This window comes from Nicotiana tomentosiformis, chromosome 8 (genome assembly GCF_000390325.3).
Source record: "Nicotiana tomentosiformis chromosome 8, ASM39032v3, whole genome shotgun sequence".
In the NCBI taxonomy this organism is placed as follows: domain Eukaryota; kingdom Viridiplantae; phylum Streptophyta; class Magnoliopsida; order Solanales; family Solanaceae; genus Nicotiana; species Nicotiana tomentosiformis.
The window spans coordinates 83,597,187-83,741,365 of record NC_090819.1 but is presented as its reverse complement, the minus strand read 5'-3'; the positions used below and the strand labels follow the sequence as shown (position 1 = coordinate 83,741,365).

The 144,179-nt window shown below is 37.7% G+C and overlaps 3 protein-coding genes and 1 long non-coding RNA gene across 7 annotated transcripts in view; 2 read left to right on the top strand and 2 right to left on the bottom strand.

Moving 5' to 3' along the window:
- LOC104108786 (protein ALTERED PHOSPHATE STARVATION RESPONSE 1) overlaps positions 1 to 5,445 on the bottom strand; it is a 6,607-nt gene extending 1,162 nt beyond the window's left edge. Inside the window, exons 1-3 of the mRNA XM_009617911.4 lie at positions 4,301 to 5,445; positions 3,625 to 3,800; positions 2,672 to 2,895 (exon numbers count right to left, since the gene is read on the bottom strand). Of these exons, the coding sequence (XP_009616206.1) occupies positions 2,672 to 2,895; positions 3,625 to 3,800; positions 4,301 to 5,285 (1,385 nt within the window). The 5' untranslated portion in view covers positions 5,286 to 5,445. The remainder of the gene's footprint in view (positions 1 to 2,671; positions 2,896 to 3,624; positions 3,801 to 4,300) is intronic.
- Positions 5,446 to 56,306: 50,861 nt separating this feature from the next.
- On the bottom strand, positions 56,307 to 57,201 carry LOC138896677 (uncharacterized). Its single transcript, XR_011410068.1, has 2 exons — positions 57,092 to 57,201; positions 56,307 to 56,842 (listed from the first exon to the last, which is right to left on the bottom strand). It is a non-coding gene; the product is annotated as an uncharacterized lncRNA (long non-coding RNA).
- A 15,829-nt stretch (positions 57,202 to 73,030) lies between these two features.
- On the top strand, positions 73,031 to 103,229 carry LOC104108784 (helicase and polymerase-containing protein TEBICHI). 3 transcript variants are annotated; one of them, XM_009617908.4, is made up of 28 exons: positions 73,033 to 73,253; positions 74,538 to 74,965; positions 75,083 to 75,269; positions 75,345 to 76,223; positions 79,800 to 79,864; positions 83,170 to 83,275; positions 83,373 to 83,573; positions 83,766 to 83,966; positions 89,618 to 89,779; positions 89,871 to 90,110; positions 90,289 to 90,501; positions 90,800 to 91,150; positions 91,312 to 91,464; positions 92,499 to 92,714; positions 93,414 to 93,632; positions 93,709 to 93,826; positions 94,391 to 95,529; positions 95,745 to 95,942; positions 97,019 to 97,278; positions 97,624 to 97,813; positions 97,912 to 98,022; positions 98,102 to 98,454; positions 100,157 to 100,265; positions 100,382 to 100,519; positions 101,245 to 101,341; positions 101,594 to 101,756; positions 101,855 to 101,963; positions 102,053 to 103,229. In XM_009617908.4, the coding sequence occupies exons 1-26, from the start codon at positions 73,218 to 73,220 to the stop codon at positions 101,662 to 101,664; spliced, it is 6,441 nt and encodes a 2,146-aa protein (XP_009616203.1). In that variant the 5' UTR covers positions 73,033 to 73,217; the 3' UTR covers positions 101,665 to 101,756; positions 101,855 to 101,963; positions 102,053 to 103,229. The 3 variants fall into 3 exon arrangements, with proteins under 3 accessions (XP_018630611.1, XP_009616203.1, XP_018630609.1); XM_018775093.3 differs by having other exon boundaries at positions 101,855 to 103,229; XM_018775095.3 differs by lacking the exons at positions 100,157 to 100,265; positions 100,382 to 100,519; positions 101,245 to 101,341; ... (1 more) ...; positions 101,855 to 101,963; positions 102,053 to 103,229 and adding an exon at positions 99,463 to 99,626 and having other exon boundaries at positions 73,031 to 73,253.
- Positions 103,230 to 117,626: 14,397 nt separating this feature from the next.
- Positions 117,627 to 124,904, top strand: LOC117272942 (DNA-directed RNA polymerases II and V subunit 8A-like). 2 transcript variants are annotated; one of them, XM_009617906.4, is made up of 5 exons: positions 117,627 to 117,740; positions 118,080 to 118,162; positions 119,283 to 119,440; positions 123,862 to 123,956; positions 124,461 to 124,904. In XM_009617906.4, the coding sequence occupies exons 2-5, from the start codon at positions 118,090 to 118,092 to the stop codon at positions 124,570 to 124,572; spliced, it is 438 nt and encodes a 145-aa protein (XP_009616201.1). In that variant the 5' UTR covers positions 117,627 to 117,740; positions 118,080 to 118,089; the 3' UTR covers positions 124,573 to 124,904. The 2 variants fall into 2 exon arrangements, with proteins under 2 accessions (XP_009616201.1, XP_009616200.1); XM_009617905.4 differs by lacking the exon at positions 117,627 to 117,740 and adding an exon at positions 117,744 to 117,923.
- Positions 124,905 to 144,179: the final 19,275 nt, after the last annotated feature.

The following is a 144,179-nucleotide window of genomic DNA, read 5'->3' as shown; positions in this document are numbered from 1 at the left end:
AATACTAGAAATGCTTGCAGGCACAGATCCAAGCCAAATTTTGGATTAAAAATCTTGAAACATACAGATGATAGGAAATCCATTTGTTTCTTAAAATCAGTAAACAGCATCAGGAATGTCCCAGAAAGGATATGTATGCTAATGGAGATTACTCATCTCTGAGGACAAAAGGGAGAAGACCTCTTGCTAAAATATCATAAAGTAATATACATAAGAATGCATTTAACAAAGAATTAAGCCAAAAAAGGAAGAATCAAAACTTCTAAAAAACAATCTTATTTACTAGGCTGAATGCTAAGGAAAAGTGTGCACAAAGCGAAACCATATGAATTGATATTACTAACATGAAGCAGGTCAAGGACTCACGTATACTAATATTGGTTCTACAGTAATCCACAAATTGAACAATTGTTCCACAAACAGAAACTTTCTGAGATTCATAAGTGAATTGGTGGACCAAATAGAACAGAGAAAAGAAGAGGTTTCAAAATGGTTGGGGGTCTAAAACAGGTCCGGGGTAGATATTAGACAAACATCTTACATGTGATGGGAAACTTCAAGATTTACTTACAATTTTGTTTCTACTCAATTAGCAAAATTACCTATCATTTGGGTTTATATCTTACAGTGCATATATAAAATCATGCTCCTTCAGTTCAAAAATCAATTACACGTCCACCTGCAGCCCACCCGGGAAAAGACCTTGCTCCCTGCCTGAGGCCTAAGATGAATGTCCACACATTCTATTTTGGATTACCACAAAATAATCCCCATGTTTTTTCACCATTGCAATTAATTCCCGCTTCACTCTGAAAAGGCAAATTTTCCTCTTTCTTCTTCTTTGAAAAAACGAATGGTCACTGGTTACCTACAGACACCCCACTACCGCCCTTCTTGAGTTGATATAAAAATGTGCACATTTTAACTCTCATTTTAATGCTACTATCAGGCCAAACAAGCTGGAGGAGAGAAGCAACAAAGTTGGAGACCCTTGGTGTGGACTGGAGTAAATAAGGATGGGAAGAGATGTTGACTCCACAGTTCAATGACTCGCCATCTTTTTTCGGTGAAGAAGGGTGTACTTTGGGACAAGATTGGGTTGCTCTAGTGGTGAGCACCCTCCACTTCCAACCAAGAGGTTGTGAGTTCGAGTCACCCCAAGAGCAAGGTGGGGAGTTCTTGGAGGGAGGGAGCCGAGGGTCTATCGAAAACAGCCTCTCTACCCCAGGGTAGGGGTAAGGTCTGCCTACACACTACCCTCCCCAGACCCCACTAGTGGGATTATACTGGGTTGTTGTTGTTGCTGCTGTAAGGGTCCCCAGTGATTAACTAGATCTGATTTAAGGGCAAAAATATAACTAGCTTATTCCCACTAAGTCATTTAGTTTGCCGAATCACCTTAAGCACTATAATATTTTATAAGTACTCTTATTTTAGAAACTGAAAGAAGAAAAGTTACTGTTAAGTTAAGCCAATTGTCATTTCAGAAAAGGATGGGTCAAATCTCAAGAGCACGCCCTATTAGAACCAAGCAAATGCTACGCCCAATGAGCGACCAAATAGGAAATCAATCTGCCTGTGTTGCTTCTATTATATTTGTCACTATTGAAAATCGTCTACTCTGGGAAAGGAATCAACGAGCTTAAAATCGAATCACAACCATTATTATATCGCAAAGGCTTGTCTACCTTTTTTCCTTTCTTATATGAAATCCAAGCTTCCTCATTACAATTTCATTAAACTGCATCCTTACCTCTGATTCTTTTAGGATCAGAACCAGGGAGAAACTAGTAAGTGGTGTTTTGGCAATACAAATGCCATTTTAGAGCTTTCTGACAAATGCTTACTCAAATTTTGATTGTCGACTTGTAATATACAATTCATTAATTCTAAAACCACTTGCATACTATCTAGTCAAAACCAGATGGAGAAATTGAACAGTGAGGATTCATATAGCCGGCTAATTTTCCTTGGTCTTCAAAAAAGATTATTTTGTAAGTTTCACTTTTGAGTGCCCAACTAGCTTGTGATTGTGGCATAGTAGTAGCAATTGTCGCCCACCATCTAGTAGTAAGAATTTTTTCTTAGGAGTTTAGTTTGTAAGACAATTGTTCCTCTGATGAAGACTTCTAGAGCAAATTTTGTGATAAAATTAGGAAGAAGAGCATCTTAATTTAGCAAAAACTAAGACTTGTATACCATCACTCGAGTCTATGGTTTCACTTAAAAAATCTTTCAAATGGTTGGTGAGTTCCATGATTTTCACTTAAAAGACAATTCTAAATTAGATATTTTACACCTCTATGCAGCTCCACAAAAGAAGACGAGAAAGCACATAGGACATAATTAAATCCCCACCTCCGTATAGTTTTTCCTATCATAAGAAGGAAAAATAATTGCATGTTGGAATAGATCAACCCAAACATATCACAACTTTTGTTAAAAGATCACAGTTCCCAAGGACTTACAACTCAGAACACTAACGTCTAAATTGTGTGTAATAGCGACAGCTTCTAACTATAATAATCCGTGTAAAAGAAAATCTAGGTCCAATAGCAGTTACAGATAACAAATAACAATGTCAATAGACGAACAGAAAGAACGGCCACCAGAGACACATGTATTAATAAATATAGTTTTCATCATGGAGGTTAGCCACACAAGCACTTACCCTTGAACAAGAGCAGCCAGCTTGGGATACAACTGCTTGTCACGGATGTCATTTACTTCAGAAACTGTGGAATCCAAGGACTGCATGTCAACTATATATCGTGTATGCAAATGGCTAACAGCAGCCTTTGTCTTCTCCAGTGATTCCAAGCTAGCATTTCGTTTCTTCAGCTTGTTTAGCAAGGCAACTTTCCTCTGATATTCATGTTTTATAAGCTCACCAGCCTATTGAAATCAAACAAAATAACATTTTCGTAAACCATCAGCCTATTGGATAACAAGAAAAGTACGGCCAATTAATAAAGGTCAATACAAGGCACAGAGCCATCACAGAAGGCCATATAGAAACTTCAATACATAAGGAAAGGATCAGCTACACAGAGAAACAGAATGGGAGTTGTGATGCACGATATGAAAGGTCATGAGCAGCTTGGACAATGACACAAGTATAATGGTGTTTGACAAAGACACTGACACAAACTAAGATTTGGAAAATTAGGGGGCAGAGGACATATTAAGAAGGTATAAATTGCATGGAAATCAAGCTCTCTGCTCTTCATGCAAGTGAAAGAGCCCGGATGGACTTAACCCTTTAAGTGACAAGGGGGTGAGCCGCTCCAAGCGGAAAGCAATAGTAAATCCTCAAACTGCACCAGCCACCTCCTCTTTCAGCATTTCTAAACCAGATGGAGATAGCAGGGTTTGAGTTTTCTACCAGATATACTCTGAACGTGATCTTAGTCGCACGTTTCATTTGATACACAGACTCCGTATTAATTCTCATTTGAATTTCTATTCTGATATCCCCTTAATGGAAATGCATGTAGAGATAGGACCTGATACACAATAGAAGATTTGGTGTCCATACTTCCTGGCCCTTATCTCATAAATCAAACATAAAATCCAAGATTTTAACCAAGAGAAAGCAAAGGAACAAGAAGAAGCACTAAACACCTTCATTTCATCATAAAGTTTTTTCTCCCATGCCAGCAATTTGTCCAAAACAGTGGCATGTGTCTCATATTCATCGATGTCATACTCATCCTTAGTAGCATCACCGTTAGGTATTCCCTTAAATGATTTGTTCCACGTAATAACACGCATCACCCTAGCTGCATGGTCAATATGTCCTGCAAAAAAGGGACATTTATTTTTAACATCCAAGAAGATCTACAACCTTGTTGCTTCAGTTTTTTGCTGTTAAAGTACTGGGATCATATAATTTAACTGTATGAAAACGGTCTCCTTGTTGTTTCCCATAAGACAAAGTAGAGCAATTATGAAAAACAAGCTAGTCAAACAAAGGAACAGAATGCCTAATTCGGCCCAGCATCATAGGTATTAATGTGACTCAGGGTAACAACATGTGATAAAACCAATTTCAAGTCTCCAGCAAGCTAAATACATGGCAAAGCAGTAACCACAGAGGCAAAGGTGTAAAACTATCATTCATATATGAATGAATTTACCTTATTCCCCATTTCCTCATTGAATAGCAATAAACATAACTTTGCAAGAATTTATGTAAAGGAAACCTCTGCAGTGCTAAAACGGTTTGAGCTTTAGCAGTCAAAATCTAAAAGACATGAAGAATAAGAGAATTTTATCCATTCTAAACATCAAAAGTTACCTCGATTATCAGCAAAGTTAGAGTGGTAATGCAATCGAGTAGCCTCAAGCATCTTAGAAACCTCTTGTGCATTCTCAGAAGCTTTAAGGAAATGATCATCAATTTCACCTAAAACTTTAAAGAAATCAGCATTATTGTTATTGTTACCATATCCAACAACATTTCCACCAACTCCCACTACTCCACCTCTTATCTCAGGTGGGGCAGTGTTTGAATGGTTAAACACTCTCTCTGTACTATCCTCCGCCCTCACCGGTGTCTCCTCTTCAACCTCACTCAGAATCTCTACTTTCCCCTTCTTCTCTGGCGTCTTAAACTGATCATCGTTGTACTGATTTATACCCACATTATCAAATCTTTTGTCTTGAATTTCGTTATTGTGTTCGTTAAAAGCTTCCTCCTCCTCTTCTTCTTCTTCTTCCTCGACTTCCTCTAAATGTCCATGAATGTCATCTACATTAAAGAAATAATCCCACGCCTCCCCTGGTGGGGCCGGGGGAGGCGGGGGTGGGGTTGGCTCTTCCTTCATTATTGGTGTCTCACGCGCTGCCACACTTCGCTTTACTCTTAATTTCAAATCAACTTCCTCTTCCTCTTCTTCCTCTTCCTCTTCCTCTTCCTCATCAATAGCAATGCCTTTCATTTTTCCACCTCTAGGTTTCGAAAGCTCGGGCATAGTCATGGCGCGTTGAAGCGGTGAGAAAGCTGGTGGAGGAGGAGGGGGTGGTAGGAGAGGGCTGGCTTCCATAGTCGGCGGTGGAGGCGGAGGCGGCGGCTCGTTAACGACCGGCGGCGGCGCAGGTGGGGTTTCGCCTTGAGCGTAGTCACTTAGAGCAGCACCGGTGTTTTTTAAAGCCATGGAATAAGCTGAATGTGCAGCTGCAAAGAAATTGCGGTAGTTTACAGCTTCTTTCATGAGGTTTCTTCGTTCTTTGCATCTCGATACTGACTCTTCGTTATCTAATCTTGATTGAGCACACCCCATTTTTCCACTGTTTTAGCTCTTCTAGTGGTGGATTTGAGGAAATGGGGTTGAGATTTAGAAAGAGATGGAGAGGAAAAGAGAGAAAAAAAGTGAAAAGGACAAAAATGTGAGCAGAGGAGAGAAGAGGTGGGGAAACACTGAGAAGAGTGTGTACTGTAAATGGTACAGGGAAGAGAGAGAGATGGAAGGAGGTGATATGTACGCGCCGCTGGATGGGGGAATTTCTAATTTTGAAAAATACACCTGGGACTAACGGTCACATTTCTCGAGGTTCTTAACGGCGTCGTTATAAGCTACTTAGAAAATTAAGCTACTAACCCAGTAAGCTAATCTCCTTTCTATTCTTTCATTACTGTAAATCGTGATATATCTTTTTTGAATGAACATATTATATTATATTGCTTGAATTAAATTTAAATTTTTTTTTTTTATCCAGTAAAATATGTCAAATAAGAAAATCGCATGAAATTAAAAAAAGACTTACATGGTCATGGAATAACTTTTCAGTTCCTCACTTTTCTATATTACATAATCTACTATATTTAGTATTATTTTATTTACTATTATGACATTTTATTAGCTTGTTACTTGACTTAATATTTTTATTAATTCTTTTTTTTAATATAATATAAATATAGATATATATTTTTCTTACTCCTAAAACTTTTTCTTGAAACTTTTTTTTCATTGTACATCTTCATTTGAATTTGTCCAAAATATATTAATTTTAGCTTTCAAAATATCAAAATGATATAATCTAATAAAAATATTAAAGATTGTGTATTTAAGCTTTCAATTCCAAATGCACTCCATTACAATTGTCTATACAAATCTATAATATAGATATAGATTAGATTTTGTACCAATTTAAAATAGAGTAGGTTTCAAAATAAATAACAACAAACAATAACAACTCAGTATAATCTCACTAGTGGGGTCTGGGGAGGGTAGAGAGGTTGTTTCCGATAGAGCCTTGGCTCCCTCCCTCCAAAAATTCTCCACCTTGCTCTTGGGTGACTCGAACTCACAACCTCTTGGTTGGAAGTGGAGGGTGCTCACCACTAGAACAACTCACTCTTGTCCAAGTTTCAGAATAAATAATTTTCAATATATAAAAATTATTGTTTCCATAAAAATAAAGTTAAGTATGTTTAAATTCGAATTCAAAAATAGTAATAAATTATTAACAATACATAATGCATAATTTAATTTTTAAAAAATTTAACTTAAAAAAGAAACTATTATTTACCTAACCTAACTAAATTTATCCTAATTTGTCAAGTGGTTGTTGTGAGGCCGCTACTTAGCTTAGTGTGGTGGTTTTACCTCTCTTTTTACTATATATATATATATAGATAGAAGATAGATTATTATACTTGTATCGAGGATAGAAATTCATGCATCAAATTTATTCCTAAAATCGAATATTCGGCATAAAGTTATTTATTATAATATGAGCTATTTTAACTAATTATAGTTTAGCATTAATTATATTCTTGTCTAATTCTATTGTGAATTTTAAAGTGCATTATTCTATTTGAAGTTTTGTTAATTCTCATATAACATTATGCACAACATATGTAGAAAGACAACATATGTGTTATTTAACGATTATGGATAAATAATAATGTAGAATAATAATAAAAGTTTCTTGTGTATACTTGTACTCCATAATTAGCAATATCGTCTTCAAATAAGATTGTCCTTTAAAGTTGGGGAAAGTTAGCTTTTTGAAAATTTTACTTTTTGTTTTTTACTTGAAAATTTTACTTTACATAATCCAAAAAAGAGGTATAATAACGCCGTGCCATAAAGTTTTTCTAACGTGAAGTCCAACGGTAGCTATAATTTACCTTTTGGTTGAATATTCTATTGATTAAAAATACATCTTATGATGGGAAATTAAAAAGGTTTTAACTTATGAAACAAAACAGTTTGTTGTATTAGAAAGGTGAAAATTACAATTTTAGAGTAACGTAATAAAGATATGATAATTACTTCAACAAAGAATGAGTATTTTATTTCTCAATATGAAATAAAATGAAAGAATCTTATTTCACATTTTTACATATTTTATAAAGAGATTTTTACTTTGTAGATAAAAATTGAATGTATTTTCTAATATTTCTTTCGCGATAGACATGTTTGTTTAACCCAAAAATAGATTTCTCGGTCAAAGTCAATATCAAGAAGAAATCGGGTTACTAATAACCAAAATTTACTTCAGTTTCTCAATAATTTAAAGAATAAGACAAATAATGAAAATAGTTGACAATGAAAGAAAATTCAAAGCAGGTTGATAATCTCTTCCCAGAATTGCGGTTAGAACCTTACGAATAAAGTAAAGAGTAATTGTATATATTCAATAAAAATCAGATACCATTACAAATGGGGACTAGCTCTTTATATAGGAATACATAATTATAACGGTTTTCTACTTAATTCGGGCTTGCTAATGGCATTAATTGTCTTGATTACCCGTTACCATATATAATTATAACGAAAGCATTTATGACTGAAGATTTTTCGTAACCACGACTAAGGTCGATTTCCCTTCCTTGTTTATGACAGATTCGTGCATCTTCCCTCTTTAATGGTCTTTATCCATTCCGCTCCTATTTCTTCTTTTCCAGTTGTCAGAGCCGGTTCCTTTCCCAGAGAAATCCCGAGGGTGTTTCTCCCGTGCCTTCTTGAATTCTTTAATTCGTCTAATTGGAAATACCACGTATTACCGTATTGATAGTCCACGTGTCATGCCATGTCGTCTTGATGGTAGTCCACGTGTCATGTTTTTTTCCTACCAATACAGATAGTCCACCCACTTTCTGAATATTCGGGAAGTGATAAATATTTATGGCGGGAATTTCTTGTCGCCGTTTCTCGAATATCATAATGTCTTTTGCAGAACCGATGTGATATATGCCATGTCCATTTAATGCTCAAGACACGTGTCTCGCAATGATTGGTTCTCAGTCATCATCTAAAAGATTATCTCCGAGTCCGGAATGTATTTTCCTTTTCAGGCAAAGAACCAAAAGTAAGGAGTTGATCCAGTGTTCGAGATCTCATGCTTCAATGATCTAACATATGGGTGGGGGGGGGGACTATGCATATAAAAGGATACACAAGGAAAGAAGATGTATACCAAGAGCATGGTTCAGTCAGAATCAAAACCTTGAATAAACAAATTTCAAAGGCGTTCAAACTCGCAAAAAGGATGCAAAATATTTCCACGAGCTTCTAGGTTAAGGCCATAAATTTAGTCACGGGAAGATATACCCGAATTTGTAAACTTGCTACAAAGAAAGCAGTTATGAAAATATTGTACAAACTTACTTATTTGAATGTTTAAAAAATAAAACTTCCTCAAATTACTTCATGTTTCGTATCTACTTCATGTTTCATATCTACTTCATGCTTCATATTTTTGCACCAATATGAAGATGAGATGTCATCTTCATTAGCGTTGTTAATATAAAAGGGCCCTCTTTTATAAAAACCCATGTATATTGAAGTCACGGTCCACTAAAGCATTTTAAATATAAGTATAAGCATAAAAAATCAAAGAGCAGAAAGCATAATATGCAGAAAAAAGATATTTATATCATCACCCCAAAAGTAGGGGCGGAAAATCTTCCAAAAATTATCTAAAACATAAGAGAATTCCAAAAAAACCAAAAACAAACAATTTCAACAAAAGTCAAGAGGGGAAGATCATCCACGGGAGAAGAAAGATTAACTTGAAAAGATGAGGGTTGAACATCGGTTTCACCAGGAGTAAGTCCATAATCATCACCCTTGGAACTTTCATCCTCGGGTGTAGAGAAGCTTTGACGCTGTTGAGTCTGCTCAATCGTCTCTTTGGCCTTTGCAATTTCAGCATTAAGGTCAAAACCCTCATGGCTAGTTTCAGTTAGAGTCTCGAAGCGAGTGTTCAAGAAATCCCAACTAACATCAAGTGTTAACTTATCTTCAAGGGCTTCGTAATCGTTCTCCCACTGCTCGATCTCAGTTTTTAACTCTTCTTTTTCTGCTTCTGAGACTTCATAAGCTGCCTTCAAAGAAGTAAGAGAAATCTCAAGGAACTGAACCTTCTCTGTAGAGGCACAGAGGTCTTCTTGAGCCTAGGTAAGCATTTGTACCAGATCACCCGCGTACACCTCTTTTTGATTAAGGAGATCTTTCAAACTCCTTATCTCTTCAGTTGCCTTGGAATGTTGTTCAACGAAGGAGGATTCCAATCTGTCCTTGTCTTTCTCAACTTAATTGGAAGAAGCTTTTAAAAATGCTAGTTCAGCGGAGATCATTCTCAGTTTTTGTTCTAAAGCTCCTTTCTCCTCAGCAAGAACGTCTTTCTCCAGTTGAAGGCCTTCAAATTATTCTTTCTAATTATCAGCCTCGGTGCGCAACTCAACCACCTACTGATTTATCCAAGAAATCCTTTTCATAAGCTTCGTACCTGTCAAATTGATCTACAAAAAGACAAAAGAAGGGGAGTTATGAACGAGAAAAGAAGGAAAGGAAAATAACTAAGTAACAATATACCTTAAGGAAAGAGTAGATGATGTCATTCATCAAGGTTAAAGAACTGTGACCCTCGAGCTTCTTTCTTTCCATAGGTCCCAGTAATGGTTTTAGCCACATAGCAGCTTGACCAAATTTTTTCAACAGATTCCTACCATCGGGAATTTCAATCAAAGCTTCTTTCATACCTCGTCTGCCGCTAGAAGGATCAGCTTCTTTACGAGGAGAAGTAACGGGGCAACCACAGGGGTAACTGTAGGTAAAGAAACATGGGGATTAACAGTTGGTGTAACTGACGAAAGTCAAACTTGGTCAACTCTTTCAACTTAAAGCTCCCTAGTTGAGAATCATTCTTCTAAATAAATTCCGAATAACCCGAAAACTGACAATTGACACAAGTCATAATACATCATATGAAGCTACTCAAGGTTTCAAATAGCTGAACAGAATATAAATGCTCAAAATGACTGATCGGATCGTTACAATAAGTGTGATTTGGAAGAAAAAAAAGTGAATAGATCCTTTTCTTGTTTTTCCTAAAACATCAACCATTTAAACACAAATTCAATTTGCCAAAACGACTAATACTTTGAAGAGAACGTAATATTTTTTTATGATTTGTTTAAAGTGGGGAATATTTCAAAAACTAATACTCCCTCCATTTTAATTTAGATGGGATCGTTTGACTCGGCACGAAGTTTAAGAAATAAAAAGAAGACTTTTGAAACTTGTGGTATTAAAAGCTTAAGAGGTAAAAACTTTGTAGGGTCATGACTTTTGTGTGGTTATAAAAGCTTCTCATTAAGGGTAAAATAGGTAAAATAACGAGTTTAAAGTTGAATTATTTTCAAATTTAGAAATGTGTCATTTATTTTGGAATAGACTAAAAAGAAAAGTACCTCATCTAATTTGAAACGGAGGGAGTATATGCTACGTGTTGTATAGAATTTGCATTTATACTGCCTTTGTGGCGAATGATTACTCGACAATGAATGATGGATAATCATACAAAAAAATTATTTCTATTTTAAACTAAAAATCCATAGTACTGATCACTAAACTACAAAAAATAAATTAAAATCACAATCCTACAGCTTTTTGCAACAAAATTCTCAAAATTTTACAGTCAATGAAATGAACAACAACACAGAGCTAGAAGTGATATGACATGCAAAATTTCTACAGATTAACGTATGTCTTTCACCTTCAACAATATTGATGCCGCATTGCCTTCCTCTTCATTTATTCTTCTCTAACTTTTAATGGGTCAATGGGAGGTATAAACCCTAAAGTGAAAGGATATGTATAAACAAAAGAAAAATCAGCATGGTAAGAAGTGATTCTTTGATTGGCACCAGGAATCTAAACTGAAAAATTCGATTTCCAATGGCATTCACGTCGAACTAAAGAAAGAAGTCCTGGAGTAATCAAACTTGGGTAATGTTCAGCAGGGTTAAGAGATGCTATAGAAGAAACCTGTTTTTTCATAGCTTCGCGGTCTAATACAAAAGAAAACTCTTGAGGGACAATCTCAGAAACTGCAGGCTCACGCATGGGTTCGTTCTGATCCCTCCCCTTAGAAGAAGATCTAGGGGTTAAGGGAGCTTTACAGTACTACTTTGGGTAGTAGAACTACGAGTAGATAATGAACCTAGACTATGGAGTCTGCCACCTCTCCTACTCCTAGTAGGGCAGTAGAAGGAGCAAGTTCATCAACAATCACCACTTTACGAGGGTCTGGTGTTGAAGAAGACATTTTTAACAAAGGAAATACAGAAAAAAGATGAAGAAATACGAGAAAAGTTAGGGAGATGAATGCAAAGAGGAAGGAAGAGATTTTCAAAAATCAAGCACGACGAAGTATTTATAAGGAAAAACAATCGTCATCAAGGTTGATCATTATGAAATGTCATCATGGAACTATCACTTCATGACTGATGCAGCCGCATAAAAACCCTAAAAACGCTGAACCCTTTTGCCATCAGAAATATTGTAACCTAGACTGGAAATAATTTAGTATTCCGTGTATCTTTCGGGTCTAATATCATCATTTGGTACATGCCAGTTTTTTGTCTATCATCTAAAATGGTTAGTAAAATTCAAATGAACAAAATAAAATCGAACATGTATGATACCTAACAATGGGTATTAACCTTTTTAAAAAGTAATAGTTCTTCAAATGGACTACATTCCAATGTGATGGTAATACCTTGCCATCTATGGTTTCTAATTCGTATGCTCATTTTCCAGCAATGCCTCTAACCCTATACGGGCCTTCCCAATTTGGACTCAATATTCTTGCTTTTGCCGCTTTTGTTGACCGAAACACCTTTTTGAGGATAAAGTCCCCAATTTTGAAGTACCTCAAGTTGGCCTTTCTGTTATAGTATCGTTCAATCATATGCTTTTGAGCAGTCATCCGAATTAATGTTGCTTCCCTCATTTCTTCTGTCAAATCCAAATTTACTCGTAACTCTTCCTTATTTATTGCTTCAGTAGTATGTGTGTACCTCGTGCTTGGTTCAACTATCTCCACCATAATTAAAGTTTCTGCTCCGTTCATACCCCGACCTCTGGGAGAGCGACCGGCGCTCAACCGAGATATCCCAGTCAAGCAAGCCTACTTGATACCTTCTACACAATCTTACCCATGAACAATATAAGTATGAGTAACAAGAGATAGACATGAGAAGAGTAAAGTATTCCACATTCTTTTTTCATTAGTCAAAGGAGCTTCATTTACAATTTCAAAACAAATATTACAAGTTCATAATTACGAGGGAAAACATGTTTTCCAAATATCAAAACTTCTAGTTCATTACCCAACATTGAACACCACCCACAATATGTCTAGGAAGCCTCTAAATACAATAGAAGAGTAGTGTGGAAGTGCTGGCGACAAGGCCCCGGCTATACCTCAAAACACAATACACTAGCAACAAAAGATAAACGATCCCAAAATGAGGTGGGGCTCACCAAGTCAGTTGGGAAGAGGGTGTATCGCTATCACTGATCAATGTCGCCTGATGTGGAATCACCTACATCCATTAAAGATGCAGCACCCCCGGCAAAAGGGACGTTAGTACATATGAAATAGTACTAGTATGTATGACTAAACATCCTCTCAATAGAACAAGTAACAATACAAGAAAGAACAATCATAGAATCAATGGAAGCCTCAAACAATACCAAAATATCAAGTTAGGAGCAAGATAAGTTTTCAAGTAAATTTCCATATTTTAGGTTAGGAGATCTTTAGTACCGATATACCATCGTGTTTTTAGCACGGAGTTCGATCACGGCCCGACCGGCTAGGACGTCTCACCCAACGACATCCAATCACAATCACAATAACAATCACTATCACTATCTCAATCACAATCTCAATTACAATCACCATCATGTGTGCAATATGGCATCCGATCTCGACCTGATCGGCTAGGCCGTCTCACCACAATGTCATGTGGATCGACATCACCCTTCGCTAGCAATCATCTCATCCCAAATAAGGGGAGTAATCTCATCACATCAATCTCATCCCAAATAAGGGGAATAATTGATCTCGTTCAATTTCACACCGCAATTCAAGGTTATGAAACAGTCGATTGCAATAGTAGTACCCAACAAGAGTCGGGGTCGATTTTCACAGGGAGTTATGAATAGGAGTTAGGCGTATATATTGTAGTACGTGAGTTTGAACTACCTCAATTTACACTTCCACAAATTGGGGTTGATTCTATGTCTAATTTAAACGAAGATTGCAAAATTAAGAAGTAAAACTAAGAAATTATTTTTGTTGTTTTTCAAGTTTTGTAAAAATCCTAAGGCTATGACCATCACCTAAGTGTTTGTCTAATGGGATATAAATATTAATGCTTGTTTTATTGATCGGGGTATATTATAGTTATCTACTCTCAATTACCCACTCAATACCTTTCAGTCAGAGAGTGATTTTATACAATTTGGCTTTCTCAAGTCCAAATGGGTATTGCACAAAACGGTTGATAAAAGCTCAAGTCGAGTTATTACTATCTCTAGGTTAAACCCCTTAATTGGGATTATCAATCTCTCGATTGACCTAATTTCTTGTTAGCCGAGTTGTCCTAGACTAAATCTCTCTTTCTCAAGTAGAGACTAAGTCAAATAGGTATGAAGTAATATTTGTAATCATTAATTCCACAAATTAAAGCATAACAAGGCTAAATAATAAATACCCAACCATAAACAAGCATTAAGTTAAACACTTATAAGGTTTATACACTAGGATTGGGTCACAACCCTAGTAAAAATCTAGCTACTCATGTTTGAAATTAAAGAAATAGAAGAAAAAATGCTATTTAAACACATATTGTAAAATTAAAATAATAAAAGCTATGTTAAAATATCCCAAAGTATTAAAAACAACTAAAATAAGCAAAAAAAAATGGCTACTATAACTGCTAATGTCAAAAGTTGACCTAATTTCGTGAAACTCTTCTATTTATATGAAGCTCACAATTTAAGACAAAAATTCCCCTCGGGAGGTTCGGCGGCCACACAATTTCATGTGCGGTCCACGGATTTCTTCAACTTGTCAGGACCTGGAGGTCTGCGGCCACATAATTTTGATTTGCGGCCGCGAGGCATTCTTTCTGTGGTCCGCAGATTTGTATTTATGGTCGCAACTTGGTTCTGCGGTCCACACTTTTACTTTTGTGGTCGCAAGGCACTTCTTCTGCAGCCGCACAATTCTTGTGTGGTCCGCACTTCTGAGGGACTTGGGAATTTGCACATTCTCTGAACTTTGTTCCTAGCCCATCTTTTGTGGCCGCACGATTCATGTGCGGTCTGCAATTTGCAACAAAATTTGATGGGGTTTCCTTCATCATCTGCGGCCGCAGATGAAATTCTGCGGTCCATACTTTGTAAGCTTTTGTGCCTTTTATTGCCTTGAGTTTAGATTAGTCTTTTTTGAGTCGGATTTCATTTCGGGAGTCCAACTTCCAACATTCCTCCAATTTTGCACATTTTATCAGTTTCGGGAACACAATTAAATACTTTTAGACTAAAACAAATGCTAAAAGGCGCTAATAAGTAGTCAAAATCCCCACTTATCAACTCCCCCAAACTTAAGTTTTTGCTTGTCCTCAAGCAAATAAATTAGTTCTCACCTCCACAAGTTAAGAGCCATTCCAGCTAATCAAAGGTAAGTCATTCACATGTCAATTGGGACCAACAATTACCCACACCACTTATGAATTATCAATAAGGCAAAAAGTTAAACTTTTATGCACATATAGTTCTAATGTGACACTTGATCATCAAGAGTTGACTTTATTCATCAAGGAAGCTCGCTCTTTCATGTAGGTCAATGTGGATCCCAAATTCCTCCTCCTCTACTCTCCATTTGCCTATCTTGCTTAAAAACTTTAGCACTCTATCCCAAAATTTGCGAAAGGTTCACTCATCCCTCTCAAGAGAATGCCGCAAGTACAACTTTAAGTACCATAGGCTTGCCCTTCATGTAGATCGCCACTAATGTAAGCTCACTCGGCTTGATATCACTTAGGGCATTTTCAGAATGCAATGAAGGCTTTTGGACTAAGGTTGGATATGCTATGATAGAGCGAGTTCAACTTTCCTTAAGCACTCCATTTTTTTGTTCTCGGCTCATGCTTTGCCAATTCTTTGAGGCATTTTCTTTTTCTTGGGAGAACTAGAGCGACTTAGCATCATTCTTTCTTGATTATGACATTCATTTTCTCCCTCTTTGATTTCTCCATGCTTTGTACCATTACTTTTTTTTGAATCCCTTCAACTCCTTCACGTATTCACTTTCTTTTGCATTTTTCTTTTTTTTTTTCTCATCATTTCTTTTCTCTTTTTGTGCCTTGATACCTCTTTCAAGCTCCTTGTCTCTCCCTCAAACTTACTTTTTTAGCCAATTATTTCACAAGAGTGTTAAGGAAAGCTCGGGTGCCAAGAGAGGGTAACGACAAAACGGGTCCATGCTTGTAGCATGGTTATCAAATGAGAAAGGCTTAAGGCTCAAATAGTTTGACTATGGATAACAACATTGGTAGGTAATGGAGAATTCAAGCAGGTCAAGGAAAGCCTACAATCATTTCTCAAGCCAAGCAAAACTTACAATTTCGCCTTGAAACACATTCGGGGCAAGTTCTATACCATTCGCACGAGTACTTGGACTTGCAACAAAAACATCCCACCTCTCACGCAATTGGATTGTTAAAGAGGATAGAGTCGAGGGTCCATAACGACCATATTCAAGATTGAAAATCACTACGGTTCGATTAAACTACTCGATGATTGCCTAAGTCAACACCAGAGTCACAAAGTCACTAACTAGAGCTATTTCTTTCCAAAAACCTTATTTTTAACCATAAGCATGTAGTTACGTGTGTTGGTACCAAGTGAAGCATGCTTGACTCTTTGAGCATGACTTAATTAGGTCTTTTATTCATTACTACTACTATTATTACCTAAATACCAAAAACAGACTCAATCCCTTAAGAAGGTTATCATGCCATCCATCATTGGGAAGAGTCACCCGGTTCACATAAAAATTACCTTTGGAAAGAACCGTAGTATTAAGAAAACCAAAGGCTTATTATCTACTAAAACATAAAAAAACTATTAAATCAAAAAGAAGCTACTAATTCAAAAAGAAGCTACTTAGTTAAACATTAACTAATAAGAAAACAAACATAAAGAATCTACAAAGCAAAAACTATTGAAAGCGTAGCGAATATACATAATAAGAGAGTAGATATATACATAATGAGGGAGGAAAAGAGAGAATATATAGAGAATAAGGATAAAGAAGAAAATATTATCAGTTATTACAAACCAATTGTCTCATAATCATCAAAATATATCAAATAAACTCCACCCTACCCCCACCCCACCCCCCGAATAAAAATAAGAATTGTCCCTAATTCTTAACAAAATAAGAGTAAAGGAAGGGTAAGAGTGAAGAAAAACTCCCTATGGCTCCTTGGCCATCTCTATGTCCACAACAACATCACCGACCTCAGTCACATCCAACTGGATCTCATCATCATCGACTCCGGGCGTGACTGGGTTGGTGAACATCTGATATACTGCCTTGGCAGTGTTAGCAGCACGGTCTGCCTCCTCAGACTGGCCAGTTGGTGATGTCTGTGCTGTAGGATCTGGGCCTGGGTGGTGCGGGTCAATCAGCATGTCAAATAAAATGTCTTCGACTGATGCAAGCTTGGTAACATGTCTCCGGAGCTTCTCCACTAACTTCTTGGAGGCCTGGGACTTCTGCATCTTCTTCACTTCCTTGCCAACTCTTCTATCACTGACCCATACTGCACCAAAGTAACCATGATTGTGTTCTGATTCTCCAAGAGCTTCTTTAGAGTTTCTTCAACTGTGGGGGGGATCTGGGGTGCCGGAATGGAGGACTGTACTGCAACATTACTGAATATGTTAGATAGCTTTGCAGTAACTGTCTGCATCCATTTGTTGAGGCTCTCCAGTGTCTGGGAGACTCGCAGCACAGATAGTGGAGCAATGGGCATCAACGTCGACTTCAAAGCCTAGGTGGAGCCTATAATGGGGGCTGCTGGAGGCACTGAGGCTAAAGGTGGGGGCATAGCCGTTGCACTAGCTGAAGGCTCTGCTGACATAGATGGCATGTCGACTGTCTCTGCAGCTACCACCAATGGCTCATCAGACTGGCCTATGGTGGTAGTCGGCAGACCCTTTTTCTTAGGGTTGTGTGCATCCATCAACGAATACCATGAGAAAGGATTATTTACCCGCACCTTCGTATCAAAATCTCTCGACTACACCCATGCATCCATAAGATACTCAGTAATGGTGTTGGGATATGGGTAGGAGGTATCAGCTTGCCTGGAGACCACAGATATGTTGGCCGACATCACGACACCCACATTGATCGGGTACCCGGCCATAATGGAGGCGACTAGAACTGCCCGCTCGATAGGAAAATTTGTCTCATTATGACACGGGTCTAGTCGGCTATATACAAAGGTCTTCCACCCCTTCGCCTCAAAACTCAGGGTATTTATATGAATAGACACCCATGCGGTAATCCATGGTGGTCGTGGCCCAGGAGCTACCCGAATCTCAGCTAGCCATGGGCGAGCTGCATCTCTCATTGACAACTTCTCCAAATACTGTGCAGGCTCAATAGCATCAAACCCCAAGTAGGTGTTCAATGTATGCTGGTCAAAACACACCTTTAGGTTCCTCACTTTAGTTATCTTTGTCCCTTTCTTAATGCATGCCACATTGGCGTAGAACTCCCAGACAAGATATTCCTTTGCATCCACTATGCTCTGGGTGAACCACATCCACCCCTTCTGCTCTCAAAACTGCCTCAAGACTGCCGGGTTATACTTTTCTAGATCTTGTAATTGGAACTGTCTCTCAAGAGTGAACGACCTCACCGGCCACCATCCACGAAAGCAAGTAAAGTCAGCCATACTGACGAATCGATCCTCCCAGACCTTTTTCTTCTTCGACCGCTCAAGGCCGGTAATTGTAGTATCTCCCCCTTGGCCATCATCTAGGATGTCATCAACTGTAGTCACCGGTGCCACATGGACAGTTATAAAGGAGGGCTCGAAAGCCTGACTAGCACTTTTCGAACCCTCAGATGTGCTATGTGATGTGGAAGGCTCGTCTTAGAGTTGATACCTTCCTGATGTCTTTGATTAGACATCCGGAAACTCTTGAACCGAGTTGCCCTCTGATGCTTCCCAAGATCGAGCATAAGAACTGGATTCGGAGGGCTCTGCATTTCTCCCTCGGCGGGTTGTAGCCTTCTTTGAGATTATCTTTTGGATGGCAAGGGGTAAAGCACTCTTGCCTCGACCCCTGGAAGGTTTACCCCTCCCCTTTGAAATATCACCTCTGCCTCGAGATCTAATCATTTTCTGTACCAAGCAACAGCAGGTGTCAGTTGTAATTCAAGTGCAAACATACAAGAACACACCAGAGAGACAGTGAACAATACAGTGTAAAACATGCTTGCAGGATAAGGGAGTGCGGTCCACAGAATTATCATTGCAGCCACAGACTGGGCATTGCGGACCGCAAAATTTAATCTTGCGGCCGCAGAATTGGATTTGCGGTCCGCACAATTGTTAGTGCGACCACAGAATTGGATTGCGGTTTGCACAATTGTCATTGCAGTCGCAGCTCAGATACCACCAATATGCCAACTCTTTGATAACATAAAATGGGTTGTTTTACGGCTGCAATCACTTTTCTGTCCGTACATTTTCCATTGCAGCCGCACATGTGAGTCATCAAATTGACAACTCTCTAATAACAGAGAACTAGTTGTTCTGCAACCATGATAAAATTTCTATGGTCCGCACATTTTTCATTGCGGCCGCAGAATCATGCTTGACTAAAGTACCTTAATTTTAATTTTTTTGCAGACCGCATAACTTCTTGTGCGGCCACAGATTTCAACATAATTACGATCAGAGTTCTAGGGTTTGCAATTTTTGCACAAATTTCATGAAAACCTATTTACCCATTTCCCATAGAGCAAGTACTAGTTGACCCACTATAGTTTTAACCCTACATGGTTGTATAATTGAATTCTACTAACAATTGGCCTAAGACTAACTAACAAGTTGTAAATTAAACTAAAAATTGAAAAATTCTACAAGTAATTAAGACATACCAGATTTGAAGTAGTTCAAATGAGTGATCACAGATGTTGAGTGTGTGTGGCAGATCATTTATTATATGATTTTAATATTTTGGACTTGTGAATGCTCAGAGAGGGAAAAAAATAACAGTAGCCCTAGGCCTTCTATTTATACTGGACGATTGAGTGCGGCCGTAGAATTCCTGTTGCGGTCCGCACTCTATTACGTGGGGGATTAGAAGACCTCTTGTGCTGCATTTGGCCATGTCTCTGATAAACCAACTTCAGAGAGTTGTCATTTTTCCCTTTCAAAATTTACGGTCCGCAATATAATTGTGCGGCCGCAGATCACCTTTTGTTGTAACAACCAAACTTTTACGGTCCGCAATTCTTTCCACACTTAGCCAATTTTCTGGGCATAATTCTTGTAAAGTACACTCATTCCTGCAACATACTTCAAAACCAGTTGGCACCAAAATAGCACCTTAACTACAAAAGACGAAAAGAAAAGAAAATGGAATATAGGTTGCCTCCCAAAAAGCGCTTGATTTAACGTCGCGGCACGACACAGATTACCATCATTTGAAATAAATCACTGCCACCACGTGGCTATCATCAACCTTTCCTAAATAGTGCTTCATCCGGTGACCATTGACTCGAAAAACCTCATTGTTTTTGTTCGTCAAGTCCAATGCACCAAAAGGCGTTACACCCATAATTTTAAAGGTACCACTTCAATTAGATTTCAGCTTTCTAGGAAACATCTTCAACCGTAAGTTGAACAGCAAAACAAGATCGCCCATCTTGAACTCCCTGTTCCGAATGTATTTGTCATGGAGGAATTTCATCTTCTCTTTGTACAAGGACGAACTTGCATAGGCATGGTATCGGAACTCATCCAATTCATTCAAATGTGCAACCCGCAAGTTAGCAGTTACATCCCAATCAAGATTCAATTTCTATAAAGCCCACATGACTTTGTGCTCAAGTTCCACCGGAAGATGACAAGCTTTGCCAAACACTAACCGGTATGGAGACATAGCGATAGAAGTTTTGAAAGCAGTCCGATAAGCCCATAGTACATCATCAAGCTTCTATGACCAATTCGTCCGGTTAGCATTCACTGTTTTGGACAAGATACTCTATACCTCCTGGTTGGAGACTTCCACTTGACCGCTAGCTTGTGGATGATAGGGAGTCATAACTTTATGAGTGACATCATACTTGCTGAGCAAAGTGTCAAAAGCCTTGTTGCAAAAATGTAACCCCCCATCGCTTATGATAGCCCGCGAAGTACCAAATCTTATGAAAATATTCTTCTTCAAGAACGCCACCACACTTCTCGCTTTATTGTTAGGTAGAGCAATGGCCTCAACCCATTTAGACACATAATCAACCGCGACCAAGATGTAGGTGTTTCCACAAGAACTCACAAAAGGACCCATGAAGTCAATACCCCACACATTAAAGATATCAATCTCCAAAATAGTAGTGAGAGGCATTTTATTTTTTTGAGATTCCACCGGCCCATTGACATTCATCACATATTTTCACCATATCACTTGCATCTTTGTAAAGAGTGGGCCAATAGAAACCGCAACTTAGCACTTTGGCCGCCGTTCTAGCTCCGCCATGGTGACCACCATAAGGCGAAGAATGACAAGCCTCAAGAATATCACTTTGCTCTTCGTCCGGCACACATCTTCTAATTACCCCATCCGTGCGAATACGGAAAAGGTATGTCTCGTCCCAATAATAATCTTGACAATCCTGTTTGAGTTTCTTTCTTTGATTTGAAGAGAACTCATACGGGATGATTCCACACACAAGGAAGTTTGCTAGATTCGTGAACCATGGAACCTCCTTCATTGAAATAGCCAAGAGTTGCTCATCGGGGAAGGCGTCATTGATTTGAAGGCCATCATGCGGCCTCCCCTCCTCCTCCAAATAAGACAAATAGTCCGCCACTTGATTTTTACTCCCTTTTCGATCTTGGATGTCAATATCAAACTCTTGCAACAATAGCACCCATCTCATTAATTGAGCTTTGGAATCTTTCTTGCTCATAAGATAGCGAAGTGTCGGATAATCCGTATGAACAATAATCTTTGCACCCATCAAGTATGGGCGAAACTTCTCAATTGCAAATACAATGGCAAGGAGCTCTTTCTCCGTAACGGTATAGTTGACTTGGGCATCATTCATGGTCTTACTAGAATAGTAGACTGGATGAAAAATCTTATTGATGTGTTGTCCCAAAATTGCTCCAACCGCTACATCACTAGCATCGCACATGAGCTCAAAAGGGATACTCCAATTAGGAGCGATGATAATGGGAGTGGTTGTCAACTTGAACTTTAGCAATTCAAAGGCTCTTATGAAATAATCATTGAAGTGAAACTTATCATCTTTCTCTAAGAGCTTGCACAACAAGTTCACCACTTTAGAAAAATCCTTTATGAAACGCCGGTAGAACCCCGCGTGACCTAAGAAACTCCGCATGCCTTTCACTGAAGTTGGAGGTAGAAGTTTAGAAATCACCTCAACCTTTGCCTTGTCGACCTCTTTGCCATTCTTTGAAATTCTGTGGCCAAGGACAATGCCCTTCTCGGCCACTAAATGTCATTTCTCCTAATTTAGCACCAAGTTCGTTTCTTCACACCTTGCCAATACTTTATCCAAATTTTCCAAGTAATCATCAAAGGAATCCCCGACCACCGAGAAGTTATCCATGAATACTTCAAGTTAGTACTCGTCCATATCCATAAAGATTGCCATCATACACCTTTGAAAAGTCGTTGGTACATTAAGCTAAAGGGCATCCGCTTGAAAGCGAAAGTACCATAGGGACATGTGAAAGTTGTTTTCTCTTGATCTTCTGGAGAAACAAGGATTTAGTTGTAGCCCGAATATCCATCTAGAAAGCAATAGAAAGCACGGCCGGCCAACCTATCAAGCATTTAGTCAAGAAAGGGAAATGGGAAATGATAATCTTGCGATAGTCCATACACACTCTCCACCCGGTCACCGTTCTTGTGGGAATCAACTCATTCTTTTCATTGGTGACCACCGTCATGCCCCCCTTATTTGGGACACATTTTACTGGAGAAGTCCATGAACTATCGAAAATGGGGTAGACAACCCCGACATCCAGCCATTTGATAATCTCCTTTTTGACCACGTCTTGCATAGCTTCATTGAGTCTCATTTGATGTTCAATAGATGGTTTTGCATCCTCCTCCAAGTTAATCTTGTGCATGCAAAATGCGGGACGTATTCCTTAAATATCCGCCAAAGTCCACCCAATAGCCTTCTTTCTCTTGTAAAGCACCGCCAATGTAGAGTCAACCTGCACGTTAGTCAATCAAGAGAAAATAATAACTGGTAAAGTAGATCAAGGACCAAGAAATTCATACCAAAGATGTAGAGGCAATGGCTTCAACCCCAACGTAGGAGGCTCTTCAATTGAAGGCTTTGTAGGAGGAGTTTTCCTATTTTCAAGATCCAAGAAAAGTTTTCGGGGTGCATAGTTATACGACCTCATTCCTTACAAAGAATTCACACATTCCATGAAGTCATCATCAAATTTGAGCAAGACGGCCTCCAACAAATCACCCACATTAATCGTGGCACTTGTATCATCAACAATCACATCGGTCACCAAGTCTACGAAAGAACACGTTTCATTGCTATTTGGTTACCGCATAGATTTGCACACATGGAACACCACATTTTCATCACCCACCCGGAAAGTGAGTTCTCCAGCTTCCAGATCAACAAGAGCCTTCAACGGTCTCTTCATTGTACGATCGGTCATTTGTAGTCTCTTCCACAGTGTTATCAATATCAATACGCACTTCATCATTTGCTTGCACCACATTGTTCAGGATCTCTTCTTCTTCTACCACTTTTCCATCATCCACAAGTTGCCTTTGACTTGAGGTAGGTGCATTCCCACCTCTTTCACTTCTTGTAGTAACGACCATGGCATGCCTCGTATTGTTCCAACCCTTTGGGTTCACCACCGTGTCACTTGGTAGTGCCTCCTTAGGAAGAGAATTTAAAGCTTGAGAGATTTTCCCCATTTGCACTTCTAAGTTGCGGATCGATATGTTGTGTGAAGCAAGTTGGGCATCAGAATTGACATTCTTCTCCATTATTTACATGAATATGTTCTCAATACGGCCCATTTCATTGTTGAAAGAACTAGGACCATGGGAAGGATAAAGAAGTGGGTTACTCGGTTATTGATACATCGGGGGCCTTTGAAAACCCGACCCCTGATTTCCTTGATTGTTATTCTACCCGCCTTGATTGTTGCCTCCCCAATTTCCTTGGTTATTGTTGTTATGCCAATTCCCTTGATTATTTCCTTCACTCCAATTGCCTTGATTGTTGTTGCTATTCTAATTGCTTTGATTGTTTCCACCACTCCAATTACCTTAATTGTTTTTAGGTCTCCATTGTTGTTGGCTTGGGCCTTAGAAGTTGTTTCTTTGCCGTTGAAAGTTGTTCACATATTGGACCTCTTCTTCTTGGTCATTGTAGGAATCCTCTTGCTCAAACCTACTATCTTCTTGCATAAAATTTGCCACGCTTTGTTGCACTTGCGGACCCTTTGTTCTCCGTTTGTTCACCATCATGTTTACTCCCTCCATTGCATTGACTTACCTCGGGTTTTGCACTTGTTGAAGTTGAGCCTTTGCTAATTGGTTCATAGTGGTGGCCAATTCGGCTATGGCTTGCCCATGCTCATGCAATTCTTTGTAAAGGTGAATTACATTAAGATCCCCTTGTGGAACATTAACCCGGTATTGCCATGCCGATGAAGTATCCGCAATCTCATCCAAAATATCACACGCCTCCGCATAAGGCGTAGTCATAAAGTTCACACCGGTAAGTTGATTCACTACACATTGGTTGGTTGTATTTATCCCCCGATAGAAAGTTTATTGAATCACGTTCTCCATCATACCGTTGTTGGGACACTCTTTCACCATTGTTCTATATCGTTCCCATATCTCATGTAGTGGTTCATTGGGCTCTTGCTTGAATGCTAGAATTTCATCCCGAAGAATAGCCATGTGCCCGGGAGAGAAGTACTTAGAAATAAATTTCTCCGCTAATTCATCCCAAGTATGAATGGAATGATTTGGAAAACGTTCCAACCAATCTAAAGCTTTCCCCCATAGAGAGAAGGGAAAAAGCCTTAGCCTCAAGGCATCCTCAGAGACATTAGTTTGTTTACTCCCCCAACAAGTATCTATGAACCCCTTCAAGTATTTGTATGCATTTTGACCTGGTGCACCGGTGAAGAACCCTCGTTGCTCGAGCAAAGTGAGCATCACGTTGGTTATTTAAAAGTTGCCCGCCCTAATACGGGGAGGGACTATAGCACTTACATACCCTTTATTCGGCAACACCCGGTGTGGAGCCGCTCTTGGTGGAGGTGGGGGTGGAGCGGGTACATTGTCTTGAGGCGCTCGGCCTCATCTATTTGCTTGAGGTTCAACAGGGACCTCATCCATTTGATCAACCTCTACATTCACGTCCCCCAAAGCTATGTTTCCGAGATCATTGTTTGCCATGATTACACCTACAATTTCTCAATACGTTAGTAACAAGGAAGGAAAAAAAGATATTTCCAAAACACACCTAAATATATAGTTAACACCATTTTTTAACTCCCCGGCAATGACGCCAAAAATTGATCTCGTCCAATTTCACACCGCAATTCAAGGTTATGAAATGATCGATTGCAATAGTAGTACCCAACAAGAGTCGGGGTCGATTTTCACAGGGAGTTATGAAGGGGAGTTAGGCATATATATTGTAGTACGTGGGTTTGAACTACCTCAATTTACACTTCCACAAATTGGGGTTGATTCTATGTCTAATTTAAACGAAGATTGCAAAGTTAAGAAGTAAAACTAAGAAATTGTTTTTGTTGTTTTTCAAGTTTTGTAAAAATCCTAGGGCTATGACCATCACCTAAGTGTTTGTCTAATGTGATATAAATATTAATGCTTGTTTTATTGATCGGGGTGTATTATAGTTATCAACTCTAAATTACCCACTCAATACCTCTCGGTCAGAGAGTGATTTTACCCAATTTGGCTTTCTCAAGTCCAAATGGATATTGCACAAAATGGTTGATAAAAGCTCAAGTCAGGTTATTACTATCTCTAGGTTTAACCCTTTAATTAGGATTATCAATCTCTCGATTGACCCAATTTTTTGTTAGCTAAGTTGTCCTAGACTAAGTCTCTCTTTCTCAAGTAGAGACTAAGTCAAATAGGCATGAACTAATGTTTGCAACCATTAATTCTACAAATTAAAGCATGAACAAGGCTAAATAATAAACACCCAACCATAAACAAGCATTACGTTAAACATTCATAAGGTTTACACACTAGGGTTGGGTCACAACCCTAATAAAAATCTAGTTACTCATGCTTGAAATTAAAGAAATAGGAGAAGAAATGCTAATTAAACTCATATTGTAAAATTAAAATGATAAAATCTATGTTAAAATATCCCATAGTATTAAAAACTAGTAAAAGAAGCAAAGAAAACGGCTATTGTAGTTGTTGATGTCAAAAGTTGACCTAATTTCATGAAACTCTTCTATTTATACAGAACTGACAATTTCAGATAAAAATGCCCATCGGGAGGTTCGGCGGCCGCACAATTCCATATGCTGTCCGCATATTTTTTCAACTTGTAAGGAAATAAAGGTCTGCGGCCGCATAATTCTGATCTGCGGCCGCGAGGCATTCTTTCTACTATCCGCAAATTTGTAACTGCGGTCGCAACTTGGTTCTGCAGTCCGTACTTTTACTTCTGCGGCCGCATAATTCTTGTGCGGTCCGCACTTTTGAGGGACTTGAAACTTTGGAATTTGCACATTCTCTAAACTTTGTTCCTATCCCAGCTTTTGCGGCCACACAATTCATGTGCGGTCCGCAATTTGCACCAAAGTCTGCTGGGCTTTCCTTGATCATCTGCGGTCGCAGATTAAATTCTGTGGGCTGCACTTTGTAAGCGTATGTGCCTTTTATTGCCTTGAGTTTAGATTACTCCCTTTTTAGTCGGATTTTATCTCGGAATTCCAACTTCCAACATTCCTGCAATTTTGCATATTTTATTTGTTTTGGGAACATAATTAAACACTTTTAGACTAAAACAAAAGATAAAAGGCGCTAATAAGTAGTCAAAATCCCCACTTATTAATAATCACAATTCACTCCTACACCGGCACGTGTAGTTTCGGGATTAGGTTATTTTAACCTACCATTCCTCGGTGAATAACGATACTCCCAAAATATATATTATATAAAGGACTTCCAGCTCATTTCATAGTCTTTTACACTTCTTTTCATTTCATTGGCACTAGTGGTATCATTCTTGGCACGCCGGCCGTATTTCATAGTTCATGCTCACCCCTTTCACTTTTAAGCATCATCACATATTATCAACAACAAAGCATTTCTAATCAAGATTTTAAGTACACGTATGAGCAAATAAGAGTCTTAAGCACATTGGGTTTCCTTCCACAATTTGGCATGATAACTTTCATTTGGAACATGACTTAAAGTCATAGCATTTTAATACACAATCCATACTTTGAACACTTTTACAAATGATAACAGAATATGACAAGGGCATTCGGAACACATTTTGAACATACATCTTTTGACACAAAGATTATTTTAATAGTCAACTTATTAATGAATAACTCGGGACATGAGAAATAAGAAATTGGCCCATCATACTTGAGACTTACGAGAACATCGTGAGATTCAATTTTAAGAGAGAAGTTTAGCCAACATACCTTGATGGAGATCTTTAGTGATACTAAAACCTCCCACTCCTTTTACAACTTCAATGTACATCAACATAATTCAATTGGACCAATATTAGTAAAACTTTCTTGGTTTTTGATTATTTTGGCATTTTATCAAACACCTAGAGTGTATAGCATTCTACTACCTCTATTAATGGTGTTTCTTAATCCAACAATCCCTCCTTCCCGCCAACAAGATATAATAAAACATCCTTTAACTACTAACTGTCGTCTTTAGCACCATCATAATCATCAATGAACTCACATCCATCAAATTTTACTAATTAACTCATTACAAAATCTCTACAACACCCAATAATCTAGGTTAAGCACTTATGGCTTCCAATCACCATCCCATAAGTGCTAGTAATGAATCGAAGTTGAAGACGGATCAAGGTAGCTTGCCTGCCAAGCCGATAGCACTTGTTTCTTGCTCATATATTCACTAACAATCCATGCATGTAGGTTTAAGGGTGAAAGATTACCTCTTGTAGACCAAATCTTGAGAGTCAACTTTTGGGATGTTCTTGAGATTTTGAAAAAATCCTATGGAATCCAATACAAAACCTTATTATAACTAGTGATTGGGAAGTGAAATCATCATAAAAACACACTTAAAAACTCACCTTAAGTGCGTATTAGAAGCCTTGGCCAAATGGGCGATAGAGAGAAAATCCCTAGTCTTGAAACTTTTATTTTTCTGCCTCCCCGCTCATGTATTAATAGGCACATGTACAATATTATTTTCATTTGTACTATAGCTGTGCTATAAGGCTTTAGCTTACTGGTTTGCTAAAATTTTCTGCTTCAGTCCTGTGCTATAGCTACGCTATGGGGAGATAGCTCACTGTATTTTCTTTAGTTTTATTGCTTTGAAATTAGCGTCCAAGTGTTCTCCATTATTACAACACTCAAAGATTAATAAAATAATTATCCCCAAGTATCCAAATAACTTTATCCACTCCAGTCATTTCTCATTTAGTTCGGGTAAAAATTAAATTATATTCCTAAGCTCGAAATTGCTCGAATTAGCTATAGAAATTCACACGGCCTTATATATTAGCCTACCTCGGCACCATAAACCTTGAGTTCTTGGTAAAAAATTTACGGGGCCTTACATCCTCCCCCACTTAGGATCATTCGACCTTGAATGAGGAGTAGAGTTCGCCTAAGACACCCAACATAACTCATCTCTTCTTTCACACATCACAAGCCCCCAAATTTTGGTTAACCCCCAAATTTCCAGAAATTTCGACAGAGTTTCCCCTGTAATTGGGACTATCCACCTGTTAGAGAATCCCGGGAATCAATTCTAACAACACACCCATAACTCAACAAAGCATCACAATATAAAATATCACCAATCTCAACCTTACAAGCATTATATTACCAAAAGAGCATTCTAACATATACTGTTCGAGTTTAAAACATTACTCGTAGATAGTACGCCTCTAACATTCTTTTAAACACCACAATTGGGTTATAAAAAAAATGGGGACACTTTCCTTTTCTATCTTCCTCGGCTTCCCAAATGGCCTCTTCAACATTGTTGATTCTGCCATAGCACTTTGACAGAGGCAATCTCTTTATTTTCTCAACTTACGAACTTTCCTAACAAGGATGGAAATAGATACCTCTTCATGGGTCAAACCCTTTCAAATTCCAACATTCTCCATAGGGGCAATGAGTGACAAATCCCCCAATCACTTGCTTTAACTAGGACACATGAAACACGGGATGCATGGAGGACAATAGTTATGGAAATCAAGCTCATAGGCTACTAGGCCTATTTTCTTCAAGATTCTACAAGGCCCAATGTGGATTGCACTCAATTTACCTTTATAAAACAAATCACATAACCTCTTCATAGAGAAAATTCTAAAAACGCACATTCCCTTCCTCCCACTCCAAATCTCTATGACGAATATCCGAATTGGACTTTTGGCGGCCTTCAACCTCCTTCTCTTCCTTATAATACGATGTGTTTGAATGAATATGACCATAGAGTTTCCTACCCAATATGATTGATCATGGAATGATACTTCTCCTTTGACATGTTTGAGCCTACAACTCTCTATAGATCTACTATGAGTAGGAACAAAGAGGTTCGAGATTGAGCTGGAATTGTTCAAGAATGCATCAATGTGCTGAGCAGGGGCATTTCAGGAGGGTTTTTTTCTTAAGAGATATTAAGGTTACTACCAATATCGCTGACATGATTAATTATTGTGATGACATTATTTATTCGACCAACAAGACCTACAGTTAACTAGTACACATTAATAATGTAGGAACCATGTACATGATCCTGAGATGTAAAAGAAGTGGGTCATTTTAGACATGTGATATATGGGAGGCATGATCGAAAGGATAAAGACGTTAGCATCAGTTATTCTTGAAAGACGATGAGTTATGAAAGAGATAGTAGCAATTATTTTATACTATATGTGCCTTATTTGGCACTAATAAGCCTTATGGAGAAATAGCCAAGTACGTAATACCAGTTATTTCCTTGAGTGTAGGGAAAACCAGTTTAAATTGAAATGAGAAGATTCTTGCACCATGAATATGACAGAGGTTTCAAAAATACATGAATTGTGTTACAATCTTAACAGTATCTGACACAAGGAATCTTTGCTACAAACCAACGAGGTTGAAAAAGAGGTTGAGCACTTGTGAGGTAATTACTCTGGCAACTTGTCCCCGCCCGATAGTTGATCCCATATGAAAGGACTAGAGATACGATAGACTTACCCTTAAAACTAATATGTTCATGATATGTTCCAAAATCTGAAACATCCACCTGAAGTGGGGAGGGAAAGGTCGTGGTAAGGCTACTTAACTTCAACCATACACGAGTGAAACCATGTATCTAGGATGTCTTAATATTAAGGTGGAATCATGCATGTGTTGGAGAGGTTCTAATGGTTAATATGATGCTCCCAGAGAAAGGCAAATGATAAACCCCTATCCACCTAGGGAGGGAAATATTAAGGATAATAAATTCTCCGCACATGACAATGGCATAGTAAATGATTCTAGAAGTCGAGTGTTAAGATAATGGAACCTAGGGAGGCACTATAAAGTAAACATGAAAAGTTTGTGAATGTTCATAATGAGTTCACCATGGATTTTGTCACTTGAAAAGTACCCAGATGCTTATGAAGTTGGGAAAAATATAAGAATCTGACGTGATGCTATGATAACCCCAAAAGTCTCTCCAGTGCGAGTTTTCTCTGTTGTACGGTAAACCTATAGCACACCTGGTAGCACTTTTGGCCATTTGCCTTTTGATTCTTCCAATCGCTTTTTTAAGTTTTGATGATAACCTTATTCGTCGCTCAGCTTGCCCGTTAGCCACTGGGTGGTAAAGTGATGAAGTGATTCGTTTAATCTGTCATCTTTGAAAAAAATCGGTGACTTTCGCACCTATGAATTATGGGAAATTGTCACAGACAATCTCCTTTGGGACTCCAAATCGACATATAATATTTCTCCAAATGAAATTCATAACTTCCTTTTCTCGCACATGTTTAAAGGCACCTGCTTCTACCCATTTCGAAAAATAATCCGTTAGATTTAAGAAGAATCGTACCTTTCCCTTTGCTTGAGGCAAATGCCCTACGATGTCCGTCCCCCATTTCATGAAGGGACAAGGTGATATGAATGAATGCAACAGTTCCGCTGGTCGATGCATATTATTAGCATATCGTTAGCATTTATCGCACCTTGCTACGAAGTTTTCTGCTTCCTCTTCTATTTTTGGCCAATAATATCATGCCCTTATTAACGTCTTCACTGACGATCTTCCCCCGGCATGATTGCCACAATGCCTCTCGTGTACTTCTCTCATTTCATATTCCGTTTATGATGGTCCAAGGCATTGTGCTAAAGGTCCGCTAAATATTTTGCGATATAAATTTCCGCAAATTAAGCAATACTGAGCAGCTTTTAACTGTAACAATCTGAATTTCTTCATATCCTCAGGCAGAATACTATACTGCAAAAAGTTTAAAAATTCGTTTCTCTAATCCCAAGTAAAATTATTGAAATTTACCTCACTCTTGATTTGGTCAAGTGCTGAATGAAACAGATGTACCACAATAACATTTTCTACATTTGTTGCATCAGCGACAAACGCGAGATTTGCCAACGCATCTGCTTCTGCATTTTCCTCCCTAGGCATTTACACAACTTTCCATGTCTGAAATTGTCTAAGAAATTCTCGTACCTTTTCGAGGTATTGCTGCATTCATGTCTCTCTTGCCACGTAAGTCCCATGCATTTGATTGACTACTAGCTGCGAGTCACTTTTGATCACAATTTATTCAATACCAAGCTCTCGTGTGAGTTCCAAGCTTGCAATCACAGCTTCATACTCTGACTCATTGTTAGTAATTGGGTAACATTTTATTGCATGTCATATGACTTCTCCCGAGGGTGGAATTAAAACAATCCCCCAACCTGCTCCTTTAACATTTGAAGAGTAGTCAATAAATAAGGTCCAGGTCCCCGGATTTTCTCCGGTAAATATAGCTAAAATCTGCTACAAAATCTGCTAACACCTAAGATTTTATAGCGGTTCTTGTCTGATATATAATATCATATTCACTGAGTTCTATAGCCCATTTAGCCAACCTACCTAATAATTCCTGCTTATGCAATATATTCCTTAGTGGGAAAGCAGTTATAACAGAAATAGGATAACATTGAAAGTAAGATTGTAACTTTCTTGACGCTATAATTAAAGCTAAAGCAAGTTTTTCTAAGTGAGGATACCATGTCTTAGCATCTAGTTAAGACTTACAAACATAATAAATTGAATATTATTTACATTTATCTTCACATACTAATACTGCGCTTACCACTACTTCTGACACAACGAGGTGGATGAGCAACCTCTCTCCGTCTTTTGGTTTTGCTAACAAAGGTGGATTTGATAGATACACCTTTTAAGTCCTTTAGAGCTTGTTGACACTCGACAGTCCATTCAAACTGATTTGCTTTTTCAATACTAAAAAGAACTTAAAGCATTTTTATGATGACTTTGATATAATCCTTCCCAAAGCTACTACTCTACCTGTAATCTTTGCACTTCTTTCTTGCTGGTGAGTATGTCTGGTATTTCTTCAATAGCTTTGATCTGTGCGAAATTTACTTCAATAACCCCTGTTAGAAACAAGAAGACCTAAACATTTACCTGAGGCCACAGCAAAAGTGAACTTTTCTAGATTCAACTTTATGTTGTACTTGCAGAGAATTTCAAAGGTCTCAGCCAAATATTGAAAATGATCCCCTGCATATGTTGATTTGACCAACATATCGTCTATGTAGACTTATTTCCCATGTGTTCTTGAAATATTTTGGTAACCAATCTCTGGTATGTGGTTCCAACATTTTTCAAACCAAATGGCATGACTTTATAGCAATAAGTCCCCCTGTCTGTGATAAATAAGGTTTTCTCCTCATTTAAAGGGTCCATTTTTATCCGATTATAACCAGAATAAGCATCTAAAAAATTTAAAAGCTTATGACCTGCGATAGAATCAATTAATTGAACGATGTGTGGTAAAGTAAATGAATCTTTAGGACAAGCTTTATTCAAATCATTATAATCTACACAGACTAGCCATTTTTTATTCTTTTTTGGAACCACTACAGTATTAGCTAACCAGTCAGGGTACTTTACCTCTCGTATTAAATCAATTTTCAAAAGTTTTTGTACCTCATCCTGGATTATTTGATTTTTGAAGGCCCCTTGCTTCTTTTTCTTTTGCTTGACAAGTAGGTGTAATGGATCATCATTTAGCTAATGAGTCATCACCTCAGGTGGTATACCTGTCATATTGGAATGCGACCAAACAAAGCAATCTGCGTTAGCACGTAAAAATTCAATTAAATTACCTTTCATTTCTAGGCTCAAATTTGCTCCGATGTAAACTTTTCTATCTGGCCAGTGGCCAAATAATATTACAGCCTCGAGCTCTTCCGTGGTTGTTTTAATGTTCTCATTTTCCTCTTGCTCTTGAATCGCATCAGGTCTTGAATTGACATCAGTCTGCCCTTGTGTGTTTTTAGTTGAGGTATGAACAGAGGTGTCCCCAACTGAATTCTTTAATTGCTATTTCGCATCTACATCGTTGGTTGTTGTGTTTACGATCACCACCAAATTAATGCTCTATGAAGCCTGTTGATCTCCACAGATTTGTCGGATTCCCCATTGTGAAGGGAATTTGATAACTTGATGCAACATGGACGGGACAACATCCATATCATGAATCTGTGGCCTTCCTAAGATTATATTATAGGCCATATCTGCGTCTATTACCTGGAACTTTGTATCCTTGATGACTCCTTCTACAAAATATGGCCAGTACAACTTCTATTTTCGTAATAACGCTTGAATTATCAAATCCAGACAAAGATTGTGCCTTTGGTATGACCTTGTCATTAGCTTGCATTTCATTTACCACCCTCAGTAAAATGATGTTTACTGAGCTACCTAGATCAATCAAAACTCACTTTACCTTAGTATCATGTACAAGTAAAGATATTACTAGTGCATCGTTGTGTGAAATCATCAAGTCGTCCGCATCTTCATCGTCAAACGTTATATTGTCACTATCTAAGACTTAGCGAACTCGCTTTCCATGAGTGACAATGACTTTTGATGTCTTTTTCGTGACTATGTATGTTACTCCATTGACTTCATCTCCTCTGGTTATGACGTTGACTATCCTTTTGGTGATGGAGGCTTTGGGGGTTCTTGCATGTTTTTCATGTATGTATGTCTTCCTTTCTCACTGAACAGATCAGTAAGATATCCCTGCTTCAGTAAACGTTCAACCCCCTTGTAAAAGCCTGCAATTTACTGTTCTATGGCCATGGTCATTGTGAAACTCGCACCAAAAATATGGGTTCCTTTTATTTGGATCTGATCTCATCTCTTTCGGCCATCACACTTTCTCTACCATCCCTCTTAGAACATCTACCAATTCAGAGGTGCTAATTTTAAAGCTATAATCTCCTACTCTTGCTTGAGTACTAGAATCATTGCTCTGGGCATCTCGCTCCTTTTTTAACCTGGATAAAGTACTCGCCTCTTTTTGCCTTGATGTTGAATCAAATCGTGCATTCTCTTATTTAGGTTGAGAATCTCGCCTCGCGGATCCCATGTAAGGCTCGTACCTATTTTTACCAGACCTTCTCTTTGATTTTGAGCGTCTCAAACCTGGTCTTTCGTCAACCCTCAATTGTGCAACCATATCTTCTTCTTTCCGCAACTTCGTGTTGTGTTGATTGTACATATCGTTCCAAGTTGTTGTAAGAAATTCCCGCAAACTTTCTTTCAACCTCCTCGTGGCTTCTGAACTTTTTTCGTTCAAGTTACTCGCGAACGCCATAGCTGCCCAGTTACCAAGTACTCGCGGCATCATCATCCTCTCTCGTTGGAATCTATCTACGAATTTTCTAAGCAATTTTGTACTCCCTTGTTTAACTTTGAAGATATCTTCCATCCTTTTTTTAACTTTTTGATCCCCTGAATGTGCCTTTATAAATGAATCTGCAAGCTCAGCAAAAGAATCCGTGGAATTGTCAAGTAAGAGAGAGTACCATGTTAACGCCCCTTTTGTGAGAGTTTCGCGAAATGTTTTAATCAACACTGATTCAATCTCGTGCTTGGTTAAATCATTGCCTTTCATGCCGGTAGTGAACGCGGTTACGTGATCCTGTGGGTCGGATGTCCCGTCATATTTGGGAATATCAGGCATTTTAAACTTTTTGGGAATCTGCAAAGGTGTTGCACTTGGCTTCCAGGGTTGTTGTGAATACTTGTCAATCCACGCCTTTGATCACGGGAGGTACGCGAGGTATTTGCTTTATACACTCATTTTGCTCCTTCAGCTGTTTATGCAAAGTTAGCACTAAACTTTGTAAATTAGAATTATTTGGTGTAATTGACCCTCTATCGCGAGATTCATTGGGTATTTCTCCACTTCCAGAGTTATCAAGTCCCGAACGCGAATTCTCCAAAGTTATTGTATTAACTGGTAGTGGACTTTGTGATGCGTTGGGTAATCTTCTGACAAAAGCCTGCAGTGCTTCGTTCACATATTCTGCAATCAACTGCTTCAGAACATCCTGCTCAACGGTTTGGTTACCTTTATGTTGTCCATCAGTGCGCGAAGCAGACCTTTCAGGTGAACTTTCACGGGATTGTTGAGGAGTTCCCATAGGTGTGTGATGTGGTAGAGTTCCACCTTGTTGATTCAGCTGGTTGTTCTCCTTAGTAGTTGACATATTTGGTCGTTAAAAATGAAGTTTGGAAAGTGAATAGATTATCAGATTCCAGGTAACTGAACCAATTTATTTAACCCAAAATTAGATTTATCGGTCAAAGTCAACATCAAAAAGAAATCGGGTTACTGATAACCAAAATTTACTTCACTTTCTCAATAATTTGAAGAATAAGACAAATAATGAAAATAATTGAGAAGGAAAGAAAATTCAAAGCAGAATGATAATCTCTCCTAGAATTGCGGTTGGAACCTTTTGAATAAAGTAAAGAATAATTGCATATATTCAATAAAAATCAGATACCATTACAAATGAGGACTAGGCCTTTATATAGGAATACATAATTATAACTGTTTTCTTTCTTAATTCGGGCTTGTTAATGGCATTGATTGCCTTGATTACCCGTTACCATATATAATTGTAACGGAAGCACAAGAATCTTTCATAAACAAGGAAGGGAAATCGACCTTAGTCGTAGTTACGGAAGCATTTATGACTGAAGATTTTCCGTAACCACGACTAAGGTCGATTTCCCTTCCTTGTTTATGAAAGATTCTTGCATCTTCCCTTTTTAATGGTCTTTATCCATTCCGCTCCTATTTCTTCTTTTCCAACTGTCAGAGCCGACTCCTTTTCCAGAGAAACTCTGGGGTGTTTCTCCCGTACCTTCTTGAATTCTTTAATTCGTCTAATTGGAAATGCGACCTATCACCTTATTGATAGTCCATGTGTCATGCCATGTCGCCTTGATGGTAGTCCATGTGTCATGCCTTTTTCCCACCAATACAAGAATGAATGCAATTCGATTTACCTTAGTACATTAATTAAGTTAACTATTGAAAAACGGTATAAGCAGGCAAAATGAAATGGATATAGTAGATAGGATACATTGGCACATCATGTTAAATTTCAATTTTCAAGGGGTTATAAGTCCTTTTGGGATTTCTTGTATTCTTTTGTGAATCACTCACATTCTTTATTAAAGTTCATCTAAGATCTTGATATTCAATTTATTTTAAGAACGTCTTTTTAGTTTAATTCTCAACGAAATCCTAAGTCTGATGGACAATGAATATAATGACATAACATTTTTTTACAAGTATAGTAGAATTACTTCTGCCAGACAAATGTTCATTATATTACAGTAATTAAAATTATTTTTTAGCACATTAAGAACCAATATTAAACATATACTTCGCAATTTACAAAATAGTTTTGGATCTAAATTAAAACAAAATATACAATTCAAAATATATTAAAGTAGGTAAATAGGTTAAAATATATGGGTCAGCAGGTTAAATGACTTTTCACCGCGGTTCTCTATTCAGGAAACAAATATTTTGAAATAGTTGGTAGCAATTGTGAAGAAAAGATTAATGTTAACTTTGTTAGAATGCGAAAAGCTAAACATTGGCTACAAATTGACTAGCATAAGTTTTTCATTTAAATGGTGGTGTTTGGGACTTGCGGCACCAACATTTTTGTCATGTAGATGGTAACTCTACCCGCTAATACCGAGAGAGATTTAGAATTTTAATTTAATAAGTTAAGTCTCTCTATTTTTATAAGATATGGGTAAGGTCTGCGTATACATTATCCTCCTCAGACTGCATTTATGAGATTACACTGGATTTGTTGTTGTTGTTGTTGTAAGTTCAATCTTTATGGTTTGCCATTAAACTCATTGTACTTTTGAAATTATTGATTCAAAACATCAACAGTATATTTCTACAATATGGGGTCTAGTGAGGATAATGTGAACCAGTAACTTGGTAGCTACATTCGTCACTGCACAAATACTTAGCTAGCGTTTAGACATAGATTTGCTTGAAACTTAAAAAAAAAGTTTTTGAAGTTGTATTGAAAAATAATTTTTGAAAGTTGAAGTTGTGTTTGGACATGCATTTTATTTGAAGAAAAGTTGAAGTTTATGAGTGGAAAAAAATATTCGCCCAAAAACTGTCCTAAACCAGTTTTTAGGAACTTGAAAATTTTTGAAATATTTTTTTCCAAAACATGATCATATTTCATTAAAAATATTATTTTCAAAAAAAATTGAAAAAATGAAACCAAAATTTATGGCCAAATAGGAGCTTAAAAAGATGGGAAAAAAATCATTTGATAGTATTTTTTGTCTCTATTGAAATTTGAACCGTAATCTTCAAAATTTACACCCACTTATTGATCACTAATCACACCCTTGGTGGTAGGTGCAAATTGAGTAGCATAACTTAGAAAGTGCAGTTACATATGATACCTTTTTTTAGGAAGTCAAAATCGTTAACCTACTTGTAGTAGATTCTAACAAACTTTTTTGAATAATAGGTAGGTAAAAAAAATCAAATTCCAATCACTTACGTATCAATGAACATTGAGCTCAACAGTATTTTCGAGAGTCCATAACACTAAGTCACAAGATATGCGTCTCATAACTTACGGAGTAAATGAGAACACTCCCTAGTCTCTAATATGTCCGAACTAAGAAAGAAAAACCTCCAACGTTATAGTGGGGAGTGGGTGCCTAACAAATCTATCTACTTTGATTGTAGACATGACAAAATAAAGAATCTGATCAAACATCTTTAACTCTTCGTTTCATTTTCTTTCCATAGCCACTGTTTACATCAAATAATGGAAAGTTATGCTGCTGTGAGGTCGATTGAATTGAACTCTCCACCATAAAACAGGAAAAATAATTGAGAGCTTTGCACATGACAATTGGATGATCTAAGTTGGTTAAGGTAATATAAGCACTTTTAGTGTGAGAAAAGTTCATTATCTTTTCTCTTCGTTATTCATCAAGTTTCTTTGTACTCCTATTTTATATGGCGAGACACGTATTTTTACTTAGTATTTGCACAGGGTAAAATCTGATATGACACGTGGTTGACTAAAATGAGGGCATGTGGAAATCAAGATAGAATGGTTGAGTACCGAACGCAGCCACTACGCTTGTCACCGGAACGGATAACGTTCATAAAAGTGTATTAAATGCTCTGCGCCCGATAGTATTTACTAAGGAATATTCTACAGCATTAAGAGCGACAGTCCGTTACAAAGAATTTGGTATTTACGCTCAACGTTACATCTTTATCAATGATCCTCATAATTAACATTAAAGGAGAGAATGATCCTAGAACCTTTTTCCCTAGGCATAACTATAAATAGAGAGCTCAGTTACCATTGTAAAGGATGCAAAATTTCTGGCAAGAACATATACTTTATTCTATACAAAGCTTTATACAATTTCACTCTCTTACTTTTTGATCTCATCATTGCTGAGTTCGGAAGACGTGTTCACGGAATCACTATCTTTGCTATTTTATCTATATTTCAAGGCTAAGTATTGTGTATTTACTTCTATTATTATATTATTTCAGGATCAAATTAGTTCACTTGTCTAGAAACCACGCATAAATTCAACTGTACCATTTTACGGGTAAATAATTTGGCGTCCACCGAGGTCCCTAGACAGTCGTGCGATTAAATTGATCATTGTCTTTTTTACTAACGTATTTTGATTACTTTTTCCTAGCAAAAAAGCACAAAATATGATAGATAACAGTGTTAACGATACGCGCAACCCTGAAATTCAAGAAGAAGAACCCTATTTCGAGGATTCAATTAGTGACACTCGCAATTAGGGGAATGACGCCACACCGGTACATGACAGGCGGACCCTCGACAGGTTCGTGAGGCAACTCCTGATGATGTTGATGAGGAGCATGTAGCGGATGCAGTAAGGGTCCTGCAAGTGCAACATGCATTCATTCTAGGCCATCTCACTAGCAACCCTAGTGAACGCGATTACGTGATCATGTGGATCGGACGTCCCGTCATATTTGGGAATATCAGGTATTTTAAACTTTTTGGGAATCAGCAAAGGTGATGCACTTGGCTTCCAGTGTTGTTGTGAATAATTATCGATCCACACCTTTGATCACGATCACGGGAGGTACACCAGGTATTTACTCTATACTCTCATTTTGTTCCTTCAGATGTTTCTGCAAAGTTAGCACTAAACTTTATAAACTAGAATTATTTGGTGTACCTAATCCTCTATCGCGAGATTCATTGGGTATTTCTCCACTTCCAGAGTTATCAAATCCCGAACGCAGATTCTCCAAATTTGTTGTATTAACTGGTGGTGGAGTTTGTGCTGCATTGGACAATACTCTGACAAAAGCCTGCAGTGCTTCGTTCACATATTCTGCAATCAACTACTTCAGAGCATCCTGCTCAATGGTTTGGTCACCTCCATGTTGTCCATCAGTGCGCGGAGTAGACCTTTCAGGTGAACTTTCACGAGATTGCTGAGGAGTTCCCGTGGGTGTGTGATGTGGTGGATTTCCACCTTGTTGATTCAGTTGGTTGTTCTCGTTAGTAGTTGACATATTTGGTCGTTAAAACGAAGTTAGGAAAGTGAACAAATTATCAGATTTCCGGTAACGGAACCAATTTGTTCAACCCAAATATAGATTTCTCGGTCAAAGCCAATATCAAGAAGAAATGGGGTTACCGATAACCAAAATTTACTTCACTTTCTCAATAATTTGAAGAATAAGACAAATAATGGAAATAATTGACAAGGAAAAAAAATTCAAAGCAAATTGATAATCTCTCCTAGAATTGCGGTTGGAACCTTTTGAATAAAGTAAAGAATAATTGCATATATTCAATAAAAATTAGATACCATTACAAACGAGGACTAGGCCTTTATATATGAGTACATAATTATAACAGTTTTATTTCTTAATCCGGGCTTATTAATAGCATTAATTGCCTTGATTATTCGTTACCATATATAATTATAACGGAAGCATTTATGATTGAAGATTTCCCGTAACCACAACTAAGGTCGATTTTCCTTCCTAGTTTATCACAGATTCGTGCATTTTTCCTCTTTTATGATCTTTATCCATTCCGCTCCTATTTCTTCTTTTCCAACTGTCAGAGCCGGTTCCTTTCCCAGAGAAACTCTGTGGGTGTTTCTCCCATGCCTTCTTGAATTCTTTAATTCGTCTAATTGGAAATGCCATTTGTCACCTTATTGAGAGTCCGCATGTCATGGCCATGTCACCTTGATGGTAGTCCATGTGTCATGGCTTTTTCCCACCCATACAAGGATAAATACAATTCGATTTACCTTAGCGCATTAATTAAGTTAACTATTGAAAAACGGTATAAACAGGCAAAATGAAATGGATATAGTAGATAGGATACATTGGCACATCATGTTAAATTTTAATTTTCAAGGGGTTATAAGTCCTTTTGGGATTTCTTGTATTCTTTTGTGAATCACCCACATTCTTTATTAAAGTTCATCTAAGATCTTGATATTCAATTTATTTTAAGGACGTCTCTGATGGACAATGAATATAATGACATAACATTTTTTTGCAAGTATAGTAGAATTACTTCTGCCAGACAAATGTTCATTATATTACAGTAATTAAAAATATTTTTTAGCACCTTAAGAACCAATATTAAACATATACTCCGCAATTTACAAAATAGTTTTTGATCTAAATTAAAACAAAATATATAATTCAAAATATATTAAAGTAGGTAAATAGGTAAGTATGGGTCAGCAGGTTAAATGACTTTTCACCGAGGTTCTCTATTCAGTAAACAAATATTTTGAAATAGTTGGTAGCAATTGTGAAGAAAAGATTAATGTTAACTTTGTTAGAATGCGGAAAGCTAAACATTGGCTACAAATTGACTAGCATAAGTTTTTCATTTAAATGGTGGTGTTTGGGACTTGCGGCACCAACTTTTTTCGTCATGTAGATGGTAACTCTACCCGCTAATAAAGAGAGGGATTTAGAATTTTAATTTAATAAGTCTAGCCTCTCTATTTTTATAAGGTAGGAATAAGGTGTTCGTATACACTATCCTTTCCAGACCCCATTTATGGAATTATATTGGATTTGTTGTTGTTGTTGTTGTTGTTGTTGTTGTTGTAAGTTCAATCTTTATGGTTTTGCCATTAAACTCATTATACTTTTAAAATTATTGGTTCAAAACATCAAGTATATTTCTACAGTGTGAGGTCTAGGGAGGATAATGTGAACCAGTAGCTTGGTAGCTACATTCGTCACTGCACAAATACTTAGCCAGCATTTAGACATAGATTTGCTTGAAACTTGAAAAAAATAGTTTTTGAAGTTGTGTTGAAATTGTTTTTTTGAAAGTTGAAGTTGTGTTTGGACATGCATTTTATTTGAAAAAAATTTAAAGTTTATGAGTGGGAAAAAATATTCGCCCAAAAACTGTCCTAAACCAGTTTTTGGGAATTTGAAATTTTTTGAAATATTCTTTTCCAAAATATGATCATATTTCATAAAAAATATTATTTTCAAAAAAAATTGAAAAAATAAAATCAAAGTTTATGGCCAAACAGGAGCTTAAAAAGGTGGGAAAAAATCATTTGATAGTATGTTTTTGTCTCTATTGAAATTTGAATCATAATCTTCAAAATTTACACCCATTTTATTGATCACTAATCACACTCATGGTGGTAGGTGCAAATTGAGTAGCATAACTTAGAAAGTGCAGTTACATATCGTTAGTCAAAATCGTTAACCTACTTGTAGTAGATTCTAACAAACTTTTTTGAATAATAGGTAGGTAAAAAAAATCAAATTCTAATCACTTACGTACCAATGAACACTGAGCTAAACAATATTTTCGAGAGTCCATAACACTAAGTCACAAGATATGCGTCTCATAACTTACGGAGTAAATGAGAACACTCCCTAGTCTCTAATATGTCCGAACTAAGAAAGAAAAACCTCCAACGTTATAGTGGGGAGTGGGTGCCTAACAAATCTATCTACTTTGATTGTAGACATGACAAAATAAAGAGTCAGACCAAACATCAATAACTCTTCTTTTCATTTTCTTTCCATAGCCACAGTTTACATCAAATAATGGAAAGTTATGCTGTTGTGAGGTCGATTGAATTGAACTCTCTCCACCATAAAAAAAGGAAAAATAATAGAGAGCTTTGCACAGGACAATTGGATGATCTAATTAAGTTGGTTAAGGTAATATAAGCACTTTTAGTGTGAGAAAAGTTCATTATCTTTTCTCTTCGTTATTCATCAAGCTTCTTTGTACTCCTATTTTATATGGCGAGACATGCATTTTTATATCTAAAAATGATACTTAGTACTTGTATAGGGTAAAATATGATATAACATGTGGCTGACTAAAATGAGGGCACGTGGAATCCAAGATAGAATACCGAACGCAGTCACTACGCTTGTCACCGGAACGGATAACATTCATAAAAGTGTATTAAATGCTCTGCGCCCGGTAGCATTTACTAAGGAATATTCTACAGCATTAAGAGCGACGGTCTGTTACAAAGAATTTGGCATTTTCGCTCAACGTTACATCTTTATCAATGATCCTCATAATTAGCCTTAAAGGAGGGCATGATCCTAGGACCTTTTCCCCTAGGCATAACTATAAATAGAGAGCTCAGTTACCATTGTAAATGACACGAAATTTCTAGCAAGAACATATACTATATTCTATACGAAGCTTTATACAATTTTACTCTCTTACTTTTTGATCTCATCATTGCTGAGTTCGGAAGTCATGTTCACGGAATCACTATCTTTGCTATTTCATCTATATTTCAAGGCTAAGTATTATGTATTTACTTCTATTATTATATTATTTCAGGATCAAATTAGTTCACTTATCTAGAAACCACGTATAAATTCAACTGTACCATTTTACGGGTAAACAATTTAGCGTCCACCGTGGGCCCTAGACAGCCATGCGGTTAAATTGATCATTATTTTTTTACTAACGTGTTTTGATTACTTTTTCCTAGCAAAAAATCACAAAATATGATAGATATCAGTGTTAACGGCACGCGCAACCCTGAAATTTAAGAGGAACAACCTTATTTCGAGGATTTAATTAGTGACACTCGCAATGAGGGGAATGACGCCATACCGATACATGACAGGCGAACCCTCGACAGGTTCGTAAGGCAACTCCCGATGATGTTGATGAGGAGCATGTAGCACATGCAGTAAGGGTCCTGCAAGAGCAACATGCAATAATTCTAGTCCATCTAACGCGGCAGGATCAGATTATGACATAACTGAAGCAGGCGCTATCAGGTGCCTCAAATAATGCAAATAGGCGAAATCCAGTTCCTCCTGATGTTCCCGTGAACCAGACGATGCAAAGAGTTGATAATAACACTTGTAGAGGCGAAGTTGGATCCGATGGGGCTAGGGGAGTAGATCTTGCCTCAACAACGAGATAGATCCATTTAAGGATGAACTTTTGCTGTTCATGAAGGAAGTAAACGCCCGCATGGATCAAATCCTGAGCACACCACCAGTATTAAAAGGCCCAAACTCGAAGAAGTATATTCAATTACCATATAAACCGAGCGCTACCCCAGAATTAATCCCGAAACGGTTCAAAATGCTCGAAGTGCCAAAGTATGATGGAACTTCAGATCCACATGAGCACATTACCACCTACACAACAGCAGTGAAAGGAAATAATTTGGCTCTTCACGAAATTGAATCTATGTTGCTAAAGAAATTTGGTCAGACTCTTGCGAGGGGAGCTTTAACGTGGTATTCATTATTGCTCGAGCATTCCATAGATTCCTTTGAGATGCTGGTGGATTCTTTCATCGTGGCTCATGCTGGTGCCAGAAAGGTACAAGCCCGAAAGGCCAACATATTCAGGATCACGCAAGGAGAATTCAAGTTATTACGAGAGTTCGTTACCCGTTTCCATAAAGAAATGATGTTACTACTGACAGTCCCCGGTGAATGGGCAGTTAAAGCGTTCAGCAAAGGTTTAAATCTGAGAAGTTCGGAGGCTTCCCGGAAGTTGAAGGAAAGTCTGCTTGAGTTTCAAGCGACGACTTGGGCGGATGTTCACAACCGATACGAGTCGAAAATAAGGACCGAACACGATCAGGTTGGCTTTCCATCATCGACCAAAAGACGGAAGGAAGAAGAGCAGAGAAAAAATGAAAGATAAAATTTACATGGATAGACGGACTTTGAAGGGTTGGTTTTTCCTTACGAGTGGACAGAAGGTCTTGGCAGGAGCTTTCGAACAACAGACAAGTTCAACGTTGATAGAAGGATCGATCGTGGCCGGAACAACAGATCGTTGTAGGATAAAGAAATCTCAAGGTCACGAGATTATTTTTACCCAAAGTTATCAGAGTATAACTTCAACGTCAATGTAGTGGAGTTGGTGTCAGCCATGAAAAATATCAAAGAGGCACGATTCCCGAGACCAATAAGATCTGATCCCAGCCAGAGGGGTCCCAATTTATTGTGTGAATATCATAGCACTAATGGCCACCGGACTGGGGACTGCCGACACCTCATAAAAGAAGTGACAATACTATTAAATAATAGTCACCTTAGAGAATTCTTGAGTGACCGAGCTAAAAACAATTATGGCCAGAACAGGGGCGATGCGGAACCCTCGAAAGCAGGAGAAGAACCCCCACGCCAAACGTTCAACATGATCTTCGGAGGGAATAAGATTAATGGGGTCACCTTTTCAGCAGCAATGAAGACAAAAGTATCGATAACTCATAGTAAAAGACTCTGGGAAGACAATTTCACATTTACGGACGAAGATGCAGACGAATTGCTGCTACCGCACAATGACATACTCGTAATTTCTTTGAATGTGTTAGATTTTAAAATTAAATATGTTTTAGTGGATCCAGGAAGTTTAGCTAATATCATAAAATGGAGAGTATTTGAGCAAGCTAAACTCACCATAAGCATTATCCCAGCAACGAAACTCCTCGTTGGATTTAACCTCGCAAGCGTGACAACCGGGGATAAATTTTGTTGCTCAAGAACGCTGAGGGAGTAATGAAGACAACTCTCTTCGAAGTGGTAAATGGAAACATTGGATATAATATCATCTTGGGAAGACCATGGTTGCACGAGATAAAAGTTGTGCCTTCAACATATCACCAAATGTTAAAGTTCCCGACACCCAAGGGGATTAAACAGATAAGGGGTGATTAATTGGCACCAAGATAATGAATGCAATTTTAGTCTCCAGTAGCAAAGGAAAGGAACATGTGGCATAGCAATTACTGGAACCAGCACATGCTCCTGAACCAGAGGAAGTTAGCCCGGGGGCAGAAGATTCGAAACAATATCAGGTACCAAGGTATTTTCAAGTACCATAAGAAACGGACGCGACGAAGTCCACGGCATAAGAACTAGAGCAAGTTGCGTTGTTCGAAGAATTCCTAGAAAGAAAATTTCATTTGGGAACATGACTACACCCCGGAGCTCAGGTATGCTTTTATTGAATTCCTTAGAATTAATGCCAATTGTTTTACATAGTTGCACGAGGATATGACAGGAATCCCAATGGAGGTAGTCGTATATAAGTTTAGCTTAGATCCCAACATACCTCCGGTAATGCAAAAGAAGCGCCATATTGCTGAAGCAAGGAATAAATTCTTCAAAGAAGAGGTAACCCGTTTACTTAATATTGTTCCGATCTGATAGGTAAGATATCCGGACTGGTTAGCCAATGTAGTAGTAACTCCTAAGAAAAATAATAAATTTTGTATGTGCGTTAATTATAAGGATCTTAATAAGGCATGCCCGAAAGACTCATTCCCATTGCCAAATATCGATCAAATGATTAATGCCACGGCCAAGCACGAGTTAATGAGTTTCCTCGATGCTTATTCTTGGTACAATCGAATCAAGATGAACCCAAAAGACCAAGAAAAGACTTCATTTATAACGAATTTTGGTACATATTGTTACAATGTGATGCCATTCGGTTTTAAAATGTTGGAGCCACTTATCAACAGCTCGTGATTAAGATGTTCGAAAAATAAATTGGAAAGACTATAGAAGTATATATAGACGATATGCTCGTTAAGTCATTGAATACAAGTGACCACCTAAAGCATTTGCAAGAAACATTCGACATCCCCAGGGAGCAAAATATGAAGCTTAACCCCGAGAAGTGTGCTTTCGGGGTTAGTTCGGGTAAGTTCCTAGGATTGTATAGAACTCTCCACCAAAAAAGGAAAAATAATAGAGAGCTTTGCACATGACAATTGGATGATCTAAGTTGGTTAAGGTAATATAAGCACTTTTAGTGTGAGAAAAGTTCATTATCTTTTCTCTTCGTTATTCATCAAGTTTCTTTGTACTCCTATTTTATATGGCGAGACTCGCATTTTTATATCTAAAATGTTACTTAGTATTTGTATAAGGTAAAATATGATATGACACGTGCTGACTAAAAGAAGGGCACGTGGAATCCAAGATAGAATGGATGAGGAACGTATGCAACCATTACGCTTTCCACCGGAACAGATAACGTTCATAAACGTGTATTAAATTGTAACGACCTGACTTGTCATTTTAAGAATTAACGCCATGTTCAGTGGCTTAAGGTCTCGAACAGCTTCGCAATATGTATTATGACCCGTAGGTGTGGTCGAGTTTGATTTACTGAAGATTCGGAATTTAATTAAAAGAGCAATTCTTATTTAGAAGCTTCAATAGAAATAGTTGACTTGAGAGTTGACTTTTGAGCAAATAAACTGGGAATAGGATTTCGAGGATGGTAATAGCTTCGTATGATGATTTCGGACTTAGGCGTATGTTCAGATTTGGATTTGGAAGTCTGTAGGACAATTCGACACATTTTGGAAAAAGTTGAAAAATATAAGATTTAAAGTCAATTATGACTTGTGTGCAAAATTTAAAGTTATTCCGGATTGATTTACTATGTTTCGGCATCGAACCTAGGATATTTCGACGTCGCTTCTTCGAGTTTATGTGGTATCACATTAAGAAAACGAGCTCCAAATTTAGTTTTTATTGAAGGATTAGATCTGTATTGAAATTACGAAGCCATAGCAAAAAAAATCATCTAATTCGGACATCGTATGAGAGTTATGCTCATTCCCATATCAGAAAAGATTTTCTGTCGCCGCGAGCGCCCAGGGTAGCGTGGGGCGCTAGCCTTGGAGCTGGGATGTTTAAGGGTATTGGAAATAGCGCCACAGTCAGGGCCCACACTACCTGTGACGCTCGAAACAACCAGAGGGTGTATAAAATGGGGTTCTTGCCATGTTTACTCATTTTTGAGTTTATGGAGCTCGGTTTAGGCGGAGTTTGGGCGATTTTCATGGGTAAACATTAGGGTAACTGTTCCTTATCCTATATTGATTATATTTCATGATTCCATACTCATTTACATCATTAATCTGTGAATTTATGGAAGAAAAATCAGATTTTTGTAAAATCTTCCAAAAATATAAAATGAAGATTTGAAGGTCAATCCGATATCGGAATTTGATAAAATTGGTATGGGTGAACTCGTAATTGAATGGGTTGTCGAATTTTATGAGTTTTCTTGGATTCCGAGATGTGGGTCCCACGAGCTATTTTGGGTTAAATTTCGGATTTATGAAGAAAATTTGTATTTTCATATGGAATTTATTCCTACAATTTGTATTGATTGAATCGAATTAATTATGCCTAGATTCGAACCGATCAGAGTCGAAAAAATCGAGGAAAGGGCATACTACTTGACTGATTGAGCGCAGTTTGAGGTAAATGTCTTGATTAACCTCGAGTGGGGGAATTACCCCTTAGGCATTGAGTCTTATGTGAAAATTATGTGATTGAAAACCGTGTACGCGAGGTGACAAGTACGTACTCGGGCTTATATGTGAAAATATTATTGGTTTAAAATTTTAGGCATTTTTATGTATTAAATTGGATAATTGTTGGCATTAGTAAATCCTTGAATTGTCACGCCTCGTTCCTTATTTGTCAAGTTTGTATTTTATATAATAAATTTGGTGTTATTGTCACTTGGATTTTACGTGAATTCCGTGTGTTTGTTGATTTGATATTTTCTTAGAATTAAATCCATGATGGAATCCTTATCTGCAAATATTTATTAAATAAGTTTAAATTGAGGAGTTAATATAATTATCAAGAATTTGGAATTTTGAAGGTGTTTTCCTATACTGAGTATTTTTCGCCTCTGTTGATTATTTTGAGGTTTTATATACATTTTGTGGAGCCTTGGGCTATTTGTTGAAGAGTGTATTGATTCTGCTACATATTTGGAATTTGGTTTTGGTCAGTGGCAAATTGTGATATGAATTGTTGTATTGTGGTGTGGTTTAAACACTCTCCTTGATGTTATTTATGCTTCCTACCTTGCTTGTTAATGATATACATGTGCTTGGTAAGGAAGAGTGTAATGCACGAAGGGTGATGTCGTGCCATTTGAGAGTGTAAAGCACGAAGGGTAATGCTGTGCTATTTCATTTATATTATGAATTATTGTATTGTGTTGTGGTTTAAACACTCTCCTTGATGTTATTTATGCTTCATACCTTGCTTGTTAATGATATACATGTGCTTGGTAAGGAAGAGTGTAATGCACGAAGGGTGATGTCGTGCCATTTGAGAGTGTAAAGCACGAAGGGTGATGTCGTGCTATTTTATTTATATTATGAATTGTTTTATTGTGTTGTAGTTTAAACACTCTCCTTAATGTTATTTATGCTTCCTACCGTGCTTGTTAATGATATATATGTGCTTGGTAAGGAAGAGTGTAATGCACGAAGGGTGATGCCGTGCCATTTGAACTATATTATCATGCGAGGGAGAATGTAAAGCACGAAGGGTGATGTTGTGCCATTTTGAGAGTGTAAAGCACGAAGGTATTGCCGTGCCATTTGAGAGTGTAAAGCACGAAGGGTGATGTTGTGCCATTTGAGAGTATAAAGCACGAAGGGTGATGTCATGCCATTTGAGAGTGTAAAGCACGGAGGGTGATGCCGTGCCATTTGAGAGTGTAAAGCAAGAAGGGTGATGCCGTGCAATTATTTTTATATTATCATATATTCATGGCACGAGGGTGTTTCCGTGAAGGCGAGGACGAGAGACATATATTATATTGTGATATCGTTTTGTTGTGTATACATTCATGCCTTTATCTTGAGACGTTATTGTGCACCTTTGTTTTCTATGTGACTTGTAGTCATTGTTGCTTCCTGTGTGCCTCCACTTTATTTCTTTTATTGTTATTGGCAAATCTCCCACCTAGTTAGTACTGTTATATGTATGCATGGTGAGAAAGATATAAATGCACGAAGGGTGTTACCGTGTTAATTGATTTGATCTACATATATGTATTAGGTTAGAATGAGACAAGTGCATGAAGATATTGTCGTGCCATTTGATGTGATACGTTGAATATATTTCTCACGCCAGGAAAGTTAAATGAGGTGTCACAAGGTGACTTTTATTTGAAAGAATTATATTTGAAGGATATTTAATTGAAAGAATTATATTTGAAGGATATTTACTTGAAAGAATTATATTAGAAGGATATTTATTTGAAAGAATTATATTAGAAAGATAATTACTTGAAAGAAGTATATTTGAAAGATATTTACTTGAAAGAATTCTATTTGAAAGATATTTACTTGAAAGAATTATATTCGAAAGTTATTTATTTGAAAGAATTATAATAGAAGAATTATTATTTGAAGAAGTATATTCGAAATATATTTATTGAAAAGGATTATATTCTAGAGACTTTTATTGAAAAACTTATAGATAAAAGATGTATATTGAAAGGACTTGATTACTTGGTTGTACCTGTGTCTATTATTCGTTTGAGCATATTTTACGATATTCCTATTACCTTGCTCTTTAAATCACTAGTTGATTTGTGTTGCTATCACTGCTATTTGTTTTCTATTATGTTGTATATCATATTGCATAGGTTATTAGATTAGTGAGTGTCTTGACTGTACTTTGTCTCTACTCCACTGAGGTTAGTCTTGATACTTACTGGGTACCGACCATGGTGTACTCATACTACACTTATGCACATTTTTGTGCAGAGCCAGGTATTGGAGATATCGGACTCGGACAGAGTTAGAGTGGGATCGCAAGGATTCAAGGTAGAGTTGCTTGATCGTCGTAGTTCCTTAGAGTCTTTCCATTTTATTGTAATATTATTTATTATTCAAACAGTATTGAGTATTCGATACTTGTGATCATTTCATATATTCAATTAGAGTTCGTGACTCAGTACTACCAGTCTTGGGAGATTTTTAAAATTATTTTCACTTTTGGTTTCGACACGTGTATTAAATTATATCTTTAAAAAAATGGCTTGAATTATGATTATAATCAGCTTACTTAGTCTTAGAGACTAAGTGCCATCACGACGCCTGTGGTGGAATTTTTGGGTCGTGACATAAATGTTGCGCCCGGTAGCATTTACTAAGGAATATTCTATAACATTAAGAGCGGCGGTCTGTTACAAAGAATTTGGCATTTACGCTCAACGTTACATCTTCATCAATGATCCTCATAATTGGCATTAAAGGAGGGCAAGATCCTAGGACCTTTTTCCCTAGGTATAGCTATAAATAGTGAGCTCAGTTACTATTGTAAAGGACATGAAATTTCTGGCAAGAATATATAATATATTATATACAAAGCTTTATACAATTTTACTCTCTTACTTTTTGATCTCATCATTGCTGAGTTCGAAAGTCGTGTTCACGGAATCATTATCTTTGCTATTTTATCTACATTCCAAGGCTAAGTACTGTATATTTCTTCGATTATTATATTATCTCAGGATCAAATTAGTTCACTTGTCTAAAAATCATGTATAAATTCAACTGTATTGTTTTACGGGTAAACAATATTTTTTTTTCTTAGTCAATATTGCGTTCTCTTTCCGTGAAAGCCCTTCTGGGCGTACTCATTTTAAACAAATTTTCAATTCCCCTAAAGGCTGAAGAGGTACCTAAGTGAAAATTATGACATAATATTTAAAACCGTTTGAGATTCTATTTTGCTCCTGCCACAACCCCAGCTTTCCTCCGTAGGATGTCATGACGGAGCACCTAGTTTCTACGACTAGGTAAGCGTAACACTTACTAAATAAATTAGTAGAAATCTACCAAAAGAAGTATTCAGCAAAAATTGAACATTTTTAAATGAACTCAATATTTACAACATAAAATAACACCCCAAAATCGGTAGTACAAATCATAAGATCTATTGAGTTTACTAGAAGATTCCCTAAATATAATTGTTCGGAATGGAAATTAAACAGTACAAGTACAATATCAGAAGGTAACTCCAAGATCTGCGAATGCAATGACATGTTTACCTTGAGTCTCCACAGCAATGCTCGATCATCTAGCTAATAATCATCAATAACCGAGGCACATGAGATCTGCACAAAAATGTGCAGAAGTGTAGTATGAGTACACCACAACGGTACCTAGTAAGTATCAAGACTAACCTAAGTGGAGTAGTGACGAGGACAGTCAAGACACCCACTGGACTAAACAACCTGAACAAGTATAAATGTAGAGCTAGCAGGGAATAATATCAATAATAAGCTAGGCATGATGACAATAATAATACAATGTTTGTAATAGGGACTAAAACAACAGTAAGCAACGAGACACAACAGGTAATAACACTGTAGAGTAAGTTGAACACAGTTCGATCCGGTGAAACCAAATAAGGGAAGACAAGTGACAACTCAGTAGGAACGACCGCTTTCACACCAGGTTTATCCAAGAATTTTCAAGAGGTACCAAACCTCAAAATCACAATCACGGGTCACAATTCATGAACCCTAATCACTTGGCATCTTGTGCCCACATTACAATTCATAACAGCACTTCCCAAGGGTGACAATATCTAATATCCGCCCGGACCACTCATGTGCCAACAATAATAATGACTCATGATTGCACAAACAACTCACGTGCCAACATGATAACTCTCACACATAAGGCAAGTACACGGGGGTACATGTAAATGGTCAAAACATCAGGATTCATCTTCTTAGGCCGATATGGGTGATTTATCTACGTGTATGCTTGTGAAAATATTTTACCACAATTCAAGTCAACAAGTAAGAGTAGAGACAATGAATGGCACATAAGAAGCGATCACCCCAAAGTGTACAGTGTAATAAAGACAGCCATGAAATGGAAATCACGAATAGTACACAAGATTAACTACACAAAACTAAGCAAATAGTGCAACACAAAAAAAGACAATTAATAGTATCCTAAGGAAACAACAATCAAAGACAAGTACAAAAGAATGGGAAAATATCAACAAGAGCCCTACCGAGGTATCGCCTTATAGTCTCACATCATAAAATGAATCACAAATTTCCTTATATCACCGCGGGAGCCTTTACATTTAGTTTTGAAAATTATTTTTCTAGAAATAGCATCCCGCATTTTAGCCCACCTTATCACACTGCATGGCTTCTAATAGTTCCCCTACTAGCCACGCATATCAAGCCTACCTCTTCTCACAGCATGTATTTCAACACCCAGACCTTATACCACCACATGCGTATCAATAATAACAAAACCACGCCAGAAACCTCGTGCAAACAACATAACATCAGCACGACAGAAACCTCGTGCAAAAAACATAACATCAGCACGACAGAAACCTCGTGCAAATAACATAACAACAGCATGGCAGATACCTCGTGCAACCAATATAACAATTCTCTCAACAATAACACGTGTGCCAAAACATAACAATTCAACAAAATGTCTTTCACACTATGTGCCCATATGCCACAACATTTCCTCAAAACAGTTTTAAATTCACAACTACGCATAGCCCTCGACTCAACAACACTGAATACAATAGCAACAACAATAATAATACGGGAATATGACAAGTAAATCAACACAAAAACTTCAGAATACAAAGAAATGGAAGAATAAACTCACAAAGAAAGACAATACGGGGAAATAATATACTCAACAAGAATAGTTCAATAAGGGAGAGGTAATGTGTCACAATGATTGCACGAAAGTACAATTCGACAACTAGAGAGATAACATGAATCAATGACCCCAAATAAGAATACATCAACAATGAAAAGGATAACAAACTTCAATTAAGGCTAAGCAATTACGAAAGAGATAATAATAATTTTAATTAAGGTTAAGCAATTACAGAAAGGATAGCAAGATAATAAAAGAGGCAATAACTTCACTTAAGGCACATAAGTATTTAATCGGCAATAAAGATAGAACATGAAGCAATTAATTCCAATTAAGACACGTAAGGGAGAATTTAGTAAATTGGGGATTTAACATGACAAACAACTCCATATCTAATGAACATAAGAACCTAAGAGCCCTAAGCGGTCCAATTTTCCATAAATAAGCACGATTACGTACTCGCCACCTTACGTATATGACCTTCACAAGACATAATTAGCACCAAAGACTCGAATCCTAAGGGGTAGATCCCCCACACAAAATTAGGCAAGATACTTACCTCAAAGAAGCTAGACAGTTACTCTAAAATGACCTTCTCGAGTGAAACAACCTCCAGACGGTTCAATCTAGCCAAAATAACTTCAAATCATAAATAAAACTCATAGGATACATTTTCGGATAATAAAGCTTATTCTTTAACAAGAACTAAAAAGTCAACCCAAAAGTCAACCCCCGGGCCCGCACCTTGGAACCCGATAAAATTCATAAAACCTGAACACCCATTCCGATACGAGTTCAACCATAAAAATTATCAATTTCCAACATCAATTCGTCCTTCAGATCATCATTTTACATTTTGAAAGATTTTTACAAGTTTTTTCCAAATTTCCAACTTATTTCACTAATTAAATGATGAAAATAGCAATGGATTCATGCAATATAATAAGATTCGGGTAGAGAACACTTACCCCAATGAATTTCTTGAAAAATCTCCCTAACATATATGTGTTCTGCCCAGCGCTCTTAGTATTTGCGCACAAAAATGCCGCGCATGCGGCCCCTCTTTTGCGAAAAAAATACCGCACCTGCGATATTCACTTGAGATCCCAGAGTTCGCACATGCGATCCAAGAATCGCATCTGCGATTGTGTAGAAGAGTGGCAAACACCGCAGAAGCGGACGATCACCTAGAACACATATCGCGCATCTGCGATCGACCTTCCACAGATGCGAGCTAGCACCTACGCTCCCTTCTCCACATAAGCGACACAACGGGACCTGCACCAACATTGCAGAAGCGACCAAGAATTTGGCAGAAGCGGTCCACCTGTACACCAAAACGCGCAGGTGCGACGCACCAGAACCAGCATCCCAGAAATTTCCTAAGTTCAATATCCAAACCGTTAACCATCTGAAATCCACCCGAGTCCCCTGGGACCTCAACCAAATATACCAACACATCCCGTAACAATACACGGACCTACTCGAGGCCTCAAATCATAACAAATAACGTTGAAACTACAAATCGCATCTCGAATCGAACTTATAAACTTTCAAATCTTCTAACTTCCAAAACTCGTGTCGAAACATATCAAATCAACTCGGAATGACGTCAAATTTTGCATGCAAGTTTCAAATGATATAACGGAGCTAATCCAACTCTCCGCAATCTGATCCCGATATCAACAAAGTAAACTCCCATTCAAACCTCTTAACCTTCCAAAACTTCAACTTTCCAATTTTCGCCAAAATGCATCAAATTACCCTACGGACCTCCAATAAGACTCCGATCAACTCTTACTGCTTAAACTTCTAAAACAAGAATCCTTCTTCCAAATAAATCCTGAATCATCTGAAATCCGAACTCGGCCACACACGCACATCATAACACATAATACAAAGGTGCTCGAAACCTGAAGCCACCAAACATGACACTAATCCTCAAAACGATCGATCGGATCGTTACAACTGCTAACGGAACTTAATAAAGTTTTTTGTAGCGTTATCAGTGAATATCAACCTATATAGTACATTAGTTGCATTATCGTTACCATAAAAAATTATCTATAATTATTTTATATGTAATTTGATTGTCTAAATTAACGACTTACACATGAAGATGACAACCAGGTAATTAGAACACCATTCACCATTCCTTAGATTAGCTAGGGCCTATACAGAATTTGAATAACAGTATGGAAATGATCGAATGGTGACGAACACATCATTATTATGTGTAGAATTTCCAGACGGTGGCCTGCATCATCCTCATTGATTATTTGAAAAAGTAAGAAAACAGACGAGGGACATAAGTAGAAAGAAGTGGACAAGTTGTTAACTGCCTTTACAGCTTGAAACAACAGCCAAAGGCACTTGAAAAAAACTGTTTCAGTAACACATGCAAATCCAAGGTACCCAGTAACCCAAATGCTACAAATTGGTAAACTTCACTTGGTATTTACACTAAACCAAACTACTATAGTTAAAGCATATATTAGGACAAGAATGTATATTAATATTTATGATTTACGGATAAAGGTGTATATAAAAATATATGTCCTATATTTGTCAGGTTATATAAACATTGAATGCGGATAATTTTTTACCCAACAAATCAATGACATTAATACTGCCTCCACTGACAGCTGCGAAATCATTTTGTTCGTATTGCAAAGATACTTTTTTTCTTTTTCCATTTTCCGCTTTGCCACTAGCGAGTCAGAAATGTCTTCTTTATGAGATTGGCGTGAACCTGTTAACAATAAATCAGAGTGGCGCAGCGGAAGCGTGGTGGGCCCATAACCCACAGGTCCCAGGATCGAAACCTGGCTCTGATAATTGATGAGTGGCTTCCAGCGTCTATTTTTGCATCTTTTTGGCTTTTTCGCATCTGTGATCCGTCTATCATTTGCTTTAACCATACATCTCTAGTGCAAGTTTTATCAATACGAAAAGGCAAAATACATAAGTAGCCACTTGAACTATATGTCAAATCTCTGTTACACACTTTTTGAGGACCAATATTATCTTACACACACAACCTTTTAAAATTGTATCTAGTACACTTCACTTTTTTCTTGACCAATTTTTGTTTGGAGATTGCATCCACGTGCCAATCAAAATGTGACACGTGTCATAACTCATCTGTAAATAAATAGTACTCCATATATTTAAAATAAACCTTAATTGATTACATTAAAAAAAAAATATTATGTCATCTTCCCCAAGCACCCCCCTCCCTCCTCTTCCCATCAGCCTCCTCTTTGGCTATGGAGCTCAGAAGAGGAGAGCATTATCATCTACCATCTATCGTTTTCAGATCCGAGAATGAAAGAGATGAATATAGAAATTGCAACTTCTCCTTCCTCCATTTTCCTCCTCCATTTTCAGATCTTATACTACGACCAAACAAAGCAAATCAAAGTTAATTTTTGGTTTTCATGAATTAAAGAACTTCATTGTGAAAAAATCTCTAATTTTCTCTTATAATTTTATTCATTCTCATGAAATACGAAAAACTATTCCTTTTTAATTATGTAATGTTGGATGTTTTGGTGAATTTTAATTGTAGAAAAAGAAGTAAGACAAGCTTGGAAGGGCAAGAGACGACGGAGGATTTAATTTCTATTATTCTCATGAAAGAGCACCTTGTTTAAATTCTTTATCATGGGTTTTGATGGATTTTTTTAAGCTACAGGGGAAGAGATGAAACATAGGGGAATTTGGGGAAGACAAGTGAGGAAAGGGTGGGTTGGGGGTAGGGGAGGGGATAGTGGGGCTGGTAATTTTGGGAAGGCGGAAGGTACTTTCATTTGATAAAAAAGGTAAGATAAGGAAAATGTTATTACTTTGACACGTAGCACTAAATACAGATTTAGACAAAATATTTTTCAAGTTTTATGCGCTCGGTCATTTTGTTAAGCATGCGCGTCCACGTAGCAAATTTTGTATGTATTAAATACAATTTTAAAAGGTTGCGTGTGTAAGGTGATATTAGTCCTCAGAAAGTGTGTAACAGGGATCTGGTGTATAGTTCAAGTCCATACTAAAAATATAAAATATATCCAGTTATCTCTGAATTGCATTAAAGCATTTTAGTGGTATTTGTTATTGACTTATTGTAACTGTTACTATTACCTTAATCACATAAGTAGATAATTAAAGGGGAATCAGTCACACACTTCTTTGAGAGGTAAAATAATCTTAAGACGCAACTAATAATTTGGTCGAGAACTTCTTAAACATGTAAAAAGAACGTACTAATATGTTATCATATTAAAGTTAAATTCTGACACCTAGTTGAGCATTGGATCATCTAAGATCACACAACAAATGAGACAGTGATCGTGTAGCAAATTGCTTCGGAACCTACAGATTATTCACTATATACTAGAAGCATCATCGAAAACTTTATTACATCTTTTAACTGCCCTAAGCCCCTACTCTCTTTTCTTTTCTCTTAAAGTTTTAACAATGGGAAAAAGAAGGATCTCAAAAATGGACAAAATTTAACCCATGTCTTTTTTTTGAGGCTAAGTGCCTCATCAAAACTGTGATGTCAAAGATCCCAAGCTACAAGTGTGTCACGTACAACTCCAGTATGTAAATTGCCCACATAGTGGATTGAGCAACCGACTAAATCCAGAAAGTTGTTGGGGAAAAACAAGCACAAACAAGTGCACAATAAGATAGCAATGGAATAATATCCAAATCTAAATTTTCCCAATATATTTAAACTAAGAGAAGAAAATAATTGTAACCCGAATGGTATTTGGACAGCAGCTACAACACATAACAATAGATATAGGCAGGGCAAATAAACAATTACAAGAGACACTATTGTTTAACGTGAAAAACTTCTTCAATGTAAAGAGTAAAAAATTACGGGACCGAAGCTCCACTATACTAACGAGAGAGTTATAAAGTTCTTCAAAATGGCTACAATATCAATTGTCAAACACAAAGCAACAATAGCAACAAGTATACACCAAAATAAGTCAATAAAAGGGGAAAAAAATTATCAAAAATGCAACTATCCATGAAACAAAATCTGGTGCTACAAGACTCCAAATCGTGCTCCGTCAGTTTTTACTTGAAGAGTAAGATGTGAAAAATACCCAGTTCAAATTTCAACTCGATCCGACAAGAAACAAAGCGTGAATCGAAGTGTAAAGTTGGCTACTCAAGCTGATTTTTCTGCAGAAAATCTGCACACACACTCTTTTTGTGTTGAAAATAGCTGCTATCTCTCAATCTCTATCCCCCAAATCATACCTAAAAGGTTTTTTAATGTATGGGTCAAAAGTAAAAGTGGGCTTTTCCAAAGTGGGTATTTATTTATCTACATAGGAAGGAAAAAGAATAGCCTAAAACCCCAAAAAATTTCCTCTCTGACTACGTGGAGGAGATCCTCATCCCGACTACTAAGCAATATTCAACTTCCCTATTTGTAAAGATTTAGTGAATATATTGGACCATTATCATCTGTGTGAATCTTATCAAGCTAAAGAAACTTAGAATCCAACACATCTCGAATCTAATGGTATCTCATATCAATATATTTAGATCTACTATGAAATGTAAAATTCTTGCCAAGATGAATAGCACTTTGGCTGTCGCAATAAAGCACACCTCTCTCGAGTAAATCCAAGTACCCCAAAAATCTATTCATCCTGGACAACTCTTTACTAGCTTCACCGATAGCAATAAGTTTAGCTTATGTAGTAGATAGAGTAACATATTTTTGCAACCTATATTGTCAAAACACAGTTCACCTTGCAAAAGTTACCACGTAACCTGAGGTAAACTTGTGAGTATCAACATCACCTACTATATCTGAATTAGTGTAACCACAAAGAATAGGCTTCTCTGTCCAAAAACATAAACTCGGATTAGAAGTGCCACAAGATATCTTATTATCCACTTCACATCATTCCAATATTTTCTTCCTAGATTAGAAAGAAAATAGCTAACAATACCAGCATCGTGAGCAATATCTGTTCTTGTACAAATAATTGCGTATAACTACCAATAGCCGAAGAATAAGGAAATTTCTTCATATCTTCCTTCTCATCGTCACTGGAAGAATACTACTTCGTGCTCAATTTGAAGTGCATCGCTAAAGATGTACTAACAACTTTAGTTTTTACATATTAAGTACTTTCTCATTTCTTCTCTTGTGATAACTACAACATCTTAGCCTTTCTTTCACGGACTATATGCATGCCAAGAATCTTTTTTGTTGGTGAAAAGTCTTTCATAGCAAAAGACTTATTCAATTGCTTCAACTTTTGAATCATTCAAGCATTATGACCAACAACAAGCATGTCATAAATTAATAAAATAATAAAGTCATCAACAGAGAATTTTGTACAAAAAATACAATAGTCTGAAGAATAGCCTGTTTGGCTAAACTTCTAAAATCTACTTATTTTGAAAAGTATTTTTTCCAAAAGTAATTTTTTTAAAAAGTATTTTTGGTGAAAATCAGTTTGTGTTTGGCTAATCAATTTGAAAAGTACTTCTGAGCAGCAATTAGTGTTTGACCAATCTTATAAAAAGTGCTTCTAAGTGTATTTCTCGTAAAAGCGCTTTTTAAAAAAAGTGCTTCTGGAGAGAAACTACGTTTTCTGCTTCTCAAAAACTACTTCTTCTTTTACTCAAAAGTATTTTTTTTTCTTCAAAAAGTTTGGCCAAACACCTTAACTTTGAAAAAAAATATTTTTGACCAAAAAAAAAAAAAAAAACTTTTGGCTAAGAAAAAAGCTTGGCCAAACAGGCTAGAAGTCTTCTTTGAAGCCTTGTTGACTCATAAAAGAACTAAACTCCCGGTATCACTGCCTTGGAGCTTGTTTTAAACCACATAAGCTCTTTTTCAACTTGCAAACATAGCTCTCTTATTCCTTGCCTTCAAAACCTTCTTACTACTCCATATAAATTTTTTCATCTAAGTCACCATGGAGAAAGAGGTTTTAATATTCATTTACTCAATTTCTAAATCTAGACTTGCAACTAAGCCAAGAACCACGTGAATGGATGACATCTTCATAACTGGAGAGAATATCTCATAAAAGTAAACTCCCTTTTTTAATTAAAGACATTGACAACTAATCTAGCCTTCTGGCGTGGAAATGGGCTGCCATCTTTATATTTTAGCCTAAAAATCCACTTGTTTTTCAAACCATTTTTATCCCTAGGTAGCTTAACTAAATCAAAGGTATGATTATCATATATGAATTTTATCTCATCTTTCATAGCGTCAATGTTTATTTTCTTCACTATCCATGACGTCTTCAAAGTTTTAAGTTCTCACCCATTAATCAAGAATATATGCTCAGTAGGTGGATAATAAGATGAAGAATTTTCTCTCTAGTAGATCTTTTGAGAGAACTCTCTAGAGCATCAATAATAGTTGGTTGTTGGCCAACCACATCATCTTGCACTGTAGCATCAACAATATCATTCTGGTCAGTATGACCATGATCACCATCTTCATTATTAACTTGATTATTATCAGTTTGACGATTTTCTTTAGATGAAATAGTCACACGAACTGGATCAACATTAGCTAAGCTCTCGCTGCTATGTAACCTTCTCAACTTTATCAAAGTCTTCAATTGTCTGGTCTTCAAAGTACACAATATCATGGCTTCTAATAAGTTTCTTTTTAACTGGACCATAGAAATGATAGCCAAATTTGTCTTGACCATAGCCAATGAAGATACACTGCCTAGTTTTAACATTCAGATTTGACTTTTCATCCTTAGTAACATGCACAAAGGCCTTACAGTTGAAGACTCTCAAATGTTCATAAGAAACATTCTTATCAAACCAAACTCTGTTAGGGACATTACCATCCAAAATAATAGTAGGAGACAAATTGATAACATAAGCAACAATATTAAGTACTTTTACCCAAAAGGAGTCTAACAACTTAGTATTTGAAAGTCACAATCTAAACCTCTCAACTAAAGTTCTATCCATCCTCTCTTCTAAACTATTAAACTGAGGAGTCTTTGGAGTAACTTTCTGATGCTCAATACTCTGCACTCTACAATAATTATCGAAAGGACCAATATACTCACCACCATTGTTTGACAGATGCACTTTAATTCCCTCCTTGTTTGTCTCTCAACCAAGGCCTAAAAATCCTTGAACACATCAAGTACTTGATCTTTTAATTTTAAAAGAAATACACAGAGTGCGAGAATGATCACTAATAAAGGTCACAGATAAAGTGAACCACCATAAGACCTTACTTTAAAAGGACCACATAAGTCAGAATGTATCAATTCCAGCAAATTAAGCTTTCTTAAAGGCGGATGACTCTGAAAAGAAGCTCTTTTCTATTTTCTGGCTAAGCAATTGATACATCTCTACAACTTTTCTTGTTTCAGTCCAGAAAGACAATTCTTTTTAGCCAAATTATTAATCCCCCTCACTTGTATACCTCAGCATTTTATGTCATAACTCTGATGAAGTATATTCTCCACCAAATTAACTGAGTCAATAGAAGTAGAGCCTGTATTTTATACAATCTAGAAAACTTGATGCCTCGAGCCATAATTATTGAAACTTTAGTAAGCTTCCATTGGCCACCACCAAGGATGTTGTAGTAACTATCATCATCAAGTTTTGTAGAAATTAATATTCAGACGGACATCTAGAGCACGCTTAACATTGTTAATAACTAACCTAGAGTCTTTGTTAGTTTTCAAGCAAATTGTGCCAATGCCAAATACCTCAATCTCACCATCATTGCCCATTTTTAACATTCTAAAATTACCCAAAGTATAAGAAGAAAAATATTTCTTCTTTGGTGTGACATGAGAAGTGACACCTGAATCCACAAACCTGCTAATCTCATTATGAACAAGATTAATCATATCTTCTCTGTTCAAAAAAATCATTAACAACAGTAGTAGCACAATTTTTATTATCGCCATCTTCCGTTGTCGTCTCATTTCTCTCTAAAAGATTGAAATAGAACTTTTTGATATACCCCTTCTTGTTACAATGATCACATGTAACATTCTTGTACCTGAACCTTAACTTGCTTCTACTTTTACCTATGTCATTCTGGCATCTGTAGTTACTTCTCTCTTTATCTTCAATAATCAAAATACGGAGTGTGAAGATGAGGCTTGAGATCTTCTTCTCATCTGTTTATTTAAGACACCACTCTTAGTATATTCAAGAGTTACAACACCACTGGCAGCAGAATTATTCAAAGAAACCCGAAAAGTTTTCTAAGAGTTGGGCTAAGTATTCATAAGTCAAAGTCCTTGTATTCTTTCATCAAATCTTACACCTATTCTAGACAATTGGTCAAGGACATCATGAAAATCATTTATATGATCAGAAATAGGACTTGCCTTTCTTTTATCAGACATGGACTTGGGTTTACTAGAAGCAATCACATGTAAATGTGTTTTTTTGACAAATAGAAGATTTTTTATCTTGCCTATCCAAATGTGGTAATTACTGCTATTTAAATATACCATCTTACTCATATTTGCCTCTACAATCACCAATCAATACAACCACAAGTTATGATACTACTATACTGGGAAAAACAAGCACAGACAATTGTATGACAAGGTAGCAACATAATAATATCAAACTCTAAATTTTTCCAATCTATTTAAACCAAGAGAAAACAGTAATTCTAGCCCAAATGGTATCCGGGCAGCAGCTACAATGCACAACAATAGATATAGGCAAGACAAATAGACAATTGCAAGAGACACTATTGTTTAACTTTAAAAAAAAACTCTTCAATGTGAAGAGTTAAAAGCCACGGGACCAGAGCTCCACTATATCAATGAGGGAGTGTAAGATTCTCCAACATGGCTACAATATTAATATCAAACACAAAAAATAATAACAACAAGTATAATTCAAAACAAGTTAGGAAAATGAGAGAAATTACTAAAAATACAACTACTATTGACGACCCAAAATCTGAAGCTACAATACTCCAAATCGTGCTCCATCAGTTTTCACTAGAATACAAGATGCGAAGAACACTCACTTCAAATTTCAGCTCGATCCGACAAGAAACAAAGCAGGAATCGAAGTTTAACGTTGGCTGCTCAAGCTGATTTTTTCTATAGAAAAATCTACACTCTTTCTTCTTTTTGTATGTGTTGAAAATGGTTGCTATATCTCAATCTATCTAACTCCGAAAGCAGACCTAAAAGGCTATTTAATGTATCGACCAAAATAAAGTAGGTTGGTCCAAAGTGGGTATTTATTTATTCACATATGAATAGAAAAAATAGCTCAAAATCCAATAAGTATCATAGACAACTATAACAAGAGGCGCAACAAGATTTTGAAGAAAAATATAGATGCAACAATCATTTGATACAAAATCGCAAATAGTTATGTCAAAACATATTCTCGACATATGAAATGAACCTTAAGTAAAACACCTTTCAAAGTCCTTGATGGCTCAAAAGCTCCAAAATTATAAACACAAGTTATATATTTTATCCAGGAGTACTATATCAATACAACAACAAAATATAGCACACCATGAGAATATAATCAACATAGTGGACAAAAAACCTCCCCCTGCTTTGTGCAATCTCAACGTAGTATGACTCGACAATCATGTGTCAATATCATAAGTGCCCTTTCTATGAGGGGCTTTAATCCATAAACTCAAATCACTCCTGGGTTTGGTTCTGAGCCTATATCGACATGTGTAATTTTATGATAATGAACAATACCATCTAAAACTATTCTCTACTCCCAAAATATTTCATGTACCAAAGTAGACCACAAGACTCGTTTATTCATAAAATATCTACTTTGTCTATCATGGCACGCATGGCTAATCTAATGCATTTGAATATAAGCAAAAATAAATCATTTATATGGTTGAAGAATCTTGCATGTCTATTGTACATTGTGCTACTAGTCTTTTTGTGGAAACAAAGGAAGAGGCATGACTATTTCTTTTACTGCATTCCCTATAAAGTGTTTAAGTATAATTATAAAAGTGAAGGCCATGTGAAATCTTCTTGTTATAAAAAGAAAGTTGTAAAATTGCATATAATAATTCATGTAGATTTGAGGTTTGATATTAATTTAAGTGGTAAATACATAATTACTGTTACGCGGCGACTTCCTGAGATTCCTTGGAAGGGCGACGTAAGGCTAAGCAATTGATGTCTCTGTAGTTACTATCCGCCAACTGAGAAATCCTCCGTACGCTAGTTGAGATTATCAGTACCGTACGGGAAAACCAATGTCAAGAGCAATTGAGAGAACATAAAAGAGAATTGAGAATGAAAGAAAACTTGATTGCATTAATGGAAGTTATTACAGAAAAGCAACACAATGTCGAGGGGGAGAGACACCAGTACAGAAAATTGTTTGTTTGCTAGAAAGTTTGATTGCTTGATCCCCCCTAATAGTGCTTAAAAAAAATAAATCAAAGTTACATGACTTGACCTAACTAAGCCAGAGAGAAAAAAATGAAAATACATGAAATAAAACTACTTTATATTTTCTAATGAAAAGGACTTAGATTCCTACAAAGTAGAAGTCGGTCCGTTGGCAGCCACCTTGTCTTCAGCATCAGAGTCTGCGCGCATGGTACTGTCTGCGCGCACGATGCTGTTGGCATCTACCTGCGGCTGGACGCTGGCGAAGGCTATCGGTAGGGCGACATAGGCACATGCACGCTTGTCACTTGGCGCGGCCAAGACTACGGGGCCGACCATGGCGCTAGACGTTGGGAGGCTTGCCAGGACGCCATGGGGCGCGTTCAAGGGGTCATGGGGTATGGCTGGAAAGCCGCCCATGATATTCTCCCCCACCTGATTTGGCGACGTCCTCGGCGTCTTACTTGAAAAATAATCATCGATCAGGTTTTTGTAGGCTTTGAGGTTTGTTCCACTCTCCCAAGTATTCCCATCTGTATCACAACCATGCCATTTCACTAAGAACTCTTGGTGATCTTTCCTTGAAGCATGAATCACTCAATCATTAAGAATAACTTCTACCTGCCTTTTTCCGGTTGAATTGGGGCCTCGAATACTGGGTATTGTGAGTTGGTTGCATGAAGAATCTTCCATGTCTTCCCGAAAAGGTTTCAAAAGACTGACATGGAAGACTGGATGAATCTTCCACCAGGCTGGGGTATCCACCTGGTATGCAACTTTCCCAATGCGCTTCTCAATGGACAAAGGTCCAATGTATTTTTGCAATAGATGAGAGTCATGGACCCCTGCAAACAAGTATCGCTTTGGAATTTTCACCATCACTTTGTCTCATACTTGATATTCAACAAAACGATTTTGATCAGCATGCTTCATCATCCGCTTTTGGGCTTTGACCAGATAGCTCCGCACTATCTCCAAATTTTGCTTACATTCCTTCGAGAAGCTAGCAGCTTGAGGAGATTTTGACATGTTTGGGGCATTCACAGTATGTGGGAGTAGCGGTTGTTGTCCGATAATAATTTTAAAAGCGTTTTTGTTTGTACTAGAGCTCTTTTGTGAATTGAAACACAGTTGAGCAGCATCCAGAAGCTTCACCTAATTCTTCTGCGATCCGGTAACAAAATGGCGAAGACATTCCTCCAACATGCCATTGAACCACTCTGTCTGGCCATCCGATTGCAGATGAAAACTTGAACTATGGCTCAATTTGGACCCGAGGAACTTAAAGAGCTGAGTCCAAAAGTTGCTAGTGAAGCGAGAGTCGCGATCACTAACGATGTCTTTAGGCAGACCCCAATATTTGACAACATGAGAGAAGAAGAGTTGAGTTGTATCTTCTGCTGATATGTATTGTGGAGCAGCTATAAATGTAGCATACTTGGAAAATCGATCTACTACAACTAAGATAGTTATGAGATCTCCGACCTTGGGCAGCCCGGTGATGAAATCCAGTGAAATGCTTTCCTAATCTATCTTTTCAACAGAAAATGACTCCAAAGGCCCGCTTGTGTCAAGCGGTCTGACTTGTCTTTCTGGCATACGAATTAGGTCTTCACATACTGAGCAACATCATCAGCCATTTGAGGCCAATAATAAGCACGATGCAAAAACGCCATGGTGCGTTCTTCACCTAGATGGTCGGCCCACGAAGTATCATGGCATTCCATCCAAGAGTCCTTCGCAGATCTCCTCTTTTAGGAACATTGGTTCCCTTTCACCTTCAGGAACCCATCTTCCATGTAGAACTGGCGAGTCTTGCCCAATCTTACTAAGTCAACCAAATACTGTGCAGCAGGATCCTTTGGGAGTAGATCTTGTATCTGGTCTCTTATAGTGGTTGCCACTTCGCTCCCCCTTAGGGTGGTGAGTAAGCACACCCATGCTAAGTTGGCCCTTCGACTGAGTGCATCAGCAACTTGGTTGGTCTTCCCACTTCGGTACTCCAGGTTGTAGTGAAATTCCGCTATGCGTTCCTGCCACCTGGCCTGTCGTCCATTCAGCTTTGACTGGGTCATGAAATGGCTAACTTTTGTGTTTTCTGTATTGATCACGAGCGGGGTTCCCAGCAGATAGTGCCTCCAAAGGCGTAAGCAATGGACGACATGCAATAATTCTTTTTCGTGGGCGGCATAGCGCCGTTTTGCATCCTTAAACTTTCGGCTCTCGTATGCAACTAGATGCCCCTCTTATAGCAAGACTCTGCCTAGAGCATAGTCGGAGGCATCCGTCTGTACTTCGAATGGCTTAGCCAAATCAGAAAGGGCCAAGACAAGGCTACTAGACATAGCCACTTTCAATGCGTTGAAGGCCTTCGCTCGCCTGGGACCCCAATCCCAATGCATGACTTTCTTCAGGAGTTCTGTCAATGGCAATGTAATAAGAGAGTAATCCTTCACAAATCGCCGATAAAAGTTACACATGCTAAGGAACGCCATCAAGGCATGGATATCCTTAGGCAGAGGCCAATCCGTGACAACTTGAATCTTTTGTTGGTCCATATTTATCCGCCCTTTCTTTATGACATGTCCGAGAAGGTCAATATATTTTTGGGCGAATACGCACTTGGACATCTTCACATAGCAGTCGGGCTAGCACCTTCTGTATGTGCTCCAAGTGTTCCTCCAACATTTTGCCATATATCACAATGTCGTCCAAGTAGACTACTACGAACTCGTCGATGTACTCTTGGAAGACTTGGTTCATCAATGTGCAAAATGTGTCTGGAGCATTAGTTAAGCCGAATGGCATGACCAGGAAGTCGTACGACCCATATCTTGTCACACATGTCATCTTGTGTTCATCTCCTTCAGCAATTCGGACTTGCTAGTAACTAATCTTCAGGTCTATTTTGGTGAACACTGTGGCACCGCCCAATCTATCTAACAAGTTTGCTATTAATAGGATAGGGTAGTTGTTCTTCACAGTGGTTTTGTTTAGGGCCCGATAATCCACACAGAGTCGTAGGGTGCCATCCTGTTTCTTTTGGAATAGCATAAGGGACCCATAAAGGGACTTGGAGGGCACAATGATCCCCGTATCTAGCATTTCCGTCAATTGTCTCTGAAGCTCGGTGTGCTCGGGTTGTGACATTCTGTAAGGTGCCCGAGCGAGTAGCTTCGCACCTGACACCAACTCAATCTCATGGTCCATAGTGTGCCTATTCGGGAGTCGCTTTGGCATGTCCTGTGGCATGGCGTCTTCAAACTCTAGTAGCAGCTCCTTCACGGGTGCAGGAATGGGACCCGATGAGCATTCTATATCTTCAATACAGAGGGTAGCCAGGAACATATGTTCATGTCTTTTGACTCCCTTCTTCAACTGCAAGGCCGAAATGTTCTTAACGGCCATCTTTATGGTTGTGAAGGGAATAATATAGGGCTTGACCCTATTTGCTCCCATCATCAGTAGCATGTCGGCATAAGGCACTGGAATGGTGTTGGTTTGCCTCATGAATTCCAGCCCAACTATCAGCTCGAAGTCATATATGATCACCACGCACAAGTTGACTTTTCCTTCATAAGGACCAAGCTTTACTGGCACTCCTTTAGCTATTCCACCCACCGGCTGAGGCGGTGAGTTAATAGACTTGACATGACCTCTTCCCTTTCCCACAACTACACCAATGCATTCCACCTGAGTTGAGGCTAAGTAGTTGTGAGTAGCGCCCGTGTCTATCATCGGCCGAATGGGTTTGCTATTAACTTTCATCTCGACGAACATCAAGGTCTTCCCTTGGTTAAGAGGAGACCCTTCACCCGCCTTCTTTTTCCATTTCTTGGTCGTCGGGCATGGATTCTTATTCTTATGGATACCAGCACTGGTCCCCGTTAAGGCCTCAGAAATAGAACAAACAAGTGTGTTAAAGGCATCTATTAGTTCGGTCTAGTCAGCATCATCTATGTCGTCATATGTCACATCATCAAAAGTTTGATGGGCATTCATCTGTTCATGTAGGCATTCATTATTTCAATGTGGCCTGCCGCAATGACGGTATCCTGAAGGGGGTTTCCTCCCCCGATCGTTGTTGCTAGATGCAACACTATTGCTGTCTGAGGAAGGAGCCTTAGATTTGGTAGCACTCAGATCTCCTCCACTTCTGTTAGGGCCACCATTGCCAGGCTGGCCCCTTTTTTATCCCCCTCGAACATCTATCCTTCCGAGCTTCCACTTGATAGTCCCCAAGGCATTCCGTTGCTTAGATCACCTTGGGTAAAGTGTCTACCCTTTGTCTTTGTAGTTCCATCGGGCATAAGGTTTCAAACCTTCCACGAATGTGAAGAGTTTGTCTTTGTCTCCCATATCCCATATGTTCAGCATGAGCGCGGAGAATTCCCGCACATAGTCCCGCACTAACTTGGTCTGGCGGAGCTCCCGTAACTTTCTCCGCGCATTGTACTGGATATTTTCGGGGAAGAACTGTAGGTGTATGGCTGCCTTCAGTTCAGCCCATGTCTCGAGAGTATCTTCACTTGCCCTGATGGCTTCGTATTTCACCCGCCACCATAGTTTAGCATCAACCTGAAGATACATGGTAATATTTGCTACCTTTTTTGCTTCTTCTAACTCCCTCACGACATCGAAGTACTATTCATTGTCGAAGATGAAGTTCTCCACTTACTTGGCATTCCTAGCTCCATTGCATAGTTTTGGATCAGGAATCTTAAGCTTTTGTGGCACGGGGGCAAGGTTCACAGCACCCCCGATCTGGTTTTCGCCTCCTCGAAGTAGGCCTTGTATTGCGGCATTGACAACACTGAGTTGGCATGTCTAGTTGTCTATAGTTTACTGCATGAAAGTCACCCCTGTCTGCCTCTTGTGCCCTATAGGCTAAATCCTCGGTACGCTCCTATTGGAGGCCCTCAAATTTACCAAAACTTTTGGCTGCCTCTGTGGCTACCGTTTGCCGGTCTCCCTCAGAGTCGCAACTGATGTTCGCAATGTCACCTTCGTCCTGCCGCATCTTGTGGTCCAGGTCATCCAACCTTTGCACTGGGTTAGTTCTTAGATAAGGCACCGTATCTACGATGGGTCGTAATACATCAACCGTCTCTTCGAGGGCCGCTATGAGGTTCCCACGATTCACCATGGTCAGAAATGGTGGTAATGGCAGTGTGGTCCTTCGTCTGATATTGAGCCTAGGATCTGATACCAACTGTTACGCGTCGCCTTCCTGAGATTCCTTGAAAGGGCGACGTAAGGCTAAGCAACTGATATCTGTATAGTTACTCTCCGCCAACTGAGGTCCCTTCCGTACTCTAGACGAGATTGTCAGTGTCGTACGGGAAAACCAATGTCAAGAGCAATTGAGAATGAAGAAAGCTTGATTGTATTAATGAAAGCTATTACATAAAAGAAACATAATGTCGAGGGGGGAGGGGGGGAGGGGAGGGAGACACCAGTACATAGAATTATTTGCTTACTAGAAAATTTGATTGCTTGATCTCCCTAATAGTGCTTAAAAAAAAATAAACCAAAGTTACAGGAATTGACCTAACTAAGCTAGAGAGACAAAATAGAAATACATGAAATAAAACTACTCTATATTTACAATGAAAATGACTTAGATTCCTACAAAGTAGAAGCTGGTCCGTTGGCAGCCACCTTGTCTTCAGCATCAGAGTCTGTGCGCACGGCGCTTTTGGTACCTGCCTGCGGCTGGGCGCTGGCGAGGGCTATCAGTGGGGCGACATAGGCACATGCGTGCTTGTCACTTGGCGTAGCCAAGACCATGGGGGCGACCATGACGCTAGGCGTTGGGAGGCTTACCAGGACACCATGGAACGCGTCCAAGGGGTCATGGGGCATGGCTGGAAAGCTGCCCATGACATTACTTATGATATGATGAATCATGAGATTCTTTGTGTATCAAATCTAGTTGATGATATTTGTGAGTCCAATACTGATGTTGAGAATAGTGATAGTGTAAAAAAATAAAAGTCACTTAAGCATGGTCCTAACCTTCCATCACATATTTTTTTTAGTTGTCTTAATTTTCATGATGAGTCTTTTGGTAAGGCAACCATGAAAGATTATCATTAACAAATTTTTAAAGTGTGGAGAAAAATATCCATCCAAGCCTAGTTTGTTGATTGAACTAAAAGGAAATGTGAGCTAAGTAGGTCGAGTTTATATGCTTAATCTTTATTCTTTATTTTACTTCATGAGTTCTACTAAGAAGACAAACTTAGTATGTCTTGTGGTGCATATTCATTGACGAATAGTAATACTCTTTGTGAAATTCATTCTAATTGCATTGAGAAATTATTAGTTGAGTATTAATGTTATTTGCTTGGAATAGACATCTTCATTTGAGCATGTAATTAAAAGGGATGACAGTTCTTTTGTATTTTAATATGTGATAAAGAAGTCAAGAAATCTTTGTACTCTAATCACAATTCATGTGATGAGAATTTCGTCAACAAGATGATTTTGTTTCCTTTTAAAATTAAGTATGACATCGTTGATTATGTGGTGCTATGGGACGTACTACACTACACTATCTACTAAAAGTTGAGAGTTAGATTCATGTGTTTGTTATGAATTTTGTTGTTGGTCGAGAATTGGCGGATCAGAATGCATGGTGGTTTCGCTTGACGGTGTGAGCTCGTTAGGTGCCGATTATGTCCCTAATTGTGAATTGTGCCGAAGACATTTTAAAAATTATTTAAATGACTCTGAATCTCTCTTTTAGGTCAACTTAATTTTGGATATTATTATTATGCTCCATTAAGAGCGTAAGGAGAAGGAAGATAAAGACTCAATTGTTAACAAACATATTAACTTGTTTGATGTCAAAACATAGATGGTACATAAATCTTTCATGGTGCATTGAAGTCGAAGTATTACTGCATTGTAACTATGAATGAACATAAACATAATAAGGTGACACCTATTTTGGTTTATTGCAGTAAGATATACCTTCATTCTAGTTATTTTTGTTTGACTTATTAATTAAATCACGTAATCTGCTTTATTATTTTTTCTTAAATCAAACTAATAAAGTTGAGAAACAAAATATAAATTAATAAATATTTTGTAAAGTTGTTCGTTTGTGCAAGACAAAACCAACAATAAGTTCTTTTTAAAGCTAGATAATTCAAAGCATCAAAATATAATTGCACCATTAAAGAAGGACTTCCTATAACATCTTAATATCAACTCCTTCAATGAAAACGAGAGGGTTAATAGAAGTGGAAGAAACAGAGGAGAATTTTGAGAGAAAATCTTCCTCTTTATTTTATTTATCAATTAAGGAAAATAAACTCATTTGAAGCATTCCATAAATTAGTAGGACCAAGAACACTCATTCTCTTACCCATCTAAGCAACTAGCTAGGGAGACGAAAATTTTATAGCTTTTCTTCCTTTCTTTTCCGTTCACTAGTTTCCAATCAAACATTATAGCGTGTTTTTTTTTCAAAAGTGATTTTGAAAAAAGTATTTTCGGAGAGAAACAATTTGTGTTTGGCTAATCACCCTGAAAAATACTTTTGAGCAATAATTTGTGTTTGGTCAAGTTTTTCAAAAAGTATTTTTAAGTATCAAATTACGAATAAGAACATGAATAGATTTACTTAATAGTTAATATTATAAGTAAATAAATAATCTCAAAATTTTGTTATTACATGAAATAATTAAATCTTTTCATTTTATTTAAGTAAAATATGAAAATAAAATTAAAAAGTACTTTAATTCTTTTAATATTATTCAAATATATTAAAAATCATTCAACAAATATAAAAGTATTCACCCCTAAAGTCACTATATATTAGAAAACTATCCTAAAAATAAGAAGAAATACTTATACATTAATATCCTACGTATTAGATTTAACGGTTATTTTGGTATATACTATATTTTGTTAAAGATATTTTTGGTAAGAAAAAAAGTCAAAATTGCTTCTGCTTTTGGGAAGAAGCTACTTTTTTCTATTTCTCACATTATTTTTCTCAAAAAAGCTTGGCTAAACAAGTTAAGTTAAGAAAAAAAATGCAGAAAAAAGTATTCTATAATACAAGGGCATAATTGCAAAATACAGTTTGAGAGAGACAAAATACATAATTGCAGCAATTTAGAGGCATCAAAATTCGAACTATTCTATAACACAAGGGCATAATTGCAAAACAATTCCAACATTTGAACATCAAGTACTTCCTTCCCCTTCTCCGAGCTTTTCTACTGCGCGGTCTTAAAAGATTCAAATGGCTTCTTGACACTGCTCCGTAGCCTGAACAAAAAATTCCGATTTCAAATCCCATGAACGCGAATACAATTTTCTGAACCCATTCACCAAATCTCATATCGGGTTGCTTCTTCTCATGGATTCTGATACCCCTCGTGCACGCATTGATCAAGTTAGTACCTTTTCGCTTTCACCATTTCTCCTCCTAAAAAACCCTAGTTTTTTCTATTGTTCCACTTTTTAAATGATTTTAGGAACCCCAAAGTGTTATTAATTCGGAATTAGATAACATATAGTTGTGTTATTTTTTTACTTGTATATTATTGCCAACTAAGCAGCTATAGAAAATTTCTTACTGAGTATGTTGTCTTGCATCAAGGTTCAAAAGATGGGGCGATCTTTTCTTGCTTTTTTAGTTGGTTCTTTGGTTTTCTTGAAAATTTTTGCTTTTATTTTCTCATAACCACTTGTTGACTGCCTATTGCTGAGTTTGAAATTCAGACGTGTCAAACTCAAGGAAGATGCTAAAATTTCACTTGAAAGGTCTCCAGAAATGCTATTGATTAATTTAGAGCAATAATTAGTAGTACTATAAGATTCCTGATTGAGCAGTTGTGGTAGATTTGTGTAAAAATAATATCTTGCATCACTTCCACATGATGGGGGCAGTTTTGTCTTCCTTTATTTCTCTTTACCTTTATTATCATGCTTTGATGTAGTTGTCTGTGGAGGATAGGTATAAAGATATCACAATATCAAGAAATAGTATGCTGGTTTTTCCTGTCTCGATAAGAATGGAGTGTTGAAGAGAGAAAAAGAAAAGAAAAAAAAGAGTACTATAATTGATGTTCACCATACTGAGTATATGGTCCATTTAATGCTTTGGGCATCAGACGCAGGTGCCTAGGAATTCCACATATCTAATAAACTTTTCATTTCCATTACATAGGATCGGGGAAGGAAAAAAATAGTGGCAATCGAACTCACACCCTGTGATACTCTCACCACATCTATAAGCTAATGGCAAATATATAAGTTGCTCCCTAAATTTGTCTGGACAAGCCATTTACTCACCTTAACTTTATGAGTGACCTATCACCCCCTAATTTTTTCTATTATTACAGTTTTTTATGATATAAGAACCCCACAAGGCTATTGGTTTGAATTTAGAGAGCATCTAGTTGTGTTTTTTTTTGCCGTATAGTAAAGAGAAGAGAAGGTAAAAAACTGTATATTTTTGCCAATTAAGCAGTTGTTGGAAATTTCTCCTAATTGAGCAGTTGTAGTAGTTTTGCTAAAAATTTTTATCATGCATAACTTCCCCATGATGCAGGCAATTTTATCTTCCTTTATTTCTCTTTTCCTTTATTATCTTGCTTTGATGATTTTGGATATTATTTTCTAATATTTGGTTAATTGTGGTGTTGGTTGTTGTATTGACTATTGTTTTTATTAGTTCTTTGCTTCGAAAAAGAAGAGGAAGTCTTTATCACCGAGTCTGAAACCCGCAAGAGCCAAGAAAGATGTTAAGATTTCACTTGAAGGGTCTCCTAGCACGAAAGGTTCATTGGATGGGTATTTAGTGACTTCTCAGGATGATGATAGTAAATCTTTGCGCAAAGCTAGAGGCACACCGGTTAAGAGAAATCTGACATTAGAAATTGGTTCATATCTAAAAGATGAAAATAAAGAGAGTACTTCTTTGGTCAAAGCACGTTCAACAACTTTTGAAACAAAAACTTCAAAGGAGAAGTCTGTTATTTCCCTTGACTCACGTGTTGTTGAAAATAGAGGTCATGGAGAAGATGTCTTGGTTACTGCACAGGTTACCAGAAACTCAGAACTTAAGCAGTTTGCTACCAACTTCTTGTCATTATATTGCAGGTAATACCTTTTGTTCTTGATTTGTCGGTGGTGATTGGTTTTGTGGCTAATTTGGTTACTGAGCTGGATTTGTTTGAATGTTGTTTTGCTTAGTAATCTATGTTTTTGTGTATTCAGTGAACTGCCAGCTAGTTTAAGTTTACCTTCAGCCCAGAGTGAGGGTGCTAGTAAAAGGAGTGGTAGTCCTTCCATTCTTGATGTGGATAATAAACATGCAAAGAGAATCCGCTGCATCTCGAGTGAAAACGAGTCTAATATAAACAGAAAAACCAATTCTGACGATGCAGCTCTAAATTCTTTTGAGGTAGGTATTATATGTTTTCATACTACCATATTATAATTTTTGACAACCTCATTGAGAATTTGCATCTTATGCTAGGTCATGGAGGGGAATACATCAGTCGAAGCTCAGATAAGCTTGATAAAATGTAATAATGTCCGTGCCATTGGGCCAACTGAATCCGAGACACCTGGTTCAACATCTACGAAGCTTCGTGTTGATGATACTCCCAAGTCAAGTCGTGGTAGCTCCATATTTTCACCCGGAGAAACATTTTGGAATGAAGCAATTCAGGTTGCTGATGGTTTGTTTGCTGGAAGTGATAAATTTTCTTTTCAAGCAGCACAAGAGTCTGACGCTTTGAAGACTCATAAGGAGATAATAAATTCCAATTGTCTTGGAGATGGAGAGTGTGGCAATAAGTCCAACAAAATATTTGATGATTGTATAGAGACAGTTTCTGATGCTGGCGTTGTTTCTGCTGTTGGTTCACAGAGGAAGTTGGGGAAGGATCTGGATGGAGAGAAGTCCCCGATGCCTGTTAAGCATTTTGATTTCGCCTCTGATGAAAAAAATTTCGATGTTGTACAATCTCTCAGAAATAACACAGACATCCAGATTATTAGTGGCAAAAAAACTGGGTCCCAAGATAATGTAAGTTTAAGTAGCTCTCCTGTTCTCAGCCCTCGCAAGGCAGCTCAAGCAAAAGGCAAAATCCTTGAAGTACAAAACGTGACTCCAGAATGCCCTGTTTCTAAGGGTAACAAGGATGTGCTTATCCAGGATACTGATATAATGGCATCAACGACACCTCCGGAGAAACTTAACAATTCTGCAGCTAATTCCTTATCAAGTAAAGACAACACTCCTTCAAGTATTGCACCAATAAAGAATCACTTAGATCTCAACCATTGGCTGCCTTCTGAAATATGCAGCATTTACAGGAAAAAGGGTATTTCTAAATTGTACTCATGGCAGGTATGCTGTTTATCTTTAGCTGAATCTTTTATTGAGATTGTGAGGCTTAAGAAGCTTTATATTTCATAGACCTGGAATTATTGATTGGTTTACCATTTGCATCGATTATGCGATGAATCTTCATTTATACGATCAGGAGTGAACAAAGAGTAGATAGCTGAATTTTAGGTGCTCCAGAGAGGAGCGTACTTGGATTGGAACAAAAACTGGCCAAACTAGCTTAAAATCACTTTTTGTTTTGTTTTCGTGTTTGGCAAACGCCTAAAGTGCTTAAAATCCAAAATACCCAAAAGTTTGGTCACTCCCAATATATGGCTTTTTAGCTTAAAAGCTATTTAGGTTTGGCCCAGTAATTTACCTTACTATCCCTTACATAATCCCTAAATTACCCTCCCCTCTCTAAAAACCCTAACACTAATTTTTTTTTTTTCCTTCTTCAATACTATGTTGCATTGCATACACTGCTCCACCATCCCTCAAATCAGTAAAAGTCCTGCCCAGGCATACCCATGACGAGATTGAAAAGTTGGTTAAAGTTTCACTAATTCGAAGAATTCCGTTTAAATTTTACTTTTTCCTTTTCATTGGGACATAAAAACCCTTCAAACTTGCACTATGGGGTAGTTTTAACATATTAATTCATTTAAAAGGAAAAACAAGTTCCCTCTTAAATAGCTTGATCAGGTAGTTCAAGAGAAAAAGATTTGACTATTCATATTATTTTTTGAAAAGGTAAGTAAGTGTATTATTAAAATAAACAGCAGAGCACGAAGAAGGTGCTTGCAGGCGTATGTACAAAATCTGGGAACCCCTTATATAAAACAAAAAGAGAGGCTCCCAACTGTTCTAAACACTAGACTTTTAGAGAACTAATAAATTATAACATGCTGGCGTCATCCTTTACATCTTGTATGTTGCACCAAAAAGCAAAATCCATAGACATTTGTATCTAGCATATGTACAGTGACTTACTTCCCATTGAAGCACCTGGAATTCCTTCGACCCCACAACACCCAACAAATGCAAGCTGGCACCATGTTCCACAAACTTCTCAGTGGATTTCTTGTCCAGATTGGCCCAACAAGTCAGCAGTTCCTCTATAGTTTTAGGCATAAGAAAAGACAATTCAAACAGGTATAAAGCAAGCTCCAAAGTTGCCATGCCATTGTGCAGTGTAAAAATAGGTGGTTGCCACTTCATGGTTCATGTTATTTTGTTCAACAGTTTCATGTTATCATGGCTTCAGCTTTGTTCGAATTATTAGTAATTAGTATTCTATTTTATTTAAATAACTAGTTTACATTTATTAAAACAATTAGATCCAATTAATTTCTTATTAAAATTAAGACATAAGCTAATTTGCATTTGAATTATTTTAGAATGAAATATGTCGCAAGATAAGTGTTAACTGCTCTAAGGGCATTCCAGTCATTTTAACAGTTTCAGCACTTTTCTATCAAACCCATCAACCGCACTTCAGTACTTTTAAAGTTGCCATGCCATTGTGCAGTGTAAAAATAGGTGGTTGCCACTTCATGGTTCATGTTATTTTGTTCAACAGTTTCATGTTATCATGGCTTCAGCTTTGTTCGAATTATTAGTAATTAGTATTCTATTTTATTTAAATAACTAGTTTACATTTATTAAAACAATTAGATCCAATTAATTTCTTATTAAAATTAAGACATTAGCTAATTTGCATTTGAATTATTTTAGAATGAAATATGTCGCAAGATAAGTGTTAACTGCTCTAAGGGCATTCCAGTCATTTTAACAGTTTCAGCACTTTTCTATCAAACCCATCAACCGCACTTCAGTACTTTTATGCAGACACGTAACTACTTATTTATAAATTCAACTCTAGCACTTAAAAAGTGGTTTTGAGCATTTGATGCTTAAAAGCTACTTAAATTCAGCTTAACCCAAACATGCTCTACAACTAGAATTTTTTTTAAGTATCCTGTGTAAATTTAGTATTAAATACTTAAGAATCAATCTGTTGCTGTTTCATTCACTATACAGATTTTAGGTCAGTATTTCTTTTCCTAATTACTCCATTAGAATTTCTACCAGATTTTTGGGATCAGTTTGTCAGTTCTAGCTTTGATGATCTAGGTGGCTAGATCCTACCTATTAGCACTGTTTCTAATACTTTTGGACCCAGGCTGTAACTTATTACTTGTGAGACCAGATGTTGATATACCATTTTGGTTGTTGAAGTAGGTTCTTGGCTTGCCCTATCCATTTGCTCACTCTTATATAGCTAGTTTGATAGATTTCTTTTGACACGTTTGAGAATGCAAATATGATATTAATCAATAGGTATCATTGTGATTAGATAGTTCTACTTTAGGAAGTATGCAATTGTGAACTGATATATTGCATCTTTTGCAATTAGAAATATTAGTGGGTCGAATTACAATGAGTCAAGACTAATTGAAGGTATAAATCTATAAGTTGTAACCTTTATCTTCAATAAAATAAATAACTATAATACTGTTATAAATAGTTAGTCATATAATGCCATTTTTAAAAAAAAGAAATTTCTCTGAATGTGAAGAAAGTGGATATTGGGCCTAACTTAACCCCAAAAGCTAGTTCAAGTAGTGAGGGCTGTCCAAGACCATATAAAGAGATTACAAACTACACACTCAAGAGAGGATGGACACTTCACCTTGCTTAAGTGGCGATTCGGTGCAGGCACCGAGATGCTAAGACATATGCATCGTCCAGGGGTTGTTTTAACAAGGTGATGCCAAATAATGAGTTTGGATCGCACACTGAATATTATGGATGAATAGATGGTTTTCGAACTTACATGCCATGATTTTTATTTCATATCTTTTACTTGATTGTAGTTTTATCAATTTCTTAGTCCATAAAGTTGGATGTAGTTTAATTATTTTTTTCTTGCAGTACATATGGGCAGCCCGGTGTACTAAGCTCCCGCTATGCGCGGGTTCCGGGGAAGGGCCGGACCACAAGGGTCTATTGTATGCAGCTTTACCCTGCATTTCTGTTAGAGGTTGTTTCCATGGCTCGGACCCGTGACCTCCTGGTCACATGGTAGTAACTTTACCAGTTACGCCAAGGCTCCCCTTCTCTTGCATTACATATACGTATATACTTTTGTTTAAATTCATTCGTGCATTTATTCACGAAAACGTGCACTTTAATGCTCTATGCATTTAAAGCTCCAGTAAACCTTGGGTGCTTTTCTAAAGTTCTCACTTTTGGGAACACTAATTTGGGGTGTGGCCGTGGGGGTGATGCAATTACTCATCCTCAGCCAAATGTATTTCTGCCTATGCCCTCTTGCAATTTTCTTGTTGTTAGACTGGCATCTGGTTTTCTATAGTTCTCATTTTGCTTGGTTCATAGAAGCTTGGTTCTGGCTTACTTCTACTCCCCAATCCCCATTGTCTACTAGTTTCTGTGAAGAATACTGTTAGAGGGTATTCAATGCTTTAGAGGTTGAGGCTTCTAAAAGGGGTCAGATTTTTTTTCAGTTGAAGTATGAACAAGTTGTTCTTTGTAGTGACAGTCTAATGGAAATTCATTCTGCATCCTGCACAGGTTGATTGTCTTCAAGTGGATGGAGTATTGCAGAACCGGAATCTTGTATATTGTGCTTCTACCAGGTCTATAGCAGAGTGTAATTTGGTCTTTATGATGTACATTGTTTCTGTTAATTTTTAACTTGCAAGTGACTTGAATAAGATAGTGTTACAATGCTAGAATAAAAAAATAAACCGCGAAGAAGTATATCCATACCCTATATCTTAGTCATTATAAGTAGCAAAACATTCTTATGCTAATGCTGCTTGATGCTGAAAGCTTTATAAGTTTTCGAAGTCGTGGAATTTGGAGTATCTGTTATAAGTTCTCACCCACTTCATTGACTACAAGGCCACACCCTTGGGTCACTCTTGGATCATTTAAGTTGGTCCAAGTCATTACATATTGCTTGCTAAAATTGGAGAGTAGTTTCAAGTTGGAGTTTTAAAATTATTTTAAAATAAAAACCTAAAATTACATAAAATAAAAAACTGCCACTTTAAAATTTCTTTGTTTTTTAATAATTTTTGTTTTTCTTTTTAAAAATAAAAAGTTTATTTATTCAAAAAATATTATTGAGAATAATAGAATAAAATAAAAAATAAAAAATATGTATCTTCTATTATATTATAAAAAGAAAGTAGCATGCAAAAATTTAAATAAACTAATATGCTAATAAAAGTTTCTATTAACAATGCAATAATACTAAATATTGGATAATATCTATATATTATTAAAAAGAGATGAAAAAACCCTCTCCTTAAGCCAAGTGGCAGCCTAGAAAAAAGCCACATGGCATAAGTAGTTAATAATTAGATGCCTATATAAGTCTCATTAATTTAATAAAGATTTTATTCATTAAATTTCAGATAATATTATTGAGAATAATAGGATAAAATTTAAAATAAAAAATATATTTCAAGAGTAATAAAATATATATCTTCTATTACATTGACAAATAAGATGACAATTGAAATTTATTAAAGCAATACGATCTAATTTGTTCAAACAAGCCCGATCACAATTTAATTAGTAATTTTTTAATATTGCCCGCGCATCGCGCGGGTACGACTACTAGTTTTTTTTTATAACTGTGGTGTCTGGGCCAGCTTGCGCGCACCTCGACTAGTTCCATATGATACTTGCCACCTCCCACCAGCAACAAGTTGCAGGTAACTCCGTCCACCAAGGCTTAGACAGATGGGAAGAAATCACCTAGTGTTTTTGCCTTCGCTGGGATTTGAACCTGAGACCTCATGGTTCTCACCCACTTCATTGACTACAAGGCCACACCCTTGGGTCTCTTGGATCATTTAAGTTGGTCCAAGTCATTACATATTGCTTGCTGCTCAGGATATCCGTGCACCTTTTTTAGGAACTTGAACATTTCTTACTTAACCCCAATGGAATGCCAATCTACTAACAAACTATTATGATTCTCTTTCTTATTATCTTCGTTGCTGTTTGTGTTTCTAATGCTGTATACTTGTGCTACTAGTGTTATTACTATGATTGTCTCTATTATAACAATTATTCTTTTGTCTTTTATTGGAGGAGAATGCTCTTATCTCCTAATTGTCCAAACCCGCATCTAGTACCTTCAGCAAAGGTGTCGGGATGCTGTAAAAGTTTTCACATAGTTACAGTACATGCTATTAGTAATTGCAGCTTCAAGAACTTGTGTCATTGTTGGTAACAAATGCTTTGTAACTGTGAATTGTTGATATATCAGTCTTGCATGCGATATCTACCATTCAGTTGGAAATATAGTTATAGATATCTAGCATTCAGTTGGAACTATAGTTATTTTCCTGCTTGTTGTGTCATAAAAAAATGGTACTTAAGAGAGCAATAACCGAATTCCCTAAAATTTTGTTCCTCATATTTATGTACGCTACTGGCAAGCTGAAACAGGAAGCTGTGGCTGTTAGTTGTAGTCCTTTGGTTGCAGTGTTGATATGTTGTTCTTGTATGATCAATTTGTCAGAGTGACTGTTAAAGCTTCAGTGCAGCAATGAGGATGTTGTTGGCCTGTTCTTTGAGTGTGGTGTCTGATAGTTATGGTTTTTTTCTTGCAATATTTTGAAGTGAATAAGTACCTTTGTGTTAGGTTTATTCTTTTTTTTTTTGCAAATTTAAAATAAGTGACGTACCATATTGGGCAAAAAGTTATTTTGAAATTTAACTTGAACTAACCATTTGTTTCATAAGTCATGAAACTGTAGTTAGCTGAAATCCCTCTTTTTGAAGAGTTCAGAAACTGTTAATTTTGTTATGGTAGCTAAAATAGGCATACAATTTTATTTGAGGTACCTCACACAACACACAAGAAAGAGTGAGAGACAGAGAGAGAGCTTGATTTTCCTCTAAATGAAAAACAAAAGACTTCAACATGCATAATTGCTACAGGTATCACAATGCAAATGTCTTTCACAAAGAATGATAAGCTCATAGATCGTAGGTAGCCTTGCCCAACAGAAGCTGATTCGGATCCTGTGCTTTGTCTTTCGGCCACCAAAATTCATTTTATTTATTCGCTATTTTTTGTACTTTTTCAGCCGTAAGCATAGGTTGTTGGTCATATAGAAAACTATACAGAAGTTTTTTTGCAACTTCTGGTTAGCAAGGTAGCTTGCTAGATGCCCCAACATCAACTACAAATTTTAACATATAAAGACTTGAGGAATAAAAATCCTCTTTCTATATCTTGATTACTTAGTCCAGATCCTATTTCTGACACTCACCTTGTGGCAAAGGAGCTGGCATAGTTCTGCCCCCTTTTTACGGTTTGGCTGTTAACGAACGTGTATGTTAGACAAATTTGCACCAAATACTGATCTTTATGTCTCTTAACTGGTTACAACCTGCTTTAAATGAACTTGCAAGCAACACACAATAAAACCTGAACTGGCTTTGAGGTTTTGATTTGGAAGATTTTTTATCTGATACAACTGAAGTATTATCCGTGTTGTCCTTATGTACTTTTTTGCACCTAAATTAAGGGCTTTACATACTGTATTGGAATTTCACTTAATGAGTTGTTCCACTTATCCTAGAGTTCCTCTAAATTATCTGTGGTAATTTCCATAGGAGGGTTTCTCCAGTCTTGCTCAATTGAGGTGGTCCTTGAAAATTTGCCTACTCAATATATTAGGATAACTTTATAAACTATTAGCATGCACATTTTCTCTCATATCTTGCTTATTTGATCAGGTTCTTTACTATCTTTTTTGCCCTTTGGGTGTTGAACTTCTGGAAGCCACTACAAGTAGAAATTATGTTCTGGAAATATTGCTTTTCTTGCTTTCTGTTCTTTCAGTGATACTTTTATGGAACAGATTTCAGAGCGCCTCTCTGTTGTTTAACCAGGATTCTTTATTTTCTGTAGTGCTGGTAAAAGTTTCGTTGCTGAGATATTGATGTTACGTAGAATTTTATCTTCCGGAAAAATGGGTCTTCTTGTACTTCCATATGTATCCATTTGTGCAGAGAAGGTGATGTTATCTTTTAGCTTTCAAAGTGGTCTTCATTATACGTATTAGGATATATAGTTTATTTACTTCGTATCATGTCATGTTTAAACTTGTTCAGGCAGAACATCTTGAGGTCATTTTGGAACCAGTTGGGAAGCATGTTCGCAGTTATTATGGTAATCAGGGAGGTGGTAGTCTTCCAAAGGATACCTCTATAGCTGTCTGTACTATTGAGAAGGCAAATTCCTTAATTAACAGACTGCTAGAAGAGGGTCGTTTGTCAGAGCTTGGTATCATAGTGATTGATGAACTCCATATGGTATTGACTTTAACATCTTTTTCTGTTATTGTTTTAATTTATTTTAATGATATCCAGCTAAACCCTCCTATCATTTTAAGTTTACGTTCTATTTGCTCGAAGCTGCTGTTTTGGCGTCTTTGCTGAAACTCATAGTTATATGCATTTATTAATTTCTAATCGTCTTAGTCTGTTGAGTTGCTTTCATGTTAGGTTGGAGACCAGAGTAGGGGTTATCTATTGGAGTTAATGTTGACCAAGCTTCGCTATGCATCTGGTGAAGGAAATACAGAGTCATCCAGTGGAGAAAGTTCAGGTACCAGCAGTGTAAAAGTTGACCCTGCTGGCAGTCTCCAAATTGTTGGCATGAGTGCAACTCTGCCCAATGTGACAGCAGTCGCTGATTGGCTGCAAGTAAGATGAAATTCATTGCTTTTTAGTTCTTTCAATTAAAATCTTTATTGATAACCCCCCATGCCAGTTTCAAAAGTATGTAAAAGTTGGTTATATGGCTCAACCAGTCATCTATAGAGTTAGTCCAACTATCTATACAAAGGGGATTCTCTCTTTACACCAAAAGCGTATATAAAATAAAAATGATCCTTTGTACTTCTACACCTCCTTACACCAAAAGTGTAGATGAACAACAATAATCTATTTATATTTTTTACGTCAATTCAATATTCTGGAACAAGTTGCTACTTTTTCATTCCAAATGAGTCAAACGAGATGTAATGTTGTTGTTCTCCAAGCTACCAGTTTTCTGTAACCTCTAAAAAACGCTTAACAAACAGAAGACATGGGTCCATATCTGCGATGTGAAGCTGCAATACTAATAGGAGGTGGTTGTTTTCAGGATTCTCCTTACACAAGCAACACTAGCTCACTACATGAGTTGATCTGTGTCCTCTCTATTTCCATCTTCGTTAGGTTATACGTAATTAAGATCGAGCGAAAAAACCAAACTTTACGGTCAATTGGTATTCCAAAATATTCATCCACGCCCCCATTTTCTCCCTTCCAAATAATTCCATGGAACATGACTTTCCCATGAATAATTTTGCTTTGAACCCACCATACTATCTTGTATGATCCATCTCCTTCTACCAAGCAGTCATAGAATTTCCTTAAGAACTCCTCAACCCCATCCTAATCTGAATCCTGTGTTGCCATCCTGAAGCTTATATCCAATTTGATCCACCAGTCATTCCTTCTTAAATAATCAGCAATCATATTCTCTCTTTACCCGTTCACTGTACCAAGCAGCTATTGATATGCATCCTTTAAAGCTGTTCGATCGCACAACAGATCCTTCCAAAAGCGAATCCTATTCATATACATGTCAGTATAACCTATGTACTTAGTGACCTATCCTCCCCTTCATGTTCCCCTTCCTTGGGCTCACCTCATTAGAGTATGTCATCTCATCTGAGAACTATCTATTGCTTAAAGCTTCATATTCAACAAAGAAAAGAAGCTTCATACCCTGCGACTGTTATCCTTCTCCATAACATATTTTCTTCCACCATAGTTTGTCCAATTCTCCCATGTTAAAGGTTTGGCAATCTTCGGATCTCTGACCCCCCCTTGCCCCTCCCCCCAATAAGTGAAGGATTTGGTTTTTTCCGAATCCTCCAAATGATATTTCTCTTCCTCCTCCTTTCCTTCCCACAAAGTTGCTCATCATTTTCTCCAATTTGGTTGCAGTACTTGAGGGCATAGCAAAAAATAGAACGGACATCTTGTACTACTTTTAACATTTTAGCAAAGACATGAATGTGGTAGATTGGCATAAGTTTGGATGACCATAGTTGCGTAGTAAAGAGCATTTTGTGCCTGAGTTGTGAAGATGACAAATGCTTAGAATGGTTCTCTTGGAAGATTCTGCCTATGTCGCTTAATCTTCTAATGTTGGAACCTGTGTTCTTGGCTCAAGAGCATCCTGTCATACCTCCAGTAATAAATCCTTTTTCATGACTATTTCTCATTCTCAATCTCTTCCAACATTCATATTGACAAATTGGTCCCAGACCATGGCAATCAGAATAGGTCAAGCTTCTTCCTTCTTTGACTTCAAATTTAGTCGTATATTTTTCAGGCTGTCCCTTTAATCTCTTATCAATGAGTCATTTTCCCCAAATGTATAAGTTGATTAGTAACTTTTTTCAATGACTTTGTTTCCAAACACGATCAACAATATGCGGCGGATAATTTGTAGCTGATGTGTGTCAGATGGACTTTATCATCTCAAATTTTTGAAATCACCACAGCTTGTCCCGTTTCCGCGAGTTTTTCCATGTAAGGTTGAAATATCCTAATCTATCTGAATTTCAAAAAACTAATACCTGATTTGTCTCACCTGTCTATCTTAGAATGTTAGTCATGTCAACTTGGTTACATGCTATTCTTCCTTCTCCAGTCATCTTGATAATCAGCAAGAATCTCCTTTCTCTTTAGTCCGTTCACATGTTTCGGTCCTAACTGAATCAGATCAATCTTGAGTATCTTTTTATGTGTTAAAATTTGATTTTTATGTTGTTCAACTTAATTAAACAATAATCTGAGGTCTTCCCTTTACATTGTTATCTGAGGAAATGGAGCAGGTAGTGCTTCACCTGTAGGCTTAGGGATGGAAATAGAGGACAAAGATGATACAAACGCATGGTGGGGTGATGATTGACGGTGATAACGTAAACCTATATAATGGAGATTGGGATTAAGTGGGTGCACACCATTCCGAAGTGCAATCGATGGACTAGGAGGAGACAAGTCCGTAGTAGGAGCAGGGTCAGGTGCGGGACGTGAATCAGCTGGACCTGATGCTGGGCGCGGATGACGATGATAAGTCAAGAGTGGTGTTCCTGTGGCTGGGGATCTAGGAGGAGCAACACTAGATTCCTCAATGGTTGGTATAGGTAAGACTTCAGTGGTTGAGGGTATAGGCAGGCTATAGTAATCTTCTCAAAAGTCAGTATAGGTAAGACCTCAGAGATATCAAGATGGTCAGAAGCGGTAAAGTAGGGTCTAGACTTAAAAAATGTGACATCATCTAACATAAAGTACCTACGAAGATCAGGTGAGTAGCAATGATATCCCTTTTGAACATGAGAATTGTGAGAATGAACGGGAGAAAATCTATATTGATCAATTAATTATTATACAATGAACCCTATTTATAACTATACATAATAAAGATCCTACTCCTATTCAATATGGGACTCGGACTAATTACATATTAACTATATAACTATCTAACAAAAATAACCAAATAATACACACTTGAGAGCACGATGAGCTAACTTATCTTTGTCGGGGGCTAAGTTATGAACGAAATATGTGCTCCTAAAAACACAAGGGAGAAGAGAGTATAAGGGTGACTGGGAAAATAATACTGAATGCAGAATCTGATTCTGGATGGGAGATGAAGGCATTCGATTAATCAAATAACAAGCTGTGAGAACTGCATCGCCCCAAAAACGCAACGAAACATGAGACTCAATGAGAAATGTGCGAGCAGTCTCAATGAGATGCCTATTCTTTCTCTTTGCAACCCCATTCTGCTGATACCTATAAGGACACGATGTCTGATGAGTAATTCCTTGAGAAGTCATAAATTGCTGAAACTGAGAGGATAAATATTCTAAGGCATTACCAATGCGAAAGTGCAAATAGAAACACCAAATTGATTTTTTATTTCAGCACAAAAACTCTGGAATATAGAAAACAACTCAGAACGATCTTTCATTAAGAAAAACCAAGTACATTTTGAACAATTATCGATGAAACTAACAAAATAACGATATCCAAAGATTAAATTAGCTCTACTAGGACCCATATATTAGAATGAACTAAAGAGAAACCAGACTCTGCATGACTCTCAACACTAATGTAGACAAACTAGGCATAATCTTCTGAAGCTTTGACAATCTCGAATGTCCTAAACGTATGTGAATAAATTATGGAGGATCTGTAACTGGACATGTTGTGGAGGGGTTGAGTGAGTTAAGGTAGTAAAGGCCTTGTGATTCACGCCCTGTGCCAATCGTTTGTCCCGTACTGCGGTCCTGCATAATAAAAGAATCATCAATAAAATATATACCACAATGGAGGGCACGAGTCAAACGACTAACTGATGCAAGGTTAAAAGAACATCAGGGACATAAGGAACGGAATCTAGAGCGACAGAAGATAGGGGATTAGCTTGTTCAACTTCTTTTGCTTTAGTATGGAACCCATTGGCTAACGTAACAGTCTTTCCACTCTGAATACACAATATTCGACAAAAGTGATTAATTACTAGAGATATAATCAGAAACGCCCGAGTCCATGACTCGCGGGCCAAGACTACTAGATTGGGAAACACAAGCAAAAGAATTATCAGCAACAAAGTATCACTCTGAGCAACCGAGGCTACTTGTGGAGATGTCTGCTTGCTTGCTCGATATTGAAGGAACTCATTATATTCCCCTTCAGATAAAGAAAATCCCCGGTTACATGTAGTCTCAGTCTGAGCAACATGAGCTTTTTAGGTGGTCGACCATGTAAAGAATAACACACTTCACGAGTGTGTCCAAGTTTATTACAATAAGAATACTTGGGTCGAGATCTTCCAAAATGACCTCCTCCTCGTCTATTTTCCATAGTTTGAGATGCACGATTTTTCACTGTCTGGGATGCGAGAACGAAGGAGTCAATTGTCTGTGATGAGATTACTGGGTGACTGGGTACTGCAGCAAAGTGAAGTAATTGAGAGAATAATTCATCAACTGTAGGGACAGTCAGACTAGCCAAAATCTGGTCACGTAAGTCCAGCGAGCGTAAGAACTAGAAACATCTTCTGTCGTTGCTCTTGTTGCTTTTCAATACTAGCAGAAACTGGCATTAACTTCTCAAATTATTCCATGACTGCTTGTATTTGTCCTAAGTAGACATCCAATTCCTGTGTCTTCAAGTTTATCATTCGCGATATCACATCATAGAAACTAGATATGTCATTAGTGTATAAAGTGCGAGTCTTTTCCCAAACTAAATGACATGTCTGGAATGGATGAAACACGGGCATCATCTTGGAATCAATAGATCGCCACAAGATACTACATAATTAAGCATCGATCTTTTCCCAAAGTGCTTTGGCCTTTTCATCTCCCTCACTAGCCTTTTTGGTTAAGTGATCTTGAACACGACTCTTGCACTATAATTCGAGGAAGCCCAAGCTAAATATTTTGAACTTTCTATTAAGGGCTCTGAAGTAATCATGAAGCTTGAATTTCCAGAATGCGTGTTTTTAGAACCAAATACATCAAATCCAAGAGACATGGTTGTATCAAAGACAAGTATGAACAACAATAATCTCTCCAGAAAAGTGAAGAGAAAAGGCTGGAATCTCGCAGGAAAAGTAAAAAAGTGGTCGGAATCTGGTTTAAATTAGATGGGTAGGCTCAAAATTGAAGGGAGAACAAGTTGTCCTGATGAAACTTTTTCAAAAAGTGGCCGGAAACTACGTCACGCGCTGGCGCGTGATGTCGGAACCTCGCCGGAAAATTTTATCCTGGCGGCGCGTGAGGGCGTTCTGCCGGAGTTTATTTATGGGTTGGTCACCGGAGGCTGATCTACTTCGTGTCGGTGTTGGTTTTTGCAAAAACACTGACGAATAGTAGTTTTTTCTTGCGGCAGACTTGTGTTTGTCGGAAAAAAGACTTCCGGTTGACTGGTTTTTCTTCCCGGAGTCGCTGGAATTTATGCACAGCGATAAATCTTTCACGATTGCTCTGATACCATATGAGAAAGCATAGGAACAATATATTATTGATCTACAATTATAATACAATGAGCCCTATTTATACAATACATATCCTACTCCTATTCTATGTGGGACTAGGACTAGTTACATATTATTTACATAACTATCTAACACAATTGAAGCTATAGATCATCTTGATTTTAAGCAATTTGGATCACCAACACTGTGGTGAAATTCTACCTATTTATGTATGTGAATATGGGGAATCAATGCCTCTTTGTGCATTTTATCCTGAATGCCTCATGGCTTTTATTGTTTCTTGCAGGCAGCTTTGTATCAGACCGAGTTTCGGCCTGTTCCACTGGAAGAATATATAAAAGTAGGTAGTACAATTTATAACCGAAAAATGGACATTGTCCGGACAGTCTCAAAAGTAGCCGAGCTTAGTGGTAAAGATCCAGATCACATTGTGGAGCTCTGCAATGAGGTATAATTTTGTCAGTTACTTTATTTAGTAGAACTTTATTTTGTTGAGAAAAGTAATAGAAGGAAAACTATATCAATCTGATATTTATCAGGTTGTCCAAGAAGGCCACTCAGTGCTAATTTTCTGCTCAAGTCGCAAAGGATGTGAATCTACTGCTAGGCATGTGGCGAAGTATCTCAAAAGATTTTCCTTGAATCACCTGAGCAACCAAAATGAGTCAATTGATATTACTTCTGCTATTGATGCTTTGCGAAGATCTCCAGCTGGATTGGATCCTGTACTGGAAGAGACTCTTCCTGCTGGTGTCGCCTATCACCATGCTGGACTCACAGTAATGTCATTTTAAAGTATTGTGTATCTTTCGTTTCTTTAGTATGTATATTGATTGCTACGTGTTTCATGTTTTCTTTAGTTCTCTTGATTTTCCTGTTTTACTTTGTTGGTGGTTTTCTTTATCCATTATTTAGGAGTAAATCTCCGTTCATATGAGTTTTTTTTCTACCATGAAGGTTGAGGAAAGAGAAACGGTTGAAACCTGTTACCGCAGAGGACTTTTACGTGTCTTAACAGCTACATCAACCTTAGCTGCGGGGGTTAACCTCCCTGCTCGGAGAGTTATTTTCCGACAACCGCGTATTGGTCGTGACTTTATTGATGGCACAAGGTACCGACAGATGGCTGGTCGGGCTGGTCGGACGGGTATTGATACGAAAGGAGAGAGTGTACGTTTTGACCTTTTCCTATTCTTTGCTTTTTCTTGCTCATTTCAAGCTTGCATACTTGGAGAGGAAAAGGATTTTCAGTCACAATCTGTAATTTGTAGGTCTGATTTGCGAGCTATTCTAAGTAACATGCTAGTTAAGTTACAATTTTGAACTTGTTTACACCTGTTTGACTCTATTCTCATGTATTTCTCTTTTTCTGTCTGTATTTGCATTGTTTTCCTTTCTAATTAAGTCTTCACTGCTGCTTAAGTGTGGTATATTAAGCTTAATGTGTTTTATTGTTTTATTACATCAGGTGCTGATCTGCAAGCCAGAAGAGGTCAAACGAATAATGACACTTCTTAATGAGAGCTGTCCACCGTTGCATTCTTGTTTATCAGAAGATAAGAATGGGATGATCCACGCAATATTAGAAGTTGTTGCAGGTGGTATTGTTCAAACAGCTAGTGATATTAACCGGTATGTTAGGTGTACCCTTCTCAATTCAACAAAACCATTTGATGATGTGGTTAAATCAGCACAAGATTCTCTTCGCTGGTTATGCCATAAAAAATTTCTTGAATGGAGTGAAGATACCAAGTTATACACAGTCACACCTCTTGGTCGTGCATCTTTTGGCAGTTCTCTCTCCCCTGAAGAATCACTGGTAACATCTGAAGTTGTTTCCACTTGCTATCACTTTTTCATCATATTATTTCTTGTCAATTTGTGCTTCCACCCAAATGGTCATTGTTAACATTTATGCAATTGAGTGGAGTACAAATATTAGAATGGGAATCCAATTGTGCTCGTTCTCTTGTTTTCTAGGTTGTCTTGGATGATTTGATTAGAGCGAGGGAAGGGTTTGTGCTTGCATCTGATCTGCATGTTGTTTACTTAGTGACACCCATTAATGTTGATGTTGAGCCTGACTGGGAACTGTATTACCAGAGGTTCATGGAGTTGTCTGCCCTGGATCAGGTAACTGAACTATAGAGTTTTGCTCCATAATCATCAGTTCATTTTTAAATCATTGTCATAATTGCATGGTTTTTTTTCTTTTTTGTTGGGGGAGGGGGTTGTGTGTTTTTATTTCCCAAGTTGTTTAACGCTCTGTCCTCCTGTCTTCTCTGTGAGATTGCCCCATATCCATCTTGTTGTATTTGCTTGATTGAACCTTACATGCTGCTAGATTATCCTTCACTTGCTTATTGTTCAGGAGTTTACCTTTGCCACGTCTTTCACTCATTTGATGTATTTTCCAATAGACGAATAATATGACCAGTAGACTTCAAGTATTAGCCAAGGTAGGACTTCAACCGCTCTTACATTATTCAGCTCCTGTCAATTATCTAAAAAATATTCATCTCCTTCCTTGACAAATAAGTTTGGATGGGTTGAGCTTTTCTCTAACATTTGTCAGCTTTGCAAGGAAAGCATGCTAATGATTCCTGAGCTATGTTTTGTATAGTTGAAAAAGAGTTCTTGTTACATGCAAGGTACTGTAGTTAATGGAGCTAATTTCTTGTTCTCTGACACGGGAAGTTTATGACTCCTTAATGTTAACTGCATAACATAAGTTCTTTGTCTTCAAGGATTTGTAGCTGAAGTATCTTGCATAGTCAACTAAGATGCAAGGTTAACTGGTAAATTATGGAGTTTTTGTTTTCTTCCTCTACCCTAAAGTATCTTATTACATCAAGAATTACAGGAAAAAAAACGTTCTTCAGCAGGAACATGTATTTTAATGATCGGTCACTTGATTGTATGTTCTCAATAGTCAATGCTAATTGAATACTTTAGCTTGAACGTTTAATCAGTTAATGTTCAAAGTGATTTTAATGCTTCCAGACAGCTTCTGTGTGCTATAAGGTGGCATGTCAAGATTTGGGGTCATGAGATTTGTGCTTGATTGCTAATTTGATTATCTGACATTATTTAAGAAGATAAATTTGTTCCTACAATCATGATGATTGTGATGGAGATAATCTTGCGCTGTGTGTTTTGATGTGCAGTCAGTTGGTAATCGGGTGGGAGTTCAAGAACCCTTTTTGATGCGAATGGCTCATGGTGCACCAGTTCGTACATCGTATAGGTCAAAGACTGGTACTAAAGGGTTACAGGGGAAGTTTGATAACAGATCTCTGAATGACCATATGCCTTCAGATGAGCACATGCTTCGCATTTGTAGGAGATTCTTTGTGGCTCTTATATTGTCAAGGCTCGTGCAGGTAAAATCTGTGAAATGGATATCAAACACTACTGTATCTCTGTCTGTCACCTCTTCTTCATGGAACGTTTCAGTATACAACACACTTATTATGCTTTATTGCGAATCCCTGCTGTTAGAATAGTACTCCCTCTATCCCAATTTATGCGACACACTTTCTTTTTTAGTCTGTCCCAAAAAGAATGTCACATTTCTATATTTAGAAATAATTTAACTTTAAAATTCCCATTTTACCCTTAGTGAGATGATTTATAGCCACCCAAATGTCTAAGGTTTGTTTTAGACCATAAGTTGCAAAAGTCTTCATTTTTTTCTTAAAATGGTGCCACATAAATTGGGATGGAGGGAGTAAGTTTTAGTGTTAGAATGTTAGAGTAGAGTATTAGAGGAGTTGTTTTCTTATGTGAGATATTCCCACATTAGACAATCGTCATATGTATCTTGTATTTAACACCTAGAAATAGGTGTGCCTTGTGTTCCTCAAATCATCTAATCTTCAATATATATTTTTTATTCTCTTGTTGCACCTGCAAGTACTGAACTCGATGATTTGCATCATTTTACTCCTTCAACACTTTTTTCTCTAGCTAATTGTTGATATCTTGCAATGCTTGTCTCTCACTGAATTGTCTTAGTTGTTGCTTAAGAAGTATTCTTTTCATAGTCTTCCTAATTCCAAATGTCTCATTATGGGATGAAGGAAGTGCCAGTTGTCGAGGTTTGTGATGCGTTTAGGGTCGCAAGGGGCATGGTTCAGGCCTTACAAGAAAATGCTGGAAGGTTTGCCTCCATGGTTTCTGTCTTCTGTGAGAGGCTTGGTTGGCATGATCTTGAAGGCTTAGTATCAAAGTTCCAAAATCGTGTCTCATTTGGAGTGAGGGCAGAGATTGTAGAGCTCACCACCATTCCATATGTTAAGGTAACTGAATTTCTCCTCCATTTATATTTTCTGTATATTTTAGTCAAGTTCTTTAAAACTAATTAGAAGTCACCAGGGTTCCCGAGCTCGAGCACTGTATAAAGCTGGTTTTCGGACACCTGAAGCAATTGCTGAAGCATCAATTCCTGAGATTGTCAAAGTACTTTTTGAGTCTTCATCATGGGCTGAGCAAGGTGAGGTTTCGATGATTTGGGCCCACGTTGATGGTCTGTTACTTACCCTTAATGCTTCACGTGCTGGATGGAGACCATTACTTTCTTTGCATTTATCCGTGGATTGGTCTATCTGGTTTTGGCATCCCTACATTTGAGAAGCAATGTGGAAATAATAACTATGATGCTTATGACTGACTTTTCATATGGTTCTGTAAGTCTTACAAGATTTTGTAACAAGCAACATAAGTTGAGAAATGTAATGTCACCATCAGTCTTCTTGCTTCAGTATGCTTCTTCCTTCTACAGTTCATGTTTCCTTGCAGTGTGCTGGATTAATTTTCTCTTATTCATTTGACGCAACAATAGAGTCTCCACTTCCCATTTGAACAAGAAACCACATTTCAATATATTGTACTTCTGATGGCATGCATATTTTAACTATCCCCTTATTCCTTCTACTGGCATTCCTTCAGGTTTTCATATGCATACCAATTTTCCTGTGATTTAATACATGGATAGCCATTTTAAATGATTTATTTATTTGTCTGTTAATTGGGAAAATTGCTTTATAAACTATGGAAGGTTCTGCACAACGGAGGATCCAATTAGGAGTTGCAAAAAAGATAAAAAATGGTGCACGCAAGATTGTTCTTGATAAAGCTGAGGAAGCAAGGCTTGCTGCATTCTCAGCTTTCAGGTCGCTTGGACTTGATGTCCCAACGCTTGCCCAGCCTGTCATATCTACTGCTGCTGGACATAGTGCTCGCAAAGAAGCTAGTACCTCCTCTGCAGAAGGGTCAACTAGTAGCTTTGTTAGCCTGGAGAACGCGAATCAAGTCCTTTCCACATTATTCCTGGAAAGAAGTAAGGAGGTCAATGTTACTATTTCTGATGCAGGTGGAGATAATTCAAAACGGAAAACAGTTGCTGACAAAGAGGCATTTGATATAGAAGGATCAAATGGTCTTAGTGGTGAACTTCATGAAACTACTCATCATATTGATAATGCGAAGACTTCCCCACCAACTTTAAAAATTAAGGGCATTGAAGGAGGTGGTACTTATGACGATCATAATAATGTTGGGAAACAGCAATGTGAGGGAGGTGAGATATGTAATGGAAGAGTCAAAGAAGCATCAGAGAAGGGTCCTATGAATGCTACTGCTGTTGCTGGTGGATTTGATTCTTTCCTGGGTTTCTGGGAAGCGGCTGGAGAGTTCTACTTTGATGTCCACTTCAGCAAAAAGTCTGCACTGAACAGCATTGCCCCTTTTGAAATATATGGCATAGCCATTTGTTGGGAAGACTCTCCCGTCTATTATGTAAATCTTCCGAGAGACTTATTTTGGTCCAACAGCAGAAGGAAAGGCCAATCATCGCCCATTACCTGTGGTGATACTGGGAGTTCTCTACCACCAAAGCTTCAGTGGGAGATAGCAATACAGCGATGGAATAGAATTAGTACCACAATGAGGAAAAAAAATATAAAAAAGTTTACATGGAACTTAAAAGTTCAGATTCAGGTACTCAAGCATCCTACTGTTTCAATTCAGAGATTTGGTGGCTTGAGTCAATTGGTCAAGACTGTTGGTGTGGATCTTATCGAGAACAATTGCTTTCTGTTGTCTCCTGTTCCCGTTCAAGATGCAATTGACTTGTGTATAGTAGCTTGGATCCTCTGGCCTGATGAGGAGAAAGGTTCTGGCCCAAGTATAGAAAAGGTAACTCTATTGTCTCGTTAGTAATCAGCTCAAACATATTATCGTTGTCCGAATCTAGTCTTTTACTGTCCTGGAATATCCTGTGCTGGATCATCGTCTTATAGGTTCAATATCTAATGATACTACTGTAATTGGGAGTGGCCCATTGAGTAATTGATGATTATAAGTGCATTAGTGTCTAAAATTTGTCCTCTAAGGTTACCCTATTCCTGCAGGAAGTGAAGAAAAGGTTATCCATTGAGGCTGCTGCTGCCGCTAATCGAAATGGTAGATGGAAGAATCAGATGCGACAAGTTGCTCATAATGGTTGTTGTCGTCGAGTAGCACAAACACGAGCCTTGTGTTCTGTTCTATGGAAACTAGTCATTTCTGAAGGACTTGCTAAGGCACTTGGAGCAACTGAAATGCCATTGGTAAAAGATATTTGCATGCGATCCATTCCTAGTGCAACCATACAATATTTAATCCCTTCTAGAAATCATTGCGAAGGTGGATTTCATCTTGCAATCTAACTTGTGATAGATTGATATTAAATCCTGCAAAATAAGGGAAGTGTAAACTTTTTCTGTCTCTCTTTGCTATAGGGAGATCAAAGTTATCCTACCTTTAACTGGTCTACCTGTAACAAGTTAATTTGTTACTGCCACATCCAGGATCCGAGGAAAGGGGAGACTGGCCACAAGTTCGTGCAACTTTATTCTAGTTGCTATGGCAGATTTGTCCATAGTAAATTGAATTCTTTGCTTACCCAGCAGAGGACAAAAAATTGGATTATGTGATGAATTCTAAAAATTTGTTATCCAAGATATCAAGTTAAGAAGAAAATTGACATAGATAATGTGTTATTCTATCAATCTTATTCTCTTTCTTTATTTGAGGCAGAATAAGCTGGCATGAACTGAACCTTAAAGGCCAAATACATGTCAGTTGGGAAAAGGAAAGGAAATACGTATAACTTTGTACCTTGTAGGGTGTTGCATCACGAAATTTGCTTGCTATAAAGTAGTAATTGTCCTCTTCCTTATGAAGAACTGAAAAAGCATCCGTTGATTTGGTATTGCAGATTTGTAAATTTTATTGTTCATTTTCTAATCGATACAACAATGTCTATGCCTCTGTAGAAAAAGAAATCTTTTCAGTTTTGGAATTTTAAATAGAGTATAAGCAATGAGCTGAAGTATCTTTCCCTGGAAGAAGATCTATCTTACTATTAATAATGGTTTGACCTTCATCTCATGCTTAGTGTAATTTATTTATTTATTTGTTTTTCTAATTTAGATGCTACCAAAAACTGTTTTGGTTCTCAAGCAAAAGAGAACTGCTTCTTTTTCTGAATATCTCAAGCTTTTATACTAGAGAGGATTACTATCCTTTCATTCCTGGTTGGAGAGCAATGATTCAGATGTTCTGCACAGGAAATTTTTATTACTTGTCAAAGGCATGTCATTCTCAATGTTGGAAGTAATTGATATCTGTGTTTATCTTGTAGGTCAACATTCTTGCAGACATGGAGCTCTGTGGAATAGGTGTTGACATGGAAGGATGCCTACATGCACGACAAATTCTGGGAAGAAAGCTGAAGATTCTGGAAAAAGAAGCTTACAAGTTGGCTGGCATGACTTTTTCATTGTACACAGCAGCAGATATTGCGAATGTACTCTATGGGCATCTAAAGCTCCCTATTCCAGAAGGACATAAAAACGGAAAACAGCACCCTAGTACGGATAAGCATTGCTTGGATTTGCTAAGGTAGCGAAAGATATTTTTCTCAATATAATACCTACTCAAGCAAGTTACCTTGTGTTTCACTTGAAACTTGGGGCCACTCAACTCTTACCTCCTACTGCATGATTATGTTCTGTGCGGTTATCTAGGATCATTTATCCTCTGGTCCCTCATCCCAAACAAAAGAAGTAAAAAGAAAGAGCCTTTAGCTAGGGCCAGTTGCATTGTTAACCCACAAAGTTTTATGTCATTTTCCATTTTTTGCTTGTTTGCTTTGATCATTAATTGGCATGCATGTCCAATGCTCTGTTCTAAATTCCACGGTGTCTTCCTGATTGTTTATATTGAATTTTTTCCCTTTTTATTCAGGAATGAACATCCAATAATTCCTGTCATTAAAGAGCACCGAACCCTAGCAAAACTCTTGAATTGTACGTTGGGGTCAATTTGTTCACTTGCTAGACTATCTATGAGGACACAGAGGTACACACTGCACGGTCATTGGCTCCAGACGTCAACAGCGACAGGGCGACTGTCAATGGAGGAACCTAACCTTCAGGTTCCTTTTTATTCCATTATTTCATTGTTATTAATGTATCATCTTCTCAAAGATAATATAATCTAAACGGTTAATTTATCTTTTTGTCATACGTATAGTGTGTTGAACATATGGTTGACTTCAAAATGAATAACGAGGACAAAGACGTTGGTCAGCTAGATGTCAATAATTATAAGATCAATGCTCGTGATTTTTTTGTATCTACTCAGGTATCTCTTGGGTAATCTTAAGTTTCTGTGAAGTATCTTTTTGGATGGTTTCAATCAAATATTTTATTCTCTTTTGCAGGAGAATTGGTTACTGTTAACAGCAGATTATTCCCAGATAGAACTGAGATTGATGGCCCATTTCTCTAAAGATTCCTCATTGATCGAGCTGCTTAGTGAACCCCATGGTGATGTCTTCACCATGATTGCTGCAAAATGGACAGGTAAAGCAGAGTTGATTGTGAATCAAGAGGAGCGAGATCAAACTAAAAGGTTGGTCTACGGCATTCTTTATGGAATGGGAGCTAAGAGCCTTGCAGAACAAATTGATTGTAGTTCAGATGAAGCTGCTGAAAGAATCAAAAGTTTTAAAAGATCTTTCCCTGGTGTTGCTTCCTGGTTACAGGAAGCAGTTACATCCTGCCGTGAGAAAGGGTGAGTTCAATTTTGTTAAAGTTAGTTTCACTAGCATTTGATTGTCTAGCTTTTTTCTGAAAGTTACAGTTATTATTCTACGGTCCAGAAGTTGGCATAAGTGGTCTGAATGTACATATGTACTTATGGGTAAATGTGTATATATTTACATCGAGCAGACCGAATATCCCCAAAGCTAGAGAGAACCTTAATCTACTGACTAAGCTATAACTTGATTGCCAAGAAAAATAAACTGTACAAACCAAGGAGTTACATGATTGTACACTAGACTATGAAAACGTCAAATAATCCTTTGCATTATTATTTTAATTAGCTAAAACAATTATGCCAATCAAAGGTTCATGATCACTTTGGCCCAATTTTGCTTTAGATCTTTCAATTTATATTTTAAAAATTATTTTGCTATTTCTTCTCTTTATTACTTCCATTTCATTATGCTGTATTAGATGCAGATAAGAGTAATTTTGGTTGAAGTACTTGAAACTAAGTTAATCTCCTAATATCAAGCCACTATAGGTTTTCATTTCATGTTTTTAATCTCTGGTTTATATTTATTACTTGAGCTTTCCTTCTTTCTTTTTTCACGTTAAGCTTGCATAGATGTGTTTTTCTAGTTGTAGTAACATTTCTCCATATTTTGCTTCGTGCCTGCCACAGCAATCACAGAAACCCTGGCTCCATCCCTGTTCATGCACAACGTGTTTCTTATAAATTTCTTGCAAGGGCTCACATTCAGGGTCATTTAATGGCAGTGTTGCACGTAGTGGATCATAAGTTGCCTTTGTTTCCTTCTCCTGTGCACTTACTGAAAACTTCTCATTCCTGGATGAGAAAATGCCTGCTACAGTATCTGACTTTTTATATATTAACTGGAGGATCTTTTTTTTGGGTCCCTTTTTTGTGTTCTTTTGTTTTTGTTGGTTTTTTCTTGTTAGTTTTCGTGATGAAGTAGTTCTTGATACATCTCTCAAGATAAAAATATAATATGGCTGTCATTGCACCTCTCAGTTTATCAATGCATCAACTGGAGAATGTTCTGATATATGCACTGAAGCAAGTTCTAGAGTTTTGGAAGATTTTATAGTAGAAGACGATGAATTATTCTAGAAATCTTTTTATGGATCATTATATTCATCTTTTAGATTTTATATTGTGCTTCTTAGTCTTACTCTCTCTCTCTCTCTCTCTCTCTCTCTCTCTATATATATATATATATATATATATATATATATATATATCTTTCACTCTCTTTGTTTCTTTCTCTCTCTCCCTCTTTCTCTATCTCCTGTATTTATTGCATTTCGTCTCACTTAAATCTTCCCATTGCCTTTTCCTTATATCCTTCCTGCTCCCGAGTCACTACACCTAGGAGTAATGTTACTATTCAATCGTTGATAGACGTTGCCTTTACTTTTGTCTGTTCCGGATGGAAATTAGAGAAATCTTGACGTAAATGTGGGAAGATCATGTCTACCAACATTCATATGTTGCACACAGATTGTTGACGGCCATGTTGATCTGCTTAAAACTGAATGTGAATGGCTTTGCAACTGTGCCTTCTGTATTAGTTTGATCTTCTTTCTTTCCAAGTTACTCATTTTTTGTATTTGGTGCAGTCACACGTTATTACTTTTCGTTACCTATACAGCCTTTTGTATTGGTATTTCTTTGAATTGTTTCCCTCTTTCTTTTTGTGACGCAGTTATATAGAGACCCTCAAGGGACGAAAGCGCTTCTTGGCAAAAATAAAATTTGGAAACAGTAAGGAACAGTCTAAAGCTCAGAGGCAAGCTGTGAATTCTATCTGCCAGGTAGTTTTGCTTTCTTTTCCACTCTGACTCTCCTGCCCCCTTCCCTTCCTCAATCATTTGCCTTTTCTGTTTTCGCATTCTATCATTGCCTTTTTTGTCTTTATTGCTGTAATTAGGGGTCAGCTGCAGACATTATCAAGATTGCAATGATAAACATCCATTCTGTGCTTGATAACTTTGAGAAGTCTCCGTCCAATTCTATGGTTGATGAAAAGTTTCATGTGCTTAAAGGACATTGCCGGATCATATTACAGGTAGTTTCCGAGTATTCTCTTCCTGGACAGAACATGTTTCACTTGGTACTTCTACTTCATTTGTTTTCCAATTATGAGGCTGACAATTCACATCCCCAACCAGTCCGTTTCTGGTACTCTCAGAAAGCACTTGTTAGTCTCTAAAGAAAAGGAGGGATAAAACAGTCAGCATTCTTTTTACAGAAACAGCTTACATTTTGGTTCAATTGATCAGTCACTACTCTCTACTCCTATTTAGATTGCTTCATTTGGGATGTCCCGGAATGTTTGACACACTTCTATGAGTTGTATTACAATGAGAGTCCCAAAAGTTCAAGAACTCAAATTGGAAAATTGATATACTTATTTGATCATTTCAGCTAAATGTTTTCTTTTATTACACTGATACAGGTCTAGTTGATTGGTAAAATTATGTGCTTATCAAATGTATCACAATAATGCCACAGGAGGAATTTTCATATTGTTACAATCTCTTTATTTGTTTTCTGTGAACTGAAATATGGTTTAGTTTGGTTAGGAAGCATGTAGTTGTTCGATTTATAATGTTTGGATGATGCTATGACAAATTTCATGGATTTCTGGTTATGGAAGTGCTTAGAATCTCTAATAGGAGGACAAAAAAAGTCAATATCTCATCACCTCTTAGTTGCCTGAAGAAATTTGCTTACATTTGCAATTGAGGTTGTTTGATTAGAAAATGATCACTTGCTTTGGACATTGCTAAGGTTCACGATGAATTAGTACTTGAGGCTGATCCTTCTGTTGCAAAGGAAGCTGGATTGTTGTTGCAGATGAGCATGGAAAATGCTGTTTCACTTCTTGGTAAGGGATCATATAAAACTAAATACATGCCTGTCTGGATCTTAAGTCCTAGTTTATCTGAGGTTTGCCAACTGGAGGATTTTCTTGGTTGGGGAACGCTGTGGAAGGTCCTCTGATTGATGTAACCTTTGTTAAACCTTTTGGTGGACTAAATGATCTTATGCTGTTCTTTATTGTACTGTTCCCTCTTGTATAATTGATATTCTTCTTGAAGTTTGTGCTTATTGTAGAACCTATGGTTTTGTCTGCCAGTCCCACTGCATGTGAAACTGAAAATTGGGAGGACATGGGGATCTTTGGAGCCTTTCCAGGTCATAGAATGAATAGGTTTGTTAGTGTGCACATTTGTTGGTAGAGTTTAAAGCTATCAGTTGCTTCAATGCTGTTCGAACAGTACGAATGGCGCTCATTACAGGTAACCTGAAAATTCATGTTTTTTTTTTGTTGTTTCTTCACACTATGCTAATCTTTATGGTTTTTTTTATTTTGACTATTATCTTTATTTTGGTGAAGCTGTATCCTTTCAAACAAGACAGTCTTTGTCTATACTTGATCGGACCAGAGCAAGCAATGATGTTCACATGGCAGCGGTATAACTTTATGTGGTTAGCTGCTCGTAAAGGTTGTAATGTGCTCTAATTGGCGTGTCTCAAAATCTCATAAAGGGATCTTTCACTTTTATTGAACAAATCTGCACTTGTTGGTGCTCAGATAAATTTTTGGAAACACAAGTACTGTGACGAGGGTGCCCAGAACCAAGGCCAGTTTCGATATTTTTCGGAGGGCATGACATGCCAAGATTCTGCTGATGAATTTTTCTTGATTGTCTCCTGAGCATGCTGCTTCACTGTGTTCCAAGCCGGCAAGCATCTTAGAGGAGGAATGTGTTTTAGTAATGGTGATAAGGTTTTTACCTTATTGTCAAAGTATCTCCGAGAAGCAGATACTTAATGTACCAGGGAAATACCCATCAAGAGAATCAAGGAGTTGGTCCAAGTGGTGGATGACTTGCAGCGCTTAATGCACGATGCCAAAGATTCAAATCTTACTGAAGCCATATTCATCATTCAAGGTTGTGTTGGCCCTGGGCTATGAATCTTGTGGGGTTTGACTCAACCCTCTTTAATCGCACCATGAATGGTTCCTATGTGGTTATTTGTCTCCATGCCCCAGAAGCCAAAAGGCCAAAGGGAAGAATTTTACGAGGAAATAATCATAGGATTTTTACTTTTCCATTGGCTCAGCCTCAAGTTTAGTCAATGCAGATCTCCAAGAACATTTTGGTCCAAGTCTTGGGGTGCATTTTCTGCTGTATCTGCCCTGACATTTGATGCATGTGGAATTGGTCAATGGTCTGTATTTTTGTGTATCTCACATATCAAGGAACAGCCTGGGACCTGGAAGATCCACATCCAGTCACATTGTTACAGACTACAGAGGGTACAGATAAATCAATCTGGAGGGGTGGGGAACATACAACTGTGAGCAACTCTCTTGGCAATCAAATTTGGAGATTTGGAGCACCCAGAACGGCTGTTCTGATTGCTTGGAAGACCTCATTGAAGTTACTGTGATATGTGACATCTAGAGACAAGAGGATTTGTCATTTGGTTAATGATCCGCCAGAGAGACTTTGGAAAGATGAATTATGACTTAGTGTAAAGATTCTTGATAAAGGCATATTTGGTGCATGGATATAATTCAGTCGTTTTTATCTATGATATCATTCACGGGAAAGACTTTTTGGTGTGTTTTTATCAGACAAGTGCATGAACATGATTCTTGCACTTCATCTGAATATGTTTGGTGCTCTACAGAGGAGTTTCTGATGATGCAGAATTGGAACCAGGTTAATTGATTTCGATTTTTTCTGCAATACTTTTTATTTTTATTTTTAACCCCCACCCCCCCCCGTGCGCGCGCTTAACTGCCTGTTTTGATACAAAATTTGCTGTTTCCCTATTAAAAAACTTAGAATGAGTGTCATCCAAGAGATTGGTGGGAAAAACAAGAAGAATATTTGAAATTCCTATTGGGTGTGGTAAAGGAATCATTGTGAAGAAAACGGAAGTTCTGTTAATCAAACCTCAGCACAACCAAATTCATCTTTAACACGGAATGTAGGTTATTCGCAGAGTACATATGTTAAGCATTTATCCTAGCACGGAATTGGAAAACCTATTCTTTATTGATCTAGAACTAACGACAAGGTCGATTTCAAATATTAAACTTCTTTAATGGACATCCAAAGAAGGTTTTTAAGATTTAGTTAAAGATGTTTGGTATAAGGAATAAAATCCTAACTATGTAAATTTTGCTCCGAAAAATCATTAAAATTAGTAGAGTACATATGGCATGGTCTACGAAGTAGTTTTAATGACATTGTTTCGCAAATTAAATGAACTAGTGGGGAAGTGAAAATTGTTGAACAGAGTATTAAAGGTATAACACTCCTCAAAGTTGAAGTGATTACATTAAGCACATGAAAATCACTTTGGAATTAATGTCGGACGCAAAGTGGTCTACTAACTATTTTCATGTTATCATTAAGTACGTACGGGGCAAAGACATGATTGGAGAAAAAAAGATTAAAAAAATGTCAAATTTGTTATAAAATATAGCTTAAAGTAACAATATAGAACAAGGAAAAACAAGCTAAGAGATATAGAGAGAAAGAGAGGAGAGATTCTTATTTCTTCTTCAATTATGTGTGTATTTTCCTATCTATTACAAGGCCTTTATATAGGCATGAAAAGTGAAGAAAAATATGTCATTAAGCATAGAAATATGTCATTGAATACGTCATTAAGCATTTGAGAAGATCATGGAGGAAGAGTAGACATCCACCATAATTTGATTTTTCTTATAACACTCTCCCTTGGATGTCCATAGATAATGTGCCTCGTCAAAACCTTATTAGAAAAAAAACTCTATGGGAAAAAAATTATAGTGAAGGAAAAAGAGTACACATGTTTAGAAATACGCCTTTTGGTTGCCTCGTTAAAAACCCTGCAAGGAAAATCCAGTGGGACAAAACCTTGTAAGGGAAAAAGAGTACAACGCGTATTAACTCCCCTTGATGAGAGTATCAATTCACATCCTTGAGCCTTGGTAGGTAGACGCGTATTCAGTTTCTTGAAGGTTGACGTCGGTAGAGATTTGGTGAACAAATCAGTCATATTATCACTTGAACGGATCTGTTGCACATTGATATCACCATTATTTTAAAGATCATGTGTGAAAAATAACTTTGGTAAAATGTGCTTTGTCCTATCCCCTTTTATGAATCATCCCTTCAATTGGGCCATGCATGTTGCATTGTCTTCATACAAAATTGTGGGTAGTTTGTCACACTTCAAACAATATTTGTCTCGAATAAGGTGTTTTATAGACCTCAACCATACACATTCTCGACTTGCTTCATGAATAGCAACTATCTCAGCATGATTAGATGAAGTAGCCACGATTGATTGCTTAGTCAATCGCCAAGATATGACAGTGCCTCCATATGTAAACATATAGCCTGTTTGAGATCGAGCCTCGTGTGGGTCAGATAAATACCCAGTATCGGCATAACCAACAAGATCGGGACTGTAATCATTGTCATAAAATAATCCCATATAGGTAGTCTCTTTTAAATACCGCAATATGTGTTTGATTCTATTTCAATATCTCCCTGTAGGAGCAGAGCTATATCTTGTTAAGACATTAACTGAAAAAGTTATGTCAGACCTTGTAATGTTAAAAAGATACATTAGTGCACCAATTGCACTAAGATATGGTACTTCGGGACCAAGAAGCTCTTCATTATTTTTATGAGGTCGGAATAGATCTTTATTTATATCGAGTGATCTCACAACCATCGAGGTACTCAATGGATGTGTTTTATCCATATAGAATCGCTTTAAAATCTTTTTAGTGTATGCTGATTGATGGACAAAAATTCCATCTTTCATATACTCAATTTGTAGACCAAGACGAAATTTTATCTTTCCAATATCTTTCATTTCAAATTCTTTCTTTAAATAGTCTACTGCTTTAGGAAGCTTCCTAGGAGTTCCAATGATATTTAAAGCATCAACATACATGGTGATTATAACAAATTTAGATCCGGATCTTTTTATAAATACACAAGGACAAATTGAATCATTCTTGTACCCTTCTTTTAACAGGTACTCACTCAGGCGATTATACCACATGCGCCCTGATTGTTTCAATCCGTATAAGAATTTTTGAAGCTTTATTTAATAAATTTCTTGAAAACCTTAATATGCTTCAGAACAATTTAAATCCTTCAATGATTTTCATTATACGCATAACACGTTTTTCTTGTATTGCCAGATTAAAACCTGAAATGACGATATCCACCACAGCAGAACATGTCTCTATATAATCAATGCCAGGATATTTACAAATATTCTTGTGGCACAAGTCGTCTTTATGTCTATCGACTTGACCTTTTTTTTTTCCGCACAAGAACACATTTATACCTCCACTGGCTTTATACTTTCAGGTATTGGGACTATCCGTCCAACTTCATATTTTTCAGGTAAAATTAATTTTTATTGCGTATTTTTCATTTGGCCAATCATTTATCTATCCAAATTTCATAACAGATTTGAGCTCAAGATCCTCGTCAATATTAATAATATTGAGCGCTACATTATATTAACAATATTGTCGACGATCATTTTATATCGGTTCTACTATTACCCAATAAAGACATAACTTTATCATCCAAGACATTTTTCATTGTACTTGATCTCATTGTCTGCTTATAATTTACATAGTCTTGACGTTATCGTCGACGATCATTTTATATCGGTTCTACTATTACCCAATAAAGACATAACTTATTGAGATTTCTTTATCTTATTATTTTCAGGTACCTGAGCCTCTTCCATGAGGTCTTATGAAGTGTTATGTCGTGGTGCTCTTCTAGAGCACTTACCTCCTTATTATGACCATCTTGAACATTTGTTCCTCTCCTTATTCAAGGAGTTTTATCTTTGGAACCGATTAGTCTATTATGCTTCATGCATGCCGTAGACTCTATTCATTATGAACTTTATTTTATTTGGAGCATTAGTAGCTGAATATGACATTTAGCTTTGGGTCAGCAAATACGCCTGGCAATATTTTGCAAATGAATTATCACTTGAACTTCAAGTTCATATTTTTTTCGTACGAGGATCTAGATGTACTCATAATAATTCATTATATGCATTACTTTTTCAGCTGCCCATTTTCTCTCCCTATTGTTGGGATCACCAATACATATCCCTAGCCTTATTTGGGGATCTATCTTTGTGCATTGTGGTGGAACAATTAAATCATATAGTACATTTATATTTCTAGATGGAAATTATTTGGTTCCTGACCCTGAACCGATTGTGATAGGGAGAACTTATCATAACTTGGCTAGATGCGTACAAGTGCTGTTGTATATTAAATAATACATCATATACCAAATTTTATTTTGGCAGTTTTGTTCTCATAACCAATGGTTTAGATATAATTGGAGGCATACAATTTCTGCTAAATCAACTTGGATTTAAACTAGTATTATCAAGATAAATCATCATAATTTATATTATGGAACTGTGCTTTAATAATTTGAGCAATCAATCTTGCAAAAGCCAAATTACAAGTTGATAACAAATGCACATGTGACCATAGAATAGATACATCTATTAAAATCATATAATAGTAAACGGTCCACATGGAAGGTGACTGGGCCCATATATTTATCACCTTTTATTTATTTCAAAAATTAAGGGATTCAATCCCAATCTTAACTGGTATATCATGAGAATAAGCAGCACAAGAGAATTCTTGAAGAATCTTCTATTTCTTCAATATATGCCAATGTAATTCTCAATTAATTTTTTGCATCATAATTGAGCCGGATGGTCAACCGGTCATGCCAACTAATATTTGTTTCAGTAAACCTCTAGTTTACTTGTGACATATGATTCCATCATCATGCTTATATTTGTGTAGTACAAATAGAAAGAAAATCGGGTAACCTTTCATATTTACCCGTTATAATTATAGAAATATGAAGATATTCAATATTCCTTTCATTTATAGTCTCAATATGCCAATCAGTTTGACTTATACATTTAAAACTCAAAAAGTTTCTTTTGAAACTTTACAATATCAATGTCGTGAATAATTTTATTCATCTGGGTAATAACAAATTAATTTTTTTGGAGCTCTTAACAACTTTTGTACTACAAGATCTTTTGTCACACCATTCATATGGTAAATGTCTCCTTCACGGAGAAAATTATATCATAATATATTGTCATGGTCAAAATTATCATAAGCAAAATAATTTCTTGCTTTAATTTTGCCTTTAATAACCTTTTATAAGGCACAACAAAATATATTTTTTTGGCGTATCACATGTACGCGACCAATGACATATTCATGTAACCACACAATAATATTTATTCTCTTTGTTTCACTCAAACCTCCTTTAGAGGTGAGTTGTGTAGTATTTATCTAATCATGCATTGCATGTCTTTATTCATTACTTTTATCACATATTGCCATATTCACCTGTAGGAATGGGTCTGCATTCTCAATGCTTATCATAAGTCACATTCTTTTCAAGGAATGGATAATAATCAGCGGCGTGCTTTATTATTTTTCATACCAATTTGATAGTAAACATTAGCTTCACATTTTGAAGGACTATTTTGAGAACCCTTATTATTCTCCTTTTATAATCATAGTGATTATTATTATTATTTTGATCTTTGGAACGCCCACGTTCATTGTTTAACCACTTGTCTTCATTTAGACTTATTATGAGCCGCTACCACATTCACTTCAAGAATGGAGCAAATCAAGTGGGACAATATTCATGTCTTTTCATGAAAAATATATTATTTTTCTTTAGTTATCATTATATCATCAATATGGTATAGTGAGACTCATACCCAATGTCTTACCAATATAAAGGCATGTTAGGCCATAATGAATTGGGACTCAAACCCAACTCTTATCATCATGGAGAATCAGGACTTGATCCTGATGTCTTACCCTCATGGTGCATTGCGACTTGAACTCATTGAAGTTGATATCATTAATAGCAAAGGACAAATATAATTTCAAATACGAAGGAAATGCTTACCTCTTGAGTTAAACTCTTCATAATGTCATTTGGATATAATTCTCAACAATAGACTTTCGTTTACTCAAATCAGCTAAGTAATTAGTGTCAAACAGATATATGAAAATATAAAATAATATTGAAAATTCACATATGGTCTTTGCTGCAATAAGCTTACTTCAAGATCAAAGTGATATGAGTAGAACATTAAGAAAAAATTATGTATCAAACAGAATAATAGTACTACTAGTTACCATGCACTTTTGTGAAAACTAAGTATTATGCTCTCTAGAAAAACAAAAAGATATAGCAGAACCTTTAAGTCAATCAGGGAATCAAAAAAATAGTGGATAAATCTCTGTCTACTATCTACTACTATATGCTTTCCATATAGAAATGATTCAATATGTTAATTTGATAAGAACTATCATCAATGAAAAATTTGGTGTAGTACATACTTCTTGTACTAATATTTTATCTTATCAAAATAAAATAGTTACGAATATTATTATTATTATTATTATTATTATTATTATTATTATTATTATTATTATTATTATTATTATTATTATTATTATTATTGATAGTAAACTAATGTATAATCATTATACTAGGCATACTAAAATAGTATTATAAGGTAAAAACATAAGCATATATAATAAAGTATAATTTTATTTTTATATATTATTTAGTATACCGCATGCCACATATTATTTAGTTCATGAAAATTTAACAAGGTGACATCCTTAGCAACCACATAAATACTAATTTTCTAATAAGCAGACCATTGCTTATTCTAAATAGTGGTACAAACTTATCTGGTTTAAAGCTCGGACTTGTTGTTGTAGCAGATAGACATGTCTGTAACACTACATACCTTTTTGAATAAAATCTGAATAATTTTGACAATAGATCATCGAGATATACCTTACCAGAAGTGGAATTCAACCTTGAGGTTAGAGACTTCGTGCTGATAACGTGTTATAAAATATAGCTTAAAGTAACAATATAGAACAAGGAAAAACAAGCTAAGAGATATAGAGAGAAAGAGAGGAGAGATTCTTATTTCTTCTTCAATTATGTGTGTATTTTCCTATCTATTATAAGGACTTTATATAGGCATGAAAAGTGAAGAAAAATATGTCATTGAATATATTATTAAGCATAGAAATATGTCATTGAATATGTCATTAAGCATTTGAGAAGATCATAGAGTAAGAGTAGACATCCACCATAATTTAATTTTTTTTACCACAAAATTCACAAAGTAATTTTTTTTAATCCACTTGGAAGCTTTCCTCGTGTTATTGGGATTCAACAACCAATATATAATTATTTTTTGACAAAGAGATTCAATGCACCACCCTTGGCCAATGTGCTTGGGCCAAACCGGCACTGGGTACAAGGAAAGCTCAAACTTACAAGATCAAAGACGGGGATGGAAATTGAACTTATCCCTCCAAATTTGTCTTGTTTTTCCAATTACACAGGTCCTATAACTCCCCTGAACTTACCCTGAGCAGAATTTTTACCACCCTATGAGATCAATATTAGATTTGAAGTTGGGCAGTGCATCTCACGCACACCATCTATTTTTCTTGTCATTTTCCCTTCTTTTTTGTCCTTCTAAAATGAAATTGTACTTTTTTTATTTTGTCATCTTCATCTTTTAGAAATGAAAAAATCGGATCACTTCGAATAATTAAGATGTTGTTCCAGATAGAGACACTCACCCTCAGTCTTAAACGACCTCCTTTTCAAGACTTAAATTAATTTTTATCTTTTCAAAGTGATAACGGTTTTATATGGAAGATAAGGTCTTTTCAAAATGATAAGATTTTGTCTTTTAGAATTAGATTAATTTGCAGCCAGACCTTCATTAATTCCGGTGGACATGAATGTTCTACTGGACCTCCAAAATAGACGATTAAAACAAGCTAAACATTTTTGGGGATGTGTGTATATTTTGGTGTTAGGAAAGTCAATTACAGTTTTATCTTTTTAGAAAATTTCTTAGGATGCCATTTTTTCGGTGGGACCTTCATTTGTAAAATTCAATCTTTTTAAACTCCTGTCAAAACTCATTTCCTGGACTATCTCCTAAACTCAATTTAACGGCATTTTTTGCTTGATATGTAAGTAATGTTTATTATTTATAGGTTGAATATTGATGCAAGTCAAAGTTCTTTAAATCATCCAACCTTTTGAAAATAGATCGCTAGGATGTAGGATTCATCACACCTGCTGTCCAGAGAAAGTTTTAAGAAAAAGAAGATAAAGAATAAGAAAAGCAAAAGAATAAAAACAAGAGAAAAAGAAAGAGATAAAACAAATGTTTAATAAAAGAAATATTGAAAAAGTAAAATTTTAATAATTTTATTTGCTTCTCACTCTCTCAAAAGAATGAACTGCACTATCTTTATGCCACCTCATCATCCAAAATTCGAAATAGTTTAGGAGGATAATAGGCAGTGGCAGATCTACTTAGTATGTTTTGGTTCACATGAGTCATGAACCCATGTTCCATCCCAAGATTAGACAAATACTATCCTTGTGCACCCAAGTTTGGGAATTGTCTACAAAAATCACTTTTGTTTTTTAAAGACAATAAAATCACTCAATTATCACTATTTTTCTTGAAATATGCTAAAAACCTCAAGAGTCTCCTTCTCTCTTAGTTGGCATGCCATGTCGTCAACGCCCTTTGATTTTTTTAATAATAAACCTATTTAACTCATTGAACACATTTAACCAAGCTCATGTCTTATGTCCGATCAAATATGACCCGGTTAAAAAAGTGGTAAAGTAATGAACTAGCACGTAATCTAAATGAATTTGAATTAAGAAATGAAGTTTTTAAATCTACAGGTAAAGTTTTAAAATTAAAACTAAAATATAAAAAATTTGAATTTGAGTTACTTTACGGCTTTAGTTTAATATATTGTCAAATATTAATATGACAAGTTGGAATATCTATATTGTCACGACCCCAAATTCCCTCCGTATAATGTCGTGATGGTACCTAGTCTCTAAGACTAGGTAAGCCTATCAATGCAGAATGATAATAAATATCTGAAATAATTAAATTACATTTAAACAAGACCGATACACACGGTCCACAATAATATATTCACCCACGGGTGTAGATACATAAATAGAAGAACTCAAGGAATCACGTGATACGCCCAAATGCGGGGCAAAATAAGATGACACATAAGTGTAAGTGGAGCCTGGATCAAATAAGACTGATGCATCTCTATGACAGACCGAAATAATACATGTGATAACAGAATCGGATGCAACATCATCTGCCCTAGCAGGAAGGGTATAATATCTGGCTTGGACTCCCCATCTAGGGAGACCTCTAGCTGGTTGTGCAGGTGGAGTGGCAACTGGTACAGTAGTCATGACCTGAGAAGCCTGAGGACCCTGCGGAATATGTGGGGCCTGAGAAATCCATGGAGGTGTACCCCTCCTAAGTCTGGAGCAATCCCTCATAATATGACGAGTGTCACCACACTCAAAACAAGCCCTCGGAGTACGTGGCTGTTGGGACTGGCTCGGGCCTGATCGACTTGACTGCCCGCTGAAAGCATCCCGTACCGGAGGTACAGAAGACACTGGTGGTGCATAATATGGAACCTGAGGTCTGGGAGTAGCCGGAATACCACTGGAAGCTGGAAGTGCTGAATGAATAAGACGACTCCAATAACCTTTACCATGACGGGCTGCAACTGGGGCACGAGAATTATTATATGTGTCATAATCTCGGGGTCTCTTAGCTTCTCTCTCTTCCCTCTCCCGAGTCTGCATACCTTCCAATCTCCTAGCAATTGACACTACCTATTGGTGAGCACCCTCCACTTTCAACCAATAGGTTGTGAGTTCGAGTCGCCCCAAGAGCAAGGTGGGGAATTCTTGGAGGGAGGGAGCCGAGGGTTTATCGGAAACAGCCTATCTACCACATGGTAGGGGTAAGGTGTGCGTACACACTACCCTCCCCAGACCCCACTAGTGAGATTATACTGGGTTGTTATTATTGTTGTATTGGTATGTGATATCCATCTCTAGCTCTCGGGCCATACTGTATCTGATACTAGGGTGGAGACCCTCAATAAATCTGCGACCCCGCTCTCGAACAGTAGCAACTAAGGCTGGTGCATGCCTAGCCAAATCACTGAATCAAACCGCATATTCTGACACAGTCATAGAACTCTGGCGCAGCTGCTCAAACTCTGCGCGCCATGCATCTCTAAGACTCTGAGGATCATACTCCCTTAAGAACATATCTGAAAATTGAGTCCAAGTAAGTGAAGCTGCCTCAGCTTGACTATCCAACTCATATGCCTGCCACCACTGGTAGGTTGCTCCTCTAAACTGGAATGTCGTGAAAGAAACCCCACTGGAATCCACAATACTCATGGTACGAAGGATACAGTGACATTCCTCTAGAAAACCCTGAGCATCCTCTGAAGCTAAACCGCTGAAAGTGGGAGGGTGGTACTTCTTATACCTCTCGAGCCTGAGTTGCTCCCCCTCTGAAACTGTTGTCCTAATTTCAGGATGAATTGGGACAACTGGTTGCACTGGTATAACCTCTGGGACACGGTCAACTTAGGCCTATGGCTCTGGAGTACGGGCGGCGGGAATCTGCACTCCTCCCCCAGCCTGAGATGTGGCAGGAGCAAGTGGAATTAATTCTGCCTGAGCTAAAGTGCCAAACATGCTCAAAAACTGGGCAAGAAGTCTCATGAAGTGAAGGAGTAGTAACGGGCGTCTCAGGTGCCTGCTCTCCAACTGGAGCTACTGGTGGCTCTGGTGCAATAGCTCGTGCAGGTGCTCTGTCTGCACCACGTGGTCTTCCTCGACCTCTGACTCGGCCTCTGCCCCGTCCCCGGCCTCTTGCGGCTCCAACATGGGGTGCGGGTGTCTGATCATCAGATCTAGTTGTGCGTGTCTTCAACATCTGTGAGAGAATAGAAAGATAATTGTTTAGAACTTTGAAATCAACAAAGGCGCACGATAAGGAATCAAAGAAGTGAATATTTCCTAACAGTTCTATAGCCTCTCGAAGATAAGTACATACGTCTCCGTACCGATTCGTAAAACTCTACTAAACCTGCTTGTGACTCATCACACCTATGAATCTAGTGCTCTGATACCAACTTGTCACGACCCCAAATTCCCTCTGTAGGATGTCGTGATGGCACCTAGTATCTAAGACTAGGTAAGCCTATTAATACGGAATAATAATAAATATCTGAAATAATTAAACTACAATTCAAACAATTTCAACTCCCAAAACCCGGTAGAAATAAGTCACAAGCTTCTAAGAATTTTATTCTCAATGTCTCTATATATCAAGGTCTAAAGAAAATAAGGAAGCAACATAAAAATGATAGAAGGGGACTTCGGAGTCTGACGCTGACAGATATACTTCGAAGTCAACGTGCGCAGGTAACCCATTGACATCTAGGCTGGTAAGATGTACCTGGATCTGTACAAAAAGATGTGCAGAAGCGTAGTATGAGTATACCACAGCGGTACCCAATAAGTGCCAAGCCTAACCTCGGTAGAGTAGTGGCGAGGTCAGGTGAGGCCCTACTAGAATATAATAATGGCATGGTAAAATGTTTAACAATATAGTAAAATAAAATGACATTGTAAATGAATCAAGTAGTGTGTCACCATTTAATTAAGCAAAATAATAGCAAATATTATCTCGTGAAAACAAAACCGAATTTCCTTTCAACTTTAAGAAAATCACAACAGATAATCAAGGCAACTGCGGCCATAAAATCAATATCAACAAAGATACTCTCGAGATACCGCCTCGTAGTCCCAAATCATAAATAAATTCATAAATATCTCATTTCCTTATCTCACCGCGGGAGCCTTCACAATTTATTTGAAAGAAAATATTTTTTCCGAAATAGCATCCCGCGTTTTAGCCATCCTTATCACACCGCATGACTTCTAGTAGTTCCCCCTACTAGCCACGCTTATCAAGCCACCCTTATCTCACCGCATGCGTTTCAATACCCAGACCTTATACCACCGCATGCATATCAATATCACAATATATTATAATTTGCACCTCAAGTGCTCAAATAATGTAACTTGCCAAAAATAATCCATCAATAATATTTTTTCATAATAAAGAGCTCACGGCTCCATCACAATGAGTACAAATATCTTACAAAATATTCAAGAATAAATAATTCAGGAAAATAATATTTCAAAATCTTTAATACGTTGCTTTAATATCAAATTTAAAATATCAAATACTTCATATTAATAATGTTTAATTTAAAGAAAATCATCCTTCAAGTAATGCACAGAATAAAAGAAACCAAGTTTCAACTAAATAGGTATAACAATTAGCAGGAAAAGGTCAAACAAATTTAAGGTATATATCTCGGATCAATGATGAAGAATATAACAAGATCAAATAATTTAATAAATGCGCAACAATGATCTACACAATTTAAAAATATAATCTTTCACATTTAGCCCTTGTACACACTTGTCACCTCGAGTACACGACTTTCAACACATTTTAATAATCACATAAATATCAATTATAGGGAAAATTTCTCCCACATAAGGTTAGACAAGTCACTTACCTCGACTTGCTCCAATTTAACCAAGTAGTATGCTTTTTCCTCAATTTTTCGATTCTGATCGACTCGTATCTAGTCATAATTAATTCGATACATTCAACAAAAATTATAGAATCAATTCCATAAGAAAATACTATATTTTTCAATAAAATCCGAAATTAACTCAAAAATGGCCCTTGGGGCCCACGTCTCGGAATCCGGCGTATGTTACGAAATATGAATGCCCATTCAACTACGAATCCAACCATACCATTTTTACAAAAAATCTGACATCAACTTGACCTCCAAATCTCAAATTCTCATTTTGAAATCCCTAGACCCAAATTCTCTAATTTCACCTCAAAAACATGTAATCTATTCGAAATATTCAATGATAATCCAATATAATTGACTAACAATGATCAAATGTGACTTACCTCAAGTTTTCCAGTGAATTCTCTTTGAAAAATCACCAAAAACCGTGTTGAAAATGTCCAAATGACAAAAATATCGGAACCCCTCTGTTTTTGTAATCTGGTCAGTACTTTCGCATATGCGGACAAAATTCTCGCAGCTACGATCCCGCATCTGCGAAAATTGCTCAGCCCAGCTGCCTTCGCTTCTGCGAGCTTTGGACCGCATCTGCGCCTTCGCAGGTGCGGAAAGTTCCATCGCACATGCGGACCTGCCCGCACCTGCGCCCTTCCTCTCGCTTCTGCGCAACATGAGCCGCATCTGCGGCTCCAACTGGGCAGCCCTTCGTCCGCTTCTGCGAGTCCGCGCCTGTAGTCAGTCCCTCCGCAGGTGCGATGATACGAGAAGCTGCAAATCTCAGAATTTGCCTATGTCCAAAAATTGATCCGATTTCGATCCGGATCGCACTCGGGGTACTCGGGACCCCGTCCGAAAATAGCAACAAGTCCTAAATCATCATACGAACTTAGTCGAGTTTTCAAATCACATCCAACAACACTAAAAACACGAATCACACATAGATTCAAGCCTAATAAATCTTAAGAATTTTAAACTTCTACATTCGATGTCGAAACCTATCAAATCAAGTCCGATTAACCTCAAATTTTGTACACAAGTCATAAATGACATAACGAAGCTGTTAAAATTTTCAGAATTGGATTCTGACCCCGATATCAAAAAATCAACTCCCCGGTCAAACTTTCAATCTTAAATTCCTATTTTAGCCATTTCAAGCCTAATATCACTACGGACTTCCAAATAAAATTTCGATCACGCTCCTTAGTCCAAAATCACCATACGGAGTTGTTGGAATAATCAAAATTCTATTCCGGGGTCGTTTGTACATAATTCGACATCCGATCACTATTTGAATTTAAACTTTTAATTTTTCTTCAAAATTCCATATCTCGGGCTAGGGACCTCGGAATTTGATTGCGGGCATACGCTCAAATCCCAAATCACGATACAGACCTACCGAAACTGTCAAAATACTGATCCGAATTTATTTGCTAAAAATGTTGACCAAGGTCAACTCAGTTGAGTTTTAAAGCTCGAATTCACATTTTAATTTATTTTTTCGCATAAAAACTTTTCGAAATTTTTTCCGGACAGCGCACGCAAGTCGAGTAATGATAAATAGGGCTTTTTGAGGTCTTAAAATACAGAATTAACTATTAAATTTAAAGATGACATTTTGGGTCATCACATATATCTTAACATGAAATAGACTAACAATATATTATATTTCATAGTGTTTCCAATAAATATGTTACTAATGGAAATTCTATATGTTCAGCATGGGAAATAAAAAGATCTTGATAGTCGGAAATGAAAATACCAAAATTCACGCTAGGTATTTTTAAGGATAAATAACTAAAAATACAAAGGAGAAATTTACACTAACTTTATTTTTTAAAATATATGATTCAAGATTTTTTAAAAGTTAAACTATACGAAAGAATCTTTGTGTTATCTGTGTAATTCCATTTTAATGTGGAAATAATATGTTGTTTAATGTGAAAAAGAATAAAAATATTTAAATTTGAATAGAAAGATAAAAAAACTTGAATTTTAATTTAAATTGAAAGAAAATATATTTGAACTGAGATAAAAAAAAAGTGGTTTAATAGAAAGTATGGTTTGATTCCTTTGTCGCTCTTTAATCTTGTCATATTTGATTGGGTATAAAATATTGGTTTGGTGAAATGGGTCTATTATTAAAGAAAAAGGAGCTTTAATGACCTGGCAGGCCAAGTAGGATAGAGGTTTAGTAAATTATTACATATAGCATATTTTGGGTTTAGAGGAGGACTCTTTGAAGTCTTAGTAGGCGTTTGGACATAAGAATTGTAAAATTCGAAAAAATGGCAAAATAAATTTTTTAGTAAAAATGATATTTGAAATTTAGAGTTAGTGTTAGGACATAAATTTTAGTTTGGATTGTTTTTGAAGTTTTGTGAGTGATTTGAGTGAAAATCTTGAAAAATAGTTTTTTGTATTTTTTTAAATTTTTGAAAATTTTTAAAATGCATATTCAAACGAAAATTGAAAATTTTATGAAGAAACGCTGATTTCGAAATTTGTTTTTTGGAAAAATTTTCCATCAAATTTTATGTCCAAACGGGCTCTTAGAATCCGCCTCTGGTGTTCCCAGAGCATAGTTCAAGACTTCAAGTGTATAACAGCAAATCCGAGACAGGTTCAAAGACATTTTTATGCATTTTCACTCGTTAAAACTTAGCTAATTTTGATTTATAAAACAAACTGTAAAATATCTAAATTTTCTTCGAAATCAAATTTGTAAGCGTTTTATTTAACCCTCAACCAGAAAATTAAAATTAAAATGAACATAAAGGAAGAAATCGCCAAAACCTCCCTTCCTGTAAGTTCTCCCGCCCTTTTTTTCTTCGTTTCTTACAAGACGGAACCCTAATCCATTTTTCAATTGATTTTTAGTAAGTAAATATATAGATTGTAAATTGGGTTCTGAGTGTACATTTATCATTAATATTTTGAGTTCTCTACTTAACTAATGCAGGTTGTTGAAGATGGTTGAAACACTTTTCGAAGATATATTTACTGTTACTCAAAAGGATCCTGATGGTAAAAAATTTGATAGAGGTATGCTCAAATTAATCATTTTTTGCTCGGTAAACAGTTAGTAATCGAATGAATTTTTAAAATATGAGCCAACACGCAATCTGTAGATGTCAATGTTGATGCTGTAACTTTGGATTAATCAGCTAGATACTTTTACCATTGCAATTCTTATTTAGACGGTGGAGTCCAGACAAGCTTGTGCGCATCTCGACTATTTCAAACTGGATACCTGCTACCTCCCACTAGCATAGGTACCGGGTTACTGTGCGCACCAAAGCTTGTTCAGATGAGAGGAAATCACCTAGTATTTTTTTGTCTCTTATTTTGTTTCCACTGGGATATGAACCTAAGACCTTCTCCTCCCACTTCATTGACCACCAGGCCACACCCTTGAGTGCAATTTTACCATTGCAATTTTATCCGAAGGAAAAGTGAAAAGATGGTCATGGTATCCCACTTGAATGATAAGTTTGAAGAAAATTAACTAAGATAGTTTGTTCACAACAGACAAGGGATGAAGTTCTCCTTGTGGAGTAATGCAATTAGGAGAAAGAGCCCCCAAGGCTTTGGTCTAGTGGTAAGAGTGTAACACGTGATGTGTGCTGACGCACGTCATAAGTTCGAATCTTGCCGCAAACAACCTGATATTTTAGTGGAGAAGGGTAGAGGGCTGATATTTTAGTGGAGAAGGGTAGATGGGCAGACTCATTATCTGTCAAGCTTCGATCACTGTACACCACTGGCCGTCGGGGATTTCTCAGTTGTCAAAAGAAAAATTAGGAGAAAGAAAAAGAAGGTGGTGTTTAGAAAACTAGCCTTGTTACCTGGCCTTTAATAAGAAAAAAGAAAAGAGGAAAAGGTAATCATGTAGTTGACTGAAAATGCTCCAGATGAATTGTGATAAAGTTTTGTGCCTCTGTAATGGCTTTCTTAGTCTATCCATATTTGCACTTCATAGTCTTCATATGACGGGCTGAGGAAGTATAAAATATAATGTTAGTGCAGTTTTCTTGGGAAAGCCGATTTGTGGCATATGACGGACGGACTAAATCTGGTTTATTGTTGGCACCATAAATTATTGAACTGCAGTAACACTTCTTTTCTGCAAATGATGTGATCTAATATCATGTGCATTTTTTAGTTAATCGCATTGAAGCACGGAGTGAGCAGTTTGATATGTACATGCTGTTGGATGTGAACACTGAGATATATCCTATGCGCGTCAAAGAGAAATTTATGATGGTTTTAGCATCTACTTTGAACTTGGATGGGACACCAGATACAGGTTATTTCATTCAGGTAATTTGCTGTAATGATTTGTCTATCCTTCTAGATTTGCAATAGTGCTACCTGACTGATATAATTCTAATTCTGTGATTTACATAATCATAAAGATGGTATCTGAAGTAACTTGAAGTCTCAGAGATATTCCTACACAGTAGGCCTTACTAGTCAAACTGCATTAGAAAGATTAAGAAAAAGAAACTGAAAGCAATAAATCTAGTCAAATTTGAGGGTGTTTAACTTACAATGATGAATCACTTTCATCAAGTAATAAACATCAAATGCCTTTCTAATCTTTTCCAATATATGTATATACCTTTTTTCAAAGAAAACAACTTGCTATATACTGGCATTTGGAATGTACTTTTTTTTCATTTGAAGGAAAAAAATATATATCTGAAATAAGTGAGCGAGCCCTTTTAAGAAAATACTTTAGTTCCGTAACCTTGTCTATCTGGAAGTGTTTTTTGAAATCTCATTTGCTAGACAGCTAGTTTATTAACTAGAACTAGAAACTAACGAAAATATCAACTTTTTTGTGATTTCTATTTTTAACTTTTTTATATGTCATAGGATACATTTTTGTTCCATAGAGCCGTGGTTTATTAAAAGTTGGAAGAACCCCGTGTACAAGCTGAATACCAAAAAAAGGGAACCTACACCAGAATATTGTTCTCAACAAAAGAGGCCCAATTCTCAATACAAATAGGAAACTCATGAGTACACCAAAAATAAAAAAAAAATAAAAATGAAAGGCTACTTTGCAACTTCACAAAATCTTGTTCCAACCTTTCAAATGCCCTTCTATTTCTCTCTTTCCAAATATCCCACATAATTGCCAGGGGCATCACACATGCCCTTGGCCTTCTCTTCCCCCTCCTATGTGCCCAACTATGCAACGCCTCTTTCACTATACCCGCATCACCCGTTGCTCCCCAAACAAATTAAGGACCACTCTCCACAAACAAGTTGCCACTTGACAATGCAACGGGAGATGATCTACATTTTTGCCCGAGCTTTTGCTCATGAAGCACCAGCTAACATATGTGATCCTCCTTTTCTCAAATTTTCCGCTGTCAAAATCACTCCCCTTGCCGCCGACCATGCAAAGAAACACACCTTTCTTGGTACTTCAGGAATCTTAATAGAGCAATGAGGGAAAATATATTCTTCTCTCCCTAAATAACCTCTTATAAAAAAACTTAACAGTGAATAATTCATCTCTACTCTCTCGCCATCTCCATGCATTCAACATAATGTTCGGTGTATCCAACCCATATAATATCTCCACCAAATTTTGAAATTCTTCCATCTCCTAGTCCTATGAGTTTCTCCTGAATCTCAAATCCTAATGAACTACCCCCTCATGAGACCTATAAATTTGTTGAACTGTCATCTCTATATAAATTAGGAAAGGCTTCCCTCAATTCATTCTCACCGCATCACTTATGCGCCCAAAAACTAACCCTGTTCCATCCCCAACCCTAAAAGAAATGTGTCCCATGAAGTCTTCCAACCTATCATAATACTTCTCCATAAACCACACCCAAATGGTGTTGTTATATTTTTGGTCCTCCAACTCCCTTCGATAATACCATATGTTTCCGCTACCACCTCCCTCCAAAATGCATTCTCTTCCCCCTTAAATCTCCATATCCACTTCACTAGCAAAACTTTATTGAAAACCTTGAGATCTTTCACTCCGAGTCCTCCCCATTCCTTTGGAGAAGTGACAACCCTCCAATTCACTAATTAGTTCTTTCTTACTCCTTCCGATGTGTCCCATAAAAAGTTGCGCTGAATTATTTCCAACCTTCCAGTCACTTTACCAGGTTTCTGCAAGAGTGACATGAAATACGTAAGTATGCTAGAAAGGGTGCTTTTGATCAAAACTTCCTTCCCTCTTTTCGACAAGTACCTCTTTTGCCATCCTGCTAGTCACTGCTCTACCCTCTCAATCACCGGATTCCACACTGCAAGATCTTTACTCGAAGCACCCAACGGTAGTCCCAAGTAGGTAGTAGGTAAAGTACCCACCTTAAAATTCAACACCTGCACAATCTCTTCAATATTATCCACTTCTCCTACCTGTGTGATCTCGCATTTTCTGAGATTGATCTCAAGACCTCCAATGAACGCCCTATCCATCATATTGCTCAATGCTTCCATCACCAAAATGAATTACATAGGGGATAAAGGATCCCCTTGTGTCAAGCCCCTCGAACTCCCAAAGAAACCACATGGACTCTCATTCACCAAAACAGAGAATGTAGCAGTAGAAATGCAAAACTTAATCCATCTCCTTCATTTGTCCCCAAACCCCATCTTCGACATAATAAAATCCAGGGAGTCCCAATTCACATGATCATAAGCTTTCTCAGGGTCCAACTTACAAAGAATTCCCAGAAGTGAACACCGTCTCATCTAAAACCTTTTTTAGTCTGTTGAAAAGCACCTTAGAAATCATCTTATAGATGCTTCCTACCAGACTAATAGGTATAATCCTTGATACTCGTTGCTCTTTCCAATGAATGAAGCGTTAAGGCTTCTCTCGAACCCTCCAGAATCTTGGAAATCCGCAATGGTCTCCATCAACTCACCCTTAACTATCCTCCAACATTGTTGGAAAAAAGCTAACGTGAATCCATCCGGTCCCGGAGCCTTATCTCCTGCACAACTCACCGCTGCTTCCCTCAGCTCCTCCTCTTCTATTGCCCTTTCCAACCACTCTCTCATCCCCTCCCCTGTTTGACTAAACACTTCCCTCTCCTCTTCTTATTGTACAGGTTCTGATGTCTGGTTCATTAGTTCTAAAGTAATTGGCAGGACAAACACATTGTATCTGCCAGTGAAGGGTATAATCATTTGATGTTGCCGTGTGCTGGATTTTATTCCGATTCACCACTGAAGGATCCATCTATAGTTATATTTGTATGTTAACGAAATGTTGTTGTTCCTTGGACTGTCCTTAGGATTTCCTTAGCATTTGAGAAAGCAAGAGGACGTGAAATCAAGGAAAAGGAGGCCAAAATAGATAAGTATGGGAAGAAACCACTATGACATATGTGAGAATTTCTGTCATATGTAGGAGTAATGAATGCTACATAGCTTTAAGTTCTGAGCATCCAGGGAAAGAAAACTTGCTTTTCATTTGTTATATGTAAGACGGCCTTTGATTTTATGCATTTTTATATTTGTATGTTCGGCCTCCCTACCCACGGGGTAGGGGTAAGGTCTGCGTACACTCTACCCTCCCCAGACCCCACTAGTGGGATTACTACTGGGTTGATGTTGTTGTTTGTTGCTATTTGTATGTTCGTTAAAACTTGCTCTTTTAGCATCTATGGATGTTTTTGGTTCATGTGATTTTTTCTTGATTTTCTCTCAAAGGTAAATACCGAATCTCAATTTTTGTCAAATCTAGTAAACTGGGGAACCAAAACAAATTTGGTAACATAACATAATTATCTTAACATCTTTCAGTTTGTGTTTGCTTTCACGGATTTCCTTAAACTTGACTTTATGGGTTGTCAAACAAAATAGAAAATAGTGCCGAAGTTTTCAGTTTTGAAATTAGTCCCCAAAACTAAACTGGAAAACCCATCTTCCGGTCATTTAACTCCCTAAACACATGACACACAAATATTCTTTAAAGACTTGAGACAACTATGACTTCATTCATAACGAAGCACATCAAGATCTTTCAAGTCTCTTTTGTGACAAATGTCATCTTTTTGACGTCTTTTTGTCATTAATGTTTTAAACTGTTACATTCATTAAGTTTTCTTTGGCATGTTTCTGCATCTTTAAATTGCTATGGAGCTTCCTTTCGATGTCTTTTCATTAGTCCTTCGTGATACTTTCTCCACCACTGAATACATAATATCCCCTTGTGTTTTCAATATCTAGGCCTGTAACTAATAATTTCCTTCACCGTTTGAAATATACACTTGGCTATAACAACTAGCTGGGGTTAAGGTTTATTCATGATGATACCCTTAGATCTAGTGTTTGCTAGTAGGTCTTTAGTTTATGATGGAGATCTGTATGTTGGTAGAAAAAATAGAGAGCCTTTGATGGGAATCTATATAGTTGAACCCCAAGTCCCCAACTAGCTTGTGATTGAGGCGTACTTGTTGCTCTAAAGTATGTTTTTAAGAAAAAACTTCCATTGAAGTCTTAATATGTCAAATATTCTCCCATTCTCCCAACCTACACTAACAATAATTGAAACTCCCAAGAATAACCTTCTCATACAAAAGATGATGTGGCCAAAGTTGAAAAGATACCTAAAGACTTCTGTTTGAACACTATTTTCTAGCCAAATGCTTGTATGGCCTTCTTTCTTTTTCTTCGTTTTTTCTTTTTCCTTTTTTATCTGACTGTCTGGTGGTGAAACTCTTAGAAATCCTGTTGATATTGCAATCTGATGGCAGGGTAACAAGAAATCACTTGCTGACAAGTTCGAATATGTCATGCATGGGAAGCTATATAGGATCTCAGAGGAAGGTTCAGGAAAGCATGTTAAAGCGTATGTTTGGATAACTTTTCTCCTATAATTAATCTCATATTCAATTCCATGAACTAAAATTTGTATTTCTGACATGTTCTTGCCTTATCATTTGTGCAATACTGTCACACTTTAGCAATATCTGCTTTGCTTCTTGTTTCCGAGTGCTGATATGGAATTAGCTTAGAATGACTTCTTAGGTCTCCTAAGATTAGTTTCTAAATGCCATTTCCTTTGGTTTATGTAACTTGTTTTTAGCACTATAGTTCTTCTATTGCATTTAATCGTGGAGTATAAATGTACTTTCCTATACTTTTTTTTTTTTCTGTTTTCATTTTTGTGCTAGAAGTTTTGCCTTTTTTTCTATCTTATTGTTAAATATCTTTCAGTTTTAACATTTAAAGTCAGTGTTTGGGAGTTGTCTATGTTCTGGTCATTGGGACCAAGTGATTTACTGTTTTTCTATAAGCCAGCAAGAATTTTATGAATATAACAATGGATTTACTGGTTTTCGTTGCTGTTCAGAGACATTTTTGTTTCATTTGGAGGACTTCTGATGCAGCTGAGAGGAGATCCATCCATCGCAGCTAAATTTGAGCTTGACCAGAAGCTGTTCCTTCTCCTAAGGAAGGTTTGATGTAAAGAATTGGTAATATTAACCCAATTTTAACTTTAAAAGGAGATGGAGTATTTGTAAGCTAAGCTACTGGCACGATATAAATCGTGTGTGTGGCGCAGTTTCAAGGATACAAAAGAATATAACTGAGATAATAATAATGGAGACCAAGGAATGGAACTCTATTTATGTTGTTGAGGTGTGGGAAGCTAATGTGCAGTTATGATCCTTGTATCTCGTGAAATTAAAGAAAAAAATATATTTTCCTACTAGTATTCTGTGATGAACAAAATTAGAACTCTTATCAACTGGTAACATAGTTGCAGTCCATGAACGAACTGTTATTATCACGAGCCTTGTGTGTTTGAACATCTTCCTATTTGCATTTTATATTTGGATACCTATATGAGATAGAAGTGGGATTGAATAAATTTATAAGAACTGCTTGTGTTAATATCTTCATTGTATGCATTAGGAAGAGGTTGCTACAGATTTGAAACCAAGTGAAATAAATATAATCTGATTCGCAGAAATGTGTACTTGGGTGCTTGGGCTTCCCAATAACATAAACAGTTGTGTTCTAAGTTGTAAAAGTTAAAAGGGACAAAGTGCAATATAAAAGAAACTTTGCATACATTTGGGGTGTAAAATACAAAGAACTCTCACCTACACAACTAAGATTCTATTTTGATAACTGATGTTTTGGATCAATTTGTGTGCACCTTGGCAGAGGCGGATCCAGGATTTGATGGTTGCGAATTTCACTGCATTTAATATATAGTAACTAGTAGTCAAGGTGGTTGAATTTGGGTATACATGCATTTGGTCAGTTCGCTCTATTTTAAATTAATTTAGTTCAATTCGATCCATTTTGAATTAATTTGGTTTACTTTACAAGATCTTTTGGTGCATAAATAAACACATGATAACCAAACTGAATATATTTGGTCCTTTCAAGGAAAAAATAATACTAACTAAATAAAAAAGAAAAATGTTTAAAAGCATATAAAAAAAAAAGAAACTGAGATCTAGAACAAAAGAACACAAGCAAATATACCTTTTTAATCTAAATAACTAATAAACATGGAATTGTACATAGAGAGAAAATACAAAGTGAAAATAAAAGAATTCAAGAAAAAGAGAAGTAAAAAAGGTAATCCGGAAAGAGGTAACACAATAAAGTAAAATTGATTCTACAATATGAGCAAAATGAGGGTTGATCTTGGGTATTGGGCCTGCCAAGGGTTACTTTGACAATGACACCTATAACCATTTTGTTACTTGGGGTGCCATTATTTATTTATATATCTTTTTCACGTGAAATACTAGTAAAATATATGGGTGTAAATAAAATTTTACCGGAGCGACCGGGTGGCGTACCACCGTCTTCCCCTGCACCTTGGTCGAAGAACCTGAAATTTTCAAGGTGTTACTCCTATGCCTCCTCTCAACTATCCCACTGAGTGTTGTAAGTGAGATTCGAACATAGAATCTTCAAGCTGTTACTTCTATGTCTCAGCCACTCAAGGACGAGGTATCTAATAGACATATTTTTTTTTCTCTTTTTTTTTTTGGGATACAGATACCTACCTAAGCGAGAGGGTGATCATTCATTCACCTTGTAATTGTGAAATCTGTTCTGATAAAGTTGTTGTTGCTTAGCCAAACTTTAATTAAAGTACGAAAAAAGGTCAAAATTATCCCTATTATTCGGTAAATGGTTTACATTTACCCTCCCGTCCACGTATGGGTCTAAAACACCCACCACGCCCACCTATACTTTACCAACTCTCCATATTTATGTTTGTCCACCCCAGCAAGATAAGTAGTTTTAGTGGTGATAAATATATGATAATGCATTAGTGAGTTGTGGGAAGTAGCAATGGTTTTAGCTAGTGCATCTCCATCTTCTTCAATCACTATGATAGATTGCACAAAATAGTAAAAGACCAGTAATATTTTCCATTAAAACATACATACATTAACCACATATGTTGTAATACCAACCATTTCCATTAACACCGAGATGCATACATTATTCTTGATTAACTGTGATCAAAGCACAAACTACTTGCATAACGTCATACATTATTACACGAAACGCAACATGCAACAATTACTTAAAGACGACTAGACTTCCTCTATGTTAATTATTTTTCAGCTATTACTTGAGCTGCGTTTTGAAAAGGAACCAGGGCAATCTGATCGTCCAAAATGAAATGACAAAACGGTTTGTCTCCTGGCTCAATGTTGAGCAATAAAAAGGGCAATGCCTTAGGGTTCATGGCTACAGTTTCCTCATAATAGACTTGTTTACCCTCTCAAAGACGGATAACAATTGAGTTTATATGTGATTTTAAGGATATGTGGATTAATTCAATACAAGTGATTATTGACATTAGATTAAGTAAATGAAAGACGTAATAAATGACCGAACCAATGATAAGGGTGATTCCGAGCTCGGTTGATGGCTCGATGAAGAACCTGCCCTCGATTCCAAGCTTGTACTTATGAAGAACTTAAGAACAAAAATAAGAACTTTGAACAACAAAGAGAATAGAAATAAATTACCTTGATATGCATATTACAATGTGTCCCATGAATAATAAGCTTTTTCCTTTATATAGTAGGAGAGTTTTACACTAAGCACAATTCTAAGAAAGGTAAAAATCTTCTGTTTCGCTAATCACTGATTTCTGCCGATACGGGCCGAGATTCACGCCGTGATATCCGGTTGGGCAAAGCCATCGCGGCCCTTTGTTAGTCGTGTGCAGCTATTTGGTAATGCTCTCTGAAGTCTTGATCCTCGAACTGGACCCAGAAGACATGACCCCGATATCCCCGAGGGAAGGTGTTTAGCCCGAGCCCCAATACGAGGGGCTCCTCGCTCTAACTCCAATTCATTACGGTCACGTTCTTGCTCCATTTGACTTACCGGAAAATCGAGGTGTTCAGTGGGCCTGATTTTACCCGTATACACATAGTCTCCTCGTTTCTCAGAGAGTAAGTTTGCCGAAACGATAGGAAATGACAAATGACTTTGGTTCTTTCCTTCGTATGTATAACGACCCGGCCGGTCGTTTCGAGAGTTATAGCCTCTATTCCTGCTTATTTATGTGTTATTTAGCTGTATTGTGTTGTAACAGGTTGGTTAGTTCAAGCCCGGAGTGGTTTCAGAGTGGAATGAGACACTTAGTCTCTAAAGTAGAAGCTTAAGTTGGAAAAGTCAACCGGATGTTGACCTATGTGTAAACGATCTCGAATTTGAATTTTTATGATTTCATTAGCTCCGTTAGATGATTTTTGACTTAGGTGTTCGTCCGGAATGTGATTTGGAGGTCCGTAGTAGAATTAGGCTTGAATTGGCGAAATTAAAAATTTGGCAATTTTTGGTCGGCAGTGAAAAATTTGATATCGGGGTCGGAATGGAATTCCGGAAGTTGGAGTAGGTTCATAGTGTTATTTGTGACGTGTGTGCAAAAATTGAGGTCATTCGGACGTGATTTGGTCGGTTTCGGCATCGGTTGTGGAATTTGGAAATTTTGAATTTTTAGGCTTGAATCCGAGGGTAATTTAGTGTTTTGATATTGTTTTGAGTGTTCCAAGGCTCGACTAAGTTCGCACATTGATATATGACTTGTTGGTATTATTGGTTGAGGTCACGAGGGCCTCGAGTGTGATTCCGGGTGGTTGACGAATTTTTGAAGTTGAAAAAATACAGCTGAAGCTGCTGCTACTGGTATTTCCGTACCTGCGGAAGGGGAGCCGCATGTGCGAGGTCGTAGGTGCATGTGGGAGTTCGCGGGTGCGGACAGCGTGGGGGTAGGCTAGGTCCGTAGGTGCATAGGAGAAACCGCATCTGCGAGTCAGCAGATGTGGATAGGTGCCCGCAGATGTGGAAGAAAAGAGTGTGGCTGTTTCCGCAGAAGCGGAGAAATATGCGCAGGTGCGCATCCGCAGGTGCGAGATGTTGGGCCGCAGATGCAGAACCTGGGCTCCTAAGTGAGTTCCGCACCTGCGATGTATATTTCCACAGGTGCGGTGGCGTAGAAGCGAGAATTGGTCCGCAGGTGCGAAAAGCCCGGGCAGAAACCATAAATAGAACACTTCACGAATTTTGTTCATTTTCACCATTTTTCAAGTCGGTTTTGGAGCTTTTGGAGTGATATTTGAAGGGTGATTCAAGGGCTATCAGTGAGGTAAGTTGCTTGAGCCCTAATACTCGTATATATGGTGATTTTCCGTTGTTTAATCATGTAATTAGTAAAAATAAGGGGTTAGGGCTTGGAATTTTGGAGAGTTTAATTTAAGGATTTGAGGGACCAAATGATGTCGGATTTTGATAAATTTTGTATGTATGGACTCGTGAGTGAATGTGTTTTCTAGTTTTGTATTTTTTTCGGATTTCGAGACGTGGACCCAGGGGCCGGGTTTGAGCAAATTTCGGGGTTTAGGCTAATTTGATAGTTTTTCTTGTGAAATTCATTCCATTAGCATATATTGATGGTATTGTACTGATTGTGAATAGATTCAGAGCATTTGGAGGCCAAGTCGAGAGGCAAGAGCATTGCAGGGTAGAGATTTGACTGTTTTGAGGTAAGTAACGATTATAAATCTAGTCCTGAGGGTATGAAACCCCGAATTTCGTATCATTTTACTATTTTGAGGTGACGCACATGCTAGGTGACAGGCGTGTGGGCGTGAACTGTTGGGGATTGTCACTTGGTACGTCCTATAACAACTGTAAAGTTGCATATTTTATTGAAACTGTATGATACTTATGTGTTTTAGAAAGAGTTTCTGTAAATTGGGCTGAATGCCATGTTTTGGGCCTTGTGCCAGTGCTGTTTAGACCCTTAGGGGCCTTTTCTTATTATCCTCTCACTGTTTTCGATTGAAAACCTATACTCAGTCATGGTTATACATGTTTACTGCATAACTCAGTTTTTCTTACTCTATTTTGATGCATATAAATGTTGTTTTGGGCTGAGTGCCATGTTTTTACTGAAATGTCCGAGTGGCTTGAGAGGTTTATGACTGAGTGAGGCCGAGGGTGTGATTTGTGAGGATATTTATGGGGTCGGGCTGCACGCCGCAACATGTTTGATATAGGCCGAGGGCCTGAGTGATTTATGCCATGATTTGGCTTGATATAGTGCTTGGGCTGAAAGAGCCCCTCCGTAGTCTGTACACACCCCCAGTGAGCGCAGGTACCTACTGAGTGCGAGTGTTGAGTGCTGAGTGATTGGGAGACATATGCGATTGTGAGGTATGCCCGAGTGGCATGGGTGATTATGAGGTATGCTCGAGAGGCATGAGTGATTGTGAGGTTTGCCTGAGGGGCTGTATACGAGTGATGTTGCCCGAGGGGATGTTTATGATTTCATAATTTTTTTCTCACCTTTGCATTTAGCCTATGTTTGAAAACTGTTGAAAAATATCTTTAAATGACTTTACCGGAACTAGGTTTAAACGAGATGTTTTGATTCAAATCCTGATTTTAAAAGCATGTGATATTTTACTGAGATTTTATGATATGAACTTTATATGCTTTATTGCTCGTCACTACTGCTCAGTCTTTATTTATTATTATTACTTACTTGAGTTGGCGTACTCACGTTACTCCCTGCATCTTGTGTGCAGATCTAGGTGTAGCTGGACATGGTAGCGGTTATTGATTATTCTGGTTGCAGATTTTCTTGGGGATAGCAAGGTAGCTACTTGGCAATCGCAACCCCTGCTCTTCTCCCTCTTATCTTCCTTTAGTTGTATTTAGCTATTTTCCAGACTATGTTAGCCTCTATATTGTTAGACAAATTGTAGCAGATGCTCATGACTAGTGACACCCCGATGCCAGGCTTTTCTTTTTCGCACTTTTGTTTTGATTTGAACCCCTTTACGAAGGTTTTTTATGTTAAATAGCCTTTAAATTACCTTTGAAATGGAAAATATCAATTATTTAGGAAATGAGTCGGCTTTCCTAGTTCCACGATAGGCGCCATCACGATAGGGTTAGTTTGGGTCATGACAGTATGTCATGACGAGGGAGTCGAAATGTCCCATCAATCGCATCGTTTTGACTTCGGACACGTGTCACTCACCGAGAGGTTGCCTCCGAATGCGAAGTGTCAGTTGTTTCCCTATAAAAACTTCCTCCTTTTGTCCTTTTTCTACTTTTTGACCAAATGACTACCTTCGAGCTTTACAGCCATCATCAAACCTTCTTCAAACCTTCATGTCTTCATCCTTGTTCTTCAATTTCCATAACAATCTCTAGATTTTTGCCCAGATTTTCTTCAAATCTTCATACTCTGTTCTTCATCTCCAAAACTCGTTTTACCTATACTTTGCGTTCTTTTCTCAAATTTTCAAATACTCCCCCAGATGACAATGGCCAAAACATCGAAAACTGTTCCTCAACAAGTTACCTCTTCATCTTCTCAACTGGCCGCTGGTACTGAAGCGTTTTCCCCTGAGGTGGTTGCCCTCAAAATGACTTCCCCCGTTGTGGATGCTAACGAACCGACCGATGAGCCTCCCTTGTAGGCGTTCATTTACGAGGGATGCTCCATTGTAGAGGACTTTAAAGTCGATAAGTCCTCACGCAAACAGGACCAGGGTGAATGAGTCTCAAGGTACATATGTTCTGTGACTGAAGATGTTCTTCCCATAGTTCATAAGGACTGCAATTGAGAGGGAATGAACGTAGTAGTCCCCGGTCCCGAGGACGCCATCACTACCCACATGGAGAGGTACTTAAGTATGTACATTGTGCCCGATAGACCCGAGCATTCTAAACTTTTGCAAGGGGTACGAGGTGTGTCTCAGGCAAATCTACCCATCGTTATAGAGGATTGTGATCCTCCTCCGCTACTTTGTGAACAAGACCGAATCTCATCGGTTCACGATCGACCACCTGCTTCGATTATACAGTCCCCAGATGTCCCAAGGAGGACTGGTCAAGCTTACCCGCCGGGCCAGCAAGGCCCTCTTCTCCAGTATCGATGAAGATCGAGACCGGGGATGGCAGAGGCGCTTTGTCCGAGTGAAGACCGAGGATTTGATCCCCCCGGAATACATGCCATTCCCTGAGAAGTGGAATGCGTCTCGTAAGTGAAATTCCCTCTTAAAACATCAAAAATTCTTCTTCTTTCATTTCTATCTTCTCATTCATGCTTGTGGCTGTGTAGCTGTCACCCGGGTTCTGAATGCGGTCCCCCGGATAAAGGAGTGGATTGAGGGCATCTGTACTTAGATTTCATACTTCGAGCGCACATGGAGCGGACTCTCGAAGGGCTGATGGGAGGCCCGTTATCAAGGTAAGGCCTTTTTCTGAGTAGCCAACACTATGTCTCAACCTTTTATTATACTAGCTCTTCTTCCCTCCTCGCTATTGCAAGTTTGCCTAAGACCACTGAACTTAGGCCTTTGGAAGGGGATGAAGATGTTCTCCCATTCGTTGATCCCTCTGTTGCTGCCACTGAGGGAAAAAAGAAAAATAAAAAGAAAAGAAATCCCTCGGGCTCACCAGGCTCCGAGGTGATGAAACCAAAGAAGCGGGTGCTCCGCAAGCCTAGGAGGGCTCCAGCTTTCGAGTGCCAGACTCCGATTCCCTCCTCTGGCTTAGGGACGAGCCAGTGGATAAATCTATTTTTGTAACCCACGGGACAAACTATCCCAAGGACTTGCATGCATCAGAGGGGGAGACTCATGAGATTGACCCTCCTCAAACTCAAAAGACCAATGTGTATATTCGGGGTGAAACTTCTTAGGATGGCGGTTCTTCTCCAAAGGAAGAGCCCGACATAATTGAGATCTTTGGGATGTCGTCCTATACTGCGTCTATGCTCGAGGAGGCCCAAGCGAGGAATGAGAAATCTAACGAGGAGGGCCAAGGTGCGGAAGATCCCCTTCACTCCCCTTCACTCCTTTTTTCGACGGAGTGGACTCGTCCGGTTTGGAAGACTTCTACAGGCTGGGCGACTTGGAAGTTCCGATGAAAGACACTTCCTCGGAAGCTGGCAAGCTGAGCTCGATCCCGAAATTGGTTAATTAGTTCCCCACTCCGAGCATGGACCCCGATCGCAAGAGGTCAATCATACTGACTGTCCCAGAAGATGCCCGTGTCTTGTCCGCTCCTGTGGGGGTAGCTAGCTATCTCCGATGCCTGGTGACCGAGGAGGACCAGACAAAAATGGATACGGTGAACGTGCCGTGCCTTTTTAATGACACACAACAGACGCTGAATCAAGTAAGGCGTCTTTTCCTTCCATCTACCTATAGTTATCTGTGTTTGATGTTTCTCACATTTTCTTTGCCTTTTCGCAGGCCTCGGTACTTCACCAGAGTGCTTCCTTCGGTACCGAGTTGAGGTCAATCAACTCGAGCTTGAGATAAAGGAGCTTAAAAGGGACATGTACAGGCTTCTTAGCGAATAACAAAAGGGGGTCACCAAGAACCTCCAAGTCGAGTTGGATGCAACTCAGAATGAGGCATCGGCCTTAAGGCAGGAGCACACCAACTTGGTGGAGAAGGTAAAGGTTTTCGAAGTTAGAAACGAAGGTCCGGTCGCAGAGGCTAATAATAATACTTTGCAGGTCCAACATAAGATCGAGCAGATCGACCAACTCCGTAAGGAGATGGATGAGATCCAAGTGATGGCCGATGGGTTGAAAAACAAGATGGACATGGTGGCCTCAGAAAAGGAGACCGCCCAAGCCAAGCTGTCTTCGGTGGAAGTTTAGCTTCGGGTGGCGAAGGAGAAGGCCGATACACGGGCTCAGAAAAATTAGGACCTCCAAGCACAACTGGGCTCGGCCATCGCCGGACGGGATTCCCTTGGCAAGTCGCTCGAAACAACAAGGTCAAGGTTGGAAACAACCTCGGCTGATATGAAGAAATTGTGGCCCAATATAAGGCCAATGTTGAAGCATATGAGGCTCCCCTGAAGACTACTGCTGAGTATGTGAGGCGGCTATCCCGAAGGGAGACCCTCAAAGAAATACATGCCCGAGGCTTCGACCTTTCTGCCGAGATCGAAGAGGAAAAAAGACTCGAGGTCGAGGCCAAGAGGCTAGCTGAACCATGAGTTGAAGAGGGTTCCGAGGGCTCTGAAGAATCTGAAGGCCAAGAATTTGTTTTTGTATCTTGTATATATATGTTTTTGAGGTCAATTTTATTGGGCCTTTGTAAAGATATTCCGGAATATATATGAAGTTTTTCCCTTTTGGAAATTTTCAAATCTATTATTCTTTGCATCTTTTTTACAATTGCAAAGATTTCTAATGCCTTAACACAGAATCAAACGTAGTAATAAGTCATTTTTCAGAGCTCCGAACAAGACTTGTCCTCGATGCAATTTTTGCTCGAAACTTATGGAGGCTCAGAGTGACCGGAAATATCCCCAAGATACTTGCTTAAATATTTTTAGACTATATCTTTGCCGAGGGTAACCTTTGAATAGGTTTAGAATTTTGTTGAAGGCCTTATTTTTTGATTATGGGTTTCGGACGTTCCAAACCGTTTTTAGGGTGGCCATATCCTTTTAGGTTTAAGCACTGCCTAATAGGTTTTGTGCCTCCGGGTCTCGATAACCCGAGCCGCACGAACTTATCTCAGATGACAGTCCCCGAGTAGGGGTAGCCCTTTAGGCTCGGACAAGGGTGGCCCTTGGGCTCGATAATTTTAAGAAGCAAAAAATGTTTGTTAGCAAGGTAGAAAATTTCTTTCATTTATATGCGTAACGTACAAGATTGTACGCGTGTAAAAGCTCGTATTATGGCTGAGATGGCCTACGTGGGCACAATTCACTTGACCGTTTGGCCCTTACAATAAATCCTAACCACTGATACTAGACTGTTTAAGCACAAAGTTTCCTTTCTTGCTAAAACTCTTGACCCGAGGGTGATGACCCCCAATATTTGAGGTCGATCTTCGATAGGGCTCGTATACTGTTGATGCGACCACTGACTCCGATTTTAAAATTGGTCTTCAACTTTGAGTTAGCACGATTTGTTGTTGCCTCGTTAAAAACCTTGCCGAAAAACCCATTTGGGACAAAACCAGTTCAAGGGAAAAAGAGTGCACCACATACTTTCAGACCTAACAACTACATTCGCCTTCGGTTGGTTCCTGCAAGTGTTAACCTAATTCGTAATATATTAAAAAAAAGTGAATGAGGTCGTACCTTAGAAGTAGTACCGTTTTAAGTGGGTCACATTCTATTTGTTTGGTAGTTGTGTATAATTTACTACTTTGAGATTATATAAACCCTTACCGGTAGTACCTATGACTCGATATGGTCCTTCCCAATTCGGCCCCAGCTTCCCTTCGTTCAGGTTTCGGGTGTTCAATGTTACTTTTCTCAACACCAAGTTTCCGACGTTAAAGTGTCAGTGGTTGTCTCTTCGGTTGTAATATCTTTCTATCTGCTATTTCTAGCGGCCAACTGGACTAGGGCAGTCTCGCGCCTCTCATCCAATAGTTCTAGGCTCGTTCTCATGGACTCACCGTTTGATTCTTCGGTTACATATCAGAACCTGAGGCTCGATTCTCCCACATCAACTGATATTAGTGCTTCGGCACTGTAGACCAATGAAAATGGAGTGGCCTCAATACTAAATTTTGAGGTCGTACGGTATAGCCACAAGACTTCGGGCAAAATTTCTTTCCATTTCCCTTTGGCATCAATCAACCTTTTCTTAAGGTTTTGAAGTATGGTCTTGTTCATCGATTCCACCTATCCATTCCCACTAGGTTGATTGGGTGTTGACAAGATCTTCTTGACCTTGTGGTCCTCAATTACCTTGCTGCTGATGAACTGCTTCCCCTTATCACGCGCTATCTCGACCGGTATATCGAACCGACATATTATGTGGTCCCAAATGAAGTCGATGACTTTATTTTCCCAGACCTTATCGAATGCTTGAGCTTCAACCCACTTAGAGAAATAGTCAGTCATAAATAGTATAAATTGAGCCTTACCGGGTGCCTATGGCAGGGGACCGACAATGTCCATTTCCCATTTCATGAACGGCTAAGACAAAAGGATCGAATGCAGTAACTCCCCGGGTTGATGGATCATTGGTGCATGCCTCTGTTAGCCATCACATCTCCGTACAAAGTCCTTCACATCTTTATCCATGTCAATCCAGTAATAGCCAACTTTGATTATCTTACAAACCAAAGAATCTGCTCTCGAATGGTTTCTGCAGGTGCCTTCGTGAACTTCCCTCAAAACATATTCGGTGTATCCCAGCCCCAAGCATATGGCGAGTGGGCCATCGAACGTTCTTCTGAACAGGGTACCTTCGGATAGGCTAAACCTAGCCACCTTCGTGCGCGGAGCTCTCGATTCTTTAGGATCTGAGGGCAACTTCCCAGTTTTCAAGTAGTTTATATACTTGTTTCTCCAGTACCAAGTTAAACTTGTTGAGTCTATCTCAGTATGGCCTTCTTCCACTACTGATTTCATGAGTTGTACGACCGTTCCTGAGCTGAATTCATCATCATCAACTGATGACCCCAAGTTAGCCAGAGTATCTACTTCACTATTTTTGTCCCGGGTACATGCTGTAAGGTCCATTCTTTGAATCGATGCAGTGCTACCTGTAATGTGTCCAAGTATCTTCGCATTCATTCCTCTTTTACTTCAAATGTCCCGTTGACTTGATTTACCATAAGGAGGGAGTCATACTTAGCTTCGACTACCTCGACCCCCAGGATTTTAGCCAATTCAAGACCTGGAATCATGGCCGAATTTGCGAGCATGGGTTGGGGGCTGGGTTCTCGCATTTGCAAAATTTCTGTCGCATTTGCGGTAGTCTCAGGTTCGCATTTGCGGTGGCAACAGAGGTGTGAAACCTTCGCATTTACAAAGACTTTTTCGCATTTGCGGGGTTCGTAATTGCAAACCCCAGGTCGCAATTGCGACATCTGCACTTGGGCAAAAGCAAATGCGAGGCTCGCATTTGCGAGACAGACTTTGCAAATGCGAGATCTGCAGACAACACCAGAACACACATGCACTAGCTATTGCTCTAAGTCTAAAATCACCTTGTAGCTTATCCGAAACTCATCCGAGCCCTCGGGACTCTAAACCAATCATGCATGCAAGTTCAAAAATATCATACAAACTCGCTCGCGCGATCAAATAACCAAAATAACACCTAGAACTATGAATCAGACACCAAAACGAATGAAATTTTTAATGAAACTTAAGAACCTTCAATTTGTTGAACGGACGTCCGAATCACGTCAATTCAATTCTGTTTTGCACCAAAATTTGCAGACAAGTCATAAATACAGTAATGAACCTATACCAAGTTCCGAAACCAAACTCTGGATAAGATAACAACAAAGTCAAACAATGGTGAAACTTATTAATTCTTTAAACCTTTAAGTTTTTAGTTTTCAATAAATTGCGATAATTCGAGCTAGGACTTCCAAATTCGATACCGCACATACGCCCAAATCCCAAATCAGGATACAGATCCACCAGGACCGTCAAAATACTGTTCCGAGTCTGTTTTCTCAAAACGCTGACCGAAGTCAACTCACACGCAATTTTTCATCAATTGTTCACATAAAAATCTTTCGTAAAAAGATATGGACTACACATGCAAATCGAGGAAGGCTAAACTAAGCTATTCGAGGTTTTGAATCACAAAATTTAAAAAATTGTAAATGACATGTCGGGTTGTCACATTCTCCACCTTTAAAAGAAATGTTCGTCCTCGATTGTATATAAAAAAGTATTTATACAGGTGAAAAGGTGTGGATATCTACTCCGCATGTCCGACTCAGACTCCCAGGTTGCTGCCTCGATCGGCTGACCTCTCCACTGCACTCGAACTGAAGGATAACTCTTAGACATCAATTGTCAGACCTACCAGTCTAGAATAGCCACCAGCTCCTCCTCATAAGTCAAATCCTTGTCCAATTGGACTGAGCTGAAATCTAACACATAGGACGGATCACCGTGATACTTCCGGCGCATGGACACATGGAACACCAGATGGACTGCTGATAAATTGGGTGGCAATGCTAGCTTGTAGGCCACCTCACCCACTCTTTGATGAATCTCAAAGGGTCAGATGTACCTAGGTATCAACTTACCCTTCTTGCCGAACCTCATCACACCCTTCATGAGTGAAACTGGGAGAAACACCCTATTTCCAACCATGAATGCAACATCACAAACTCTACGGTCGGTATAACTATTCTGCCTCTACTGAGCGGTGCGAAGTCGATCCTGAGTAATCTTGACCTTATCCAAGGCATCTTGTACCAAATCTGTACGTAAAAATCGAGCCTCCCCCGGCTAGAACTATCCAACTGGCGAACGACACTGACTCCCGTATAATGCTTCATAGGGAGCCATCTGAATGCTCGACTGGTAGCTGTTGTTGTAGGAAAACTCTGCAAGTGGCAAGAACTGGTCCCAAGAACCCCAAAAATCTATAACACAAGCGCGGAGCATGTCCTCTAATATCTAAATAGTGCGCTCGGACCGTCCTTCTGTCCGGGGACAAAATGATGTACTCAACTTAACCTGCATGCCCAAATCACACTGTACTACCCTTTGGAAGTGCGAGGTGAACTGCGTACCTCGATCAGAAATGGTAGACATAGGAACACTGTGAAGATGGATGATCTCATGGAAGTAGATCTCAGCTATCCACTCTGAAGAATAAGTAACTGCCACTGGAATGAAATATGCCGACTTGGTCAGGCTGTCCATAATGACCCATACCGCATCACACTTCCTCTGAGTCCGTGGGAGTCCAACAACAAAATCCACAGTGATACGCTCCCACTTCTACATAGGAATATCTAAATTCTGAAGCAAACCACCAGACCTCTGATGCTCGTACTTAACTTGCTGACAATTTAGACACCGAGCTACATATGCAACTATATCCTTCTTCATCCTCCTCCACCAAAATTGTTGTCGCAAGTCCTGGTACATCTTGGCGGCACCCAGATGAATATAATACTGGGAACTGTGGGCCTCCTCAAGGATCAACTCATGAAGCCCATCCACAGTGGGCACACAAATACGGCCCTGCATCCTCAAAACCCCATCATCTCCAACCGTAACCTTTTTGGCACCACCATGCCGCACTGTGTCCATATAGAGAAGAAATTGGGGATCATCATACTGATGCTCTCTGATGCACTTATACAAGGAAGATCGAGTGACTGTGCAAGTTAAAATACCACTAGGCTCTGAAACATCTAACCTTACAAACTAATTGGCGAAAGCCTGAACATTCTCAGCAAGCGGCCTCTCATCAACTGGAATGTATGCAAGGCTGCCCATACTCACAGGATCATACAAAATCATGATATCATAGTCTTTCAACAACTCCAACCATCTCCTCTGCCTCAAGTTGAGATCCTTTTATTTGAACAAATACTATAGACTCTGATGATCTGTGAATACCTCACATGACACACCACAAAGATACTTCCTCCAAATTATCAGCGCATGAACCATGGCTTCCAACTCTAAGTCGTGAACAGGGTAATTCTTCTCATGAACCTTCAACTACCGTAGCACGTATACAATCATCCTGCCAACCTGCATCAACACTGCACCGAGCCCAATGCGAGATGCATCATAATGCACCGTGTAAGACCCTAAACCGGTGGGCAACACCAACATTAGCGCCGTAGTCAAAGCAGTCTTGAGCTTCTGAAAGCTCAACTCACTCTCGTCCGACAATTTGAACGGGGCTGTCTTCTGGGTCAATCTGGTCAATGGGGCTGCTATAGATGAAAACCCCTCCACGAACCGACGATAATAACACGCCAAGCCAAGGAAGCTCCAGATCTTTGTAGCTGAAGTAGGTTTAGGCTAGTTCTAAACTACCTCAATCTTATTAGGATCCACATTTATGCCCTTTCCCGATACAACATGTCCCAAAAATGTGACTGAGTCTAACCATAACTCACACTTTGAAAAGTTGGCATATAACTGGCTATCTCTCAAAGTTTGAAGTACAATCTGAATATGTTGCTCATGCTCCTCTCGACTGCGGGAGTAGATCAAGATATCATCAATGAATACAATCACAAAAGAATCCAAGTAGGTCTTGAACACCCGGTTCATCAAGTCTATGAATGTTGTTGGGGCATTTGCCAACCCAAATGACATCACTAAGAACTCATAATGCCCACGCCGAGTCCAAAAAGCCGTCTTGGAGACATCAGATGCCCTAATCCTCAGTTGATGGTAGCCAGACCTCAAATCAATCTTCGAAAACATTTTGGCACCCTGCAGCTAATAAATTAAGTCATCAATCCTCGACAACGTATACTTATTCTTGATATTGAATATTTTCACTGCCGATCATCTATACACATCCTCATCGACCTATTCTTCTACTTCACGAACAACACGGGCACACCCTAGGGCAAGACACTAGGTCTACTGAAGCCCTTATCAAGCAAATGTTGCAACTGCTCCTTCAACTCCAGCGAGGCCATAGGGTATGGCAGAATAGAAATGGGCTGAGTGCCTGGAGCCAAATCAATATAGAAATCAATATCTTTGTCGGGTGGCATCCCCAGCAGGTCTGCAGGAAACACCTCTGGAAACTCACGAACAACTGGAGCTAAATCCATGGATGGAACCTGTGCACTAGAATCAAGGACATAGGCCAAATAGTCTAGACACCCCTTCTCGACCATATCTCGAGCCTTCACATAAGAAATAATTTTGTTGGTAGAGTGGCCAGGAGTCCCCCTCCACTCTAATTGAGGCAACCCTGGCATGGCTAAGGTCACCGTCTTGGCATGACAGTCCAATATAACATGATAAGGTGGCATCCAATCCATACCCAAGATGACGTCAAAATCTACCATATCAAGAAGTAAAATGTCTACACTAGTCTCAAGACTCCAAATAGTAATCAAAAATGTGTGATAGACACGATCTACAACAATATAATCTCCCTCAAGCATGGACACATACTGTTACACCCCATATTTGCGTATGTGAGAGTATATCATAAGTCAATTGATGTAAGCTCAGAAATGAGATCATCTTTGAAAGTACATAAAGTAAGTTAATAATATTACCTTAGAGGTTACAAATCTTTAAGATCATGGATAACAACTACCAAGAGGGTTGAAAGGCTTAGGAGCTAAGAAAAGTGAAGAACATAAGTTTCGTCGAATGTCGACAAGTTGGGAATGTTATGACATGTACTTTTGGGGTAATACTAGGGTTATTAACATGATAAAGACTTTATTTTATGAGCTATTGTAGTCATATTATAGTCGTATGTTACATTTTGAAGTAAAGCGAGTTTTGGAACAAAAGTTGGCAAAGGTCATCACAACTTACATTCATAATGTGTTGAATATTAGGTCAAATGTAGAAGAGCTTTTCTCCTAATATACTTTGAATTACAGGATCATCCATATATAAAATTGAATATCTATGAGTCTAGTTTCTAACGAATTAAACCGTTCATTGATACTACATCGGAGTAGAGAGATATTTTCAGTCTCGCGAGACTGCGCAGACTGCATAGGTGACAAGTAGGTGGGTCACTAAAGGGTTTTGTGCAATACCTTTTGTGTGCTATATGAGGTATTTTTGGGACATATTATATACCAAATGGAAGGTCTTGGAATGTAGTTTCCAACGCTTTTAACCATTGATTTATTTGACATACGGATAAAAAGATATAAGCATTGGAAGAAGGGGCAATGCTAGGGTGCCAAGTGGCACCTTTTTGACGTTTCAACAAAATGGATATTTATATCCCTTATGTCGTCTCTTTATTTATTTTTCTAGAAACCACGAACAAATAAGACCCATAAACTTACCCTTAAGCTCTCTACAAGAGTTTCAAAGAATATTAACATCCCGAGTACGAAATCAAGAAGCGATAACATTAGAACGATCCCTACGACATAAGTATCGCTATATCGCTTCTCTTTTTCTTTGTAGTTTGAGTGTTGGAAGGTATTTAATAGGTAATAAAATGCCTAATTTATATATTTAAAATTTTAAATATCAAGTAAGGTTGATAAATTTGTTTCCTAATAGTTAGAACTCACGGGACGGTGAACGAAAGCCGTGAGTTTGAGTTATTCGACTTGTAGTGGACTGTTTTGTGGGCTGTTTTGTATTTTTTTTTGGTCTATATATTTTGCTACTATTTAATAAAGTTTTGGAGTATAAATAGTGTGGATGAACACCACATAATAGTGAAATAGTGGATTAGTCGTTCTTTGTAATATTTTTGGGGTGTTTGACACTACTATAGTTGTCGTTTTGGGTATGAAGTGATTGGAGTGTGTTGGGCAGTTGTAAGCTAAATATAACATGGATTTCGATTTGAATCTACTGTAGGAGGTAATTATATTATGTTATTTCATCTGCTTAAGGTTATCTTGATGTTGATTAAGTTAAATGGATGGGCTAGCCATGAACTAGTGAATAAAGTTGCTAATTGAGGATAGTTGGAGTTATGGATTATTTTCTTAGTTATAAATATATTGTATAAGGCTGGAATCATTGGTGAATGACTTCATTAGCATGTTAATAATACTTTTAAGTTAAATTAAGAAGTCTATAATGGGTGATATGGGGTATACAAGTTTCAATCGGAGCTTGCCGCTCGTCGTGAAGTAGTTGTAACTTGTTGTTGTTATATGGTGTCTTGTTATTGATAATTATGTATTGCTAGATTTCTCTGGTCATGTTTTTTGGTATATGGTATTGGATGAGGCTCTTGTTATATGGGAGATGCTTCCCAAATTTACATAAACGAGTTACTAGTTTAAGTTGCGGACGTAGCCTTTAATCAGCACACTGATTTTGAATCTTCTTATGCTATGGTAGATTGAGTTGAGTTATTTGAAGAATTGCTTGTAAGGTATTAAGAACTCAATGGAGCTAAGTTATTCTAAGTCTATCCCTTATTTACTTTTGGCATTATCCATATGATGCAACGAAACGAGCAAACACGCAACTTTCACAAATAATTCCATTCCTAGAAGTACTAGGGTTGCCTATGTTCTTGATTCCCTATATGTCCTACTATCATATCGTCTGTTCATGGGTCTTATGACATTTTGAGAGATCTTATTAACCTACTTCATTATACATTGCATTCATTTATACATGTATATTGACCCATGACCAGATGGCGTTATATACGCGTATGGTATATGTATATGGGGTATGGGGAAAGGTTATGACGTTATATATGCACCACTAGATCAGCTGGTCTACAATGATAATTTTGCCCACAGAGGCCGAGATGATATGATGGGATGCCCTCAGAGGCTTAATAATATTATGTACGCATATACATATGCATGATGTGACATTTATATGCATATGTATGACATTATAAATATTTTATGATTCACAGAGCTATGTTTCTGACATTATATGTATGACTCCATGTTTCTTTCATGTCTTTTATATACTGCTTTCATGCCTTACATACTCGGTACTTTATTTGTATTGACGTCCCTTTTGCCTGGGGACGCTGTGTTTCATGCTTGCAGGTCCCGATGGACAGGTTGAGAGTCCTCCTAGTAGGCTATCAGCTCAACAAAAGGTGTTGGTGCACTCCACTTGCTCCGGAGTTGTCTATTTGGTTAGTATGATTTGGACATGTATTAATTGGTATGGCGGGACTCTGTCCCGACCTTTATGATATTTATATACTCTTAGAGGCTTGTAGACAAATGTCATATTTATGGATACTTGTATGGCCTTTTCGGTTTATGTTTTGAGTATACAAATGATCATGTCGGTCTTATAGGCCCGTATGTCACATGTATAAGTTTCTATATCATGTTGGGTAGTATTCCCTTATGTTTTATTCTGGTTATCTCGTGACGTCACTTCTAGCCCATTTACCCATGATGGTATGATAAGAAAGATACATTACGTTGGTGCTTGGTTAGGTAAGGCACCGGGTGCCCATCGTGGCCCATCAGTTTGGGTCGTGACAAAAGTGGTATCAGAGCAGTTCTGTCCTAGGGAGTCTACAAGCCGTGTCTAGTAGAGTCTTGTTTATGGGTGTGTTGTGCAACACACTTATAGGTAGGAGGCTATAGGGCATTTAGGATTGTGACTCTTTCTTCTTACTCTAATGGTGTGATAGAGTTCAGTTGTAAGAATTTAAACTCCTAAATTCTATTTTATTCGTAATATAATAATATCTACATCTAGAAAGACAGTTGGTAAGAGATTGAATATGGCAGTAGAAGAGTTGAGTAAGAGGAACTCGATTTTGCATCATGCTTATGATGAGTAAATGTAAGGTCTTCAACAGATCATGCGTGTACTAAGATGTGTAATCTTCTTGATAAGGAACCCTAAGGCATGAATATCTATCCACCCATATAGTAAAAAGCAACGAGAAAAGAGAGAAGGTAGATACAAGTTTCAACAAGTAAAAGAAGCAAGGTGAAGAAGGATACTAGGTACCCAGTTAGTGAAGATTATCAGTATTTACAATTCAGGCAGAGAAATATAAGCATTTTGAGTTACCTTCAACAATAACAGAGATATATACAATTGGCCACACCCATCCTAGTTATGCCCTATAGGAGCTAACAGATATTGTTTAAGAGAAGGATGTGATATG

What these genes read in the sequence shown, in the direction of transcription:
- LOC104108784 (XM_009617908.4), top strand. Translation starts at nt 73,218, where the DNA reads ATGGATTCTGATACCCCTCGTGCACGCATTGATCAA. An exon ending in TATCCATTTGTGCAGAGAAG is followed by an intron (nt 83,276 to 83,372) that starts GTGATGTTATCT and finishes AAACTTGTTCAG; the next exon opens with GCAGAACATCTTGAGGTCAT. An exon ending in TTGATACGAAAGGAGAGAGT is followed by an intron (nt 90,502 to 90,799) that starts GTACGTTTTGAC and finishes TTATTACATCAG; the next exon opens with GTGCTGATCTGCAAGCCAGA.
- LOC117272942 (XM_009617906.4), top strand. Translation starts at nt 118,090, where the DNA reads ATGGTTGAAACACTTTTCGAAGATATATTTACTGTTACTCAAAAGGAT. An exon ending in TGGTAAAAAATTTGATAGAG is followed by an intron (nt 118,163 to 119,282) that starts GTATGCTCAAAT and finishes TGCATTTTTTAG; the next exon opens with TTAATCGCATTGAAGCACGG. An exon ending in ATACAGGTTATTTCATTCAG is followed by an intron (nt 119,441 to 123,861) that starts GTAATTTGCTGT and finishes ATCTGATGGCAG; the next exon opens with GGTAACAAGAAATCACTTGC.